This window comes from Lithobates pipiens, unplaced genomic scaffold, assembly GCF_037356315.1.
Source record: "Lithobates pipiens isolate NorthernLeopardFrog02 unplaced genomic scaffold, aLitPip1_a1.2 Scaffold_18, whole genome shotgun sequence".
Lineage (NCBI taxonomy): Eukaryota > Metazoa > Chordata > Amphibia > Anura > Ranidae > Lithobates > Lithobates pipiens.
Window position 1 is genome coordinate 372,009,804 of NW_027507758.1, and position 144,179 is coordinate 372,153,982.

The window sequence follows — 144,179 nt, forward strand, 5'->3', positions numbered from 1 at the left end:
TAGGTATGTGAACCAAAACACCAAGAAGTGTGAAAGTGGGGGAATACGTCAAATCGAGGGGGGGAAAAGTGCCATTAAGGTGAACCAAAGAGTGCTGCCAAGCGGAGTGCAAGTGTGGAGAGGGTTTATAATTACCTTGATAATACAGGTATTAGTATGAGGGACCCGGAGGTAAGAATCCCGCTTGGATCAGCATGGATAGATATGAATAAAGGAATGGAATGAACATGATACTTACTGCACAAAATATATGTAAGGCAGAGTATCATGGTACTTGGATGACAAGTCCAGTGTCTATAAAAATAATAAAGTACTTGTATTCAATATAGTGTGATAATAGTGCATACCAAACCGCAGTCCTAATTTGGAGATATGCGATTGAATAGCAGCCATATAGTAAGTGATATAGATAAGCTTACTTGTAGTAACTAATAGTCAGAAGCTCCTCCGGGTCCCGCACCAGCCTGTGTGATCAGCAGGACATGCCCGCTATAAATATCCTTCAACCCCATGATGCAATGATGGCGCTGAAATCGGCAGTGCACAGCCTCACAGGGTCAAGGGTCCCGCACCTGCGTACAAGCCTCAAAGCCAATGGGCAGACTCCGGGCAGCGTGCACGCCTGCGCACAGGCCTCAAGGCCACTGGGCAGAGCCTGGGCTGAGGAGTGTACAAGCAACCAGGTGAACCGCCCCCAAATAGGTGCGGCTGTATAGCTGCCAGGGAACCTACCAACCGCTGCATAGGGACAGCACCCGGGAAGCCAAAACCAAATGCAGACCACTGAAACAACAACTGGAAAGAGCCCAATTGCATTAAATAATGATTAAAATAATGCCAATACAGATATAATGTGAATAATATGTATATATATATATATATATATATATATATATATATATATATATCTACTAGACAAATTTTACAGGCAATACATAATGTTAATAAAGAGAATTACAAAAACAAAGAGGATTAGAGAATTCCTCAATACTAGGGGCCCATAAATAAAGCACACGGGGATGAGTATAATGCATGGCTGGACTGGTAGTAAACAAAACAATACAGATTAACAAGAGGTTTAAATCACAGAATTTGAAATAACAGAATAAAGCAATAATAAGAAAGACAAGAGAGTGTCCAACAGGGGAGAGTCGGTCATCAGGTAATTTATAAAAAGGGCTTAAAGGAATTGATTTTGTTCAAGCCGGGTGGAACAGTGGCATTTAGCATGTCTATCCAAAGAGCTTCCCTTTGTAACAACATCTTATCATGGTCTCCTCCCTTGACATCAGGGGGTACCACTTCCAATGGCAAGAACCCATCAGCTTTAGGGTCAAATTCATGGTACAGGCCTATATGTCGTCCAATAGTGGTAAGTTTACCATTGGTTGAATGATGCACATGGTCACCGACTCTCTGTCTGAACTCCCTGATTGTCTTGCCGATATAGAACGCTTTACAAGTACAAAGCATAAGATATATAATCCCAGTAGTGCCACAATGGCAAAACGTGTGTGGATTAAAAATCTCTCCATTAGGAAGCTCGAAAGAAGTGCCTGTGAGTATCCATTGGCAAAGAGAACATTGGCCACATGGGAAGGTGCCACTAGGTTTACAGGGGTCACTAATATCAGGTTTATAGTGGCTGCTGGTTAGACGGTCTCTGAGAGATTTGGCCCTGCAAAAAAACAGTTGGGGTGTATCACTTACATGATGTTTAAGAATATGGTGATCAGTAAGAAGATGCCAATGTTTCGTAATGATGTTCCTAAATTGCTCATGATGTGCTGGGTACTGAGGGATCTTTACTGTATTGGTACTTGGGTTACTTGGAGAGGGGTAAAGCAGAGAAGTTCTTGTACGATCTGATGCCTTATTAAAGTCTCTTCTAAGGTTGGTCTAATGCCCCGTACACACGAGAGGGATTAAGTCTGACAGACTTCCGACGGAGTTCTAGCGGAGTTCCGCCGGAGTTCTGGCGGACTTTTCGACCGAACGGACTTGACCACACACCATCACACCAAACTCCGACGGAGTCGAACGTGATGACGTACGACTGGATTCGACGTAGGAAGTTCATAGACAGTAGCCAATAGCTGCCCTAGCGTCGGTTTTAGTCCGTCGGAGTAGCACACACACGAGCGAATTTTTCGAAGGGGACCGGGTCCGGCGGAGTTCCGTCGGGAAAATTTGAAGCATGCTTCATTTCTAAAGTCCGTCAGACTTTTGCGAAGCTAAAGTCCGTTGCAGCCCACACACGATCGGATAGTCTGACGGACTCAGTCCGTCGGAGTTTGGATGTCGAAAAGTCCGCTCGTGTGTACGGGGCATTAGAGTAGCCCCTTAAAAGGAGTCGTTCACGTAAGGCAGCTGACTGTTTATAAAAATTCTCCTCGCGTACGCAGTTACGGCGCAGTCGCAGATACTGCGCATATGGAATACTGCGCACGAGAGGTTTAAGCTGAGCACTTGTGGCTTGCAACAAAGTGTTGCCAGCTGTTGATTTGTGATAAAGGTCCAGACCACAAACAATTCATCAATGAATATGAACTCCCTTCTTGTGGGGGATGCTTGAGTATAAAGACTCGACATCAATAGCCACGAGGAGGGAGTCGCGAGGGACCTGGATCCGCTCGATATCTGGATCCCTACAATCTCTGGCATACAACTAGCCTTTTCCTCGTACCTAGGTCTCACACATTCCTTCATCACTTTTCATCGTTACCCTTATTTCATTATTTCCCCTTATCTTAGTCTTTCCCTTTTCCCGATCCTTCACCTTTTGTCTCTCCAATCTTTCTCTTCCCCTTTTTCATCATTGATTCCCCCCCCCTTTTCCTTTCCTCTTTCTTTTCCCCCTATTCATTCCTCTCTTACTTCCTTCCCCTTCTCTTTTCCCCTTCCCTTCCTTTTTTCCCCCCTTTCTTTCCCCCTCCCCTCCCTTTCCCCCCCCCCCCTTCCTCTCCTCCCCGTCTTACTACTGTACTTCTATTCATCCACAGATGTATTTCCTAATGAAGCAGCAAACCCAAAAAACTAGTTGAAATACCTCTGTGTGTTCTTTTAGCATTTTCTGTTTTTTTATTTTGTATCAATACATTTTGTAAATTTTCATGAATGTTCTATATATTTCATGTGTATTTCTTCACACTGTACCGAGATAGTCCGCCTGCCTCTCTTTTCTTGGTGAGCCTGGGGTGGGGTCCAGACTCCCAAAACCTATTTCAAGTAAATTTGGATGATGGTACATTTTGTATAATTTTTACATATTTAACATTGTTCTGTGGGGCCACCCATTCTCTCCACACTTCACAGCACTCTGGAGACTGCTGAATAGAGTCTGGCAGAAAGCAAATACTAGGAACTCCTAAATACCGAATTCTAAAAGAAGCCTTACAAAACATCAAACAAAGCAAGACTGTTTGGGAAATGTCCTTTCGTGAACATTTGGGACTGTGTTGTTTATGTTGGGGTAAGAATCTGGTCTTCCTGATCAAAAATGGACTGGAATATCGCATCGTGTCAGCTCACATATATGGTTAATCTGTTTCTTTCCTATGAGCAGGGTTATCGTTAGATGAACTAGGCAGCCACTTAAGCCTGACTAAAATACTTCATAGAATGGATGCCAACCAGGAGGTACTTTAGGCAAATGATCTCTGTCAGACAGTGCCCTTAAAGTTCCAGCACCAACTCTACTAAAAATGGTATGAATGGCATTAGGACCTCTTCTGCAGCTGCCCTGAACACCAATGAATTGGGGGGGCTTTCTCTTAACAGCAGAGTGGAGAGTGGGAGGTAGCACAATACTGGACAGAGGGCAGAAGCTGCCTTGGTTAACCTTTCAAGTTAACAAGCAGGTAATTGGTTGCTAGGACGCTGGGTAGTCCTTGTAACCAATCACCATCTTGGTAATATGAAAAGTTGACTCAGGCTCCTGCTCCCTACCAGTATTGTGCTGCCTCTAACTCTCTGCTGTACAGCCATTGGAAGGTAGGAGAATGCTACCTACACTCTACTGTGTCAGGAGGATGATGTGTAGGCGACAGAGGACACTAGTGAGTGTGTGTGTGTGTGGGGGGGGGGGGGGGGGTGAAATGTAGATGAAGAGTGCAGAGGACACTGCTATTGGGAGGGGGAGCAGAGGATGCTACAGAGGAGAAGCTGCTGTGAAAAGGGCATGGGTGGGGGCAAAGGACATTACTGTGGGATGGCAAATTAGCTACTGTGGGAGGGGGGTGGTGTGAAGGGGAGGAGGGGACACTACTGTGACACTCTATGTGTTCTTCATACCGACCTTTTATAGGGGGCTTGATATTTATTTAAAAAAAGGGCCCTCTGGGGTTCTTTGATTTGTGCCCTGTTTTCCAGGTAGACCTCTGTAAGGTTGTCTACCCCTGGTCTATGGTATATTAAAGTGCATTTCTTATGCAGTGGACTTGGAAAAAAAAAAAATCACACATTCTTGATCTGGAGAATTATCAAATTGCCATTATGGATGAGAGAGGATTTTTTTCTTTGATATAGAAAATTATCTTTTCCCTAATAGGGGTTTGTAGATCAGCATCTGCAATTTTAGATTTACAATGATGCTAGGTGTCTTTCTTTTAATTCTATGAACTATGAAATACCTAAAACACATACACATCGATCTCATATAATTACATCCCTATCATGTGTTGTCAATATTTGAATGATCTTAGTCTCAAATGTCTGGGAATTCTATACACGGGTAAGCTGTTGGTAGCGTAGGCTGTCCTTTCTTCTTTAACCCTTGCATAGACACCTTATACATTTCAGTTTCCATGACAGGTAGCTAAATCTTCTACCTTTTTTTTACAACTGCCCACAAAAAATTGCTAACATTCCATTGACAGCCAAAATTCGCATATACAGTTTATATTGACGTTTGACAAACAGTAGTGATTAAGTAGACACTGTGGTCATCTCTTATCCCATATACGTCATATGTTTGTAGACACCTTTCTGTGGGAGGTTTGGAAGATGTTGTAAAATAGTAATGTTCAAAGACATCAAAAGATGTGCTCTTACAGGGGTCAAATGCAGCTGGTTAGTTTTCATAGCAAGATAGTCTCCCGATTTTAAATCTGCTTGGCACAATTTTTGAGCACCCTATGGTCGATTTATTAAAAAATAAAAGTGCATTTTTATGGCAGCGTATTACATCACCTTTTGATCTCTAACCTGCACTAAAAAAACATGACAGGTGAAATAGTCATGTTGTTAATGGAAATTCTTTGCTATTCTCTACAATCTACAGATCAAATACTGTAGAGCAATGTATGCCAGACATTGAATGCATGATAATATTTCCACCTAGATTACCTAGGTGATGTCAAACATCTCCAGATCCAAGAGCAAATCAACACCATCATATCTGATTAAAAAAAGAAATGTTGAGCTGCTTTTGTACACACACACACTATGTTTGCTTTCCTTTGTTACATAACTCTATATCAGAACAAATACAGGATTGTACTCGCCCAAAGATGATGTGAATAGCACGGCCAATTTAAAGCGGTTGTAAACCATTGCTGGTTAAAAAAAAAAACACCTGTAAGAAAATGGCATAATGTGCTAGTATGCAATGCTGTCTTTGCTGAGTGGACTGACATCTTCCCCCTGTCTTTCTTCTGGATTCATACGCAACAACTGTGTGATTGGCCGGAGCCGCGATGACACCCTCAGTTCTGGCATGAAGCTCTGATGTTCTGGCAAGGTATGACGGACCTTCTGGCTGCTTTCACACTGGGGGGTTGGCAGCGGTAAAGCGGCGCTATTTTTAGCGGCGCTTTACCATTGCTTTAGCAGCGCTATTTGGCCACTAGCGGGATGCTTTTTACCCCCGCTATCTGCTAAAAAAGGGGTAAAACCACCCGCAAAGTGGCGATGCAGCGCCACTGCCCATTGATTTCAATGGGCAGGGGCACTTTAGGAGTGGTGTATACACCGTTCCTACAGCTCTGCAAAGATGCAAGTGCACCGTTCCAGTGTGAAAGCCCTCGGGCTTTCGCACTGTAGTGAGAGGAGCGCTATGCAGGCGCAGTTTTTAGCGCTATAGTGCCTGTAAAGCGCCTATGTGTAAAAGCAGCCTCAGAGCACTTATAGGCTTAAGCCCCATACACATGATCAGAAATTCTGCCAGCAAAAGTCAGATGTGAGCTTTTTGTCAGAAATTCCGACCGTGTGTATGCTCCATCGGACTTTTGCTGGCAGAATTCCAGCCAGCAAAAGATTAAGAGCAGGTTCTCTATTTTTTGGTCAGAAAAAGTTCTGATCGGAAATTCCGATCGTCTGTACAAATTCTGACGTGCAAAATTCCTATGCATGTTCGGAAACAATTTGACGCATGCTCGGAAGCATTGAACTTCCTTTTCTCGGCTCGTCGTAGTGTTGTACATCACCGTGTTCTTGACGGTCGAAAGTTCAGAGAACTTTTGAGCGACCGCGTGTATGCAAGCCAAGCTTGAGCGGACTTCCATCGGAAAAACCATCCAAGTTTTTTCCGATGGAAAATCCGCTCGTGTGTACGGGGCATTACCTGTAGGTAAAAGTCACAAAGCGGGCTTTACTACCACTTTAAAGCGGGAGTCCACCGGGACTCCGCGTTTTTTTTTTTAAAAGCCAGCAGCTACAAATACTGCAGCTGCTGACTTTTAAATAGTGACACTTACCTGTCCAGCGCGCCCGCGATGTCGGCACCCGAAGCCGATCGCTCGCTCGGCTGCCGGGTCCCGCCGCCATCTTGGGTATGGGAATCAGGAAATGGAGCCTTTCGGCTTCATTTCCCGGTTCCCTACTGCGCATGCGCGAGCCGCGCGGCGCAATCCGGACGGTCCCCGCTGCCTCTGGGAGCTGTGTGTTTCCCAGCACGCAGCGGGGCACTTGCTGAAGGGGGCGGGCGCTGCGGAACGTACGCCCCGTTCCGCAGAGAGCTAGCCCGGAAGTGGGTGCAGTTACCTGGATTATCCAGGTAACTGCACCCCCCTCCCCCCTGAAAGGTGCCGATTGTGGCGCCGGAGGGGGGGGGGGGATTCCGATGAGCGGAGGTCCATTTTAGGGTGGACCTCCGCTTTAATATCCGAAATTCCATAAACGTGGACATTTATGTTTATGGAGATCCACCCATTCCTTCAGCTTTAAGGAACAAAAATATGCAATAATGTTTAGACTTTACTTACAACTTTCATTTATTTTAAGAATTAAAAGGGATATAAAAAATGTTATGCTTGTTTGTTGTTTATCCATTAACATAACCCAAAGTCATTTATAAATTTACAAAGTTATCTAAATTGAAACTCATAGCATTATCAATTTTGACCATTTCTAGCTTTACAGCAATTTCTTTTGTAACACTGTGTACTTTTTGCATAGCTGATAATTACTAGGCAACTCTCAGTTTTAGTTTTATATAGAGTGGAAAATGATTAGAACACCTGTCAGGTTATATTGCTTTTAAAATGGTTGTAAACCTCAGACATGAAAGATGAACAAAACATATCCCTCTATAGTGTGTACTCAAAAACACTGTCATTTTCAGCTGCTGCCCCGTTCCTCTGTTATTAGAATGAATCACTTCTGATGAGTTTTCCTGATAACAAGAGGAAAATGGTGACAAGGAGGGACCTCCTGCAGATTAACAGCCTCAGGTCTGTTCCTGTGAGTAGTGTGAAGGATGGTGTGTCTCTTTCCTCCAATCAGCTCTCAGAGTTCTCCACACTGAGCTCTGCAGAGTGTAACTTCACCTTTCTGCCCCCTTTTTTCTGAACGCTCAGGCAGGCTTATAAATTTAGCACTTTGGCTGTAGAGAAGAGAAGGCTCTAGATAGACAGGTACAACTTATGGAGGATTGGGAAATGGGCATCAGCACACGGTTGGGCCTCTGTGCACGTATAAATATGTAGCTCTGTTTATCTATTCTTGATAATTATTTTGCAGCTTTGTTTGGTAAGTTTTTTGTTTGTTTTTTGACAAAACTTTTGTAATTGTGTAATTTTGTTCCTTTTGATTTATCTGAAGATTTTCTCAATTGATTTTGTCATATTGTTTTTCCAATATTGTAATAATATACTTAATTTTGATTCATATTATTTATGTATATTCATTCATTTGTTCTATTATATATGTAGCGGGTGGCATTTTGGACAAAATGTCATACGCATGTAAATTTAGTTTTTGCTTCAGAACAGTAGGGGTTCTGAGGGTTAATTACATAGGTTGGCCTTGACATCGGTCTGGCCGGGCTGTGTTGGAAATTCTGCCTGGTCATGTGAGCAGTGAGGTGCACATGACAGGCCAGAACCAGGCCTGGTTGGACGTTTTGAGTATCAACCTTCTCGGAGCCAATCAGTGGGAGTGCTAGGCCCTGCTGGGGAGTCTGGGAAGGGATACTTTTAATGTGTGTGTCACGTGTTTAGGGGAGAAGAGTTTGTGAGGCCCGGGTGGTGTGTTCTGGTTCCAGGACCGGGGTAGCCCTGTGAGGGGTCCCGGTCACAGGGTGTTTGACATCCCGTAACATGTTCCTGTTAGAGGCCCCTAATAGACCCGTCTGGCCTGGGGTAGGGATCCGTCTGTTCCCGAGTCTTGGAACCTGCTGGTCTGAGGCACAGTAACTGAGGGAGGATTCAAGGTGTCCGGGTGTGCTCTCGGCTTGGCGAGGCGCCACAGCTTGTGGAAGTGACCGGGGGAGGACTCTTCGGAGGAGGGCCGGCAAGTGTCATCCTGAAAAGTGCATGGTTACTGAGTTGGGAAGGACACTGACGAGTCCACGCTTTTTCCAGTACTATCAAGGAGACAGAACGTTCTAGGTACTGAAGAAAAAGATTCCTGTTCACTCTAAGTTACAACTTGTACATGTTCATAGAATTGCTTCAAGTTTTGAGTTAATGTGCTGACTGCCATGATCTCTGCCTAGAGATCTGTTCAGCCTTGAAGTACCCAGCTGTGAGTGGCTACACTCTGGGTGGAATTAGAGACTTTGGTAGACCTGCAGTTCAAGGTGCCCGAGTTCTTCACCCGTGCCCTCTGTTCCCATGAGTGACTGTGTTATTGGATGTTACTCCTCCAAATATAACCTTTCAAAGGGGACTTTATTTGTGTCAGCGTTCAAGTTGTTGGACATCAACCCTAGGAACCCCTAGATGTGGAAGAGCAGGCCAAGAGAATGTAACTGGTAAGCCCAATAAGTTAATGCTGCCCTGCAAGGGTTATGGCCGCTACATATATATTTTATTGTTCAACAGTCTCCACATAAATTACCTCCTGAAGAAGCTCTGCCGAGCGAAACATGTTGAAAAAATGGTAGTAACTGTGCACAAATGTATTTGCAGTGTAACAATAGATTTTCTGAGTTACAATGTTGTTTTTATGAATTTGTGTGCTTTTTTCTGTATTTCTTTTTTACTAAAATATTTTTGTAATTTAAAATAAAAACTACATTTGTATTTTTCCAAATACACTACTCTGGTACTGCTATTTATAATGTTGTAGACACCTTTAATGTCCCGAGGTATGTGAACTCTAGTCCTTTTTCTTATGGAGGATTTGTTTAATCTCTGTGTATTACCTGAGGCCAGTCACTTCACTGGGTATACAGAATGTAAGGGTTTACAACCACTTTAGGGATTTCACCTCTCTGTTTGTCCTATTTACCATTATTACTCAAAGTGAAGGTAAATGAAACCCCTATAATTTGGGTGGTCACCAAAATAGGAATAGTGGAAATCTTCCAATGGGGACAAGAGTTCCTGGTGACAACCAGGGATTCCCTCCCTTCCTGTTATGGCAATATAACAGAAAATCAAGGGAAATGGGACACTTAGCAAAAAAAACAAAACTGTTATGCCGCGTTACACGCGATCGGAATTCCGGCCAGAAAAAGACAGATGACAGCTTTTCATCGGAAAATGCGACCGTGTGTATGCTCCATCGGAATTTAGCTGTCTGAATTTCTGCTAGCCAAAAATTGATAGCATGTTCTCAATTTTCCCGACGGAAAAACTTTCTATCGGTAATTCCGATCATGTGTATGCAATTCCGACACGTCAAAAATCACGCATGCTCAGATTCAACTAGGAGACAGAAGCTACTGGCTATTGAACTTCCTTTTTCTAGTCCCGTCATACGTGTCGTACGTCACCGCGTTATAAACAATCGGAATTTGATGTGACCATGTGTAGGCAAGACAGCTTGAGCCGAATTCCGTCAAAAACCATCAGAGCTTTTTCCGACGAGAATTCCGATCGTGTATACGCAGCATTAGGGGTTATAACCATCTCTTCCTGCATCCAAAGGGAGAAGAGAAGAGTTGTCAAAGAGGTGGATGATAAAGATCAAACAAATGCTGCAGGCAGGACCAGGAGTACATAGTGAAGGGCAGTGGCATTTTTAGCTACAGGGAGCCTAGAGGAAAATGCGACACTGGGGCATCTGGGTGTGTGAGGAGGGATGTAGAGCACATTGTACTCTGCAGGTGCTTTCTACCTATATATTACCTGACACACCCTGCTTCTTCTTCGCTGCAATCTTTATAGTGTGCTGTATGTTACATACTCCTAACTAAAGTATTTGTTGTTTCAACAGTTGATAATTACCAAGTAGCCTGGCAGCAATAAAAAAAAAGAAGACTGTGACAGACGTGCAGCGCGCTGTGCATAGACTGTTCAACAGTAAAGCCAAACACAATTGCTGTCACTTGCCAGGATGTGTACTGATCCACATACTTGGAACTAGGGATGAGCCGAACACCCCTCGGTTCGGTTCGCACCAGAACTTTCGAACGGACCCCAAATTCGAACGAACTTTAGAACCCCATTGAAGTCTATGGGACTCGAAATTAAAAGTGCTAATTTTAACGGCTAATATGCAAGATACTGTCCTAAAAAGGGTTTGGGGACCTGGCTCCTGCCCCAGGGGACATGGGTCAATGCCTAAAATGTTTTTAAAAATGGCCGTTTTGGCGGGAGCACTGATTTTAATGACGATTAAAGTGAAAAAAAAATGTGAAATATTCCTTTAAATATGGTGCCTGGGGGGTGTCTGTAGTATGCCTGTGAAGTGCCACGTGTTTCCCGTGTTTAGAACAGTCCCTGCACAAAATGACATTAAACGGAAATAACACCATTTAAAACTGCTTGAGGTTTTAATGTTATATCTGGTTCCTGCAATATGGTTGAAAATCATTGAGAAAAATGGCATTGGTAGCCCGCCCTGCCCCTTACCAGCCTATTTGGGTCTTGTACGCATATTAAGGGGAACCCTGTACCCATATTAAAAAAAGGAAATGCGTGTGGCCCCCAGGCCCTATATACTCAGAACAGCAGTATACAGGCGGTGCAAACAAGACAGGGACTGTGTAGGTCTGTTGTGTTAAGTTGAATCTGTTTGTAATTTTCAACTGGCACATTTTTAAAGTGTAGCTCCAGTCAAAAAAACTATTTTTAAGCTTTTTGGAAAACATAGGGAAGGGTTATCACCCCTGTATAATTTGTTTTGTCGTCCATCTTTTTTCATCTCACTTGCTGTTGTCTCCTTCCGTTTGCAAGTAGGAGATGTTTGTAAGTTGGATGTTTGAAAGTAGAGGCCTGCCCTATATGCTCTGCAGAAATGGCGGAACAAGGTGTTGGTTTTGCCACAACATTGCAAGCCCTCAAAGTGACTCTTGCTGGGCGCTGGAGCGCCCTGCTGTGAACGATTATATCAAGAATTGTAATTACATGCCATTGTTGAACAGTGGTATAAAAATTGACCTTTGGTGGTTGTGGTGCTGGTGCCACAACACTATAAGTCCTCACAGTTACTCTGGGTGGGCACAGGAACGGGCCCTCCTGTGAAATATTATATCAAGAATTGTAATTACTAGTCCCTGTTAAACAGGGGCAGAAAAATTGGGCCTTAGGCACTGGTGCTGGTGCCACCACACTGCAACCTCTTCCATATACTCTAGTTTTATTGCAGGAATTAGCCCTGCTGCAAAGCATTGCATCAAAAATTGTAATTAAACGCCCCTGTTAAACAGGGGCAGAAAAATTGGGCCTTAGGCACTGGTGCTGGTGCCACCACACTGCAACCTCTTCCATATACTCTAGTTTTATTGCAGGAATTAGCCCTGCTGCAAAGCATTGCATCAAAAATTGTAATTAAACGCCCCTGTTGAACAGGGGCAGAAAAATTGGGCCTTAGGCACTGGTGCTGGTGCCACCACACTGCAACCTCTTCCATATACTCTAGTTTTATTGCAGGAATTAGCCCTGCTGCAAAGCATTGCATCAAAAATTGTAATTAAACGCCCCTGTTAAACAGGGGCAGAAAAATTGGGCTGATGGCATCACCCAGAGCCAGAAATGTTCTTCCAACATATCAGCGGAGGAGGAAGAGGATAGACAATCAACATAACAGGACAGTCACTCAGCATAGGCAGTCTTGAAGGGATGTGATATTTAAAAAAAAATTATTCGGTTACATCAGCTTCAGGTGCTTGGTAGCTGTGGGTGATCCAAGACTGATTCATCTTGATGAAGGTCAGTCGATCAACTGATTCGGTGGACAGGCGCACCCTGTGATCGGTAACAAAGCCACCAGCAGCACTGAAGGTGCGTTCCGAAAAAACGCTGGATGCAGGACAAGCCAGTAGCTCAATTGCATACTGTGCAAGCTCTGGCCAGTGATCCATCCTCAAGACCCAGTAAGCCAGAGGATTTTCGGTGGGAAAGGTGTCCAAGTCTGACCTTGCCCCTAGGTATTCCTGCACCATGTAAATCAGACGCTGGCGATGGTTGCTGGAACCGATCATACCTTGGGGCTGCGGACTAAAAAATTGTCTGAAAGCATCAGTCAGACGGCCACCTTCTCCACTGCTCCTTCTGACCGATGCCTCAGCAACATGTTGTCCAGGACCAGGAGTTTGTAACCTCCCAGTCTCTGGGAACGCGTTGAACAGACCTTTCTGCAAGGCCTCCCGGAGATGTCTCATCCTCTGCTCCCTCTGCGATGGCAAGATAAGGTCGGCAACCTTACCCTTGTACCGTGGATCAAGGAGAGTGGCCAGCCAGTAATGGTCCCTCTCCTTGATCCGAAGAATACGAGGATCCTTCCGCAGGCTTTGCAGGATCAGGGAGGCCATGCAGCGTAGGTTAGCTGAGGCATTCGGTCCGGAGTCCTCTGCGTCACTAAGGACAACATGATCCACAGCTACCTCCTCCCAGCCACGTACAAGTCCACGTGTTTCTTGGGACTGTAAAGCATCCCTACAAGACTGCTGCTGCTGCTGAGTGCCAGCCTCCACCTCCATGCTGACACAATCATCCTCCTCCTCCTCCTCTTCCTCCTCCTCATCCTCATCCTCTTCCTGTGTGATGGGTGGCACAGCAGGAACACTGTCTGGATAAAGGGGGCCTTGAGAGGCAAGGAAGTCCTCCTCTTCCTGCCTCTGTTCTGCCTCAAGTGCCCTGTCCATTATTCCACGCAGCGTATGCTCCAAGAGGTGGACAAGAGGTACAGTGTCACTGATGCATGCACTGTCACTGCTCACCATCCTTGTGGCCTCCTCAAACGGTGACAGGACAGTGCATGCATCCCTGATCATGCCCCACTGGCGTGGTGAGAAAAAACCAAACTCCCCTGACCCTGTCCTGGTGCCGTAGTCACACAGGTACTCATTGATGGCCCTCTGCTGCGTGTGCAGCTGCTGCAGCATGGCCAACGTTGAGTTCCACCTGGTGGGCATGTCACATATAAGGCGGTTCTTGGGCAGGTTCAACTCCTTTTGGAGCTCAGCCAGCCGAGCACAGGCATTAAATGATCGGCGCAAATGCACACAGACTTTCCTGGCCTGCTTCAGGACATCCTGTAAGCCCGGGTACCTGCCCAAGAACCGCTGCACCACAAGGTTAAGGACGTGAGCTACACAGGGCACATGGGTCAGTTGTCCCTGTCGGAGGGCGGAGAGGAGGTCGGTGCCATTGTCACAAACCACCATTCCTGGCTTAAGCTGGTGTGCGTCAACCACCTCTCAGCCTGCCCCTGCAGAGCTGACAAAACATCCGCCCCAGTGTGGCTCCTGTCCCCCAAACAAACCAGCGCAAGCACGGCATGGCATCGTTTTGCCTGCATACTTGCATAGCCCCTGGAACGCCTACGGAGCACCGCTGGTTCTGAGGACAGAACACTGGAAGAGGCCATGGAGGAAGAAGAAGAGGAGGGGGTGGAGGAGAGGTGTGTCACAACCAATAGTAGCATTTTGGAGGCGTGGTGGCGGAACAACCTCCAACACTACTGCACCTTGTCCTGTATCCTTCCCAGCTGCCAGAAGAGTGACCCAATGGGCCGTGAAAGACAGGTAACGTCCCTGTCCATGCCTGCTGGACCATGAGTCAGCAGTAATATGCACCTTACGGCTGACCGCCCTGTCCAACGAGGCAAGGACATTGCCTTCCACATGCCAGTAGAGAGCCGGAATCGCCTTCCGTGAGAAAAAGTGGCGTTTGAGGACCTGCCACTGAGGAACCGCACATTGTACAAACTCACGGAAGAGGGCCGAGTCTACCAACTGAAAAGGCAGCAGTTAAAGTGCTAGCAATTTAGCCAAGCTAGCATTCAACCGCTGGGCATGTGGATGGCTGGGAGTGAACTTTTTTCGCCGGTCCAGCAGCTGGGGCAGGGACATTTGCCTGCTATAATCGGACGTGGGTGTACTGCTAGCAGAGTGCCCGGAAGCACTTGGCTGTGACACACCTAATTCTACACCTTCATTCCTCTCAGAGCAGGTTTCAGAGAGGACTGAAGGTCTAGTGGGGTTGGAGATGCCAGCTGATGAGGAGCAAGGAGAGGTCCGCTTTGTTCTTTGGTGTGGGTCTTTGAGGTACGCTTGCCAACGAGCTGCATGGCAGGCCAACATATGTCTGGTCAAGCATGTGGTGCCCAAGCGGCTGATGTTTTGGCCACGCGAGATACGCTTGAGACATATGTTGCAAATAGCAGCGGTGCGATCTAATGCACTCGTCTCAAAAAAGGCCCACACCAAAGAACTTTTAGAATAACGCGCAGAGGCAGTGCCCTGCACAGACGGAGCTCTGCGGTGTGATTCAGTCGGTGTGCTGCCCCTAAGCTGGCCCCCGGAGGGCATCCTGCCTCGTTGGACATGTGCCTCCTCCTCCTCCTCTCTCCTACCAGGCACCCACGTGGAGTCAGTGCCCTCATCATCCCCTCCCTTTTCATCGCTGTAGCAAACCTGGCAGTATGCTGCAGCTTGTGGAACATGACTGCCAGATTGCTGTCCTTGAGCATCCCCCTCTCTCTGCGCTCACGCTACTGCCTTCCTCTAGCTGAGTGTCATCATCAGAGCCTACAAAACACTGGGCATCCTCCTGGAGCATGTACCCAACACTGTGCTCAAAGAGTTCAGGAGACTCCTCAGGAGGACATGGTGGGTCTAGGGAAGGAGTCACTGATGATGACATTGAGAGGAGGGAAGACGATGCGTTGGCAGCTGCTTTGCTAGTACCCTGAGACTGGGTGAGAGAGAATGAGGAGGATGAAGAGGGCTTGGTCATCCACTCTACCAAGTCGTTGGCATGTTGCGGTTCAACATGTCCAGCTGCCGAAAAGAAGGACAAGCGTGTCCCATGGCCACGTGCTGATGACAATGCATCGCGTCCACGACCAGCACTGTTGTCTCTAGACACAGAGCCTCTCTTTTACCGGCTCGCGCATGTCTGCCTCTCCTTGCTGGCCTTCCAGACATGGTAATGGCCTGAAGGGAGTTGGGTAAAACAGCAGTGTAATGGAGTCACACAACACCCACTAAGCCCTGCAGATGGCTCTATTAGAGAACAGCAGTAAACGGTAGATACAGGTGTATATTGTGCTGGAGTCACACAACACCCACTAACTCCTGCAGATGCCTTTATTATAGAACACCAGAGATAAAGGGGTATACTGTAATTGAGTCACACAACACCCACTAAGCCCTGCAGATGCCTCTATTAGAGAACAGCAATAAAGGGTAGATACAGGTGTATATTGTGCTGGAGGCACAAAAAACCCACTAACTCCTGCAGATGCCTTTTTTAAAGAACACCAGAGATAAAGGGGTATATACAGATGTATACTGTGCTGTGCTGGGGGCACACACAACTTCCAATAACTCCTGTAGATGGCAAGTGGGCTCAAATAGAGAAGAGCTATGTAGGTGGATATAGCGGTGTGTACTGGGTACAGAGCATGCAGACAGCACGCACAAGCTCCTAACACTACTGACTGCAAGCTCTATTATAAAAGATAGATCACGAGCTATATAGGTGAGGTGAATATAGCGGTGTATATTGCGGTCAGGGCAAAGCAGACAACAACCACTACAGAAGAGCAAGAACAAAAAACGGCCGATAACGATCGGTGTGTACTGTGTTGAAGGTACACAGAACACCCACTAACTGCTTCAGACGCCAACACACTACACTAGGCCGCCACGCTGGCGGCCTTATATAGTGTGGGGCGTGTACTACACAGCAGGATGCCTGTGGCCAATCATGGCTCTCCTCGCTGCTGGCGCTGTGCTTGGCCAAGCATGCGGGGTCACAGTGCATGCTTGGCCAATCATGAGCCAGCAATGCACTGTGATGACGCAGTGCATTGTGGGCCGTGAGCGCCACACGAATTTGGCGCAAACGCCCCATAACGTTCGGAATTCGGAACAGCCGATGTTCGAGTCGAACGTATGTTCGACTCGAACACGAAGCTCATCCCTACTTGGAACTACCAGGTAGTTCTCTTTATTTACAGCAGTAAAAAGAGCAGAGGGAAAAAGGAAGAGGTATCAATGACAAGAGTGGACAGTGAACCTGTTTCTTGCCCTGCATAGGCAATCAGGGCTTTTTAAAAGAAAAGAACACAATATTTTCAGTGAGGGCATAGTTTGAGGAGTTAGCACAGCATTCTTTATGCTACTGGACCTGTACTATGGCAGCTGTGCTAATTAAAAAAAAAAAAAAATCAAGTTACACATCTACCGACTTATTGTGACTGTGCGTGGTGGGTATTTTGGTAGAGGAGCAGGACTTTTCTTCCTCATATCAGAAATGCCCCATTAGCACTGGGCATTTGATGACTGCAGAGGTAATGATCAAGAAACAGCATGTAAGCAGGTTACTTTTTTTCTTTCTTGGTGGGCTGTTTTGGGTCTGACCCCCTGGTCCTCTGCTGTATATATATAAAAAAAAAAAAAAAAAAGGATGGGGGACCGATCCAGGGGTGCACATAGTATAAGATATGATGTTGTTGCCGGTGTCCATCAGTCCGGTCTGCTGCAGAGTCAGGATATGGATAAAGAGCCTTCTACAGTGTATGGAAACGACTGAAGATACCTACTTTAGAGAAAGTCTGTGCACTTTGTTTTGGAAGTGTTATGCTGAGAGTTTCTAGCTTTTGAAACTTTGTCCTTGCCTGTTCTCAAATTACTAAAGAGGTGTAATGCAAGTAACCGGTGCACGCACATGGAGTTTCCAGCCTGGGTCAGAAAGCACATTTGTGTATGAAGACAGTACTTCAGGAGTAAACTGGTGTAGAGTAAAGCAAGTAGTTACCATCAATAACACATTTTTCACATGGAGCCTGTTTTAATGGATTTATGTGGCAGGTAGGATAGCCTCCTGCAAAAGGAGATATTGTTGACCCTCTTTCCATGAATGATTTTTCTCCCATAGCAATGGGGAGCAAGTCATCACGGCAGAGGTCCTCAGCCTATGCACCGGTACGGAAGAGGTGGATGGCAGGACCCCATTCCATTACTGGGCGTGAGGTAGCAGGAGTACACTGGACAGGTGAGAGGGCATCGGCTTTGTGTGTCCCTTCTTAATGGGACAGTGACGGTGGTGTACATTAACATCAAAAGGGTTAACTAAGTTCATTCATCTGTTGAAGTAAAAGTACCCAATGTGTAAGGCTATGACCCTGTTCAAGGTGCCTAGCATAGCCCACAAGAACCCACTCTGGGGTAGGCCTCCCAGTTGACCCACACTTGGCACCCAATGAGAATGAGAACATGGCAGGAGGTACTACATCCTTCCCGCCCCCTTACAAGCAGATCCACAGAATGAATGAAGCATAGGCAGGGATTCTTTGCACAGCAGGTCTTCAGATTCAGCTTGTTCTTCAGCAAGGTGAAGAGTAAGCAACACAGGTGTACATTTATGAACATGAGATAAGCCAAGATTCACTATCATGACTTATCTCCACTGTGCAGTGGTTTATGAACTTGCGACGAGGAATGAAGATGATGTTCTCCACTTCTCGTTGCAGTTCAGCGAGAAGCTGGCAGGTTATTAGGGCACGATGTAAGCACCATATTGGCCATTTTCTTCCTCCCCAGAGGTGGCAATAGCAGGGAGAAAAGTGGGGAGATTGTCACAATGTGAGGAGAAACCAGGGGTTTGGTATTTATGACTATATAAATACACTCAGTTACAAGTCACGAGTCATAGAATGTCTTAATATAAACACTATTACTCTCACACCACATCTTTTATTAACTTTAATTTTATTTTCTCATCTTTTACACTTAATTTTCATTCATGAGTATTTGTGTCCCTGACCTCACAAGTTCAAACCTAATTTCTACTATAAATCGCAACCATTTAATATATAATAAGGCAGTACAGTAAGCCCTTCTGTACACGGTCAAGCCCCAGGCCCCATCAGTGCAACAGGTGACCTGGTTACTCAAAAAGCAGGAGGGAGGTGAAACAGGGACAATCCCTTAAACAGCTTCCTTGTGGCACCCCCTGGAATGTAGCCAGCATTCCACTCCACTCCACCGGCTGCAGAACACAGAAGGATCAGTGTCAGGATGAAGAGTGGGAAGGCCAGTAAATGTCATTTACCGACCCCTTTCTACTGGTATTGGTCGCTCTGGTGTTCATTCATAATTGAGACATAGTAAACTGTGTTTACTATGCATACGTTTGTGAATGAACAGGGAGCCGCTGTACAGAGTGCTTCCTGTACATCTACAGTACAGCTGAGGCTGCAGAAAAAGGGATGAAAGAATCTATGCCCTCAATTCCACTCTGTCTTAAAAGTGAGACATCAGGGGTCTGTTTGGATCCCTGATATTTCACCAAAGCCCCTCCCCATCAGGACTGTTTGAACAATGTTTAAACAATGCATGGGTTGTTCATGCAGCTGGAGGTGACCTGTTACTCTATGAAGACACAGAGGCTGTATGAACACAGCCACAGGTTCTATTTTGACTTGTGTGCAGGCATGGGCAAGTGGCTTCAAATTCACACTGTCAAATTAGGACCTTACTATATATGCCTGCAAGTTTTTACTTTTGGAGTATACGTCGTCTTTAAAAAATGTTTATGCCACTCTTGTGATACAGGCTTCCTTTCCCATATTATGTTTTAAAAATACAGATTTATAATTAACTACTAGGGTAGATTAGACGGATCAGATAACCGTAAGGAAATACAGCTTTGAAATCATGGCTTTGCATTGCGAGAGAGGCAGTAAAACATTGTGCAGAACTACAAAAGCAGGAAACAAATTTTAAATATGATGAAAGCAAACTCCATGGCCCCATACACATGTAAATAAAAAATTGTAAATGGATCATAAAAAAATAGCTTTTAAATCATTAACAGATTGGTTGGGGTATTTTACAAAGTTTATTGCTTACATGCATATATGGAAAACAAAAATGACAGACTACACGCATTTAAACTGTCCAACTTAAGAGAACACTCTCGGAATGAATGACGGTCTCCTTTCTGTTGCAGAAACACACAGACAACAGCCATCAATATTTATTGGAATTAATCAGACAGCTTTTAAAACCTTGGACTTACTAGTAGTACTTCCCTATCGCTGCAGCATTTGGATAGCTGCACAATCAACCACCTTCACATGTCCTTGGCTAAATGCTATACAATAAAGCAGACCTTCATCAACATTAAAATTACTTTTTCTCTCCTGGCTCCCCCCCCCCTCCCTCCCTCTTGCAGAATTGAAAAACATTTAATTTTTAAAAATGTTTAACACGGTTTGCTGCAGCGCTTCCTGCCTACTTGCCAAGGTGAAAATTATGCAAGGACCCCCAATGTCACACATTAAAAAAGGCAAGCACCGATCTCCCTGTATGGCTTTTCAACTGACAGCCACGGGAGGGAGAGGAGAAGTGGCAGTCAGCTGAAAAGCTATACAGGGAGATCGTTGCTTGCAGCTGTCCCTCCCGCTGCACCGATCATCCCCTACTGTCAACCATGGGATCATCCATGTGTGCAGTGTGGGTCACAGTGGGCCCCCCTCCCCCTCAGGGCCCATGTGCAGTGTACACATGGATACACCACTGTGCAAAGCTAGTACAGTAGCTGAATGCCCACAGCAAAACACAAGTATTAGTGTTAATTGTTGATGCAGGAAGACTATGGAGATGTGCACGTAGGCATCCACAGAGGTCAGAAAGTTACCCATCTGAAGGGAAGTGATGTCTGACCTAGGAGATTCCATAAGGAATCTGAAGGAACTTTTAAATCTTCAGATCCAGAATGGATGCCTTGGGGACAATGATCAAGCTGGGGGAAATCTCTGAAGCTTCTTTTCCAGAAAACATGGCATGACCCTCTGAAATCGGAGCGCATGGAAATGAAGAGTAGAGTTCACTTGGGGGGGGGGGGGGGGGGGGGTGTCGGTCGTGTGCCTTCAAGTAGAAGCACAGACAAAGCTTTTTTGGCAGTACTTCTATGGATCACAGGAGTGGAGTTTTTTCCGTCACAGGCTCTGAAAAGATCCCAACCATATGGTCAGGATTCACCCAGAGACCTGAGCCAGCCCCTCCTGTGAGCCAGTGACAGGCAGTCCCAGCTCTCTGCTCAGAGTGGAGGGGAGAATTGAGCAATCAGCTGTGTTTGATCGCTCAGTTCTCACCGCCCTGCCAGCAGGGGACAGCTGTAGCATCATATCCTAGGCGAGTATAGTTTTAAATTTTTTCTCAAAAGCCCATACTTCTGTTTTATGGTTCTGAAGGTTAACAAGCATTCCCCACCCTGACAAGTGATAAAGGATTGGCTGAGGCAAAGATCTACACAAGGCTTCCTGAGAATGGGTAAGCAGCACTCAGTCCGACTTGATTTTGTTCTGGGAATGAGTTGGGAAGTCCCCACACTGCTGCTGTAACACAACATTCCTTTGAGAAATGGTACACGAGGGCAGTTTCCTGGCACCAGGTGAAAATGTAGGTGCATCACTTTGCTTCAATAACTTGGAAGTCTCCTCCTTCTTCCTTGGAGTAATGGATTTTTTGGTGGCTCACGACCGAGGAGAGACTGTGCTCCCTGCAGCCAGGGGGTTGAGGGCATGAACATGTAGCCTACAGCCACATAGGGGAGTATGAATGTTTTTTTTTTTTTTTTAAATACCACATTTCTCCTATAAGCAGCTGGTAACTTGCCAGAAGTCTTGAAGAAAAAATTAGTAAAGCACGTGGATATCATATTATACCCATGTTCTGAAAATAATTTGGGTCACATGCCGGAAAGTACAGCTCCTTCTGTACTTTGATTGTTCCAGATCTCAAACTCCAACGTTACAGTCATGTCTCTGCCGCCTCTCCTCCTTACCATATAGAAAACACATGGCCCCAGGTTCCATTTTGTGAATGGCCTAGAGGAGAGGGAGGCAGACACACAACAGTCTATAAGACCAGCAGTGCTTACATCTGAAGCGACCAGGAAGTAGAGCGGGAGTTGGACTTCCCCCAGAATGTAAACTAAAGGAATTAAAGTGGTTCTAAAGGCATACGCTTTTGGTTTACCTTAATGCATTCTCCATTGGCTCTGTCAATCAAATCCTGTGAGGAGAGAGCATGGGGCGTGTTGAAGTGTTACTAAATCCAGGACCCTGAATTCACTATATCTGGTCTCCCACAGTGCACATAATATAGAAATGCAAGTTTTAGGAAATATAAACTGCTAAATACCTTTTCTCATCAGCAGTATATAGCAGTCTTGTGACTTCTATCAGTGTCTGGTTAAAGCTTGTAGTAGGAGTTTTCATTCTCCTCTGACTGTACTTTAAAACTGCAGGATCCCTGACCCTCTGTCTGGACAGTGCCGATTGGCCCTGTGCTAATCACATGCACTTTCCCAAGAAAAAAAAAAAAACTCTTCAGCAATACACACCAAACTGAGCATGTGCAGCTTGTCCCCTAGCCTAGTACTATCAGGAGATTGATTGGAGACTATGGAAGAAGCGGAAGATCAGAGGAGACAGGACCAAACAGCCTTTTTTACACAATGCAGAGGGTTAACCCCTAAGGGTCCACAGCAAGTATAGAAAGCATGCTTCACTGCATATATAAACTAATTTTACCGTTGTGGGTTTAGTAACACTTTAAAACACTGCATTAGCAGCTAACATCCCTTATACACTGCAAGGCACCGTTTCTGTGACATCTACTAGCCCCCACTCACTGGATGTCCATGCAGGCCAGCACAAGGCCTACCTGTCTGTATTCAAGATACCTCCTTCAGGAAGGGCGCTTCCTAGTGCCCAAGTAACCCAGGGTTGGTGTGGTTGGCCACTGAGCACCCTGTTCCCGAATGGTCACCTTGCAGAATATGACAACTTTAAAAAAAAAAGTGTATGCAACAAGCAGCTTGTTTAAAGGAATCATTTCAGAAGCTAACACGACCCCTTTCTCAGTTGCTCAGCGAGACTGAGGAAGGGGGCATGTTAGCCCCTGAAACGCGTATCCCAGAATTCCTTGTGCCTTTGATAAATCAAACGGCGGTTGCAGGAGCTCTCCCTTTGGCTACAGCGAGAGGCTCCCAGTGGCTTCAGCAGTCCTTGTAGTGGTGGTTCCCGCTCTCAGTCTGGCATCCTTGCTTGTATGGTCAAGCCTCCATCCATCCCAGGCTTGTAAGCAGCTTCCCTGAGACATACCTAGATCCTCTGAGGGTTTGTGTGCTTATTACTTACATGTTTTCCAAATAATCAAACTAACTACACTATGTGGCTGTTTGGTGTCCCTCTCTCCTCACTCTTCTTTTTTATACAAAATGTGTCTGTTCGCCTTTTATACTGCAGTAAATATATCCTTAACGTGCATTGTCCAGCCACTTTTTATTTTATTTTAATTTTGCATAGAATGAGGAAGTGTTAGACCCGTCAGGTATTTACTGCTATCCAGTGTTCTCTTCGAGAGATTTACTCTCACTTTCAGCATATTGACATTTTATCAAGCAAGAAGGGAATGCTCAACAGTAACATAGATAAAAAAAAATTGCCTTTGTAATTAAGGTAATGGAAGGATTGACCCGGTGTCAGATTTTTTTTTTTAGTCTGTGTCCTGGTTGTAGATTTTCCCTAATTTTCTGTCTGATAAAACAGTTGTCAGCAGAACAAGAAATTTATTTATTTAAAAAAAAAAAAAAAAAAAAAAAGAATTAACAGTACGCTGAGGCAACCTCTTCTGAATGATTTTTTTGACAGCTGGAAACTGGCATTTAAAAACACCCGTTTAGCGGCATTTTGCCACGTTTGCATCTATGAGTGCTCATCTAAGTTAACATCATAAGACCCTCCCAAAGCACAAAAAAAAAAAAAAACTGTATTATTTAACTATTTCAGCCATTCTGTGAGACCAGAGTGAGTAGCAGTATACTTGTATATACATCAATTTCGGTGCTTTTACTATGGATCCCATAATGAGTATAGTGCCGAAATTAAAAGAGCCAGATATTACATTTCATGCAACTATGTTTGATCAAGTCAGGGGTCAAGCTCAATGGTGGGGTCATCTGGTTCAAATCTAACATAGGTCAAATTCCAATTCTACTCTGATTAACAGCAAAGCTAGTGGTGTATTGGATTGGATCATGGGCTCATTAGGGGTATATAAATGGTCTAGGAAGCATTGTAAGAAATTACAAGTTTTTCATTTTATTTTTTTTGTGGTTTTTCATCATTTGCTATGATTTTTAAGTTTTTTTTTTTTTTTTTTTTTTAACATTTTTTTTTTAACAAAAGGGCACCTTTTAAAAACACTTTTAACCGAAAACATGGCTAAATGCCGATACCACATTTAGCAGCATTTGGCGTCAGAAACTTAATCGTCTGAACTCATTTTTTTTTGCCTTCAAAGATAAGCTTCTAAACGCAACTGCCTAAAAATGACATTAAACGAACCTGTGTACATGTACACATTGGATAACATTGAATGAGTTCAGGGGCAGCTGAAAAAAGCAGCCAACTGCCTCTGAACGTCCATTTACCAGCAGCCGTGTATATGAGGCCTTAGGCTGGATTCACATCTATGCATTTTTAGTGCTTTTTGCATTTTGCACTACAGAACATGTTCCATAGGAAACCATGCTAAATGGACTGTAGTGCAAATCTGCAAAATGCAAAAAGCACTAAAAATGCATAGATGTGAATCAGGCCTAAGAGTAAATCTATCTAATGGGGCTTGGATATTAGCAAAAATCCCACAGGAGCTCTAGCCACAACTATATTAACAAAAAAGTTTTGGGCTGGAGATACACTTAGGGCTGGTTCACACCACAATGTCTGAGTTCAGGATGCGTTTTTGATGCATTTTCATTGTGTCCTAGTGCGTTTTTTCCTCCCTCCTTATTAATTTTTCATTTTTTTTGACGCTTTAAAACGGTCTTAATTCAGGACGCGCTCTGGTGTGTTTAGCCACGTTCCAGATGAAAAAAAACTGGACTAAAAGATGGAAAGGAATAGTCTGGAAATGTGAAAATTGGGCCATCATCCCCAAAGTTGAAATCGACAACAGGAAAAGAACCCCCCTAATGGGATTTTAAAGGCCCAGATCAATACTTCTCAAATCGTAGAAAATACTATAGTAAAATCAAATTCACTCAGTATTTTATGTGATTTGTTAATAAGTATTGATCTGGACCTTCAAAAACCTGTTAGACCGCAGGAAAGAAACCCCCTATTTCAGATGAAAAAAATAAATAAAAATGCAGCAAATTCGACTTTTAACTGCACTGGAACTGACCACACTGGAGTGAACTAGGACCATTGGAATACATGGTAAACACTGTGCGTGTGTTTTTTTTGCAGTTAAAAAATGGACCGGAAAGCATCAGGTGTGAATTATCCCTTAGGGCCGGTTCACACCAGGAACCAAACAAGACCGCACTGTGCATCCCTGTGTGATTCACATGTGATCCAGGTGCAGTGCAATTTAAGCCCATTCATTTGAATGGGCTGAAACCACACTGGACCGCAACAGAAGCAATGCATGCACTACTTTACAAGACACAGAGAAAGCAGATCACATGGTATCTCTATACCATGTGATCCGATGCAGACAAACACACTGCCTTTGCGACTTGCTTTTTGGAGTGTCGTTAGCATTGCACTGACACCTGCTACAGATCATAAGCGCATTGTATTTTGAACACAGTGTGGTAAGCATGCACTGAATGCAGGTTTTCCACACTGCATTCTGGTGTCAACTGGCCCTTAAACTATGCCACTTTCATAAAATATATAAGCCTACCATGTTCAATCAAAATCATTATTATATAATTTTAAAATATGATTCCTTTAACTGAAACAGAAACAGTTGTGGTAATGCTTCTTAATTTAAATTTTACTTTTATAAATTAACAAAAATGGTCAACAAAAGATACCTTAAAATAATCAAAAAAGTAAAGGTCAATCAACAAACAAAAGCGACCCCAAACATTTAAACATAAATATTATAAAACAAAAAATTTTCAAGAGGTGGAAATTAAGTTCTTGTAGCTCAGTTTCTTTTTTTTGTAACTTTTGTTTATATAAGGCCTCACAGAGTCTGCGAGCCATGGACAGCACCACTGTAGATCATTGTGATCAGGAAGGCCACATGGCTTGTCACCATGTTGCAGGCACAGTGTTAAGTTACTATGTGAAACGAAAGCTTCTGTAAAGTGTAGTTTGGGTTAAGTATCTTGGCATGTACCATATAAGGCTCTGTAGGTCTAAAAATTCCAAAGAAAAACATTGGCGAGAGCCTCCACCACATACAGCACAGCTGATTGACCCAGAGATAAAAACAAGCTTTCATTCACGTTCATAATGATTGCCTATATCGTACCCAGAGCACAGTTCCATGGAATCCTTTACAAAAGTTACAAGGTCCGATTTCTCATAAACATAAAAAAATAATGCTTTCAGGAAGTTGAATCCCCAAACCTGCCAGGGAAACAGCCTTCGTAAAAAATAAAGAATCCAGTTTGTACTTTTTCTTTCTTAAACCCTCCACAGGTCTTTTGCCACAGACACTAAAGAATGTTGATTTTTCTCGAACAAGTCAAGTTGCTATGTACTAGTTCCCACATCTGTAGCAGTTCAGCAGGTAATAGTTTGTGAACAACGAGCATGCTTTGGAAGAAGCAGGGCTCCTTGTTCATCTTGCTGTTTTTGTTTTTTACAATCCCAAAAGTTTTAAAGCCTTCATGCAATACAGGGTTGACTTTGATGACCTCTAAACACATACCTAGAAACACATCATCAATGGGATAGAGTTCCAAAGTCTCAGAAGCTTTAAACAATTTTGTGACCAAAGAGCCTGCCATGATAAAGCCCCCGCCACCTGCGTAAGGAGGATAGAGGTTTTTGCTGTATAGAGATGTTGGAATATAGTATTTGTTGTCTTTCTTGCGGATGGGGTGAGCTTTGTACAAGACATCTCCAACAAACAGATCAGGTATTTTGTTGCCATCCAGAAAGTCCAAGATATTGATGGGACTTACAAACACATCGTCGTCCCCTTTGAAGATGTAGGGCACATGATGGCAATAAATGGTCATCCATTTAAGAAAATTTACTTCCTTCAGTGTTAAATTAAAAAAAGAATCCAAAAAATCCCACTGCAGAATATCACCGTATATTTGGTTTTCAAACTCCAGAAGCTTTTGGTAATTAGCCCTTTCCTCTTCTTTCATTGCTGTTCCTAAAAGAAATAATGTTCTTATTTTCTTCCCATTCACCGTTTTCTCTTTTCCCCAGGTTTTACGAATAACGTCCCTGCGATCATGTTGAGTTATTATTGATTTTACCACAATGAGGAGGTCAACATCTCCGCTGCACTTCTGTGGGTTGTTCATAATCATAGGGAAATAACGACAGTCTCGGTAGAGGATAAACTGTTGAAAGTTAGGCTCCAGTGTCTTGAACCAGTCAAGATGGGTAAGGTTCCAGTTGGCAGTGCAGTTGATAACGTCAATATCCCATTCACTAGGATAGCCATCTTTCGTGGTAGATATGTCCATTTGTTCACCTTTCCGGTTTGCCCAAAAAGCACCAGGTGCATGAAAAGTGTCACGTTTTTCAGCAGATATAGGACTTTCAGACTCTATATCCTTCTGAGTAAAAAACAGATTGGGGGGTGTCCCTGTGTGGAGGATGGTCAATGTAATCGCCACAAAGAAGGAAATGCACAAGCCTTTGTAGATCTTCTTCCTCCTGAGAAGAGAATAAATATCATTATTAGATTTAGCTATACTTTCAAAAATACTAATACGATTAGGTTTGAAGGCTAACAGAAATATAGGTTTAGGGTTTAGTCAGTCTTTGTACAATCATATAAAGTCTCTCGAACTATAAATCTTTAAATTTAAATAAGAATGTGTTAGAAAACATGAACAGTGTTCAACCAGTTACAAAAATTCTTCTATTTCCACTTCCAAAACCTCACATCACCTGATGTCTACTTCCAACTTGGCATACACTCACCAAATGGTATTGACCATTGACCTCTTAAGTTAATAAGCAGGTCAAACAGAACTTGCGTGTCTCTCCTTAGGACACCTGCACCAACGATATGCAAACATTAACATTTATACAAAAAAGAAGGGGGGGGGGGGGGCGGGTGACATCTGAGAGTCCATTCCCACTTGTCCGATTTGTTATGCAACTTTGGGCATCAAAGTCGCATGACAAACCACACCCCTTTCTTTTCAACAGCGCCGTCTAAATCACTGCGACTTAAAGTCACAGTAACTTTGCAAAGGTACCTGCACTACTTTGGTGTGACTTTTGAAACAACTTAGAATGTAAAGTCAAATCAAAATTGTACCAAACGTTGCAATGGAAATCGTGCGACTTTGAAGACATGCTATTGTGAAAGGAGCCTTAGCGCTAACTTTGTTTATTAAAAAGGTTACATTAAAATAATCAAAACACTCACCGCCTAGCACTAAGGGTAGAAGAAGCTTTAGAAAAGTATGTACACCACAGTGGTAATTTTTGTGTGTGAGGCCTTCCACAATGTCACTGTGGAGTAGTCTTCATGTGTTACCTGATGTTTATTGCTCTCAAGGGACTCTGTGTGCCGAAACACAACGTACAGGACTATGGCACAGTGATGTCACTACGCATAGAAGAACACACAAATGAACACTGTGGCGTCTACTTTCCCAGTGCTTCTAGCCTTATTGCTAGGTCAGCTCTTAACATGGGAGTGTTTTGATTATATAATGCAATGCTGACCATAGTTCAAATCTCAGCCGGTTCAGCAGGAACTGGCCGAGATTCAAACCATCAAACCATGTGCGGGTATGTACCTGAATGTACCAAGTTGATTGACCGATTAACTTGGGTACACCCACCCTGCTGCATTTACTTGCAACTAGCAATAATAACCGTCTTCTCCAGCCCCCCCCCCCCCCCCGCCATGAGAATACAATGTCCTTCCATTGTCAGCACCGTCTGTGTTGATTGGGGAATCCTGCAAATTAATTTTCTACAACCCGTGGTTGCAAGAAAGAAATTTGAATGTCCTGCCTAACAATTCAAACAAATGGTACCTTCTTTGTTGTGTAAACGCTGATGTTTGTATAGTGTATAGGAAATGGCAGAGGTGCAAGTGACCTCAGAAGAGCAAACAATTGCCGTTTAGTTTCTTTTTGTTCAACTGTATCACTTCTAGCACTTAGGGATTTTTAATTTTTTTTTGGTTTGTTTGGTTTTGTTTAGCACATGGCTAAGCAAGGATTTAAGTTGGGTGCACTTTATTCTATTTTATATATTTTTTAAAATTATTGAGATTGGGTTAGAAGGGATTAGATCATGCACAATTTTTTTTTTGAGTAGCAAAAGAGTCATTGCTGATAGTAGTTTCTTCTCAATAGTTTTATATTAATCCTTAAACATCAACCTGAAAACAAGAAATAATTTTAAGAATTTGCAGATCTTTAATTCTGAGAAAAAAAAAAAAAAATGATCACAGAAATATATTCCTTCCATTAGTTTATTTTGTAATCCTGTTGAATTTTATATGTAGTTCCACTGTTGACTTTGTGACTGTTTACTCAAGATTTAGGAGCATAGTTGGGGGAAGGGACTACTGGTATAGTGCGAATATTCTGGACTGAATAGCAGAATTATCAGCAAGAGCCCAGGATCTTGCATGGATAGAGACTTGAGAGGTTAATACGATTCAGATCACCTCCAGAAAACCTCCCATACACCCTGCCTGGCACGTTTACATTACAGAGAAGCCTCTTCAGTTTCGAGGCAATTAAATGGGGCTTTGCAATGAAAGACTTCTTTCTACTTGCTAAGTAGTAAAACGTTGGATAACGGGAAGGGAACAGGACTTGGGAATCAAAAACTGTGCTTTGCGAGGACAGCCTGGCAATGAAGCATATGTAAAAATGGCAGCTGAATAAAATAAAATGACTAGGTTGTCAACTACGTACGCACATTACAGTTATCTCTTCTAAAGGATTCACCTTGAAAACGGTTTCCTGACTTCACTGGAAAATACAGACAATGGCTGTCTAATTCTTGTTCAACATTTGTGCCAATAACATTATAACATGGCAAACTAAAAACACACATAAAAAGCAGAATTGCACAGAAGCTGCAAAAAAATAAAAAAAAAATAAAATAAAAATATACACATATACATATATATATATATATATATACATATATACACACACACACATTCATTCTATTTTACACACACTACTTTTTCAAGCCCTACAGATAGAACGCTGTCGTGTGACTAGTTCTTTGTATTCTGCTGCAAACCATGTTATTACTGCATATGCTTTTGGAGTATAGAAAGGAGTCAACTGTAAAAAATATTCTAGAGAGTTTACATACCATCACGATCCACAGATTTTTAGCATGTCTAAAGTCAGAAGTTGTATTAGTAAATGTATTTAAATGAAATGGCATGACCAAAATGAACAAATCATTTTGACAATAACATGACACGATCAGTAAAATCTATTGTGGCAGAAGAATAGCTGCAAAGAAAACAGTGAATACTTACGTTTTGAATGCTGTGTCATTCAAGAGGAAACCTCTACTTAAAGGGGAACTAAACCCTTCTATCCTTTACAGCCAAGGAAGCTGCCATCTTAGTCTTTGATCTGCAGCTGCCATGGTGTTGCATATGCGATGACATCGGCCATTTGAAGGTTTGACAGTTCGGTTGAGAGAACAAGCAACTGTGACCGTTATCATTTACGGCATGCCTTGGATGCAAGACCCCTTTCACATTGAGGGAGATTTGCAGGCGCTATAGCTTTAAAAATAGTGCCTGCAATCCGCCCTCAAACAGCTGCTTCATTGTCTCCAGTGGGAAAGCCAGAGGGCTTTCCACACTGGAGCGGTGTGCTGGCAGGGCATTAGGAAAAGTCCTGCCAGCAGCTTCTTTGGAGCAGCGTGTTTACCGCTTCTCCATCGCTGCTCCCCATTGAAATCAGCGTGGCGGCGTGGCTATAACGCCAGCTATTGTGGCGCATTGCAGGCAGTTTTAACCCTTTCTTGGCCGTTAGCGGGGGTTGAAAGCTCCCCGCTAACGACCAAAATATGCCGCAAAATCCGACAGCTAAAAATAGTGGCATTTTACCGCCCACGCTATGGGCGGCACAGTGTGAATGGGATCAGTTTGAAAAAAAAACACTAAAAATCAGTGTGTTTAGTTCTGCTTTAGGCATTCCCAGAGATAATACTTCCCAGCGCATTATCTCTCGTGTCCCCCACAATGCTCAGTGGTGCCTCCCTCTGACCTCCATATCACTACATGGCACAGTAATGACATGGAGTTTGGCAGGAGGAACCACTCAGCACTGCAGGTGACAAGACAGATCAATACTCCCAAGTCTATCAGCAGACTTTAGAGTAGCATTTCTCTTGAATGGAGTGGGGTTCAGTGGTGATGTCAGGGGGGTATGGGAAAAATTACTCATCCTATTTGCAGGTGTTCTTTTTGCACAAATTCATTTTACTGACAGGATTGCTTTAAAGACCTTTAATTAAAAAAAAAAACGTAGGAAACATCAGGAGATACTGTGCAAAGAACTTGGGCTACTGAAGGTGGCAAAGCAATTTCATCAGAACCATGTTTTTGTACATTGGGTTGCTTATTCGAATATAGGAAGAGCACATATGCGTTGTGAGAAGGTAAAAGCTTTTGCTTATCATATGACGTAGATCTAAACCTAACCACTGGAATCTTAGAAGCTTTAAATTGGCACGAATTATCCCTTTAGTCCAAAAATAATCTACACATCCACTACTTATTTTTCATTAAATCTTTTATAACAGTTTTTTTTCCCCACCTTGTAAAGTCCAACGTGAGCTCCTGAACCCCTCTTTTCCCCCCTCACTTCTGTTTATGTGTCTGCCAATACAATCAATCACTTAATAACTGATCCAAAAAAGCACAGAAAAAATTGATCAGAATAAAAAATATATTTAAAGCCAACATCTATTTTAAGTTTTTAATTGCAATACTCTTAGAACTGTAAATCAACAAATGTGCCAAACTATTAACAAAAATATTCTCAAATGCAGTTACACATCAGATCTCCAAAAAAATAAAAATAAATTGTGTGTGTGTGGCCGCTTTACATCCTTGGTTTAGGAGGCAGGCCCAAAATATGGCTGGAGATGTTCTCAACCATGGGTCCCAATAATTAGGTGAATGTCCTAATTTGCCATATCCTCTGGTAGGGAATTGTTGTGAACTAGTAAAGAGGGTAGAACTAAGGGAAGTATGAGCGCTAAAAGGAAGAACACAACATATGTAAAAACAAAATGAGATGAACAATGGTTTCTGGTAAACAATGATGTGAAGGCTTCAAAAATAAACAGCAGAAAGTTTACCCATCTTGCAGGCAATGAGCTGTATCGTTCAGTTATAGTCAGGGCTGGACTGGGACAGAAATTTGGCCCTGGACTTCATCCAGACCGGCTCACTTACATTTTGAGTGTCCCATTACTAGCCCCCTTACATCAGAGTGTCCCAGCAGCACCCCCTTACATCAGAGTGTCCCATTACATCAGAGTGTCCCATTACTAGCCCCCTTACATCAGAGTGTCCCATGAGCAGCCCCTTACATCAGAGTGTCCCATCAGCACCCCCTTACATCAGAGTGTCCCATCAGCACCCCCTTACATCAGAGTGTCCCATCAGCACCCCCTTACATCAGAGTGACCCATGAGCAGCACCCTTACATCAGAGTGTCCCATGAGCAGCACCCTTACATCAGAGTGTCCCATCAGCATCCCCATACATCAGAGTGTCCCATGAGCAGCACCCTTACATCAGAGTGGCCCACTAAGCCATCGGCCCAATGGGAAACTCCCTGTAGTCCCGATGGCCAGTACATGCCTGGTTACAGTTCACTGTTAACTTACTTCCTACAATGACCTAGTCTTTTCCTGCGGAATGACATGAAACTCATCTTTACAGGTTAATGCTTTTTGGCTGCAGATCTTTCGATTTTCACTCGCCCACATGGTCTTAAATTGGTCATAGATGGATCGTATCTCACCCAGTTGAGCAGGGACCGGACGAGATTCAAACCATCTATGGGCAGGCTGATCATACCCAAGTTAATCCATCAATTGCCTTGGGTACAACCGGCATGTGAGATTTTCCATGTGATTATTGCCATAGGGTATAGCCACTAACAATAATCACTGTGTTCATGGTCCCGATCCCCACCCCCACCCCCGTTGCCGGGAGAACATAGTATTTTCCCATCAATACTGACTGTATTGAAAATGTTGGATAGAGCAGAGAAGGATTAGACAACTAGATTAGTCAGGTTATAACCACTGTCATATACCAGTTCACCAATGCCTATGGCCAAGTACATTCATCCAACAGTTCACAAATGCCTACGGCCAGGTCCATTCATCTAAAACTGCACAAATGCCTACTGCCAGATTCATTCATCTATGAAAGATGTAGACTGTCATTCACACCTAAAAGCCCACTACAGTGCAGAGGGAGCTGCATCTAATAAAAAAAGTTCTAACCATTTCAATCTAAGGACATCCATGAACATCCTATGGTAATGAAATGGTTATTTTATTCTGGCTTACTGAAATGAAAAAATAAAATAAAAAAGGAGTTAGTGTTAACAAGCATTTAGGCCCCTTTCACACTGAGGTGTTTTTTAGGCGATACAGCGCTAAAAATGGTGCCTGCATAGCGCCTGAAAAAAGCGGCTCCTTTCATTCCAGTGTGAAAGCCCTCCGGACCAGACACCAACATTGAGTGAATTTAAAACTCACCAGAGCAAATAGCTACCACTATAGAAGCATATAGGCCCAAACCAGCATAAGGATCTCACAGGAACCACTGCGACATGAAAGGACAAACCTCATGCATGCCTCTCAATCATGCAGTCAGCCTTCGGCCTCCCAGCCTGTCACTAGGTGTGCATGATCCACGTATGAAGGCAGTTATACTGCCTTTTGTGTTAGCAGTCTTATTTGAATATTTCTGTCTCAGTGCAGATAGCACTATTTACACTATAATATTAATATGTGGCCTTAAGCACTTGATAGATTATATGCATGTACAAGCTATTGGGATCTGAGTACAGGTATTTCTTGTTTCTAAATAGAACAATGGCTGCAGCATTTGGCCAACAAGTCAATTCAAGAAAGACAATATACAGTATGTTTGTATGAGGGTTCATGCACACTGCAGCTCAAAAAAAAATAAAAATAAAACTGCTTTTACAAGCATTTGAGCTTTTAATCCTTTGTCTAAGGCTGCATTCACACCTGAGCATAGCGTTTTGAGCATTATTCTGGCACTTTTTTTGCACTTTTTATGAGCCATGAGTGTTTTTATACAGCGTTTTTGAGCTTTGCCAATTTTGTTTTTATTAGCCAATAGAGAAAACTATTTTAGCTTTTCTGTTAGCTTTTATATTTTTATTTTTTTCCTTAAGGTAAGGGGTTAGAGTTAAAAGGTGTTGTAATCCCTAACGGTTTTCACCTTAATGCATTCTATGCATTAAGGTGAAAAACCTTTTGTGCTGCAGCACTCCTCCCACCCCCCTTTTCTTACCTGAACCCATTTGTTCCAGCAACAAGAAGGAGCCCAGCAGCTCCAGCCGCTGTCTCGAGTCCTCATTGGATAGATTGATAGCAGCAGGAGCCATTGGTTCAATCAAATCCAGTGACATGAGCCAGGGGCGGAGCAGAGTCCTGCTGTCTGTCAATGGACGCAGCAGCAGGACTCGGGAGCGTGCCTGCACGAGTGCCCACATGGAATGTGGCTCTCCATGGGGGCACTCGAGGAGGAGGAGCCAAGAGTGACACTGAGGGACCTCAGAAAAGGAGGATCGGGGTCACTCTGTGCAAATATCTTACTCAGAGGAGGCAAGTATGTCAGAAACTATGAATCAGACCGAGACAGAAGTACACTTAAATCACACTTGTTTAATAAAGTAAATAGAGCAAACGTAGTCAAGACATAGCAAAGTTCGGTAACCAGAATGGATAGACAAGCCAGAAAGTCAAGTAGCCAGGAATCAGCGTAGTGGAACAGCAAGCAGAATCTGGAGCCAGAAAGGAACATCAGCCAAGCGAGTCTTTAACAGGCATGCAAGAGAGAAACTCTGTAATGTTGACCAGGCAAAGGCAGAGATCATCTGGGCTGGACGGCTTAAGTAAGCAGGACTGATGAGCAGGTAATCAAAAAGCAAGTCACTGTGGAGAGATTGGAGCTGGCAATTAACCGACAGCTGATCGACCAGCTCAGAGAAGGAAGGGCTGAACCCAGTCCTGACAGTACCCCCTCCTCAACAACCCCTCCCGTTCAGAGTACCACCAGGCTTAAGGGGAAATGCCTATGGAATCCCGGAGGATGACAGGGGCATGTACGTTCGAGGATGAGACCCAAGAGCGGTCCTCCAGACTGAACCCTTTCCAATGCACCAGGCACTGTATGCACCAACAGAACCTACAGGAGTCAACAATAAACTGTACTTCATACTCTCCATGGTTCTCAAACTATACAGGGTGAGGACGTGGCACCCAGGCGGTAAAGCGATTGCAGATCAAATGTTTTAATAAGGAGACATGGAATACATTTGAGATACGCATATTAGAAGGAAGGTCTAAAGCGTAAGCCACTGGGTTAATCCTGCAGAGAATACAGAAAGGCCCAATAAAACGAGGTGCCAAATTCAGAGAGGGAACGTGAAGTCAGAGGTTGTGAGATGACAGCCAGACACTGTTCCCAACCTGGTAGGAAGGTGAAGGGAGGAGTTTGCGGTCAGCATTGAGTCTGTACCAATCATTGGCAAGTCGCAAAGCCTCCTGGACTTGTGCCCAAGTGGAACGAAGGCCACAAAGATGTTTCTCTAACGCAGGAATGCACTGTGGAACAAAGGAGTGAAGCTACATGGAAGGCTGGAAACCATAAATGGGGACAATTGGGAAGCAGAATTCAAGGCACTATTGTGAGCAAATTCCACCCAGCAAATAACTTGGAATTGAGTCATATGAGCAGGCTGTATAGGTCTCCTGTCAAGGGCCTCAATGGCAAGTGGAGTGGCACGCAGCTGCAGTGGAATAGAGTGCTTTGATACAAAGACAGCATCAATGAACATGCCTGCAGCCCCAGAGTTGATTAGTGCCTGTATCTTGACGGACAACTCAAAGGGTAACTGGAACCAGGGGCTTATCTTCTGGATATTTATAAAATTAGAGAACTGCGCTAACTCATGATAAAGTGATATAGAAACCACCTATCGGGGCCACCCTCCCCTTAACCAACCATGCTAATCAATCAAAATCAAAGTAAGAAATAATCCCCAATGAGATGGCTCATGAGGTTTTAGGTTTTTAGGAAATACCTTGAACACAATAGCATAACCCAATATAAATGTGCATAAATGTCCCCAAAAAAAAAACACATGACTATTAATATATGCTCAATTTCTCTAAAAAATGCTCTAAAGAATTCAGCATCTAATATAAACACCACTTGTGACCATAAACGTGACTAATAAAACAAATATAAATTATATAAATCATTAAGTGCAAAAAAGTCCATCCAGAAATCTTCTGTGTAGAGTCCACCACCACCTATGTATAAAATGGCTTCTTACCAGAACCTTCAGACCCCAAAGGGTCAACAGTAGCTCATCAGAGTTGTGGCAGCTTAGAATACTCTCCAGTGTGTGCACCAGCTGAAATTTAGGTCCCAAGATGGCTATCCCGAAAACACTGACTCATAGGTGGGCATCCATACATGGAAACAAAAATGGCTCCAGATAGTGTAAAATCCCAATTTATTGTGATAAAAATGATAAAATGAACACTTACAAGCTCAAGAAAAACAGTAGGCCTTAAGTGGGGTGCACCGGCCGGACGCACACCAACACAAACCCGTCTTCCCAGACCGCAAACACAAGCCACGAGGTGTCGTCAGCGCATTGCTCCACCCTACACGTTTTGTAATATGTTACGTCGTCCTGGAGCACGGGCGGCACGCCACGTCACCTCCTATTTATACCCATATATTTGGACCAAGCCTCAATCTGCCACCTGATCATGCCTCAGTCCAAACAGACCTCACGGAAGTGACTCCCAAGATCTCGCTCACGCAAGATCTCTAACCAAGTCTCGTGCCAACTCCTGATCAAGCCTCGTTCTGAAAGCACTGCCGGTATGGAAGTAGATCTCAAGATCTCGCAAGATCAACCGCGATCCAAATCTTACATTGGCATGTATTCAAGCCTCGTTGTGGGCATGTCGCCAAACACTGCCGGTGCGGAAGTTGATCTCGGAATCTCGCTCTCACGAGATATACCGAAACCAAATCTCACCTAGGCAACAATCCAAGCCTCGTTGTGAACATGTCAACAAACCGGATTTGGATCATAGCCTACCACTCGAAATGGGGTAGAAACTGCGCTACAGTATAAATTATGAACAATCTCCAAGAAAGATTGTATAGAAGTAAACGGAAGCTGCGGTTCTAACTTGTACTAATAAAGGTATTATTTCCCAAAAACCTAAAAACCTCATGAGCCATCTCATTGGGGATTATTTCTCACTTTGATTATTTTGATTGATTAGCACGGCTGGTTAAGGGGAGGGTGGCCCCGATAGGTGGTTTCTATATCACTTTATCATGAGTTAGCGCAGTTCTCTAATTTTATAAATTCACATATATGTTCTAGTCTTGGTACAAGTTAGAACCACAGCTTCCGTTTACTTCTATACAATCTTTCTTGGAGATTGTTCATAATTTATACTGTAGCGCAGTTTCTTCCCCATTTCTTTTTCCATTATCTTCTGGATAACTGGGGATGAAACAACACCACCCAAGATCTTGGATGGGTAGGACAAGACTTCAAAAAGTGACCTGCCTGGCAGGCCACAATAAAGGCACAATCCCTCCCTCCTAATCTCTCATCCGCAGAGAGATGCGTGAAGCCCAAGTGCATGTGTTCACCTTCACTGACCGACTCAGTACGAGGAGGCATGGGAGGTGAGGGAGGCCAGGGTGGGCCTGCAAAGCCCGGAGACAAAATGTACAGGAGGCTTCCATAAGTGCTCCTTAACCTCCCTGGCAGTATTCATGAGTGTGGCCCTGGGTTGATTTTCTCTGCCAGGAGCGGTAACCCCGAGTCCCGCTCGGATGAACATTGCAGAGCTTCTAGCGGAGCCCCTTACCTTCTCCTGGTGATCCACCAATGTCCTCCGCTGTGATTGCCGGCGTTATCGCTGGCACCTGACTTCCTGGTTCCGATCCCTGCGAGCAGCAGCGGCGCATGGGAGCAGGACTGGGTGGGAAATTTAAAAAGTGAAAACACACACATAAAAAAGAGATGATACATTGTAATCTGAGAGGGTTACACTGTATCATCTCAGATCTGACACTTGATCAATGTACAGTGCCCCTTGCCTGCCATTTTACTGTAATTTGTGGCCATAAAATATTTCTAACATGGCATCAAAAAAGCACCACTTTGCTACAAAAGCGCTTTTGGACCAGTTAAGTGACAGCGACACAAAGTTGCTCGCAGAACTGAACGATAGTGAGTCGTCGGGAGATTTGTTGTCTGACACTGGCACTGATCTGGCAAGTGACAATGGTGATGATCCTGCACCTGACCTCAGTGATGTGCGCACTTGGTGCCCTAGTGATTGTGATATGGACCAGGTAGCACCCCCAAGATTCCCCTTCACTGGATCACCTGGGATGAAGGTAGATGTTGAGCTTGCTAACCCTCAGCCATACCTGCAATTATTCCTCACTGAGGAGGTAATTGAAAAAATATTCACAGAGACAAATCGCTACCAAGAGCAGCATTCTGCTATGCTGCATGCCAGGTTTTCCAGAAGCAGAAAGTGGGAACCGGTGACCAAAGAGGACATCTGGCAGTTTCTGGGACTCATCATTCTTCAGGGGGTGGTGGGGAAAACGCTTCAGAAATGGTACTAGACCACCAATAAGTTACTGGCCACTCCATTTTTTGGCACCGTGATGTCAGAATACCGGTTTTCCCTCATCATGAAGTATATCTACTTCATGAACAATGAAGAATTTAATGAGGCCACGCATCCTGCGCCCAAACTAAAAAAAAATCTGGGAGGTATGCCAAATTATTGTGACCAATTTCCAGGGGACCTACGTGCCAGAAAGGGATGTCAGTGTGGATGAAAGTTTGATGGCCTATAAGGGACGCCTTAGCTGGATACAGTTTATTGCATCCAAAAGAGCGCGGTTTGGCATCAAATCCTACATGCTCTGCGAGTCATCCACTGGGTACATCTGGAATTCGGGCATTTACACCGGTAAAGGCACAAAGTTCAACCCCAGGTACAGCGGTTATGGGATGGCCACATCATCTGTCCTTACACTGCTGGAGCCATTGCTGAACCAGGGATATTGTGTGACCATGGACAATTTTTACACATCTCCGTAACTGTTTGAGGTTTTGCTACAAAACAAGACTGATACGTATAGTACCATTAGGCCTAACCAACGTGACATGCCATCTAGGTTTGCCAAGAAAAAACAAAAAAAACTGAGAAATGGTTGCCTGGCAGAAGGGTAAGATGATGGTACTGCGATGGCGAGACAAGGATGTGTGTCTCATGAGTACTGTGCACAATACCTCCACTGCCATGGTCCACACAAAAGGTGGGAAATATGTGCTGAAGCCGCAAGTCGTGATAGACTATAACACCATGGGAGGTGTCGACAGAGCCGATCAGGCAATGACATTTTATCTGGCTATGCACAAACAGCAAAAAAAAAATAATATTATAAAAAGATTTTCAGGCATCTTCTGGAACAATGTCTTTGGAATACATATACCCTGTTCAGAGCAAAGAGTGACAAGACTCTTGTTCATACTGGTTTTATCTGAAAAGCGGCTGAGCAGATTTTTGTCAAACAGCAGATGCCATCAGTAGCTGTGAACAGACCTGGATGGCATGCTGTTGACATTGCCAGCCCAGAACACCTGACTGGTCGTCACTTTATGGACTAAATAACGCCAACTGCCAAAAAGGCAGCACCTACAAGGATGTGCGTGGTTTGCTGTTCAAAGAGATGGAAATGGAAAGAAAGTCCAAAAAGAAAGCATGTTCCATTGTCCCGATTATGACTTCGGACTGTGTGCTGTACCTTGTTTCGAAATTTATCACACTCAGGATGTTTACTGAATTTTCATTTGTTTGACAAATTTCATTATGTATCACATTATTGAATAAAAATTATTAGATTATAATTCATGATTTTGTGTTTCAAACATTATCACATCTGGGATATCTACTATAGTCTCTTGTTTGGTCAGGTTTAAATAAGTAATTACTAAGAATTGCAAGCCTATAATACATAACACCAAATTTCCATGCAAACAATTGCACCGCTTTTGGTACAAAATTCCTGATAAAATCATACCGCCAGGGAGGTTAAAAGAGAGTCTTTCTGGAGTCAATGGCAAATGTGATCAACTTCTCCAGCTCAGTGGGTATATCTCAGGCCTCAGGCTGCCATCTCATCTTTGAGGGTGTCCGAGAAACCATGAGAAAAAGCAGCCAGGAGGGCCTCATTGTTCCAAGCAACCTCTGCTGCCAGAGTACAGAATTTAATTGCGTAATTGACAACCGTTCTCGTACTCTGATGGACATGAGGCACTTGGCAGCAGAAGTGAAGAGTGCGGGAACGTCAAATACCCTTTTAAAAGAAGCCACAAACTCTGGGTAACTCAGAACAATGGGTTTTTGCGTCTCCCATAGAGGGTTTTGCCCAGGCCAAGGCTCTCTCAGAAAGCAGAGATATCACAAAACTTACTTTGCTTCTGTCCATGGGAAAAGCCTGGGGCAGCATCTCAAAGTATACCTCAACCTGGTTGAGAAACCCTCTACATTGGACTGGATCGCCCCCAAATCACTGGGGAAGCAGAGCAGAACCAGACATACCTCTTATAGAGGTAATACTCAAGACGGGTGCTTACACAGAGACTGGAGCAGCAGCAGCAGGGACGGCCTGCAACACAGGTTGTACCGGAGCAGCCACAGTGGGAGAATCCAGGCGAGCCGTGCAAATCAGGAGTGTCTAACGCCATAGCAAACCGATCCATGCGATGATCATGCTGATCCAATCTTAAAAAAATATTACCAACAAGTGGATTGACTGCATCTTCTGAATTCATGGCCTTCACCTACTGTCAGAATCCACGAATCAGAGAGAGACAGAAGTACAGTTAAATCACACTTGTTTACTAATAAAAGTAAATGGAACAACCATAGCCAAAATTCGGTAACCGGAACGGATAGTCAGACAAGCCAGAAAGTAGCGTAGTGGAACATCAAGCAGAATCTAGTGCCAGAAGGAACGTCAGCCAAGCAAGTCTTTATCAGGCATGCAGGAGAGAATCTGTGATGTTGACCAGGCGAAGGCAGAGATCATCTGGGCTGTGGAGAGATAGGAGCTGGCAATTAGCTGACAAACCTTCCCCTCAGCTAATTTATACTTTTTTGTTGTTTTGTTTTTGCACTTTCAAGCTTTTTTGCATGTTTTTGGACACTCTTTTCTGCTAGAAAGCGCCTCTCAAAAACGAGTTTGATGGGGGTTTTTATTCTGCCTGTGAGAGCATATGTCTGAAAAAGCCATAGTGTGCATGAGCACACAGGCCAACACGGCGGGGAGCTTCCAGGCAGAAGAAAAACGAGAGGTCAAAAAAAGCTGAAAAGCCTGTAGGAGCCACTTCCTTGAGATGCAGTGTGCATGAGCCCTTAGTTGAGAGAGACCTAACAGTGGTGGATCTAGTATTGTACATTAGGAAATATCTGAGTGCATGGCGTAACTTTAAACTAAACTGGATTTTGTTTAAAAGTAGCACACTTAAAAATAGAAATGCGTATTTACTGCACTTCATAAAAATCCTAACTTTGCCATTCTTGTGAAATAAAAAAAAAAAAAAAGTCTTAAAAAGTGGTTGTAAACCTTGTTACATCCCATATGTACATACAGGTAAACTCATAAGGCTTACCTGTAGGTACTGTAAATAATAATATCTCTTAAACCGGCACGGTTTAGGAGATATTTACCACATACACTTGCGCCAACGTCATCGCATGCGCACTGAAGAAACGGCTTGATCGAGCATTGATCCATTTCTAAAGGGCCTGTGCTGTGGCCGGTGGCCTTCCACGCACATGCATGGGAGTGACGTCATCATGCCTCTGGCTAATCACAGCACCGAGGCCAACAAATGCAAAAGTAAATCCGGGAGATATGTCACCAGTCACAGCGGTGAGTGGGGAACCTCTGCAACAGCTTTGATCTAAGATAAGTATTTCATAATGAGCTAGTATGCGATGCTTACTAGCTCGTTATGCCTTTGTCTTGCAGGGGGTTTTTTTGTTGTTTTTTTTAATTTACAACCACTTTAAAGCTGAAAAAAAGAAATCTCCCCCAACTGACCGGTATCATAATATCCAGGACATGTGTAATCATTTCCTATGTTCTTTCAGCACATTCCTAACTACATTCCACACATATACACGGAAGGAGGATCGGAAGAAGGATTTGCCGATTTAAATGTAGGTAGTTTCATATCAGATTATAATAAAGGTAGCTCTGCCTGTCATCTAAAAGTGAAAGTATAATTTTTCACAGTAAATTTTTTTTTTACTAGGAACAAAAACAGGCTCCTGAATCATGTCACATTAGTGACATATTGTAAAAGGTCGGAGTTTAAGGTCTACATACTTGTAAGTAACATGATGAGCAACTTTAAGGGAAGCTAAGAAAACAGGAAAACAATCTGCCATTGTTTACTTTTTTAAAGTGCAAACTCAATGATCCCCACCATGACAATCCTGACTTCGCTACTCAGAAGGTCACATACCTGGACAAGTATGCACCCAGTGAAATCAAAAAAACGGAGTTTACATCTTGCATACACGTTCCATGTCAGTGTTTTATGGATCAGGCCACTAAATGCACAGGTTAGCCGCACAGGGTGAAGCAACATGTCAGATCACCTAGCTACGAAATAAAGAAGGAATTAAACTTTTTTTTTTTTTTTTTTTTTTTTTTTTTTTATATTGCAGCTTACCAATTTTTGGATGTGATGGCTGCATTCGTTTTCTTTTTTAGGTTTGTTTGCCTTTATTTTCACCTGATGATCTGGCCAGCATGTCCGTTTTTCAAAAGAACAAGCTGTCGTGCAGATGTAGCAGTTAGTGGGGTTCAGACAAACTTATCACTAACAGGGGTGTTTATAACGATCAACATTCAACACCCTTACCCCCTAGACTGACAATACTGCTGTCCATATGTGCCCCCTGTGCTCATTCATCCAGAGTGGGGGCAGTCCAATAGAGGAAGTGTGTTAGTGGCCACATCCCCAGGTAAAAAAAAGGGAGGGGGGTGGGAATCTTTAAAAGAAAGAAAAGAAAAACATTATATTACACTTTTGGGTTTGTGTTTAATACTGCTTTCAAGTGGTAGCAAACTCTGTTCTACCACTTGTACTTACAGGCAAGCCTATAGTAAAGCTTACCTGTCCGTATTGTGAATATCTCCTACTTGCACGGTTTAGGAGATATTCAAAGTGCATGCAGTGTGTGACGTTACAGTGCCGGACCTTCAGAGCCCCTGCCGTAAACATCTGCCCCCACAGCGACACCATTGTGCTCCCAGCCACTCATGTAGCCAGAGGATGCAAACCTGGAAGGAAGACCGGGGAAAGATGTCAACCCTCTCAGCGGTGACAGGGTGGCACTGGAGGGCTTAGTTCTAAAGTAAGTCTCTCATAACGGCACTTTATGAGATGCATACTAGCACATTATGAAATTGCCTTGCAGGGGGATTTGGGATCCCCCCCCCCCCACATCAACTGTGCTTTACTACAGCTTTAAAGAGGGCTTTCACTGTAAAAAAAAAAAAAAAATTAAAAGCCAGCAGCTACAAATACTGCAGCTGCTGACTTTTAATAGACACTCACCTGTACCGGGGTCCAGCGATGTTGGCAGCCAAGGCCGATCGATCGCTCGGCTCTCAGCTGCTGCCGCCATTCTAGGTGAGGGAATCAGGAAGTGAAGCATTGCAGCTTCACTTCCCGGATCCCTACTGCGCATGCGCGAGTAGCGCAGTGCAATAGGAATGGTTTGCGCTGTCTCTGGGACCATGTGTGTCCCAGCAGACAGCATGCCGGGACAGGAAGAAGCATAGACTCTCGTGGGAGTCTATACCCGAAAGTGGGTGCAAATACCTGTCTTAGACAGGTATCTGTACTCCCCTCCCCCCTGAAAGGTGCCAACTGTGACACCGGAGTGGGGGAGAGTTCCGATGAGCGGAAGTTCCACTTTAGGGTGGAACCCCGCTTTAAGTATTTAGTAACTAATCCTTTAGGAAAAAAGGAGGTGGAAAATGGCAACCTTTGCTCTTGTATTCCTGTGAATCCAACCGCCAGCTTGTTAACACAGGAGAAAAGCACTGGCAGGTAGGAGGAGGGGGAGAGAGCTGGGCCCGCACAGCCAAGTGCTAGAAGTGTCCAGGAGAGGAGGAGTGAGCAAGGAGGTGGTAGGGGTGGAGTTTTCTCTCTACCCCCTCCATGGGGAGCCATGGAGGGGGGAGAGAGAGAGAGAGAGAGAGAGAGAGAGAGAGAGAGAGAGAGAGAGAGAGAGAGAGAGAGAGAGAACTCCACCCCTGCCACCTCCTTGCTCAATCCCAAATCCCACTCCAATCACCACTTCTAGCACTGGGCTGGCAGAAGTAAGTGATGCAGCTGTTGCTACTCCTGTCAGCCTTGTAGAAGAAGGAACTTTCCACAGGGCACCCCCAACCTTATATTAAACCACTGTGCCTGGAGGCTGCTGCCTTTCCTGCTCACCCCTTGTCCTGAACCCTGCCTGTGACCCGGGCTATAGACATAAAATAATTAACATCTTGTTAACAAGCAATACATAAGCTAAAAACAAGCACTTGCTGACCTCTAACTGCAGGCGCTCTGGAGCAATTCATCCTCAAAAGTTCATAGGCACAGCGGTCAGGTTCTAGTGCGTTTCTCAGCAGCTTTAGCTCCCTCAGCCATCTTTCCCAACAGTGAATTGGCAAACTTTAGCATATGCCGTGCCTAATGTTTTATACACCTTGAGCCGGGGAATACCCAGAGGCTCTGTTGTAATGTAATTTTTCTTTATGAAATAAGAATTTATTAAAAAAACAAAAACAAAAACAAAAACAAAAAAAAAAAAAAAAAACACACAGAAATCGCTTTGTGTTTTAAGAAGAATTCCTGGTATGGCTATATTATATATAGTTACATTGTTCCAGCTTGGACCATTGAAACTATGTATACCATACCTGGCCGATTCCCCTGGAAGCTAGAAATCACAGATGTAGACACTGCTACTCATGTGATCGCCAATTGCTTCCGGGTCTTGGCCTAATGCATTGTGAACACAGGTTGGGCGTTTAGCACCTGCGCCATTCAGAGAATGTTTCATTCTCTGAATGAATGCAAATCGCTCTCGGATTGGATGAGGTAGAAGTCGTGACAACTCCCCCCCCCCTCCAGCCCCATCCAGAGAACACTTTGCATGCATTCAGAAAAAGTCTCTGAATGGCACCTATGCCAAGCAGTGGACCTCCAGTTCTCGGTAAGGAGGAGAGCAGCCACTTGGTGCAGGACCCTGAAGTAACTGGAGATCACTGTAGTAGTGGTGTCTATTTCAGGATTTCTAGCTTTCAGGGGCATGGAATATACACATAGTGACACTGGTCCAAGCTAGACCAAGGTAACTATGTATAATATACTAGAAGACCACTGGGGAGGGGGGTTGAGCTTTAGATCTAGAGTCATAATGCTAGCCTTAAGCAGTGGTCATCAACCCTGTCCTCAGGGCCCACTAACAGGCCAGGTTTGTAAGATAACTGAACTATCACAGGTGATACCATTTTCTGCTCAGTGATTGCAGTATTCTAGTCTGCATCTCCCCCAAGGTAATACATAAAACCTGGTCTGTTAGTGGGCCCTGATGACAGGAGTTGATGTCCACTGGCCTAAAGTATTATGAAAGGCCATATATCCACACCTATCAAACTGCTCTATTTTTTCTGTAATAACAGCCTCTTATGCTGTCGAATGTATAGCTTGGGCTTGGCGCTTTCTGCGATTTCTCTTCTTTGACTAGGCAGCAGCATAGTTTATACCCCAGCTTCACGCCCTTCCTAAAAACTGAATTTCCTACTTCTCCTTGTAGCGTGCATCATAAAAAGTGGCAATCTAACTGCTGACAGAGCAAGGGGTGGAAGTGGCGCTGTGCTATGAAAGGCACAAAGGGGGTGGAAATCCTGCCGACATCAGGGATCAACATGGGGAAGATTTTAGTATTATTGGGGGTTATTTACTAAAGGCAAATCCACTTTGCATTACAAGTGCACTTGGAAGTGCAGTCACGATAGATCCGAGGGGGACATGCAAAGAAAATAAACAGCATTTTAGCTTTCACATGATTGGATGATAAAATCAGTAGAGCTTCCTCTCATTTCAGATCGTCTCCTCGGATCTAAAGTGACCGCACTTTCAGTGCACTTGTAGTGCAAAGTGGATTTGCCTTTAGTAAATAAACCCCACTGTGTATATTTGTAGTTCACACAAGCAGCATTTTACAATGGATGGCTAAGCTGCTGACAATTCAAAAGGCAAGGGATAGCGTCGCTACTATCCATTCACAGGGATCTGTGAATGGAAGACTAAAAGTTCAGTTCTCCACTGCAGCAGGGGGGCTTGTAGATCTCAAAAGGATGTACAAGTGAAGTGTCGTTCATTAATTACTTCCTCCCTCGGCCCATAACAATAGGGGCATTCCTTCATATTCTCTAAATGGGAATTTCTGCACCAGCAATGTACTAAGCATTACTCTGCAGGCCTGAATGCAAAAAATAAATAAATAGAAGCACATTTTTCTAGAAGCAATCTGGGTGTATTTTTTTTTTTCCCAAAAAGCGGCTTATGCTTTAAAAAGCTCATTTAAATGCTTGTTAATATTATGTAAATTATTAAATGTCCATAGCCAACCACAAGTTCGGTTTAATAGCATGCACATAAAATATTTATGAAATCCGATAAACACAGAACGAGGAGGAATTGACCTTTGTCTACATAATGACATTTTCGTTTTCACCAGCCCACTGCATTGCAATGCCAGAGGAGATCAGCGCAGTGAGGATGTGCCAGTCTTTTTTAAATGAACTTTGAGATGTCACACGGAAATCTCATAGTTCAATAGCCAGCCACATGGTGATAGGCAGTGGATTGCCTTTCACTGTGCTGTGGCGAAAAAAAAAAAAAAAAAAAAGTATGGTACGCAGTACTATTCTTCAGTGCACACCACAGCAACGCTGTGGCGTAAAATGGGCAGACAGGGAGACAAAGCATTTTGTCTTGCTATGCAGTGGGACGGTACCAGAATAGCCATCCAATGCAGTCCCAATGCCTGTGGTGTGAATTGAACTTATGTAATAACTATTGCAAAGACAGTCGTTAGATTTGTATTATTTTACTTGATTTTAACGAACACTGTTCATACAGTAAAGGGAATTAGTCATGAAGCAAAATAGCAGTGCAAATGATTTCTAGTGCTAAGGACATGCAGTGAAGTGGATTGGTTATTCAGACAGTCACCATTTTTCATGGACCCTCCTTCCCACGATACATATTTTCCCAGCCTACATGTCTTGTGAGGTGATTGCAAACTGCAGCACTCATGCTGGCAAAAAAAAAAAAAAAAAAAAAACAAACACACACACACACACACATATAACATACCGTAGAGCCAGACTAATCCACTCTGCTAGAACTGCTAGTAGCCCACGGTTTAGGCAAGTATGGCTGGTTTTTCACAGGCAGGGTGAACAGCAAGTATTTACAAAAGCATTTGCAGAGCTTTCATCAAGCTTTGTTGAAGCTTTTAAAATGCTGTTCAGCTCAAGTTTTTAAATGCTGAACACAAACCCTAATTGGAGCGCTGATTGTCACTTTAATCAAGCTGCTAGCTGGCTTCACCACAACTTGAACCTTGTAAAAAGCCCACTAGCAGCTTGTTTACAGTGACCATCGGCACTACTTTTAAGTCCAGTGTAACATTTCCAAACAGGAGCTAAAGGGCTCTTTAAAGGCTTAAAAGGAAGCTGCTCAAAGCTTTGCAAAAGCTTGCCGAAAAAGTTTCTTAAAAGCTTGCCGTTTACACTGCTCTTATACAAGCTGAAACCTGTGTGAAAGAGGCTTCAATTGTATGTGTGATTTGTTCACTCCAGAGATGTGGGCCTGAAATATATGTGTAGCTTAAGTGTGTTTACTGTAACATTTATCTTCTAATCATGTATTTACAGGCATACAACTAATTTGTTACATGTATTTACAGGCACTAACCTAATCAGCTTATCTTCCTTCAATAGTGTGAGGCTTTCCCAAAAGCAGATTACTAAACATTTAAACGTACACACAAAATATTCTGGATGGAGCTGGGTGCCCACCACCATCATTCTTCAGAGGAAATAGTAATCAAACCAGTTATAAATCTTTATCCAGCTACTACTGATTGTTGAGATCTACAACACACCTAAATTGCCCAAGCTGACCATATGGGCCTATTTTTACCAATGTAGTATGATAACGCTTGCGTTACTATAACACATGTTGCATGTGCGGTGGTGCCATTCACAACGCACCACCTTACAGTGTAACGCAACACAATACTGCGGGTACCACAGCTACGTTTTCTGCCAGTCTGGTGTCTTGACAGTCTATACAAAATAAATAGGCTGCTTTTGCAGGTGCTATAGCATTAAAAATAGCGCCTGTAATCCACCCTCAAACAGCTGCACCATTGTCTCCAGTTTGAAAGCCCAAGGGCTTTCACCCTGGAGCGGTGCACTGGCAGGACATTAGGAAAAGTCCTTGCCAGCAGCTTCTTTGGAGCGGTGTTTACCGCTCCTCCACCGCCGCTCCTCATTGAAATCAATGGGGCAGCACGACTATACCGCCGACGCTATTGCGGTACATTGCGGGCAGTTTTAACCCTTTCTCAGCAGCTAGGGTGAGTTAAAAGCGCCCCGCTAGTGGCTTCAAATCCGAAGGTAAAACGCAGCTGAAAATAGCGGCGTTTTGCCGACGCGATGGGCAGCTCGGTGTGAAAGGGCTCTTAACGCACCACCCCAAAGGAGACAGGTGTGAATGGGCCCTTAATGTTTAGGGACCTGGCAGCCTGCACAGACCTCTTCTGCTGTACATCTTGGCCACTTTAACACTTTCATTGGCAAAGACATTTACCATTGCTAAACATATCCTAGGTAGCCAATGATGCATCAAATACTTCATGGCAATCAGGGCATTCATTGCACTCGTTAATGTGCTGCACCTAATTTGGTTCCGACAGCAACTTGTGTGCCAAATTCAGGTAGTTTTAATTTGCTTCACCTGTGCCAAATTCAAAATAAAACCAAATACAGAAGCAGTGGTGGCTGGTGCTCAATATTTGAGGGGGGGGGGCGCATCAAACCAACATCACCCCCCCCCCCCCCCCACACACACACACACACACGAGGCCATTGCTTCTCCTCCAGACTGAACAGGATCCTGGAAACCAACAGGCCTGGACTTCCTGGCCAATCGGGTCTAAGTGACTGCTTCCCGATTGTCCGGGAGGAGAATATTATTTCCTATTGTCACACGAGTGGGTGCTCCCCGAGCCCATCCTTTTTTTAAGCCAATTAGAGCCTCAGGCTTGAATCATTGGAATCCATGCGAACGGCGCTCCGCATGTAGATTAGGGGGCTGGGCACATGGATTGGGGGGGGGGGGGTGCCCGAGCGCCCCCTATAGATGGGCCACCACTGGTACAGACACAGATTTTCCAAAAGGTGAGCATGCGACAAACCGAGCATGCGACAAATTCAAGTAGAAGTTCTAGACAGGTATATGAACTGGGCGCACACTGTGCCACTTTTAGAACGTATGCGAGATATTTTCACAAAACCAGTCTTTATGAATTCCAAGGACAGATTTTTAATTGTATTGGGTGGTCTCTCTTCTGTTTAGTAGATGTATTTGCATAGCTAGGTCAAGTCTACTCACAGCAATGCGGGTGTCCTCATCTTCTGCGTTCTCACTTCTCCCACCCAGTCCTTCAGCAATGAGACCAACCTGGTCAAAAAAAACAAAAAGAAGTAAAAATGTTGAAAGAAAAAAAAAAAAAAACCACACACAGTACACACATACACACTATTACGAGACACAGATACATATTAAATTGTCGATTGAACTATATAGGTTTGTCATTTTTTGCATTAGTGAGGGTAAAAAAACAGTAGTAATACTAGTATTGCAAGTATATCAGTAGAACACTAAACAGATTAAGTTGCTTATTTACTATTCAATGTAACCTCATTTAAACACCACACACAAAAAAGAAAAGAAAAATACAAATATTTTTCAATATTCTTATTGAAAGTATGCCTGTTACACTCACTGTGGAACCTAAGGGGTTAATTGTGCATTGTGTAAAAAGACTGTTTGATCCCAACTTCTCTGGTCCTCCCCTTTTACTGTCCCCAATCCATCTCCTGATAGAACAGAGCCTGGGGGGCACTCTGCACATGCTCAGTTTGGTGTGTACTGCTAGAGAGGTTTTTTTTTTCTTGTGAGGGTGCATGTGATCAACAAGGGGACAATCAGCACTGTCCAGACAGAGAGTAAGAAGTCCTGCAGCCTTATAGGACAATAAGAAATTTCCTTCTACAAGCTTTAGCTAGTCAATAGTCTGCTATATACTGCTGATGAGTAAAATGTATTTTGAAGTTTAGAATTGCTAAAACTTTGCATTTCCATATTCTGTGTACTGTGGGAGACCAGATATAGTGAATGCAGACTTTTGGGTTTAGTAACACTTTAAAGTGGAGTTCCAGTCATTTTTATGTTTATTAAAAGTCAGCAGCTACAAAAATTGTAGCTGCTGACTTCTAATAAACACACACTCACTTGTCCTAGGATCCAGCAAGGTGGTCACCTGAACAATCGATTCTCTCCCTCGCCCTCTCCTCTCCCCGGCATTACAACTGTGGGCACCCGGCTGTGACAGCTTGTGCATTCACAGCCAGGTGTGCACTGTGTATGCACAAGTTGCTCTGTGCCTCCTAAATGGTCGGACAATCTTCTGGGACCTGTGACATGTCCCAGAAGATTGCAGGGAGGAAGTGGCAGAGGAGAACTTCCACTCAGATCGCCTAGGCAGTCGGAGCGGGTACCTGTCAAAACTAGGTACCCACTCCTCCCTTCAAAAAAACTACATGCTAAATATAGCATGGGGGAAGATGTGCTTAAAGTGGAACTTCCCCTTTTGGGTGGAGCTCCGCTATAGGTACAGAAAATAGAGATTTGCTAACAGCAAAAATAGAAACTCAGGGTATCCCCAGTGCAACATAAGAGTACATAAAAAATGAGGACAATAATTATCCATGGGCCATTCAAACAAGAAAATATACAACAGCCTAAAAAAAATAATACAGTTTTAAACAGTGAACAGAGGGCATCCGTTTATATCCATTTGTCTTCCAAAATTGAAAAGTATACAGACCTAAATCAAATCAGAGTCAGGCGAACGCAAAACACGTGTCGATTTATATCTGCTCTCCCATAAAGATGAAGTGTCCTTCCTTCTGGATGGTTCCAGGTCTAAACGCTCAAGTAAAAAAAAAAAAAAAAAAAAAAAAAGAAGACCAAAAAAGTTTTCCACACCATCAAAAAAAATTGAATAAAAAATAAATAAAATAAATAATGTTTAGCGTGAAGAAACAATCTTTTTTCTGATCTGTAGGGATTACCTTTACCACCTCTTCCTATTACAGAAGTAATTTTTATGAGGAGGAGTATCAAGTGCATACAAAGCAGTTTGTGCTTTGTCATCCAATCTGGCCATGCACTAATAACACTGAATGAGACATTTTGGATGAAGGTATGCAATAAAAAAAAAAAAAAAAGCTTTGTAACATGACTATTTCCATTGGTACATATCTGAATGTATGTGAGCAAGCACACCTGTGTAAAAACTACAATGCATCTTTATGAGACAAGACCCAGGTATCAGATTTCTCCTCACCCAGGAATGTTATTATTGCTCAGCCTTTATTCCTCAGTTGCAACAGCTCATTCTCTATATTAACATGATTACTTTGTGTTTTTTTTTTTTTTCCCAGCAGATCACACGCAAACATGAATAGGCAATATACACTAGAAGCCATTGTTAAGGCACAGCCCGGTTAATAAAGTGTAGTTTACTAATTAGAAAGTGATGATGAAGAAAAGGCATGGGTACATCTTCAAAACAGGTGTTCTGTAGCCTTGAACTTACCCTGAAAACATCGAAACTGAATTTCTAGATATAAAAGAAGAATTCCACTCAAAATAGATTTGGTTTGGTTGCCGGGAAAAAATATAATCTTATGCCGCGTACACACGACTGGACTTTCTGGCAGAAAAGGTCCGATGGAACTATTCCGTCGGATATACCGATCGTGTGGGGGCTTCATCGGACTTTCTTCTTCAAAAAATTTTGATGGACCTAGAAATAGAACATGCTGAAGGAATCAATTTCCATCGGGAAAACCGTTCGTCTGTATGCTGGACGAACTGCTGGTCCAACGAGAACAAATACGACGCAATTGGCTACTGGCTATTGAACGTCCTTTTCTAATCCTGTTGCACGTCATCGCGTTCGAAACAAACTGACTTTGGTGTGATCGTGTGTGGGCAAGTCCGTTCGGTTGGTACTCCGTCAGAGTTTATTCTAACGGAAAGTCTGGTCGTGTGTGCGCAGCATTAGAATTCATTTTTACTAGGACCCTCGGACTTCACCTAGGACCTCGGAAAGAAGAAGATCTCCAATCACCTACAGATACATATTGCAGCGACTGGCCTAAAATTTGATCCCTGTATATTCATATGCAGAATCTACTAGAGCAGCCTTTTTTTTTTTCCCCAAACAAGGTTCAGTGGAAGCCTGGGGTTCCTTGAGCGATGAGCAAGTTCGGCCTCTTAGATGGGTAACTATTTAAAACAATGATCTTTTTTATCTATATGTAGCAGGGCTGAAACAACGAATCGATTAATCGACAACTAATAGATTATGAAAATAGTAATCGATTAATTTCATAATCGATCAGCCAGTAACATAATGGGGTTAAAAAAAAAAAAAAAGAAAAAAAAAAAAAAAAAAAGGAGCCCTTTATAGTACAAAAAGAGCAAATAATCGCTACTGTAAAAATTACTTTCAGTTCCACAGTAAAAAAGATGAACCCCTTACAGTAGTGATTTTTTATTTTTTTTGTAATATAAAAAGCCAATTTTAGTTTTTCTTTAACCCCATTACATTACTAAACGTCTTAGACCTGGTTCACATCTATGTGTTTTTTGGTGCTTTTTGCAGAAACGCACTACAGTTCAATTACATGGTTTCCTATGGGACACGTTCAATCTATTTTCTCAGCCGCTGCATATTTGGAAAGGGTCAGGGACTTTTTATTTATTTATTTATTTATTTTTATGCAAAACTGTGCTTTTTTGGTTCAATATACCTAAATGGAGATGCTACAGAAAAGCATGCAATGCGTTTTTGCAGCAATTTGTGTTTAATCTGCTCAAAAAAATTGGCCAAAAAAAAATAAAAAATTTAAATCACAGCAAAAATTTCAACACTGATAAAGTTTCACTTTGATACAAAGGCAACGAACCACAAAGTGCACAAGACGGGTGAGGGGGTGGAAAGGCCAACAACCTGCCAGAGCCCCTTTGTATACTGAAGCCCCCAGGCCTCTGGCAAAAATCCACACCATTGGACACAAAGCACCTGTCCACAGGTGTGCTTTAATTACTTGCAGGGGGAGAAAACCTGTAAAAGAAACCAACCTAAACTAGTACTGTACTCAGTATTACATTTTTTGGGCAGAGGCAAACCCATAAAAAATAAATAAAAAAGTGTGCCCAAATAAATCGAGCCCACTTTATATAGGAGTGTGCAATCGTGTTATATAAACAGAGTGGAGTTAACGCCAAGGCAATAGGTGAGGACGTCAGCGATCCATATTTGAGACCTTTTCACTTTCAAGTTCATCACTACTGTTTTAGTTGGTTTTACACTGTGCCGTATATTTAGAGTTTATCAAAGTAGACGGGACTGGATGCTAGCCTAAAAGCAGCCAGTCACAGCTCAGTTGGGTGTAGATGGGGATTTTTTGCTCTTGCTAAAATTTACTAGACCGAGATGCCATAGTTTTCAAATGAAGTTTCAAGTGTTACTAAACCCAGGACCCTGCATTAACTATATCTGGTCTCCCACAGTACACAGAAAGTGGAAAATGCAATTATTTTAGTAAATATAAACTGCTAAATACCTTTTTTTCCCCATCAGCAGTTAGAGCAATCTTGTGACTTTTATCAGTATCTTGTTAAAGGGGTAAAAACAGTAAAATCAGTCTGTATATGCAGTGAAGCATGCTTGTTATGCTCACTGTGGAACCTAAGGGGTTATTCCTCTGCATTAAAGGGGTTATTCCTCTGCATGTAAAAGGGCTGTTTGATCCTGTCGCCTCTGATCCCTCCCCCTCCCCCCCTCTCCCACTGTTCTCCATCTTCTGATAGAACAGCGCCTTGGGAACCCTCTGCACATTCGTTTGTTGTGTATTGCTAGAAAGTTTTTTTTTTTCCTTGGAAGACTGCATGTGATCAGCACAGGGCCAATCAGCACCGTTTAGACAGAGGATGAGGGGTCCTGTAGTCTAATAGGCCAGTAAGGTGCAAATGAAAACTCCTCCTACAAGCTTTACCTAGACACTGATAGAAGTCACAAGACTGCTATATACTGCTGATGAGAAAGGGTATTTAACAGTTTATATTTACTAAAACTATTGCATTTTCATGTTCTGTGTACTGTGGGAGTCCAGATATAACAAACGCAGGGTCCTGGGTTTAGTAACACTTTAAATGTAGTAAAGAATATTCTGTAATAAAAAAATTCACAAAAGCTATTCACAAACAGAAGAAAACTAGGAGGATCAAAAATATTAAACCACCAATTGGCCAGGTACAAGCCTTGCTTTTCTTTGCAAGAGCTTATAAATGCCTCTCTACACAGGTACTGATATCAATGTGACATTGATAATGTTGCATAAACACAAGTATGGTGCCAAAAATTGGATGCATGGACCGCAATGGAAAATAAATAAGGGACAGCAGTGAATGTAGAACAGACAAAATGGTCCATAACAATGAAAGTCTCCCCATCAACTGGTGTCGCTGGATCAAACACCAAGGAGTCCTGGTGTATGAAGAATTATACCTCCAGCCCACCCAGCTTAGGCTTATAATAGTCTGATAACGGATAGGTTACCCCACGTATGAAACGGCAGTGACCAATACATCAATGGAAACTACATAATTACTCTTAATAATGAATTCAATATCACAAAGTTCAGAACAGAACATTAGTAGGAAGCCAACAAAGTTTATGAGAGCAGCAGGACAATTGTGCTTGTCAAACAATGCCCAAATGTCAAATACCAATTGTCCTTATGGAGTTTGGAAGTCCTCATGAGTCCTTATGGAGTTTGTAAGTTCTCATGAAGTTTGTAAGTCCTCATGGAGTTTATAAGTAAGGTGTTACCAGTTTTACAAAATTGTGCTTGAAATGAAAGTCTATCAAATGTAGGAAAAATAATAATAAAAAGTATAAAATCAAAAATCACAATGGCATTGCATTATTACTGCAGAGCTTGCAACAAACAGAATGCGTACTTGTAGCCGAACAAATTACAGACCTTGTGCAGAACTGAAGACACTTTTCACATGGGCTTCCACTTATATGAGAGCAGTGTAAACAGCAAGCTTAAGCAAAGCATTTACAGAGCTTTCAGCAAGTTTTGTTGAGGCTTTAAAAGTACAATTTGTTTCAGGTTGTAAATACTGAACATAGATCCTAATGGAAGTGCTGATTGTCACCCAACAAGCTGCTAACAGGCTTCAAGTGGTATTAAAGTCTTTTTTTTAAATAAACATGTTATACTTACCTGCTCTGTGCAGTGGTTTTGCACAGAGCAGCCCCAATCCTCCTCTTCTGGGGTTCTCCGTCAGCAGAAAACAAAAAGAAGTTCCTGGATGGCCACAGGTCAGAGAAATGGCAGCTTTATTGGTCAATAAAATCCAAATGCAGTCACATATCAAATATGGAAAAACAGGATAAAAAAAAATCTAACGCGCTTCACGCCTTGTTCTGGCGCTTTTTCATAGCGAAGAATAGAGAACAAAATCACAGATGTAAATAGTAGCCTTAAAAGGGTCTATGGGACGAATAGCCAAATCAGACATCACAAAAGGAATTGCAGGCTAGTGTGCACGCCTCTAATATACTTCACCTGGAAAATAGATTATACCTGAGCGAAAAAGAAAAAATAAATCCATAGAGATACCTATATACAGTCTCTGTGTACACATCTATGAACCAGGAAAAAGAAAACAAAAACACACACACACACACACACCATACCAAGAAATGTTGAAAAAGAAAACGATGTATACAAACTTGTTTCATTGTGAAAGCATTAGTAACAAAAACCCTGCACACATGTTAACCACATCAATACCGTTCTGGATCTAGTCAAAAAAACAAATGAGTGAACAGCACCTGTCAGCACCTCCTGCCAAGTGCCCCCACAGCAAGCTATGGGGCAACCAAGCAGGCTCACTCCTGAGCTTCTGCTCTGCTTGTCCATTCACACACAGAGCCACGGCTTGCCCCCCTTCTCCTCATTGGCTCCCGCTGCTGTCTCAGCCAATGAGGAGGGAGGGTCCTCAGGGAGCTGAGACTCTCATGCACATTGCTGGATGGTGATGGAGCTCAGGTAAGTATGGGGGGGGGGCTGCTGCAGTGCACACAGAAGGTAAAAAAAAATAAAAAATATTAAGAGGCTTAGAGAAAGCTGCTCAAAGTTTGCTGAAAGCTTTCAGTTTTAACAAGTTTTTTTGTGATGGCGGGTGTAGGGAGAGGATCCCCCACCCGCTATCATGGGGGGGGGAATCGGGAGTAGAGGGGGTGCATGTGGAACATGTTACTCCCTAATACAGATGTAACATGTAACAGAAACCTGACCACAGTCACATCGAAATTTAGCAGGACCTGGCAGAATTCCCATCTATGGACAGACTCATTGTACTAAAGTCGATTCAGCAATGATCATGGTATTCTGCCAGTGGGAAAGGTTCCCTGGCAGCAGAACACAGTAGCACTGTGGGGGGGGGGGGGGGATTCCCCTGTGTCGATCGGGGAATCGAGCAAATCTTTTTCTTTAACCTGGGGTTGAAGGAAAGAAAAATCACATAATTGATGTTGTTGTTGGATATCTTCAACTGCAGTGCTTTGCCGATTCCCAGCCTGCTGCAGAAATCCTACACTTCCAGGTCCATACCCGATTCACCTGCAGAATAAACCACAGTGTGCAGCAGGGGGATGCAGGTATTTGACACAACAGGAAGTGCGGAAGACCTACAGTGTTCCAGAAGTAAAGGAGGTGGAGTACGAAAGTAGGGCCACCGGATTGGTATAGATTTTTATTTTATTTTTTAAACAGGCTGTTCTTAGTTGTGATCCAGACACTGGAAGAATTACAGTGGGCCTTTCACTTGTAAACTAAGATATAGACACACAAAATGCATTCAATTTACATGGTATGTTTTTGACTTGTGCTTAAAGCAAGCCAAAAAAAAAAAAAACCAACATTTTTGGTAACACTGCACAAAACACAAGGTTTATGCAGGTGGATCAGTGACTACTGTATGTGTGTGTTGGTGCAGGGTGGATATAAATAAATGATTTATTTTTTTGTCAAAAAAAAAAATAAAAAATAAATAATACGGATAATAATAATTAAAAAAATCTGATTTTTTTTATCTAAAAATAGATTTTTTGATTTTTAGCAAATTTATTTTAATAAAAGGATTTTGGAGTAAAAACGTATCTAAAGATAGTTTTTTTATTTAAGATACATCATTTTGTTTATTCAGCATGAAACTAATCTTAGTTATGTAGCATGAGGCTGTTTATTCTGCAATATTTACATTTTTGGTAAACTCGTTCAATGATTGCAAGCTGAGATAACATGCACTGCATTGATGCATCACACAATTTCACAGTAACCATGAGATGAAACAAAGTTCAGGAATATTCCTTTATCCCATTGTTTTGCAACCCTATGTACACTACAAACTGTATGATTGAATCAGTTGTGATATTGTTGTTTTACTAACCTGACAGCTTATTATTATAAATAGGAAACCTTCTTGTAAATATTAAAGATTCTAACTACCAGCAAGAATAAGTCCTTACAAGAGCACCTGTCATTTCAGATACAACACGGCAGTGCCTGTTAGTGGGCATCCACTCACCTGTTGCCACCACATCCCTCCCTTTGTTGTATCACTGCCGCATCACCCACCATCTCATTAAAGTTGTTGTAAACCCTTACAAACCACTTTGACCTACAGGTAAGCCTAGATTAAGGCTTACCTGTAGGTCCAAGCAATATCTCCTAAACCTATATGGTTAAGAGAAATTTGCCCGAAAACGGGCACCGCTGTCTACGGCTCATGCGCCGTAGACAGCGGCGCGCAGGCGCACTGAGCGCGGCATTCTCAGCGACGGAGCTGCCACGCGTGTCGGCTCCCGTGCGCATGCGCGGGAGTGACGTCATCGCGGCTTCGCCGAATGACAGCGGCGGAGCTGCGAGACCCCACCAACAAGATGGATGCGGCGGACTACAGGGGACAGCGGCAACTTCGCTGGCTCCTGTGTCAGGTAAGTGACACATAATGGGCTACTATGCGATGCATAGTAGTCCATTATGCTTTGCCTTTGCAGGGAATGAAAGAGGAAGTAAACTCATCAGGGTTTACTTCCTCTTTAAAGTGAATGGGACTGTAGGCAAGTCAACAGCAGGTCAGAGGAGGGGCCGCTGTGGGACAAAGATGGCAGTTGCTCTTTAAAAAATGATGATTTAATTGTGATTTAAATCCAATCCACCCAGTGTTGGAGTGACATACGATGCATACTTTTTGGTAAAATGCAGTATATGTTACCACAACATACGGGTGTGAAGCTAATGGTGGCCCTACAAAGAATATTAACTGCCAGGCTGTCTCCATCTGTAATACTTTTAATTAATGCTCTAAAGGCTTGTTCACACTTGTTTGGAGATCAGCGTTTTTTGGGGGTTTTTTTGCACTAAAAAAAAAAAAAAAAAAAAAACACCAATCTCTGCAAGAGCATACAGAACCGGCCCTTGAACATAAAGATTAGAAAGTCAGAATTTCATAGCTGCCATGCAAGTACATGCACAGTCACCAAAGGAGAGGTCAGTAGTTGCAGTTTCCATTTCTTCTAAGTATATGTTGCGAAATCAACCTAGGTGGCATTTCTTGTGCTATATTGTCAAGTGAGGGATCAAACTCCAAATTTACATGTGGAAGGACTGAATACTGGTGACTCAATGGCTTCAAGAGCTGTACAAATACAATTGTATCCTGGATGAGAATTTACCAGAACTGAAAACCTGACCGGTGACTAAGGTGATGTCATCAGAGTACACGGACATTCTACAATACTGACCAATGTACCTAAAGCAGGGTACACAATTTTTTATTTTTTTTCCCCACCAGTGGGTTGACCGAAGAAAAAAAAAAAAAAAAGAAGAAAAAAAAAAAAACCTCAAAGATGCATGTATCCACGTAAGCAATATGGTTGCTGGGCTCTCCCCCGCACGCTATTGTATTCTGACAGCGGAGACTCCCCCCTTCCCGGTGGCAGAAACCGTCTTTAGACTGTCTCCCGTTTAACAGAGGGAACACATACATCAGACAAATTTCAATGCATGTATACCCTGCTTTACTCACCCACTACATACATATACAGAAAGATGAGACAGTGTGGGGAAATCTCTATTGTATGACATGTTTTGTATGTAATGCAGAAAAATAGGAAGTAATACAGACGTAAGTGTACAAACAATAGCCAATACAGCAGTTGCTTCATTACTATTATAAGATATTATAATTTCCATCATTTACAAATACCTTTTTAAAAATCCAAATCTGTAGTTCATGGTAAATATATTAGTGAACCACCTCAGCCTTGCCCATTTTGAAGCTTTGCTAGTCTGAATAACGTCCTGCCAACTGGCAAAGCAGACCAATGCAATTCCAAACACAATTCTAGTGAACATTTGTTATACCAATTCCTGACAGAAATTCCGTCTAAAGAGAATATTGCTTTTCCTCTAAGGCCCAAGCTACACAGGGATTTTAATCTCTTGCTTAAACTGGCCATACACCAGTAGAACTTCACTCAAATATTTACATTTTTGAAAAGTTAATTTGATTTATTTATGTATTTTTAAAACAGTCAAATTGATAATCGTTTGACTGCAGTGATGGAAAAACGAAAAAAATAAAAATAAAAATAAGGAGCAGGATGGAAATTAATTTTCAGAATGAACAAAGCTAAATTTAATGTTAAAAGCAAACAAAAATGTTTTACTTTTAAACAACATTCAGCAAATCTCTGATTGTATTACCAAATGTACTAACATGATTTTTCGCGCAAACGTTTGTAATAAAATCTAAAGCCGAACCTAGACGGATCAAAATTCAGCCAAATCTCAATCCATGAATGGTTGTATTGACTTCAGTACATCCAGAATGTTGCTTTTTTTTTTTGAACGATCGCTTCTGCTGGGTAAAGCTGGCAGCAGTGATCCTTGTATTTGGATGGAGGGGAAACCTCCCACTGTCAGAATACAATAACGCAGCTGGAGGGATTCCCCCATTCTCGTGGATTGTGTTGATGGGGGAAATAAGGCGATTTTCTTTCCTTTAACCCAGTGGTTCTCAACTCCTGTCCTCAGGACTCACTAACAGGCCAGGTTTGCAAGATAACTGAAATACATCACAGGTAATATAATTTGCACCTCGGTGATTGCAGTATTCTAGTCTGCATCTCCCCAAGGTAATACATAAAACCTGGCCTGTTAGTGGGCCCTGAGGACAGGAGTTGAGAACCATTGCTTTAACCCATGGCTAAAGGAAAGAAAACTGCATAAGTTACGGAGTGTATGAGCAACTTAAGAGAGCCGACAGTTCCTTAAAGTGAAGCTCCAGTCTCCTTGGCAGTTTTCTCCAAAAAGCACCCTCATAATTCTCTTTATTTGTATTATATAAATAGGATACTGTTAGAAGTGTATTTCTTCTCCTTAGGCTCTGTTCGCATCTTGCCAATCCGAAGCACCGCAATTCAAAATAGTGGCAAATCACAGGACGCCCATGCAATCCTCGTCACTTCAAATTTTGCCGTGATTCGTCAGGCAACAACTGCGGTAAAATTGAGCAAACAGAATCGTGGGACAAGATGTGAATGTAGCCTTACTTGTAAATATGACATTCACCACAGGATCCCAGCAGACAGGCAGCAGCCATTACTAGTGTGGGCATCTGAAGCCCGCTCCTGCTAGCTCCCAGGATTCCATGCAGCTGGCAACCCAGCATGCACCTGCAGTGGCGCACTACATTGTTTACAGGTTGCTACAATAATGGTGGCGACAGCGGAAGTTCCCGACCCATTGTTATGGCAACCCGTCAAACACAGAACCTGGAAGGAAGGTAAGTGCGGTCTGAAGACCCATGGGATAGATGATGCAGCTATCCCAGGAAGTCCTAGCGACTTGCCTAAAGGTGAAATCACCTAGGCAGCCAGGACCGGAAGTGCTGACTACTAAAAATAAATACTTGACATTACAGACTGTTCTGCCAGTGGGCATTGTGTTGCAAGGAACAAAGAAATGGGTGGAACTCCACTTGAAATGGACTAAAGATAAAGTAGCTTAATCATGCAAGTAGCTAGGTGATGCAAAGAATCAATAAACAAATGACTCACTATGGATGAAGCAATCAATATACCCATAATGTGCATCCGTATGTTCATGTACAAAGGATTGCTGCAAGACGCTACCCATGTGGGTTATCTTGTATGGAATCATTTTATACCTAGCAATCATTCGCTAGTGGCTTAGCCACTTAAGGACCAAGCCTTTCTGAGATTTGTTGTTTACAAAGTTACAGACAGTTTTTGTTGCTAGAAAATTACTTAGACGACCCCCCCCCCCCACCAAACATACTTTTTTTTTCTAAAACCTTAGAGAATAAAATGGCGGTCGTAATACTTTCTGTCACACCGTATTTGCGCAGCAGGTTTTTTTTTGTTTTTTTTAGAAAAAATACACTTTTTAAATGAAAAAAATAAGACAACAGTCAAGTTAGCCCAATTTTTTTTATATTGTGAAACATCATGTTACGCCAAGTAAATTGATACCCAACAAGTCAGCTTCAAAATTGTGCCCGCTCGTGGAATGGAGACAAACTTTTACCCTTAATCTCCATAGGAGACATTTAAAAAATTCTACAGATTGCATGTTTTGAGTTACAGAGGAGATCTAGGGCTAAAAATTATTGCTCTCGTTCTACCAATCGCAATAATACCTCACGTGTCTGGTTTGAACACAGTTTTCATATGCGGGCGCTACTCACGTATGCATTCGCTTCTTTTTATATTGTTCTTTAAAAATAAATAAATAAATTGTGTCACTTTTATTCCTATTACAAGGAATGTAAACATCTCTTGTAATAAAAAAAAAAAAAAGCATGTCAGGACCTCTTAAATATGAGATCTGGGGTCAAAAAGACCTCAGATCTCATATTTACACTAAAATGTAAAAAAAAAAAGCCCTTTAAGAGCTATGGGCAGAAGGGATGTTTTGACGTCGCTTCCGCCCTGCAATGATATGGAGACAGGTGGGGGCCATCTTCCCCTCACTCATCTCCATACTTAACACGGAAGAGGACCAGATCGCCTCTGCTGCTGCCAACGACTCCGGTAAGCGCCGGAGGGCACCAGAGAGCAGCAGGAGGGGAGGCCCCTCTCCTTCCGCCGATAAAAGTGATCTTGTGGCAAATCCGCTGCAGAGACCAATATTATCGGAAATCGGACCTCCCACTGAAGAGGTTACCGGGGTTATGGCAGCTAGTTGCCACAACAAAGATATCCCTCTTCAAAGAGAGGGTGTATATCAGCGTGCGGCAGTCTGGAAGTGGTTAAATAACAGGGCTGGGCTACTAAAAATTTGCGTAGTTTTAACCTCTTTTGGCAACTGCCAGCAAGTAGTTAAGTCTCTCAATAGCAAGAGATTTAAACTGCCCACGTAGGTCTAAATTAATGAGGCTCTTTGGCTGCACCTGATACGAATGGCCCGTAAATACGATCTGAAAATCATTTGAGAAAATACTGCTTTCGAAGTGATTGTACAATAATCGGATCATTAGTACAGAGCTTTTGAGAGCCGATCACGACAGTTCATCTGATAGTATCCTATCGGACAACATCAAAAAACATTTTTGTACGATGCCAGATCGTATGATTTTTGTTTAATTAGTACAGTTATCGTCCGAAAATACACTACAACACGACATCACTTCCGAATTTTGCCGTATGACAATTTACGCAACTTTAGTAAGCTCTTCGTGTTCGATATATGACTAGCATGCATGGAAAAAAATTAAAATAAAAAAGGGCGCTTTGTCGTCTGATTTTCAGATCATGTGTACGGGGCATAAGGCAGCCCATAGATGGATCATTTCTATTATCTACTGGTTAGTGGGGGGTCAAACTGGCCACAGATTTCCGAGGAGTAGATAGATTTCGTTCATTTGTGAAAGATTTTTCAAAGTACAGTACGTGTGGTTTTCGGTCAAGAAAAAAAAAAAGAATACGTTCTGTAATGAAACTTGTTTAATATTCCATGATGGCAGGAAGGAATGTTCTTATGAATGATTTTTCTATAAACGTTAGAATGAAAATCTAGTCAACACAGACATACAACAGTCACTCATGAGACCCCACTAAACTCCATCCACTTTGAGAATTTCAGCCAGTTTCTGAGGAGCCAGACAAAATTCTCTCAGTGGATGGCCCTGTTGGCCAACTTTCACCTAACATCCCTCAGCTAAACAAATCAAAGAAGCTGGAAGGAAAATTATCAGCCAAAAAGCAGCTGCATCCAACTAAAGGCAAATATTTTGACAGCCAGTGGAGTCGGCTGTCAAAATACAACTGGCACAGTGGGAGAATCATCCACCCGCGCTGTATAGCATGAATGGAGCAATCTGTTCATCCGCATCTGCAGGCTGAACATAATTCCTATCGGTGTATGGCCAGCTTAAACCTCCAGTAGCCCAAAGCACAACATATTGTCCTTGTAAATTATCCACCTATATTCAGCTTCTTCCTACCACAACAGCAGATCTTAGGCCCTTTCACACGGGCGCCTCCGCCAGACGGATTCCACTTGCTCAGCGGGGCATCGCTCCATTGATCCCCACTGAGATGACGGATGTCAGGTCCGTCTTCTCTCACTGTGCAGAGTGGATACGGACCCAGCCCTGCTCTCCTCTATAGGCAAATCCGGTAAAAAATAGGGCTGCCATCTATCTGGATTTTGCAGACAGGATCAGATAGCGTAGGATGTCAGCGAGCATGTCACTGCTGACACCGGCCACTCCATAGGGAAGAGTGCAAGGTCCAATCAGGTCCCCCTGAAAAAATGACAGACACACCTGATTGGACAGCCCATGTGAAAGAGGCCTTAAAGTGGTTGTACACCCTGTACAACCACTTTTACCTACAGGTATGCCTATATTAAAGGGTGTAGAGGGGGTGCATGTGGAACATGTTACTCCCTAAATACAGATGTAACATGTAACACGTTCACAAACATGAACTTGGCCTTTTACCTGGCCATAGTCAGATCGAAATTCAGCAGAACCTGGCAAAATTCCCATCAATGGACAGACTCATTGTACTAAAGTCGATTTAGCAATGATCATGGTATTCTTCTGCCAGTGGGAAAGGTTCCCTGGCAGCATTACACAGTAGCACTGTGGGGGGGAATTCCCCTTGTGTCGATCTGGGAATCGAGCAATTTTCTTTTTTTAAACCTGGGGTTGAAGGAAAGAAAAATCACATAATGTATGGCCTCCCTGTATGTGTGTTGGAGCAGGGAGGATACAAATTTTATTTTATTTTTTATTAAAAAAGAATTGTATTTTTTTGTTGATTTAAATGATTTCCTTATGATTTTTAATCAACTTTTATTTTAATAAAATGATTTTGAAGCAAAAACCTAAAAATAGTTTTCTATTTAAAGCGGGGGTCCACCCTAAAGTGGAGCTTCCGCTCATTGGAACCCTCCCCAATTGGCACCTTTCAGGGGGGAGGGGGGTGCAGGTACCTGTACAGTACAGGTATCTACACCCACTTCCGGCATAGATATCTGCAGAAGCTACGCCACTTTCCGCAGAATCTACGCCCCTTTCCGAAGGTCCCCCGCTGTCTGCTAGGAAACACACGGATCCCAGAGACAGCGGGGACCATCCCTATTGCGCAGCACGACTCGTGCATGCGCAGTAGGGAACTGGGAAATGAAGCCGCAAGGCTCCACTTCCTGATTCCCATACCGAAAATGCCGGCGGCAGCACCCGAGAGATGATCGAGAGATCGGCTTCGGGTGCCGACATCGCGGGCACACTGGGCGGGTAAGTGTCATTATTTTAAAAGTCAGCAGCTGCAGTATTTGTAGCTGCTGGCTTTAAAAAAAAAAAAAAAAAAAAAAAAAAGGCGGACTCCCGCTTTAATATACATTAATTATTTATTTTATATAGCATGAAATGGAGGTTAGTTATGTAGCATGGCAAGGTTTGTAAACGTTATGTATCAGGAGGCTGTATATTCTGCAATATTTACATTTTTGGTAAACTCGTTCAATGAATCCAAGCTCTGCAAGCTGAGATAACATGCACTGCATTGATGTATTCACACAATTTCACAGTAACAATGGGATAAAATAAAGTTCAGGAATATTCCTTTATTACATTGTTTTGCAACTATGTACACTACAAACTGTATAATTGAATCGGTTCTGATATCGCTGTTTTACTAACCTGACAGTTTATTATTCTAAATAGGAAGCCTTCATTTTGTTTGTAAATATTAAAGCGGAGGTCCACCCTAAAGTGGACCTTCCGCTCATTGGATTCCTCCCCCCCTCTGGCGCCACAATTGGCACCTTTCAGGGGGGGGGGGTGCAGGTACCTGTACAGTACATGTATCTGCAGCCACTTCCGGGATAGCTCTCTGCGGAAAGGGGCGTAGATTACGCTCCTTTCCGAAAGTCCCCCGCTGCCTGCTGGGAAACACACAGATCCCAGAGGCAGCGGGTCCATCCTTATTGCGCAGCGCGACTCGCGCATGCGCAGTAGGGAACCGGGAAATGAAGCCAAAAGGCTCCACTTCCTGATTCCCATACCCAAGTACCCAAGATGGCGGCGGCAGCACCCGAGAGACGATCGAGAGATCGGCTTCGGGTGCCGACATCGCGGGCGCGCTGGACAGGTAAGTGTCACTATTTTAAAAGTCAGCAGCTGCAGTATCTGTAGCTGCTGGCTTTAAAAAAAAAAAAAAAAAAAAAAACGCTGACTCCCGCTTTAAAGATTCTAACTACGAGCAAGAACGAGTCCTTACATTTAAAGAGCACCTGTCATTTCAGATCCATCACGGCAGCACCTGTTAGCGGGCATCCACTCACCTGCTGTCGCCACGTCCCTCACCTCCTTGCTGTATCATTGCCACATCACCAGCCATCCCATTAAAGTGAATGGGACTGTAGGAGAGTCAACAGCGGATCAGAGGAGGGGCCGCTGTGGGACAGAGATGACAGTCGCTCTTTAAAAATGATTTAAATCTAGTTGATTTAAATCCAATCCACCCCGTGTTGAGTGACATACGATGCATACTTTTTGGTAAAAGGCAGTATATGTTACCACAACATACGGGTGTGAAGCTAATGGTGACCTCCAAAGAATATTAACTGCCAGGCTGTCTCCATCAATACTTTTAATGCCCTAAAGTCTTGTTCACACTTATGTGGAGATCAGCGTTTTTTTGCACTAAAGCAAGGGCATACAGAACCGGCCCTTGAACATAAAGATTAGAAAGTCAGAATTTCATAGCTGCCATGCAAGTACATGCACAGTCACCAAAGGAGAGGTCAGTGGCGGCAGTTTCCATTTCTTCTAAGGCCGCGTACACACGCGCGGACTGTTCGCCCAACTTTGTCCGTCCAACAGTTTCGGCAAACAGTCCGCTCAAACTTAGCATGGACGGACATGGCCACACACGACGGATGAACAGTTTGCTGAAACCGTGCGCGATGACGTGAACGGCACGTACGACGGGATGAAAAATACGACGTCCTATACACTGCATTATAGCTTTCGGCGTGAAAATCCTTTCTGAGCATGCGCGCAACTTTGTTTGACGAACAAGCCTACACACGGGCGGACTGTTCGCTCAAACAAGGTTTCAGCGGACAGTTTTTCGGAATTTCCGAAAAACCTTGTCCGTCCAACTGTCTGCTGAAACTGTCCGCTGAAAGCCCACACACGAGCGGACTGTCTGCCCAAACACTGTTCAGCGGACAAAGTTGGGCGAACAGTCCGCCCGTGTGTACGCAGCCTTAGTATATGTTGCGAAATCAACCTAGGTGGCATTTTTATAGGCGATTTACGCAACGTTCAGGCACTGATCATATGATCAATGAGGTAACATTCAGCTTTCCCCAATTGTCAAGTGAGGGATCAAACTCCAAATTTACATGTGGAAGGACTGAGTACTGGTGACTCAATGGCTTCAAAAGCTGTACAAATACAATTTTATACTGGATATCCATTTTCACAAAAGATAAGAACTTACCAGAACTGAAAACCTGACCGGTGACTAAGGTGATGTCATCAGAGTACACGGACATTCTATAATACTGACCAATGTACCTAAAGCAGGGTACACACTGTTTTTTTCCCCCACCAGTGGGTTGACCGAAGATAAAAATACAAAACACAAAACACACCTCTAAGATGCATGTATCCACGCAAGCAATATGGATGCTGGGCTCTCCCCCGCCGTGCTATTGTATTCTGACAGCAGAGACTCCCCCCTTCCCGGTGGCTCACCGAATGCTGGTTTTCCAGCAGAACCATTCGTCAGAAGCCATCTTTAGACAGTCTCCCATTGAACAGAGGGAACACATACATCAGACAAATTTCAATGCATGTATACCCTGCTTTACTCACCCACTACATACATATACAGAAAGATGAGACAGTGTGGGGAAATCTCTATTGTAGGACATGTTTTGTAATGCAGAAAAGTAGGAAGTAAATAATATAGACGTAATTGTACAAACAATAGCCAATACAGTAGTTGCTTCATTACTTTTATAAGATTATATTATCATAATTTCCATCCTTTAAAAATACCTCTCAAAAATCCAAACCTGTAGTTCATGAGATTGGTAAATATACTATTAGTGAACCACCCCTTGCAGCCTTGCCCATTTTGAAGCTTTGTTAGTCTGAATAACGTCCTGCCAACTGGCAAAGCAGGCCAATGCAATTCCAAACAAAAATATTTTTTTATATTTAGTAGTTTTTATTGTTTTCAAAAAAGCATTATAAAAAAAAAAGTTACATACAAAAGGTTACATTTTTACCGTTAGCAACAGATATTGTATGCAACTTTTTATGTTCTGCTATCCAATCCCTCCCCTCAACAACCCACCTCATAAGATGCCAGTTTGCCATATATCCACAAATTTTTATTTTCCAGCACTTAACGTATACTTATTTTCTTTCAGTTGCTACTCAATTTAAATGGTCTTTGTATCATGCTCTGGGTCCGTCGCTCACAAGGGGACATTCATTCTTTGCAGCCAGGGTTTCCACAGCTTAACAAACTTGCTATAGTTACCTTGTCTAGTTAGGGTTACTTTTTCTATCCATACTAACTTATTAATGGTTCTAACCCATTCTTCCGATGACGGGGGATTCCATAATTGCCAGTTCTGTGCAATTCATTTTCTTGCCTGGGACAGGAATCTCGCTATCACTATTTTTGTACCCGTCAGCCCAACTTCTTTTTTTATATAGCCCAAGACGCATGCTCTAGCAGGACCCTAAACTTAATATTAATTAATAGTAATATTAACTATTTTCAATATCTCTGTCCAATATCGAAACAGCTTTGGGCATCTCCAAAACATGTGTATGAGATCCCCCGTCTCGGTACATCTAGGGCACATGTCGTCCGGAGGACAGCCAAATATGTACATTTTCTTAGGAGTATAATAGGCTCTATGCAATAAAAACAAGTGGGATGCTTTTTGCGAGAGAGAGACCGGGACCAACGGTCAAACTTCTAAGATCCTTGCCCATTGCCCTACTGTAATTTCTCCAACGTCCTCTTCCCATATTATTTTGTTCTTAAAAGACCCTTCCTTATTATTACATTTACCCATTATTTGCGCGTACACTACTGATACTAAGCCCTTGTTAGTATCCAATTTAATTATTCTTTGGAGAAGGGGAATCTCGCACCATTCTGGTATATAGTTGTTAAACTGCTTGCCCAAGGCATGTCTGATCTGTAAATAACTGTAAAATAACTTGTTTGGTATCCCATATTCTTGTCTCAGCTCTATAAATGATTTTAAGATGTTGCCCTCATACAGTTGAGCTAACCGATTTATTCTGTGTCTCTCCCAATCCTTATTCTTCCCTATAGTAAGGAGTTCTTGCAAGTTTTTGTTATTCCAGATGGGTGAGTATTCTGTAACTCCTCTGAACCCCATCATTCTCTTGACCATTTGCCAGGGTTTAATTATCAACTTTAAAATGTTGGTCGCGCACCATCAAGAGAACCTGCCTCCAATGCTTCCACTACAGATTTATGTTCATTTGTTGCTGGCCTTCGCCCCCCCCCCCTCTCCCGAAATAGAACAATGTTGCAGTTGAGCTGCCAGATAATATCTATACAGTTGGGGGGCAGCCAGACCCCCCTTGTTTTGGTACTGCAATGTTTGCAGATTAATCCTAGCGTGACCTTTCTTCCAAATTAACTCTCTGAAAAGCGTCTGTCTTTTTGAACCATTTTTCCCCCCCAATTAAAATTGGAGAATTATGAAGTAGCGCAACTGTGGCATCCAGATCATTCTGATCAAGTTGGCACGTCCTGCCACAGATAGGGGCAGTCTACTCCAGATGTCACATTTCTGCTTGAATTTTAACAATAGTGGGGCTAAATTATCAAGTATATATTGATTCGGGTCCTTTGACACAACTATCCCAAGATATTTCATTTTTTCTACTACTTTTAACTGGGATATTCCTAATGGAATATTCCTATATAAACCCTGAATGATCTGGATGAATAAGTTTCGATATACATTTATTCAATCTAGATGCCAGCACCTTTGCCACGATTTTAACATTGGCGCACAATGAGAATATTAGTCTATATGCGGATGCTTCAAGTGGATCTTTCTCTTCCTTCTGTAAAACTACTATAGTTGCTTCAGTCATCGAAGAGGGCAAACTCCCCCTCTCAGCTGCCCAACTTAGTGTCTTTAGGAGTTCTGGGAGCAGCACCACCCCATAATAACCCATCAGGGCCGGGAGATTTACAATTGGACATACCGGCTACTGCTCGAATCAACTCCTCTAAAACTATTGGGGAATCAAGCATATTCCTATCGCTCTCCGAGAGAGCGGGCAGTTACACTTTTCCCAGAAACCTGTACATTGCCTTGATTTGTACAATTCCCTGTAAAACTCAGAAAATATATCTATAATGCCGGTTCAGATGAGATTTCTCCACCTGGAGTCCTAATCAAAGATATAACCGAGGAAGGGGAGTTGGTTCTCGCTAGGAGCGCCAATAAACACCCCATTTTTTCCCCCCTTCTCCAAAAGAGTTGTGTCTCTGAAAAAGTCTCTTATTTTCAGCTTTCCTAGTTATCGCCTCTTTATATTCCTGCTGCTTATCAAGCCATATCCTTTGCTTCACTGGGGTTGGATCTATCACATACTGTCTGACATCTAATTTCTTATATTTTCCTCCCATTCCTTTGATTTCTTCTTAATTTTTGCCACCTGTTCTATTAGCAACCCCCTAAGGAAAGCCTTAAGGGTGCCATATTACACCTGCTGATGCTGTCCCTTCGTTAACCACTTGCCGCCCGCCCTATAACAAATTGACGGTGACAAAGTGGTTGCATAATCCTGATCGGACGTCATATGACGTGATCAGGATTATGAGCCGCTGCGCGCCCCCGGGGGCGCGCATCGTGGCGATCGCTGTTGCGGGGTGTCAGTCTGACACCCGGCAACTACGATCTCGGTAAAGAGTCTCCGACGGAGACTCTTTACCACGTGATCAGCCGTGTCCAATCACGGCTGATCACAGTGTAAATAGGAAAAGCCGGTGATCGGCTTTTCCTCACTCGCGTCTGTCAGACACGAGTAGAGGAGAGCCGATCGGCTGCTCCTCTGACAGGGGGGGGTCTGTGCTGATCGATTATCAGCACAGCCCCCCCGAGGATGCCCACACTGGACCACTAGGGACGCCACCAGACCACCAGGGATGCCCAGGACAAGGGATGCCACCCTAGACCACCAGGGATTCCAGTCAGTGCCACAATGGATGCCAGTGCCCATAATGGATGCCAATCAGTGCCCACAATGGGCATCACTGATTGGCATGCATTATTGTTTGGCACTGATTGGCATCCATTAATACAATATATAATACAATGTCGCCTATCAGTGCCCATCCGTGCCCACCTGTGCCGCCTACCCATGCCCACCTGTGCCGACTAACCCATGCCAATCCGTGCCAGCTATCAGTGCCAATTTGTGCCACCTATCAGTGCCCATCCGTGTCGCCCAGTGCCACCCATCAGTGCCACATATTGGTGTCCATCAATGCCACCTCATCAGTGCCACCTCATCGGTGCCACTTCATTGGTGCCCCCTCATCGGTGCCCATCAGTGCCGCCATATTGCCCATCAGTGTAACCCCATCAGTGCCCATCAGTGAAGGAGAAAACTTACTTATTTGCAAAGTTTTGAAACTGAAACAAGAAAAAACATTTTTTTTTCCCAAATTTTCGGTATTTTTTTATTTGTTTAGCAAAAAATAAAAACCGCAGAGGTGATCAAATACCACCAAATGGTCTATTTGTGGGAAAAAAAATGATAAAAATTTCATTTTGGTACAGTGTAGCATGACCGCGCAATTGTCAAAGTGCGACAGCGCTGAAAGCTCAAAATTGGTCTGGGCAGGAAGGTGTTTAAGTGCCTGGTATTGAAGTGGTTAATTTCCACAAACTTTTAATCTTGTAGTTATTTCTTCTGGTTTCTCCATTAATTCCAACCATAGGGGATTTATTGCCCATATTGTTGAAATGCTTCTGACTTTTAAATTTACGGTAATGACCAAAAGGTGAGCGGTCCGATTCTCCCCTCAGCCAATGCTCTGTTTTTTTTATAAAACCGAAACGCATCACTGTTACCTACTGCCATGTCTATACGGGAAAGTGTAGAGTATGTGCCTGAGAAAGAATATTGCCGGCTATTTGGGTTCCATAAATCCCGCCATCCCACTTCTTCCAAAAATGTACCTAGACGGCTCTCCGCTGGCCTCTCTGTCCGAACCCCTGGTGAAAATCTATCCAGACTACTATCTAGTACTGCATTGAAATCCCCCATAACTATATCTACCTTATCCTCTACAATTTTTAGTAACCTATATAAGATCTCAAGTTTAAATAGGGGAGGGACGTACACATTTGCAAGAATATATGGTTTGCCCTCTATTAAACAATTCAAAAAAATATAGCAACCCAGCGTGTCTATACTGACATTCCTGCAGGAGAACGACACTCCTCTCTTATATTGATTTACAAATTTCTTACTATTAAATTGTATTTTAGTGTCATGTGTGAGGTGTGTCTCCTGCAGGCATATCAGCCCAACCTTATGGGATTCCAGTACGGAAAACACAGTAGCCTTTTTAATGGGGTCACCTATCGCTCGTATATTCAAAGAACCTATATTTAAAGTTTTAGACGTCTTCTGGTAAATGGATAAAAGAGTCAAACTTTTCCTCCAAATATAAAACCAAGGCAAACAAAAGCATAGAAAGAACATCATATATCCCCAAAAAATTAGAACATAAAAATAGTGGGACCAAGAGAGAAGGGCCCTTTTTGCCATACCTGCTCCTCCCCCCTTATCCACTTTTAGTTTATTTATATCCCTCAGTGCAAAATTTGTACCAAAGTTTATATCAAAATAAGCTTTACCCTCTATAATTATATTTATAAGATTAATTTTCCCCTGAACATGTGCGTCTCCTTAGTGGCTTTACTATAATTTTCTACCTCCTCCCTACCCCTCCCTCCCTTATTATATTCCTCCCTCCCCTTTACCCCCCCCCCCCACACACATATCCCCCCTCCCCTCCCCTTAAGCCGGCCTGGGCTAACCCTGGGGGCATAGTTTGTGACCAATTCATTCATTCATTCCTTTCCCACTCCACCCTTCCACCATAGCCCTGTGTGCGTGTAACTTATTTTTAGTTTCATATTTTTTACATACTTGTCACCTGTAGAAAATGTCTCCCGTTTCTCTAGCTTTTTGCATCAGGGCCACCTTGTCCTTGTAATTAAGCATTTTCATTATTACTGGTCTGGGGCATCCTCTTGGTGAAGGTGCTCTAGTAGGCACTCCGTTGGTTCTCTCGATCGCAAAAAGATGTGAAAATGTCTCTGCCCCAAATATTTCCCCAAGCCATTTTTCCATAAACTCTATAGGCCGAGTACCCTCACTCCGCTCCGGTAGACCTACCACCCTTACGTTGTTCCTACGGAGCTTATTTTCCATTTCGTCCATTTTAACTTTATATGTGCCCAATTGCTCTTGCATAGTTTTAAACTCCTGCTTCATTGGGTATAGGCTATCCTCCACCTGGCTTAATCTCTCCTCCAATGTGGTTGTCCTCTCCTCTGTTTTTTGTAGTTCTTGACTCATTAGAGATAGCTCTTCCTTAATGTCTTTTAGTTGATCGCACAATCCTTTACAAACATTAACTGCATACAGTACGTCTTTTAATGTTGGTTCATCTTCAGCTGATACATTTAAGACAGGAGCATTTTCAACCACATTTTCTGGGGTAACTCCCACTGGGGGTTTTTTACTTACAGTTTTTGTAGTAGATGGTACCACTGACATTTGGCCCTGGCTCTTTCTATCTCCAGTACCTCCTGTCTGAGATTTTGCCTGGACTTCATGATTACTCTTAGCTGGTGATTGTGTAAGGGTGTGCGCGTACCTCTCCAATTTGGCCGATGCTGCCGCCTGGTTCCCCTTCTTTGCTAAGCGAGTGTTTTGGGAGCTTGGGTTCCCCTGGTGCAGCTGTTCCTCACCTTTTTTTCTTGTCATGGCCGACTGTAAAAGAATGCTGAGCACTGCTGAGCAAAGGGTAGTTGCGGGGCAGCTTGAGACCTCTCTTTCCAGGGAGTATTCACAGGTGCTAGTCCTCTCACTTTGCTTGTGCTGTCTGACCCCCTCAAGCTCCGTTTGTGGCAGTCCACACTAGCACCCCCGTCCTTCAGCTCTCGCGGAAACTCACGAGTCTGCAGGGAGTTACCAGGCTAACAGCGGACGCTGCTCCCGTGACGCTGAAGCGGGGCGGCCAACACACGCACGCCACCGCTCTCCTCCCGTACAACCCAGCGGTTCCACCCCTCTACTCCGATCCATGGCACACGGCGAGGGGAGACCCAGGACAAAATCGATCTGGTACAAGGCAGATGCGAGGCAGCTGCCGGAGCCTGGTCACGCCGTTCCTAAGAAAGGTGAAATATCCCCATGAGAGAAGCTGGAGAGGACCTCACACACACCTCTGCTCACGCCAACATCCGGTCACACTCCTCGATATTAAGTTTCCTTCCAAACAATACTAGTAAACATGGCAGAAATTCCATCTAAAGAGAATATTGTTTTTCCTCTCAGGCCCAAGCTACACAGGAATTTTAATTTCTTGCTTAAGCTGGCCATACACCAGTAGAACTTCACTCAAGTATTTACATTTTTGGAAAGTTCATATGATTTATTTTTTTTAAACTGTTAATTGGGTCAAATTGATGATCGCTTGACTGAAGTGATGGAATAACGAAAAAAAAAAAATAGCAGGATGGAAAATTTTTCCAGAATGAACAAAGCTCTGACAGTGAATGTTTTCATTCAGGAATTTCCATTCATTCCTAAATTTAATGTTAAAAGCAAACAAAATGTTTTACTTTCAAACAACATTCGGCAAATCTCTGATGGCATTACCAAATATACTGACAAGATTTTTCATGCAAACGTTTGTATTAAAATCTAAAGCCGGACCGAAATTCAGCCGATTCAGCCAAATCTCAATCCATGTATGGTTGTATTGACTTCAGTACATTCAGAATGTTGTTTTTTTCTTGAACGATCGCTTCTGCTGGGTATAGCTGGCAGCAGTGATCCTTGTATTTGGACGGTGGGGAAACCTCCCACTGTCAGAATACAATAACGCACCTGGAGGGATTCCCCCATTCACGCGGATTGTGTTGATGGGGGAAATCAGGAGATTTTCTTTCCTTTAACCCAGTGGTTCTCAACTCCTGTCCTCAGGACTCACTAACAGGCCAGGTTAACTGAAATACATCACAGGTGATATAATTTGCAGCTCGGTGATTGCAGTATTCTAGTCTGTAACTCCCCAAGGGAATACATAAAACCTGGCCTGTTAGTGGGCCCTGAGGACAGGAGTTGAGAACCATTGCTTTTACCCATGGCTAAAGGAAAGAAAACTGCATAAGTTATGGAGTGTATGAGCAACTTAAGAGAGCCGACAGTTCCTTAAAGTGAAGCTCCAGTCTCCTTGGCAGTTTTCTCCAAAAAGCACCCTCATAATTCTCTTTATTTGTATGATATAAATAGGATACTGTTAGAAGTGCATTTCTTCTCCTTAGGCTCCGTTCGCATCTTGCCAATCCAAAGCACCGCGATTCAAAATAGTGGCAAATCACAGGACACCCATGCGATCCTCGTCACTTCAAATTTTGCCGTGATTCGTCAGGCAACAATTGCGTTAAAATCGAGCAAACAGAATCTCGGGACACCTGTCGTCTACAAGCAGTTTTTGAACTTCTTGTGGATGACAGGCGTCCCACGATTTGCCACCATTTCCAATTGCGGGCAGAATTGCAACGATTCTGCCCGTGATTCGGAATGCCGAGATGTGAACGGAGCCTTACTTGTAAATATGACATTCATCACAGGATCCAAGCAGACAAGCAGCAGCAGCCATTACTAGTGTGGGCATCTGAAGGCCTCTCCTACTAGCTTCCAGAACTCCATGCAGCTGGCAACCCAGCATGCACATGTAGTGGCCCACTACGTTGTTTACAGGTTGCTACATCAATAATGGCGGCGTCGGCGGAAGTTCCCACCTCATTGTTATGGCAACCTGTCAATCAACACAGATCCTTGAAGGAAGGTAAGTGCGGTCTGAAGACCCATGGGATAGATGATACAGCTATCCCAGGGAGTCCTAGCGAATTGCCTAAAGATGAAATCACCTAGGCAGCCAGGACCGGAAGTGCTGACTATTAAAAAATAAGGTACTGAGAAAAAAAAATAAAAAATACTTGCCATTACAGACTGTTCTGCCAGTGGGCATTGTGTTGCAAGGAACATAAAGAAATGGGTGGAACTCTGCTTTAAATAGACTAAAGATAAAGTAGCTTAATCATGCTACTGAAGTAGCTAGGTGAGGAAAATAAACAAATGATTCACTACGGATTAAGCAATCAATGTCCCCACAACGTGCATCCGTATGTTCATGTACAAAGGATTGCTGCAAGATGCTACCCGTGCGGGTTATCTTGTATGGAATCATTTTATACCTAGCAATTATTCGCTAGTGGCTTAGCCACTTAAGGACCAAGCCTTTCTGAGATTTGTTGTTTACAAGTTACAAACAGTTTTTGTTGCTATAAAATTACTTAGACCCCCCAAACATTATACATTTTTTTTCTAAAACCCTAGAGAATAAAATGGCAGTCATTGTAATACCTACTGTCACACCATATTTGCACAATGGTCTTACAAGTGCACTTTTTTTGGAAAAAAAAAAATACACTTTTTTGAATTAAAAAATATAATAAAGACAACAGTAAAGTTAGCCCAATTTTTTTTTTTTTTTAATAGTTACATAGTTCGTAAGGTTGAATAAAGAATTACTACAATTGTCCCTATCCCTGTACATTGCACACTCACAATGGTCCCTACCCTTAAGGAGCCCGCAATCCAAGGTCCCCATTTATATACTAAGGCCAATTTTGGACAGAGGCCAATTAACCTACCAGCATGTCTTTGGAGTGTGGGAGGAATCCGGAGTACCTTGAGGAAACCCACGCAGGCACAGGGCGAACATGCAAACTCCAGGCAGGTAGTGTGGTGGATGGGATTCAAACCCGCGACCCTTTATACTGCTAGGGGAGAGTGCTAACCACCACACCACTGTGCCATATTGTAAAAGATAGTGTTACGCCAAGTAAATTGATACCCAACATGTCACGCTTCAAAATTGTGCCCACTCGTGGAACGGCGACAAATTTTTACCCTTAAAAATCTCCACAGGAGACGTTTAAAAAAAATTCTACAGATTGCATGTTTTGAGTTATAGAGGAGGTCTAGGGCTAGAATTATTGCTCTCATTCTACCAATACCTCACGTGTGTGTGGTTTGAACACTGTTTTCATACGCGGGCACTACTCAAGTATGTGTTCGCTTCTGCACGCAAGCTTGGCAGGGCGTGTTTAAAAAAATCTTATTTATTTTAACTTTTTTTTTTTTTTAAGAACAGTATAAAAAATAAAAAAGTGTCACTTTTATTCCTATTACAACGAATGTAAAAATCTCTTGTAATAAAAAAATAAAAAAAAAAACCTTGCATGTCAGGACCTCTTAAATATGAGATCTGGGGTCAAAAAAAAAAAAAAAAATGGGCCTTTAAGAGCTATGGGCCGAAATTACGCTTTGACGTTGCTTCCGCCCTGCAATGATATGGAGACGGGTGGGGGCCATCTTCCCCTCACTCGTCTCCATACCCAACACGGAAGAGGACCCGATCGCCTGCGCTACTGCTGACAGCTCCGTTAAGCAGTAGAGGGCACCAGAGAGCGGCAGAAGGGGAGGCCCCTCTCCTGCCGCTGATAAAAGTGATCCCGTGGCGAATCCGCTGCAGAGACCACTATCATCGGAAACCGGACCACCCACTGAAGAGTTTACCAGGGTTATGGCAGCTAGTTGCCACAACAAAGATATTCCTCTTCAAAGAGGACGTATATCGGCGTGCGGCGGTCCAGAAGTGGTTAAATAACAGGGCTGGGCTACTTAAAAATCTGCGTAGTTGTAACCTCTTTTGGCAACTGCCAGCAAGTGGTTAAGTCTCTCAATAGCAAGAGATTTAAACTGCCCACGTAGGTCTAAATTAATGAGGCTCTTTGGCTGCACCTGATACTAATGGCCCGTAAATACGATCTGAAAATCATTTGAGAAAATACTGCTTTCGAAGTGATTGTACAATAATCGGATCATTAGTACAGAGCTTTTGAGAGCCAATCACAACAGTTCATCCGATAGTATCCTATCGGACAACTACGAAAAAATTTTGTACGATGCCAGATCGTATGATTTTTGTTTAATCAGTACAGTTATCGTCCAACAATACAATACAAATACACTACAACACGACAGCACTTAAGAAATTTTGTCGTACGACAATTTGCATAACTTTAGTAAGCGCTTCATGTTCGATATACGACTAGCATTCAAATGTGTATGGGGCATAAGGCAGCCCATAGATGGATCATTTCTATTATCTACTGGTTAGTGGGGGTCAAACTGGCCACAGTGACCACAGATTTCCGAGGAGTAGATTGAAAAATCTTTCACAAATGAATGAAATCTAAGTACAGTACGTGTGGTTTTCATTCAAGAAAAAAAAAAAAAAAAAAAGAATACGTTCTGTAATGAAACGTGTTTAATATTCCATGATGGCAGGAAGGAATGTTCTCATGAATGATTTTTCTATAAACGTTAGAATGAAAATCTAGTCAACACAGACATACAACAGTCACTCATGAGACCCCACTAAACCACATCCACTTTGAGAATTTCAGCCAGTTTCTGAGGAGCCAGACAAAATTCTCTCAGTGGATGGCCTTGTTGGCCAACTTTCACCTAACATCCCTCAGCTAAACAAATCAAAGAAGCTGGAAGGAAAATTATCAGCCAAAAAGCAGCTGCATTCAATTAAAGGCAAATATTTTGACAGCCAGTGGAGTCGGCTGTCAAAATACAACTGGCACAGTGGGAGAATCATCCACCCGCGCTGTATAGCATGAATGGAGCAATCTGTTCATCCGCATCTGCAGGCTGAACATAATTCCTATCAGTGTATGGCCAGCTTAAACCTCCAGTAGCCCAAAGCACAACATATTGTCCTTGTAAATTATCCACCTATATTCAGCTTCTTCCTACCACAACAGCAGATCTTAGGCCCTTTCACATGGGTGCCTCCGCCAGACGGATTGCGCTTGCTCAGCGAGGCATCGCTCCATTGATCCCACTGAGATGACGGATGTCAGGTCCGTCTACTCTCACTGTGCAGAGTGGGCACGGACCCAGCCCTGCTCTCCTCTATGGGCAAATTGGGTAAAAAAATAAAAATAAAAATAGGACTGCCATCTGTCTGGATTTTGCGGACAGGATCAGATAGTGTAGGATGTCAGCGTACATGTCTCCGCTGACATCGGCCACTCCATAGGGAGGAGTGCAAGGTCCAATCAGGTCCCCCTGAAAAACTGACAGGCAAACCTGATTGGACAGCCCATGTGAAAGGGCCCTTAAAGTGGTTGTACACCCTGTACAAACACTTTTACCTACAGGTGCTGGAAATATCTCCTTAACCTCCACAGTTTAGGAGACATTTACAAAAAAGCAGTGCGCCGATGTCTATGGCACATGTGCACTTTAGAAAGGGCAGATCACAGAGCCGGAGTTCGTGGCCCCGGAAGGAAGAGGGGTGAAGATGGACACTCTCTGCTAGTGGGGACAACGTGGACACCGCAGGCTTCGTTTTCAGGTACATGACACATAATGGGCTACTATGTGATGCATAGTAGCCCATTATACTTTACCTTAATAAAGAGGAAGTAAAAGCCACCAGGATTTACTTCCTCTTTAAAGCTAAACTGTCCAGGAAGTTATCTAAATTACCTTTTAGGGAACAGGATGAATTTTTATCTGTAAGGCCCCATTCACATCTAGCGATTTGGGATCTCTGCGATTCCAGTGCTGGCAAAAACGCTGCACGCGTGTTTGTGTGCGCCATTCATTTTTCATGGCACTAAAACACAGTGCAATTGCTGTGATTGTCAGCCAATTTTTGATGGTCGCCAAAAAAGGAGCAGGAGCTTCATGCGATGCAGTTTGTCACAACTGCCACAGGATAAATCACTAAACATGAATAGCACACAAACATGCGTGCTGCGTTTTCCCAGCATTGCAATGGGATTTGGAATCATGGGCAGAATTGTGCTGATTCCACCTGCGATCCCAAATCGCTAGATTTCAGGTTCTTAGGAAGCAATTTTCTTTTTTTAACACACGTTATGTTACTTGAACAATGCCATGTTGAAGCATAAGTAGTCTCTTACTGGTGAAGCTACACGATGCATGCACACAGTGTGCACAAACAGCAGCTGTTGTCAGATTTGTGTTCTGTACAGATCAATGGTCAGCGCTGCTGCTGTCCGCATGTAACCGTTCATCCAAGAAGTTACTTGGAAATAGAGCTGCTGGCCAATGCAGACTGCATTTATGTAGGGTTTCTGACCACAGCTAATCAGTCACAGAGTGCAGCAGCGTCCGGAGATGGCTTCAACTGCCTATGAACGCAACTAAATATCTTCCCCTGGCCGTACACGTGGACTAAACTGTTGGTCAGCAACCAGTAGATCGCGGTCTGGGCTTGCTGACCCGCCATTCCAGAGCATCAAACCGGGTGCAATGCAGAGGGACTACTTGTAAAGTTGGAGCTGTTGTAGGGAGTAAGAGCCGCATAAGCCGATGCCTCCTCTGCAGTGCTGATTCCTGTCCCATGCGGAGTGATACCAACTGCACTCCCCCCCTTTATCCTGGCTAGTGGTCTCCAAAGTGGTGCAAGTAGCAGGGAAGAGGAAATCTTCAGGTCAGTTTGAAGCAATACACTGGGCATATTATTATAAGGCTGCTTTCACACTGATGTGCTGCAAATGCCCTGCAACCTTTAGTACAGCAAACAAGGGGTTACAGCAGGTAGAGTTGTGTTGCTTTTTCACCACCTGCTTTAACCCCTTAAACCCCGCCGAGGCATGCAGTTGTAGGATGCTAGCAGAGTGGCTTTATTTACTTAAATGGGTTGCCAATGGCAGGCAGTAACACCCATCAAAAGCATCAGGGGACTCATTTCCTGCTGCAGCATGTGTACACCTTTGGCTGCTGCCTCAGTGGCTAAAAGGGGGTAGGGATTGGGGGCAGTAAATCCATGAATCAACCCTAGGGTTTTACCACCCAACTTTTTGTGAACGATAACACAGGCTTCTGCTGCCGCACACAACTGAGGGCTCATTCACAAGTGCAGCAGGGACTGCTGCTCCTCTGAAAAGCGATCTGAGTGCGTTTGAAAGGTAGTGAGGAGGCGATATATTGCCTTCTCACCACCTGATTTAGCACATGATTGCAACACAGTAGCATTGCAATTAGAGCAGGGTTGCCAACCTTCTGCACCATTTTTTACTGACAAAACATGGAATATTTACTGAAGGTGCACATTTTTTACTGGCAACCTGAGAAATTACAGAACGCCTAATGAAAACGAACAGTGAATATTTTGAACAGTATAAACACGATGGGGAAACACTGACAATACCTATAACAAAGTCATTTTCTTGAGTTATATTTAAAAAGCCAACACATCATGAAATTATCAGCCCCCGATATTTACTGGCAGTTGTAAAAAAAAAAAATCTATTTTTACAAATTACCAGTAAATTTACTGGCAGTTGGCAAACCGGAATTAGAGGTTTAAATCAGGTGTGAGGAGATGACACTGTGTCCGGTGATCTTTGACTTCTCCCATGTTGTTCAGGTAGATCTCCACCTCGCAAGGTTGCCTACCCCTGTACAAAACCCTTCACCATTTTTGTTGCCCTTCTCTGGACTTTATCTTATCAATATGTTTTTGTAAGTGTGGTCTTCAGAAGTGGATACAGTATTCGAATGCCTAGTACACACGATGAGAAAGTGGGATGAAAAATTATGCTTTTGAAGCGATCGCATGATAATCTGATCGTTAGTACATGGCTTTCGAGAGTCGATCACTACAGTTCATGCGAAATTATCTGCATAAAAAAGGGACAAATTCTTCTCGGACGATACCAGAACGTACGATTTTCGTTTTAATCAGTGCAGTATTCGTCCAAAAAAAAAAAATGGGAAGACCAGGCAGCGGAAATGAAAGACTACATTACTATACAATACAAACACATTACTTCGGTTCTGAAGTTGTAATCAGTCGTACGAGAATTGTCAAAACTTTAGTAACCTATTGGTGTTCTATATGAGACCATCCAATATTCTCAGCTACAGGCTTGGTTCACATCACTGCAATATGCATTCTGGATGAAAGGGCACCCTGTTCATGTCAAGGTACTGCCCTACTTGTAGAAATGTGCGGAAAGACGTCACTGACCTCCCCTTTTTTTCTTCTTTAATCGATCAGCACGGAACCATACGGGGCTTGAGGAACACCATGCAATTTGACATACACATGCAAAATAATGAGGCTACAGTCACACCAGGGATTAAGATCGGTGCAAACTGCAGTGGTAGGAATCTTGCACATTCCTCACATGTGGCTCTCAGTCACTATATTGTCAGGTTACCAGCAGCCGCAGGTATTCACACAGCTAGCGATTACCTGCTGTGATCGCTGCTGGACGCAACATGAAGTGCATCCAGCAGGAATCACTGGCTGTGCAGAGAGCCGCTAAAAGCTGCGGCTGCCTATGACTGGTCATTACGGTAAAACGTGACCACTAGCCTCTGAGAGCAGCAGTATAAAAGCAGAGAACTCCTGTTTCTACAATTTGGACCAGCCTAAAAACAGAGGACTCCTGTTTCTACAATTTGTACCAGCCTTGACCACTGGTATGAATGTTGGCTTAAAGTGGAGTTCCACTCACTTTTCAGAGGTGGTCTTAAATGAAATACCACCTCTCGTTTTTGGCTAGTTAAAAAATTGTTTTCTTGTTCAATATTTTTATTGAAACATTTTCATCAATATAACAAAACAATAGAGTAATAAATATCCCAAACCGGGAGCCAACATAGTCCTTCAGTAGGGTTTATCAAAAACAAAATTTAAGAAGATAACAGCGATGTTAATGTAACAACATATTTATACCATATATCAATGCTAATTAATGCCCTGAAGGGTTGTAATAAACCATTGATCAGAGCAAATTAGTGACAATAAATGCTTTGTTTGCTATAGGATAATAAGATTGAGCAGGGGTCGGCAGAGTCTCAAAACCTGATTTTGTTCCAGAGGGATCAAGGGAGACACGCAAGCCACCCCGACTGGGATTAAAAAATTGTTTTCTTCTTCTAACTTACCTTTTTATGAAGTAAGCCTGTACTTCAGATCCATCTGGTCCGCAGCGCAGGACGTTATATCCTCTTCTCCAGCGAGCCCCCCTCATGCCTTCTGGGACATGCGTGTCCCCCAGAAGACAGCTGGCCAGTCACAAAGTGTTGCACAAGTCACGCATGCACAGTAGGAAACAAGCAGTAAAGCCGCAAGGCTCCACTGCCTGTTTCACTTAATTAGAATAGCAGCGTCTGCACCCGATCCGATTGAGGGATCGGCCTTGGGGGGGGGGGGGGGGGGGGCAGCATCACGGGCTCCCTGGACAGGCAAGTGTCCTTATTAAAAGTCAGCAGGTACAGTGTTTGTAGCTGCTGACTTTTTAAAAAAAAAAAAAATTTGGGGGTGGAACACCGCTTTAATGACATTCCTGCACATTGCCTAAAGAGCAGCGCATTTCTCACCAGTGTTCCCAGAATGCTATAATATTTACACTGCTATGACATGGGATCTGATATGCGAGACACCAAGTCACAAGACATGTCAAATTCAGCGTTTCCTTATGAAAGCCGTCTTAACTGATACTACACAAGCCGCTCCGACTTTAGAAAAGGTGCCTGCACTACTTTGTTCCGACTTGGGTGCAATTTCAGCCCTTGTACAGGCATCTAAATAGAATCCAAGTTGGATCAAGTCCGAAGGAAGTTACAGGGCAAAGTCATACGACTTTGCCACCGCAGGAGTGTGAACCGAGCCTAAATAAACGAAAGTATCTGTAACACTAGGTTCACACTAGTGCCGGCTGGGCATTCCATGTTTGCTCGGGGCACGGCAGCTCATTCATTTGAATAGCCTGCTGTGCCGTGTGAAAAGCACAAAAAAAAGTGCATGCACTTTAAAAAAGTGGCTGCATATGCTTTCCTTGCGATTCCTACAACCATGATAGTGCTGCAGGCTATGATGAGTGGGGGTGCCATTTAGAATGCGTCTGGCAAGAGCAGTGCGATTCGATTGCGGTTATCGATGCGATTCCTGCACCAGGAATGCACAGAGTAGGCTAGCGTGAACCTAACCTTAGAGAGGGAATCCTTCCAATGACAATTATGAGGGGCATTCTTCATTCTGACATCATGCTATAGTACCGTAAGCTGCAGCTATAGTCTATCAGCAGGGATTCCCTGACACCGGAAAGGTATTACAAGGGTTCCTCCGTGATAAAAAAAAAATGCTGAGAAAGGCTAGTTAAAAGCATTTCCACCAACCTTCAGTTTAGCAGGGGGAGACCTATACAAAAGGGATTTCTTGGAATAAATACCATTCATTAAACATTATCTGGATTTGCAGGACAAATACATTGACCAGGACTACCCCAGAAATCCCCCACCCAAGGCTTTGCACCGAACTCCTCTATTTTGTAAAGCCAGACACACACACACACTAGTAGGAATGGAATCATTCCAATCGGTGCAACTAAAGTCACAACAACTTTGAAAAAGGTTCCTGCACTACTTTGGGGCTACTTCATCGTGACTTGCATTGATATCTGTTAATGAAGTCGCAAGCAAGCCGCAATGAAGTTGCACAGAATGTCGGCTGTCGAAGCCGCGTAGATATGAACGGTGCTTAGACTGCTCCCACTCTGGATGAGGTAGCACAGGGGGGCACCTTTGAACAGCAGCATTGGCAGGCTGGCGGTAGGCGAGTGTTAGATGTATCAGCAGATTTAAATAAACTTATAAATTGAAGCCTAATGCCAGCTCACATTTTATAAGTATTTACAGCAAACAGGTTTTACAGAAATAAAAGTTGATCAGGTCACCCCTGGCTTACATGGTTGGCCACAACATTTTCAACCAATACATGTGCAGGAGACCTTGTACTGTTGAAAAAAAACAGCAGATTTACTGGCAGGATCACCAGGTGGAAAAAAAGCCAAAGGGGCCTTTCACACGGGCGGTCCCACCCAACGGACTCCGCTTTGTATAGCGGAGGATCGATCCGTTGATCCCCACTGAGCAGGCGGATGACAGGTCTGTCTCCACTCACTGTGCAGAGATGGACCTGTCAGAGTCCCGCTCTCCTCTATGGAGAGATGGGATGAGAATGGACTGCCCGTCTCTTTTCATCCAATCCCATACTCCAGATAGATGGAAAATAGGGTCACTATCCATCTGGATTTCACGGTCAGGATTGGATATCATCAGAGGACATATCATCGTTGACATCCCCCACTCCATAGGAGGTGAGTGGAGCGTCCGATCAGGTCCGCCTGAAAAACTGACAAGGCAGACCTGATCGGAAAACCCATGTGAAAGGGCACTAAAAAAGAAAAAACGAATGCAACCATCACATCTAAAGCTGGCCATACATTACACAATTTTCATATTCAATTATGTAGTGCAAGGGCCTGCATTATTGCATACAAATGGAAACCGGTTTGGTTTTTGGTAAATCTAAAAAGGAAAACTGTATAATGTATGGTCAGCCTAAGACCTGGTAAGCTTCAATAAAAAAAAATCAACGTTTGCTTTTGGGTTTAATACCACTTTAAATCTACTGCTTGCCCTATACAGATTCCCAGTGATAGGACCGCGGAGACCCAACTGCGGCAGGACCGCGGAGACCCAACTGCGGCAGGACCGCGGAGACCCAAGCTAGAGTTGCCACCTCATCCCTTTAAACCCGAACACCTTTGAATTACACAGGTTCTGAGGCTAATTAAATGCAGATAAGGCACCACGTGAGTTTAATTACCACCTTAATCAGCCACAGAACCTGTGTAATTAATATGTGTTCGGGTTTAAAGGGATGAGGTGGCAACTATAGACCCAACTGGCATAGGACTGCGGAGACCCAACTGAGATGTCTGATTAAGCTGCCAGAGTCCTAAGATCTCCATGCTTTACGATGGACTGGGAGGCCAGTAACGTCTCAGTAAAAACACTACAGCTCCCATATTTCCTCCATCATCATTCCCTTCCATCTCTGTGACTACGATCTCCAATATAGTAATATGGATATAGGTTGTAGTCAGGGAGTATAGAGATCAGGCACCTGGCAATGTATAGGAAAGATCGGAGACTCCCAGCACAGGTCTTTCTATAGAGGATTCCTTGTATCAGGTGGAAGCAATAAGAAAGTGATGATAGAAAGTAATAGAGGAGAAGACTCACCCCTGGATCATCCTGAGTGCGGAGCGGAGTGGAGAGGAGTGTGTGCGAGGCTGAGGACAGACAGCACTGCTGGGGGGGCGGGGCTATGCCCGGCTTTCATTCCATGGGCAGTGAGGTGGAGTCCTGTACTCCGGAGTGTGCGATCACACGACCAGTCTGCCATAGGAGGGAATACACCCAGTATACAGGTCATCTGTGCCCCAAGACACATACTGCACAATACCAACACAAGGTTGGATCATTGTGAAACGGGAATACAAAATGTAAATAAATAATCGGAATTAATAATAATAAAAATGGAATAAAACAAAAAATATCCTAAAATGCAGCTTAGCAGTCCTTACATATGCTGGGTGAATTCAATTTCATTATTTTAGGCTTTATTTCCAGCTGATCATCATGCTGGTCAACTTCCTTTAACCACTTGCTTACTGGGCACTTAAACCCCCTCCTATCCAGACCAATTTTCAGCTTTCAGCACTGATGCACTCTGATTGACAATTGCGCGGTCATACAACACTGGTGGTATTTGATCACCTGTGCGATTTTTATTTTTTTGTTAAAAAAATGTAAAAAGACAGAATAAAAAAAAATTTAATTTTAAAAATGGGTAATTTTTGTCCATCGATGTACGCTGATAAGGCGGCACTGATGGGCACCGATAGGTGGCAGTGATGGGCACTGATGGGTGGCAGTGATGGGCACCAATAGCTGGTAGTGATGGGCACTGATCGGTTACACCGATAGGCAGCACTTCTATATGGTACTGATTGGCACCACTGGTGGGCATTGATAGGTGGCACTTGTGGGCATTGATGGGTGGCACTTGTGGGCACTTTCAGGGTGCAATTATGAGGCATAATTGCCTCTTCCATTTCGGGGACCAATGTCCCTTTAAGGGGAGTCGGTGATCAGCTTTTTTTTTTTCTCCTCCCCTGTCAGCGTGAGGAGAAAAAAAAGCGATCACTGAGTTTTTGTATTTTTGTTTTGATCATGTTATCAGCTGTCATTGGCTGGCAGCTGATCACATAGTAAGGAGCCGGGACCGGCCCCTTACGAGTCTCAGTGACTCAGTGATCACAGCGCGCGCAGGGAGCGAGCACAGGGGAGGCCGTAGTGCGGATGCCAGGTGGTTAAAGTGATTTTAATGCTAACCAAAAGAGAAAAAAAAAGTGCACTAATGTAAAATGGGGCACAACTTATTTGGGCACACCTTCATGGGGTTGCCTCCGCCCCTCTTTTCATGCTATTTGCATTATTTAAAGCGGTTGTATACCCATTCTGATCATTTTTGATTCAATTAATAATAGCAGGCGATAATATAATTTGTCATTTTTTATTATTACTATACAGAATTTATATAGCGCCAACAGTTTACGCAGCGTTTCACAATTTGAGGGTAGACAGTACAAATACAATACACTTTAATACAGTAGGAATCAGAGGGCCCCGCTCCTTGGAGGTTACAATCTAAGAGGGACGGTCAAGAGATAGAAGAGCTAATAACTGTGGGGGATCTGCTGAGAAAATAAATGTACAGTTGTTAGGTGGGGGTCAAATAGGCTTCTCTGATGAGATGAGTTTTCAGGGATCGTCTAAAAGTGGATAAAGTAGGAGAAAGTCGGACAGATTGGGGTAAAGAATTCCAGAGGATGGGAGAGGCTCTGGAGAAGTCCTGGAGGCGAGCATAGGATGAGGTGACAAGGGAATTAGAGAGCAGGAGGTCATGGAAGGAGCGAAGAGAACAATTAGGTTGGTATTTTGAGACTAGGTTAGTGATGTAGCTGAGTGCCAGGTTGTAGATGGCTTTGTAAGTTATAGTTAGTATCTTGAATTTAATTAGTTGGCTGAGTGGCAGACAATGGCGGGATGAGCAGGTGGGCAACAGCGTTCATAATGGACTGAAGTGGAGACAGTGGCGTTGTTATGGGGGTACAGGGGGTGCAGCCCGCACCGGATGACACCTGCCAGAGGGGTGACACCGGGGCCGCCGCTAAACACTTGTAGTGAAGCGGTGCGAGCAGGGCCCTCAGCCATGTGGGGGAGGCTGCCTGTAACACTCCTCAGTCAGTCTAATATCCCCGAGTGAGCCAGAGCTGGTGGGTGGAGCTGGGGGTGTGGCTGCTTCCTCCACTCCTCCCACAGACTCCTTCACTCTGGCTGATCCCACAGCTGAAGCAGATAGAGGCGAGGACACAGCAGCCCCACCCGGGTCTTCATCTGCAGGCATGAGGCATGCTATGTAAGTTACTCTGCACACTGCACAGTGTCACTACATAGAGTTCCAACCTGCCCTATACCACCCCAGCCTTCCCTGTGCCACCCCAACCTGCACTATACCACTCCAGCCTGCCCTGTGCCACCCTAACCTGCACTGTACCAACCCAGCCTGCCCTGTGCCACCATAACTTGCCCTGTACCACCCCAACCTGCCCTGTACCACCCTAACTTGACCAATACCACCCCAACCTGCCCTATGCCACCCTAACTTGCCCTGTACCACCCCAACCTGCCCTGTACCACCCCAACCTGCCCTGTACCACTCTAACTTGCCCTGTACCACCCTAACTTGCCCTTTACCACCCCAGCCTGACCTGTACCATCCTAACTTGCCCTGTGCCACCCCTTCTTGCCCTGTGCCACCCCTTCTTGCCCTATGCCACCCCAACCGGACCCATGCCACCCCAACCTGTCCTCTACCACCCTAACCTGCCCTGTGTCATCCTAATTTACCTGTACCACCCTAACTTGTCCTATACCACCCAAACCTACCCTATACCACCCCAACCTGCCCTGTACAACCCCAACCTGCCCTATGCCACCCTAACTTGTCCCATACCACTCCAACCTGCCCTATGCCACCCTAACTTGCCCCATACCACCCCAACCTGCCCTGTGCCACCCTAACTTGCCCTATACCACCCCAACCTGCCCTGTGCCACCCCAACATGCTTATACCACCCTAACCTGCCCTGTACCACCCTAACCTACCATATACCACCTCAACCTGCCCTATACCATCCCAACTTACCACTATCCCACCCTATACTATAATTTACGGGGGCTGGTTTGGGGTGCGCCCCATGACCGTGTGCCCCCTGTATAGTGCTGGGCAGCCTAGACAGGAGGGGGGGTGACACCATGTTTTACCGCACCAGGTAACACCAACCGTAGTGACTCTACTGAGTGGAGATAGCCTATTTAGAGGTAAGCCAATGAGGAGGGAGTTGCAGTAGTCGAGGCGAGAGATGACCAGGGAGTTGATTAGAAGCTTTGTGGTGACATTGGTTAGGAAGGGGCATATCTTGGAGATGTTACGGAGGTTGAGGTGGGAAATTTTGGATAGCGATAGGATGTGGGGCTGAAAGGTTAGTACAGGGTGCAGGATTACACCTAGGACCTTGGTGTAGGGGGACAAGTTGATAGTTGAGCCATTGATATTGACAGAGAAATCAGGGGACGTGGCACCTGGGGGAGGAAATATCACGAGCTATGTTTTGTATAGGTTGAGTTTGAGGAAGTGATGTGACATCCAGGCTGATAGATCTGCTAATAAGTTGGTAATGCGTGAGGACACAGATGGAGAGAGCTGGAGGGTGGAGAGATAGATTTGGATGTCATCAGCGTAGAGATGATATTGAAAGCCATGAGAGTCAATCAACTGACCCAGGGTGGTGAGGTAGATTGAAAAAAGGAGAGGTCCAAGAACAGAACCTTGGGGGACCCCAACGGAGAAAGCAAGAGGAGAGGAGAAAGTAAAGTTGTAAGTGACACTGAAAGAGCGATGGGATAGGTAGGATGAGAACCAGCATAGAGTACCAAAGGCGTGGAGTATATTGAGAAGGGGGTGGTTCACTGTGTCAAAGGCCGCAGAGAGGTCCAGGAGAAGTAGTACAGAATAGTCTCTGTTGGTTTAGCCGTTAGTAGGTCCTCTGCTCACTGAGTGGGGAGGGGCCTGTCAGAGCCCCGCTGATCCCTATGGCGAGATTGGACGAAAACAGACAGCATGTCCGTTTTGATCAGATCTCATCCGATCCACCAAGAAGGATGGCTAACGTATCGCATACATCTGATTTTAGCGGACCGGATGATAGACGGGTGTCAGCGGACACATCTACCCATAGGAGTGATTGGATGTCCATTTTTTTCATGCAGATCCGAGCAGGCTTGCCGTGTGATAGGGGCTTTATAATTCATACTGAGTCATGCTAGCAAAAATATTTTTTCATAGTGAAAGCAGGGAATAAATTCCATCTCTTCCCCTAGTAAAAGCAGCACACACAGTATAGTAAAACACTGGTCAGGCACACAGTTATCCCTTTGATTGTCCCTAATGTTAAAGTGTTATTAAACCCACAACAGTAAAATCAGTCTATATATGCAGTAAAGCATGCTTGTTATAGATTTTTAATTGTATTCGGTGGTCTCTCTTCTGTTTAGAATATGTACAGCAGGCATGTCCAAAGTCCGGCCCGCGGTTTTTAACGGCCCGTCTGGTCTTTCTCAATTTATTGTGCTGCGGGATCAGGGCTGTCAGATGAGCCGATCCCCGCACTGTGAGAAGCTCCGTGAGCTTCAAAAGTGAAAGTAAAGTGCAGAGGATTGTGCTGTGCTCTCTGCTTCCCCCTACAGTGCAGTACCCGGCTGAATGAGGAAGCTGCAAAGGTACTGTACTACAAGCTGGATTTGTGTTAAAAAGAGCTTTATTCATGTGTGTGTGTGTGTGTGTGTGTGTGTGTGTGTGTATGTATGTATGTGCATTTATGTGCACATGTGTCTGTATGTATATGTGTGTGTGTGTGTGTGCACATGTGTCTGTATGTGTGTGTGTGCACATGTGTCTGTATGTGTGTGTGTGCACATGTGTCTGTATGTGTGTGTGTGTGTGCACATGTGTCTGTATGTGTGTGTGTGTGCACATGTGTCTGTGTGTGTGTGTGTGCACATGTGTCTGTATGTGTGTGTGCACATGTGTCTGTATGTGTGTGTGCACATGTGTCTGTATGTGTGTGTGTGTGCACATGTGTCTGTATGTGTGTGTGTGTGCACATGTGTCTGTATGTGTGTGTGTGTGCACATGTGTCTGTATGTGTGTGTGTGTGCACATGTGTCTGTATGTGTGTGTGTGTGCACATGTGTCTGTATGTGTGTGTGTGTGCACATGTGTCTGTATGTGTGTGTGTGCACATGTGTCTGTATGTGTGTGTGTGCACATGTGTCTGTATGTGTGTGTGTGTGTGCACATGTGTCTGTATGTGTGTGTGTGTGTGTGTGTGCACATGTGTGTGTGTGCGTGTGTGCACATGTGTCTGTGTGCGTGTGTGCACATGTGTCTGTGTGCGTGTGTGCACATGTGTCTGTATGTGTGTGTGCACATGTGTCTGTATGTGTGTGTGCACATGTGTCTGTATGTGTGTGTGCACATGTGTCTGTATGTGTGTGTGCACATGTGTCTGTATGTGTGTGTGCACATGTGTCTGTATGTGTGTGTGTGTGCACATGTGTCTGTATGTATGTGTGTGTGCACATGTGTCTGTATGTATGTCTGTATGGGTGTGCATTTATGTCTGTATGTATGTGTGTGTGCACATGTGTCAGTATGTATGTCTGTGTGTGTGCATGTGTGTCTGTATCTGTGTGTCTGTATGTATGTCTGTATGTGTCTGTAAGTATGTGTGTGTCTGTATGTGTGTGTGCATGTATGTCTGTATGTATGTGTATTCATGTGTCTGTATGTGTGTGTGGCGTGCATTTGTCTGTATGTGTGCCTGCATGTGTGTGCTTGAGTCTGTGTGTATGTTACTTTTAATCCCGACCCCCCCCCCCCCCCCCCCATTCTTATAGCATCAAAACTGCTTTTGTAGGGCTTGTGTGTGATATTAGCAAGGACTGCTGCTCCTCTGAAAAGCAATCCATGCACAGATCTCTTTGCAGAGGCATTTGAATGGCGGTAAAGAGGCATTATGTTGCCTCCTCACCACCTGTTTTAAGCCCATAAATGCAACATCTGTGTGGCTGCGTACTGTGTGTAGGGCAGCCCATTAATTTCAATGGACTTCCCTACTCACAAAAATGCAGGGAAAGAAGTTCCCGAGCTTTTTTTTTATTATTGCACTGTACCAAAAGCACCCTACATTTTCCAATGTGTGGGGTACCATTAAGAATTAATGGTACCCCCTAAAATGCAGAGCATTCGTCTGTGTGTTGGGAATGAGCGCGACAAAGGCAAGAGAATTCTTGTTGGGCCGTGTATTAGTGCTCGGATGGACACACTTAGACCGAATTTTCAATGGTTCAAAGAATGTCAGGCAAAATGGTCGGCCCTCACGCACGTTCACTTCATCAAATCTGGCCCTCTTTGAAAAAAGTTTGGACACCCCTGATGTACAGTATCTGCATAGCTAGGTCAGGTTTACTCACAGCAATGTGGGTGTCTTCATCTTCTGTGGTCTCACTTCTCCCACCCAGTCCTTCAGCAATGAGACCCTGTTGCTGGTCAAAAAAAACAAAAAGAAGTAAAAATGTTAAGAGAAAAAAAAAAAAAAAGACACACAGTACACCTGTACTGTTGTATACATACACATCATTATGTGACACAGATACATATAGAGTTGTCGATTGAACTACTGTACATATGTTTGTCATTTTTGTATAAACTCGGGTTAAAAAAACAGTAGTAATACTAGTATTGTAAGTATATCAGTAGAGCACTAAACCAATTAAGTAAGTTTCTTATTTATTATTCAATGTACCCTAATTTTAAAAAAACAAAAAAACACACACACAAAAGAAAAAAAAGAAAATTTTATTTTTACTTATTGAAAGTATTAAAGTGTTACTAAACCCACTACCGTAAAATAAGTCTGTATTTGCAGTAAAGCATGCTTGTTTATACTCACTGTGGAACCTAAGGGGTTAATCCCCTGCATTGAGTAAAAAGGCTGTTTGATCCTGTCTTCTCTGATTCTCCCCGTCTTGAATTGTCTCCAAAACATGTCCGAACAAGACAGAGTTACTGGAGTCAGGCAGCACATACACAGTTTGGTGTGTATTGCTAGAGAGTTTTTTTATTTTTTGGGGAGAGTGCATGAGATCAGCACAGGGCCAATCAGTGCTGTCCAGAACAGGGTGGTTTTTAATATTTATTGGACCATGGGCAAACATTTTCTTGGGGCACCTCCCTCCCCATGCAATTTTGCGCTCCACCTGCCTGCACACCATGGACTGGGGAGGTGAGGAGACACATCAATAGACAGAAAACTTCTAGGGATTCTAGAACTCCTGGGATCAGTGGCAGTGTTGGGGGAGGATGTGATCAGTGGCAATGCTGATTTAACCACTTGCTTACTGGGCACTTAAACCCCCCTCAGTCCCAGAGCCATTTTCAGCTTTCAGTGCTGATGCACTTTGAATGACAATTGCGCGGTCATACAACACTGTACCCAAATGAAATTTTTATAATTTTTTTCCCACAAATAGAGATTTCTTTTGGTGGTATTTAATTACAGCTCGGAGTTTTATTTTTTGCTAAACAAACAAAAAAAGATGCAAAAAAAAAAAAAAAATCATGTTTAAAAGTTTGTTATAAAATTTTGCAAACGGGTCATTTTTCTCCTTCATTGAAGTGCGCTGATGAGGCGGCACTGATAGGCTGCACTGGTGGGCACTGATGGGCTGCACTGGTGGGCACTGATGGGCTGCACTGGTGGGCACTGATGGGCTGCACTGGTGGGCACTGATGGGCTGCACTGGTGGGCACTGATGGGCTGCACTGGTGGGCACTGATGGGCTGCACTGGTGGGCACTGATGGGCTGCATTGGTGGGCACTGATGGGCTGCATTGGTGGGCACTGATGGGCTGAACTGGTGGGCACTGATAGGCATAGTTAAGGCGGCACAAATGGGCACAGATAAGGCAGCACCGATGGGCACAGATAAGGCGGCACTGATGGGCAAAGATGGGCACATAAGATGGCACGGATAGGTGGCACGGATGGGCACTGATAGGTACCACTGATAGATGGGCACTGATAGGTGGCACTGATAGGTGGCTCTGATAGGTGGCTCTGATAGGTGGCACTGCTGGGCACTGATGGGCGGCACTGCTGGGCACTGGTAGATGACACTGATGGGCACGGATATGTGGCACGGGTGCAGCACCTTTGTTAAGGCAGATTGTGGGCACTGCTGGGTGGCACTGTGGGCACTGCTGGGTGGCACTGTGGGCACTGCTGGGTGGCACTATGGGCACTGCTGGGTGGCACTGACGGGGGCACTTACTTTTTTATTGTTGCACTGGCAGGGGGCAGGTGGGCACTGACAGGGTTGCAGGTGGGCACTAGCAGTGCTGGCCATGATCGGGACTAATGTCCCGATCACGGCCGCCGGTGATCGGCTTCTTTTTTTTCTCCTCGCGCTGACAGCGCGAGGAGGAATAATAGCCGATTACCGGCTCCGTTATATCACATGATCAGCTGTCATTGGCTGACAGCTGATCACGTGATAAGGGGTCGGGATCGACCCCTTGCATGGATCGGTGATCAGGCGATAGACGTAGTCCCGGAAAAGGAGATCCGCGCTGTAGCCGTCAATTGACTATAGCGCGGATCTCAAGTGGTTAAAGAGGAGTTTCAACACTGACCACCAATGTAATAGGGGTTTACACTGACCACTAATGTAATAGAAGCATTCACAGTAACCACCAATGTAAGGAGGGGGACCTTCACACTGGCCACTAGTGTGAATAAAAGGAATGTATACTAAACCCCAATGAAATTAGAAGATTTACAATGACCACTAATGTAATCTGAGCATTCACAGTAACCACCAATGTAGAAAAGGATTTACACTGACCACCAATGTAAGGGGGACCTTCACACTGGCCACTAGTGTGAATGAAAGGACTCTACACCAAGCCTCAATGTAATGAGAAGATTTACACTGACCACCAATGTAACTGAGACATCTAGCCTGCGTTCACATTTGTGTGTGTCAGGAATACATGCAAAATTGCTTTCCTGACACCATAGAAACGTGCTGCAGATACACAGCAGTGCCAGGAATTGTTAATGATGCACTCACGTATCTGCTTACATGTGGGCTGTGCAACAGTGTGATTTTGGAAAAGCGTTAGCGACGTTCTTCCACATTTCTAGCGCATAGAGCAGCCCATTGAAATAATTGGGCTTCACTACACGCGACCTACCTCTTTATCCACCCTCTCAGTACACCTTTGCATCCTAAAACCCTTGCTAACCTCTGCACCCAAAACCTCCCCCATACTCTCCACTCCAATCCTCTACCCCTTTAATTCTACCTGCCTCTTCTGCTCATCTTTGCACCCACATTCCTTACCTCCATACATCCCCTCCTTGCTCACTTGTGCACCAAAACTGTAAGGGCCCGTTCACACTACCGCGACACGACTTGCGCGCGACTTATTGACGCGACTTCGACACGACTTCGACGCGACTTCGACGCGACTTAGCGCGACTTACAACACGACAACAAGTCGCCTCAAGCATAGGCGACTTTGCCTGTGGCCAATCAGCGCTACTCAGCTCTTGTGACATCATTGTTGTTCCTGTTCGCTTCCTGCTTCCCTGTTGTGTGTCTGTGTCCTGTCACCACAATGTTGTCATTGCCTTATTTGATGACAGCTGTAGTAACTGCTGGTGTGGCAGTATTAATGGAAGAGGAGGAAGAGAGGAAGCGAAGGATGAGGATGAGAAGAAGACGCCGCTACTGGATCCATCCAATTATTGCAAGTAGAGACAGTAGAGGCCAATTTTGGGCCATCTATGAAAATTTGCGTGTTTTTGAGGACAAGTTTCACAACTATACCCGGATGTCAATTGCAAGGCAAGTACATATGCTACTAGACTATTTTGTCCCATTTAATTTTTTTTTTTAAAGATATATTTTGTAGCATTTAACGTAGAGAATAAAATGGCGAAGATTGATATTTAGCAGAATTGTTTGTCATCTACCTATGCTAAACATCAACTGGGGTGATCGGCAAGCTTGCATGTATCACACTGAAGCGATGCGCTGGCCGGAAGGTGAAAAAAGTCCTGCTAGCCGCATCTTTGGAGCGGTGAAGGAGCGGTGTATTCACCACTCCTAAACCGCTCCTACCCATCGAAATCAATGGGACAGGGCCGCACAACCGCCGGCAAAGCGCCTCTGCATCGGCGCTTTTAAGCCTTTTTCGGGCGCTAGTGGGTGTTAAAACCACCCCGCTAGTGCCCCCAGACCACCGCTAAAACGACGGTAAAACACCGCTAAAAATAGCAGCCTTTTACCGCCGACGGCCGCACCGGCCCAGTGTGAAAGGGGTCCTAGAGGCATCAGATTTGCATATGTTATTACATCGGTAATAGTGTAGCTACAAATGTCAGATATTTCTCATGTAGAATATAGCAAATTACATTTTTTATTCATTTTACAGTTTTGATGAATTGCTTCGTCTAGTTTACAACCATCTGGAGCGACAGAACACCTCATATAGGAGGAGCATCTCACCTACTGAAAGATTGATTGTTACGCTCAGGTAAACTATCTATTTTTTTGATGCACATTACCATTATCACATTGTTATTATATTTGCAACAATCTAGCCTGCGCTCATTTGTCTTGGCTTCTCCTACGGGTCATATGAGTGCAATTATTTTGCAATCCTGTGCCCCCCTTTTCAGTGCAGAGTGAGCAGAAGTCCACTTTGTGCAGATATCACGAAGATTAGTTGAGACAGCGCATCATCCTTCATTTGCCAGCAGCTGGCTGGACTGATGACAGTGTCAGCCTCTCAGCAAGCTGCTATCCACCCCTCCACATTGAGCGTGGGGGAGCAGAGCAGCTGAGAGACAGCACCTCCCATCTTGGGGGAGAGGACAGAACAGAGACATAGACGATGTATGTTGACTCAGTTCTGTGTGAAGAAACAGCAGTGGACAGATGCATCATTGCTGCGATGTTGCATCCACCTAGGTACGTAAGATTCTTCCAAATAAACATATTGTTGAAGAAATATTGCAAAATTTATCACACCAACATCCTTTTTTTTGAAAAAAACTTTAATTATTAGAACAATATATAACAATATATCAACAAAACAGAATTTATTTTTATTTTTAAATCTTACAGATTATGGTAAACTGGCTCATATGGTGAGGTTATAGAGCTGGTGGAAGGCCTTGGGGATGGTGTTGGTGGAACATTAGCTAAATTAGCACTGTATGCTTGGTTTAGTGTTGTGGAAGTTGCTGATGGCAGTGGGGATGGAGAGGGATAGGGTATAGGTGGATGGGCAGGATTAAGGCCATTTCCATACTCATCGGAGTAGGGACGGAAGCGAGGGGGATAGTAGGGATGGGTTCTGGGTGGTGGAGGGGTTGAGTAGGTATAGTAGGGTCCGGATGGTGGTGGTGGTCCAAACATGGAAGAGGATGGAATTGGATCATTTCTAATGCTTGCTTCCATGAGATCCATCACTGCCTTCTTTACTTCATTTTTCCTCTCCTGCGGAACTCTTTGTAGCATTCCGGCGACCATGAGTCCAAAACCATGGTCTTCGGAATGCAGTTCGTCCAATTTTTGGTTCATACGATCAACCAGTTCGGCAAATCGCTCTATGTTTTGGGAGTTACTTCCCCTTGCTGGTCTACTTCGTCGTTGACGGAGTCGGATAGGCTCAGCCGGCTGCTGACTATTGGAAGCCTCTCCCTGGTTGCGGTCTGGTTCTTCCAGCAGCAAAGGATGATCCAAGGACAGCGACAACGAGCCTTCCACTTCTTGAGATGCTGCCTCCTGTGCTGCATCCTGCCCTTCATCAGCAACTTCCCAACTGGATTGTGTTCTGCAATAAACATATAAAAGAACAGTTAGGCACCCCCTTAGAATTGTATAGTATCACTTTACAAATATGTAAGATGTTATCTTACTCTCTCAGCTCCAGGAAAGGCCGCAGAAACTCAAGTTCGTCTGCGTGCACATAGGGTACGATACGTTTTCCTCCAGACCCACTCCTGGCCTCATTCAATTTGCGAATGTAGCGAGTAAAATAGTCGCGCAAACCCTTCCACTGGATTTGTAATATTGATACTGCAAAACATAAATAGGAACATAAAATGGTTTATGTCTTTTGTCTTTCAGATACCTGGCAACCAGTCATTCCCTAGTTAGTCTACATTATGAGTTCATGTTGGGCAGATCAACAATCAGCTACATTATCCAAGACACCTGCCAAGTCATATGGGATGTGCTTAACAGCATGGTTATGAAGCGGCCTACACAAGATAATTGGCGTGATATAGCACAAATATTTTGGCGTCAGTGCAATTTCCCAAATTGCATTGGAGCTATAGATGGGAAGCATGTGCGTGTCGTTAAGCCTGTTGGTAGTGGAAGTATGTTCTACAATTACAAAAAATATTGTTCTTTTGTACTTCTTGCTGTTGCCGATGCAAACTACTGCTTCACCTATATCGATATAGGATCCTACGGAAGTAGCTGCGATTCGCGTATTTTTGCAAATTCCTCCTTTGGTGAAAGGCTACGATCTAATCAGCTAGATATTCCTGAGAACTGTCCTCTTCCTGGCACAACTGAACCCCCAATACCCTATGTGTTTGTCGCAGATGAGGCTTTTGCATTGTCGCAACACCTAATGAGGCCTTACTCCAATAGAAATCTGACAACCCCCAAGAAAGTCTTTAATTACCGGCTGACAAGGGCAAGAAGGATGGTTGAGTGCACGTTTGGAATTCTTGCCAATAAATGTCGTTTGTTACATACGCCTATTGCATTAAACATTGAAAATGCAATTACTGCTGTCAAAGCAGCTTGCGTGCTGCACAATTTTGTACGGGTACGTGACGGGTACCGTTTTGAGGATTCCCTTATGCATGATTTGGAAAGTGCACATATCACTGCTGCAAGGGGATCCTGCGATGGTGCCACTGTTCGTGAAAAGTTTGCATCATACTTTATTTCACCGGCCGGTGAATTAGAATGGCAATTGGATGCCATTTCCTAACTGCATTGCTCACTGCTTTACATCTAGAATTTGCTAATGTGTTATTACGGTTATAATGTTTTCATGCTATGTAATCTTTATTTCATGTAATAAAAATGATATGTTGGTTAATTTTTTTGTCTATAATGTAATAATAAAAGAAAACACTATTATTAACGATATTGATCATTCATTATTAACATTTATTAACACTAGCAGTTAACATCAGTGAAAGAATACACAAAAGTGACGTGGCAGGTGACGTGGCAGGTGACGTGGCTGGTGACGTGGCTGGTGACGTGGCAAGTGGACAATGCACAACTTGTGGCAGGTGGCATGGCAGGTGACGTGGAAAGTGGACAATCCACATCTTGTGGCAGGTGACGTGGCAGGTGACGTGGCAGGTGACGTGGCAGGTGACGTGGCAGGTGACGTGGCAGAACACATGCATAATAAATAACACCATGAATTTTATAAAAAGGTTAAACTTACATTTGTCACTACGATCGGTCGGCAGCATTGTTTCCCAATCTTCAATGGTTAGTCTGCATATTTCCAACCAAGCACTATCCCTCTTGGATTGATCCTTGTAGTTGGGATCTTGCTTATTATATATGCAGGGTCGCTGCCTCACATGTCTGATTAGAGACTCATTATCCACTGGCTCCCTGTGCTGCACTTCTCTGCGGCCTCGGGATGACATGATATCTCAATTCTTCTTTTCTTCACTTCACCTCACACCTACCCACACTTCACTTCACACAGGAAGTGATCTGTGTATGGGAAGGGTGAGGGCTGCCATAATTGTGTTCTTCTTCCTGTTAAGTCGCTTGGTTACAGACAGTGATCCGACTTGTAGGCGACTTGTATTGAAATCTATGGGTACAAGTCGCCTATAAGTCGCCTTGAAGTAGTACAGGAACCTTTTTGGAAGTCGCTCCGACTTGAGTAGCGGTCATTAAGACGGCTCTCATTCACTTTAATGCAATTACTAATGTCAAGCGACTTGGGGCGACTTGCGGTCTGACAAGTCGCGTCCCAAGTCGCGGTAGTGTGAACGGGCACTCATTCATTCTATGCCTACCTTGGCACACCTCCCACTACCCTTCCCCTCACCAATTTACTTACCTTTGCAGAACAGGCTGATGTTAGGCTGAATGACCACAGTTGCAGGCAGGACTTTCAATGGGCAGCATTCAGCAGAAGTGATGGTCAAGATGAACTCAGGGGGGCATGATATACATATGAATGCCGCCTCTATTTGCATATGAATTCCGCCGGTCTGTGACTATTTACATATGAATGCAGCCACTATTTACATGTCAATGCCGGTTATTTACATGTGAACACAGGGTCTGCGGGTGAGTCATCTGTACACAACAATAGAGAAGAGCTGGGCAGCATTAGTAGCAGCACGTCACACTGAGATATTGAGACACAGCACTGGACTAAAACTTCAAGGGACAAGGGAATTTAAACCAGGATAGTTGTCAAGTATGAGGAAGCTGCTTTGGGCCCCACAACAATGACAGGGCCCAGGGCAGCTGCCCTATTTGCGCTGCCTTAAAGATGGCCCTGGTCCAGACAGAGGGTCAGGGGTCCTGCATAGGACAGCAAGTGTAGTATTAAGACTCCTCCTACAAGTTTTAACCGGGCACTGATAGAAGTTACAAGACTGCTATATACTGCTGATTAGAAAAAGGAATTAGCTGTTTATATTTTATAAAATTATTGCACTTCCATGTTCTGTGTACTGTGGGAGACAAGATATAGTAAATGCAGGGTCCCGGGCGTAGTAACACTTTAACCCCTTCCAAACCAGTGTCATTATTAGTACAGTGACAATGTATATTTTTAGCACTGATCACTGTATTAGTGTCACTGGTTCCCAAAAAGTGTCAGTTAGTGTCTGAATGTCCGCCACAATATTGTAGTCCCACTATAAGGCGCAGATCGCCACCTTTACTAGTAAATAAATAAATAAAAATATCCCATTGTTTGTTTACGCTATAACTTTTGTGCAAACTAATCAATATACGCTTATTTTTTACCAGAAAATATGTTGCAGAATACATGTTGGCCTAAATTGGTGAAGACATTAGAGTTTTATTTCAATTTTTTTATTGGATATGTTTTATAGCAGAAAGTAAAACATTTTTTTTTCTACATTGTCTGTATTTTTTGGTTTATGGCACAAGAAATAAAAAACGCAGAGGTGATCAAATACCACCAAAAGAAAGCTCTATTTGTGGGAAAAAAAGGACATAAATTTTATTTGGGTACAGCGTTGCACGGCCACGCAATTGTCAGTAAGTAAAAATGCAAGACCATATTGCAAAAAATGGCCTGGTCAGAAAGGGGGTACATTTTCCGGGGGACAAATAGATATACAAATTCATATACATACTAAAATTCAATCAAAAGTGTACAATGTGCACTGTGCAATGTGCATACAAACAAATTCATATACTGTACATCTTAAAATAAAATAAAAAGTCCCATGTGATATTTGTTCAAACCGAAAGAAACTATTTGTGTGTAATATATTATACCGTGGAAAAAAACAATCCTGTGTGAGATCTTCACAAATTCTTCCTTATTCCACCAAATGTGTACCCTCCACCACCACAAGTACTAATTAGCATCAGTCCCTGGTGAGTTTAATGTTATAAACCAGCTGATAGCGCATGAAACTCTGGGAGTGATGATCTGCAGCTTCAGTAATATCCTCTTAAACTGGTCATTCCATAAATCTTATCATAGCACATGAAGGAGGCAGAAAAAGGCTTGCGTTGTGTATAACCATCTAATAATTCTTTATTTTATAAAAATCAATCCAAAAAACTCACATTGATGTGTATCTCTACTGACACTAGTGTCACAGGTTCAATTTAAAAGCTGAGCTGACTCCGGCTGCAATCCCAGGCCGCGAGTACGGACCCAGCGAGCATGGTGACATCAGGTCCAAGCCCCGCCTACGCATTCTGTCACCCAACGTCTTCCAGGAGCGCATTTTCCACACTGCATTTAAAATGTTAATGACACCCCAAACGCAGATTGCAAATGTAATGCCTTTGCCTGCACCGGATCACATGGTACCAAAGTATCAATGCGATCTGGTTGCTGTACATTTTTAAAAGTAGTGCATGCACCACTAGGCAAACTAGGAAACCGCCTAAGGCACACTGCTGCCTAGGTCGCCTGGCCACTGGTGTTCCTACTCTCTTCTCTCTGCAGCGAGTAACTACGTCTCAGCATCAACAAGCATCCATTCGCAGAGGCTGCAGAGGACTGTGTTTGTGTCCTCACTAGTGATGGACGAACTTCCGACGGGACGTTTCGCGAACGCGGCCGATAGTTCGCGAACCGGAACGTTCGCGGCGGGCCCCATTGACTTCAATGGGAGGCGAACTTCGCAAACCTACAGGTCAAATTTGCAGCCACAAAATAATTAATAGCTGTGCAAACATAGTCCCACCACATGGCCAATGACATAACACATGTATGAGGTGAATCTGGGATCGACAACTACAAGCATTCTTTTTTTATATGGGAAATTTTTGTGACAATTCAGGACTGTGGAGCGCATGAAGGCAATGGAGGAGAGGGAAGGTCAGGGACCAGGGTAGGCAAAGAGGGTGCAGGAGATGATCACCAGTAGGGATGAGCCGAACACCCCCCGGTTCGCACCAGAACTTGCGAACGGCCCCCGCGTTCGTTACGAACGTTAGAACCCCATTGAAGTCTATGGGACTCGAACGTTCGAAATGGAAAGTGCTAATTTTAACGGCTAATATGCAAGATACTGTCCTAAAAAGGGTTTGGGGACCTGACTCCTGCCTCAGGGGACATGGGTCAATGCAAAAAAAAGTTTTAAAAACGGCCGTTTTGGCGGGAGCACTGATTTTAATGACGATTAAAGTGAAAAAAAAAAAGTGTAATATTACTTTAAATATGGTGCCTGGGGGGTGTCTGTAGTATGCCTGTGAAATGCCACGTGTTTCCCGTGTTTAGAACAGTCCCTGCACAAAATGACATTTAACGGAAATAACACCATTTAAAACTGCTTGCGGTTTTAATGTTATATCTGGTTCCTGCAATATGGTTGAAAATCATTCAGAAAAATGGCATGGGTAGCCCTCCCTGCCCATTACCAGCCTATTTGGGTCTTGTACGCATATTAAGGGGAACCCTGTACCCATATTAAAAAAAGGAAATGCGTGTGGCCCCCAGGCCCTATATACTCAGAACAGCAGTATACAGGCGGTGCAAACAAGACAGGGACTGTGTAGGTTTGTTGTGTTAAGTTGAATCTGTTTGTAATTTTCAACTGGTACATTTTTAAAGTGTAGCTCCAGTCAAAAAAACTATTTTTAAGCTTTTTGGAAAACATAGGGAAGGGTTATCACCCCTGTATAATTTGTTTTGCCATCCGTCTTTTTTCATCTCACTTGCTGCTATCTCCTTCCGTTTGCAAGTAGGAGATGTTTGTAAGTTGGATGTTTGAAAGTAGGGGCCTGCCCTATATTATAGCGGTATGTACTGGGTACAGACATGGGCGTCTGCAGAACTTTTTCCAAGGGGGGGCATCATTTCAAGGCCACTCATGCTCCGCCCCTTTTCGACAATCTCATGAAAATCTTTACACTGGTAATACATATGTGTTATATAACAGATAATTCATCTTCACTTTGTATTGGAAGTGACTCTGGCGGCTGTGTTCCAGGCCCATATAGCCTAGAGAATGTACATCTTTTTACATTGCAATACATCTGTTGTGGCCATATTTTGATCTCATACTGTCACTGGATTGGCTGTTTTCATCAAGATAAAAATATGGCCACAACAGATGTATTGCAATGTAAAAAGATGTACATTCTCTAGGCTATATGGGCATGGTACGCAGCCACCTGAGTAACCTTGCGGACGCCCATGCTTTCAAAAACCAGCCCTGGAAAAAATTTCATACCAGCCTCACAGCATTATTATACCAGCCCAACAGCATAACGTCATTATTTTCTTGTTCATGAAAGGGAAAAACCATACATTTTAAAGCACATTTGATGAAGAGAGTATTAGATATAGATATGAAATCACATAGGGCTTTATATATATATATATATATATATATATATATATATATATATATATATATATATATATTCAAATTCCAGTTAATAGTGGTAAGTGATCAATCATCAAGGGGAACCCCAGAAACTATGAATGTGGGGGGGGAACCACCTTCTGCAGAAAGAATACTCTAAGGTAAGGGGGGTGGGTTACTAATATAAGGAGGAAACCCTTTATATCAGTGCCCCTTACATTATCGTATTCACTCCCCCCTTACATCAGTGACCCCCGACTGGCCTGGCGGTGCTTTCACTGACCTCCTCTCAGGTGCACTGTGCAGGGCTCAGTCAGTCGGCTCCAGCTTGGAGGTCTTATCCTATAGTCTCTTATCCACAGTCCACACAAATCTGACTTCTCCCATGACCCCCATCCCGGCGGGGCTCCCACTTTTGACTCCTCTCCAGACTCCCTCAGAGACTGCAGAGCTCAATGCAGCCTCACCAGTGCCCATCAAATTCAGCCTCACTGTGTCCATCAAATTCAGCCTCACTGTGCCCATCAAATTCAGCCTCACTGTGCCCATCAAATGCAGCCTCACTGTGCACATCAAATGCAGCCTCACTGTGCCCATCAAATGCAGCCTCACTGTGCCCATCAAATGCAGCCTCACTGTGCCCATCAAATGCAGCCTCACTGTGCCCATCAAATGCAGCCTCACTGTGTCCATCAAATGCAGCCTCACCGTGTCTATAAAATGCAGCTTTACTGTGCCGTGAATGCAGTCTCACTGTGCACATCATTGCAGCCCCTCCTGTGCCCCATGTCCCAGTCTGCAGTCCCTGTCTGTGGGAAGGTGTGTTGTTTATGCTCGGTACAGTACCTTGCATGCCAGCAGGATATCCATGACGGCCAGCAGCAGGCAGGGTCTGTTCTCGTTTTGGATGGGGACGGTGCTCCTTCCAGAGGATCTGTCTGCTGTGAGATGGAGTGGTCCCTGGCCACCTGCACCTTCAGCCGTCCTCATTTTCCGGCCCCAGTCTGCCTGCCCTCTGGTCCTGGGGAAGTGGAGTGAAGTGGAGAGCACTGAGTGGGAGTTGGAGAGAAGGGGGAGCAAAGAGTTGGAGAGAAGGGGGAGCAAAGAGTACTGGCGGGGTTGGAGAACACATGGGTGGGGGCAAAGAGTGAGGGGGAGTGGAGATCACAGGGGTGGGGAGCGGAGAGCGCTTGGGGGGGAACTTGAGAGCACTGGGGGGGCCAACAAGAACAGGGGTAGAGAGCACGGTAGGCTGAGAGCACTGGGGGGGCTAAGAGTGTGGGGTGGTGAAGAGCACTGGGGGGGGGGGGAACAAAGAGCAGGGGTGAGTGGAGAGCAATGGGGGGGAGCTTGAGAGCACCAGTGGGGGCCAGAAAGAACAGGGGTGGAAAGCACGGGGGGACTGGAGAGCACATGGGTGGGCGCAAAATGCAGGGGGAGAGGAGAGTACAGGGGTGGGGAGTGGAGGGTGCTAAGGGGGAGCCAAAAAGGACGGGGGACTGGAGAGCACGGAGGGTAGAGAGCACTGGGGGGGGGGGCTGGAGAGCACCAGGGGGGCAGATAGAACAGGGGTGGGGAGTAAGGAGGGCTGGAGAGCACTGGGGTGGGGGCTAGAGAGTGATGGAGAGAGCTGAAGAGCACTGGGGGGGGGGAAAGAACAGGGGGGGAGCATTGGGGGGAGGGGAGAGCACTGAGGGGAGAGCACTGGAGGGGAAAGAACAGGGGGGAGAGGAGAGCACTGGGGGAGAGCACTGGGGGGAGTGGAGGGCACGGGGGGGGGAGAGCACTGGGGGGGAACAGGGGCGGAGAGCACTGGGGATGGTGGCTAGAGAAGGATGGGGAGAGCTGGAGAGCAGCAAGAACAGGGGAGGAGAAAACTGGGGAGGGCAGGAGAGTGTGGTGGTGGTGGAGAGCACTGGAGGGGGTGGCAGGAGATTGTGGTGGTGGTGGAGGAGAGCACTGTGGGGGGGGGGGGGGGCAGGAGAGTGTGGTGGTGGAGGAGAGCACTGGAGGGGGTGGCAGGAGAGTGTGGTGGTGATGGAGACCACTGGGGGGGGCAGGAGAGCGTGGCGGTGGAGAAGAGCACTGGAGGGGGTGGCAGGAGAGTGTGGTGGTGGAGGAGAGCACTGGAGGGGGTGGCAGGAGAGTGTGGTGGTGGAGGAGAGCACTGGAGGGGGTGGCAGGAGAGTGTGGTGGTGGAGGAGAGCACTGGAGGGGGTGGCAGGAGAGTGTGGTGGTAGAGGAGACCACTGGGGGGGGAAGGAGAGTGCGGTGGTGGAGGAGAGCACTGGGGGGGCAGGAGAGTGCAGTGGTGGAAGAGAAGAGCACTGGGGGGGGGGGGGGGTCAGGAGAGTGTGGTGGTGGAGGAGAGCACGGGGGTCAGGAGAGTGCGGTGGTGGAAGAGAAGAGCAGGGGGGGGCAGGAGAGTGTGGTGGTGGAGGAGAGCACGGGGGTCAGGAGAGTGCGGTGGTGGAAGAGAAGAGCAGGGGGGGGGGCAGGAGAGTGCGGTTGTGGAGGAGAGCACTGCAGCCCCCCTCCCCCCCTCGATCCTCCTATCCAGGCACTGTAGCACGGATCATGGGCATCTACTCCTGTGTATCACAGCGCTGGATGGCTGTGTTCGGCGGCCGCTCTGTAACACAGTCCCGCCCCCCCCAGACCGGCTCATGTGATAGGCGGAGCGTTGATTCTCTCTACTATCACACAAGATGGTCTGGGGGGGCGGGACTGTGTTACAGAGCGGCCGCCGAACACAGCCATCCAGCGCTGTGATCCAGAGGAGAGAGCGGACTCAGAAAAAAAAATAATGCAGCATGGCAGCGGCGGCGGCGGCAGTGGCAACACCTTGGGGATTCCAGGGGGGGCACTTGACCCCCCTTGCCCCCTGCTGCGGACGCCCATGGGTACAGAGCACGCAGACAGCACGCACTATCTCCTAACACTACTGACTGCAAGCTCTATTATTAACCACTTGACCACTTGGCACTTAAACACCCTTAATAACCAGACCAATTTTCAGCTTTTGGTGCTCTCACATTTTGAATGACAATTACTCAGTCATGCAACACTGGACCTATATGAAATGTTTGTCCTTTTTTTCACACAAATAGAGCTTTCTTTTGGTGGTATTTAATCACCTCTCAGTTTTTTTATTTTTTGTGCTATAAAAGAAAAAAGACCGGAAATTCTGCGAAAAAATGAATTTTTCTTTGTTTCTGTTATAAAATTTTGCAGATTAGTAATTTTTTCTTCATAATTTTTTTTTTTACTGGTTACATGTTTTGAGTTGCAGAGGAGGTCTAGGACTAGAATTATTGCTCTCGCTCTAACGTTCTCGGCAATACCTCACATTTTACTTTATTTATTTTAGTTTGACATTTTTTTCCCCAAAAATATATTTTTGATCACTTTTATTCCTATTACAAGGAATGTAAACATCCCTTGTAATAGGAATATGGGGTGACAGGTCCTCTTTACAGTGAAATCTGGGGGTCAATATGACCCCACATCTCACCTCTAGGCTGGGAAGCCTGAAATAAAAAATAAAAAAAAGATTCTGGCTTTGATCGTACTGGCGAGTTGGTAGAAGCACCGGAGGGCGGTGAGGGGTGGGGGGCGTCTATGGCTGGGTATTTCAGGGTATCTCCGAGTATGGCTGGGTATCTCCGAGTATGGCTGGGTATCTCCGAGTATGGCTGGGTATGGCAATTTATGGCAGGGTATTGCAGAGTATTGGCGGGGTATTGGCGGGGTACTACAGAGTAATAGCAGGGTACTGCAGAGTATTGGGGAGTACTGCAGAGTAAAGGCAGGGTACTGCAGAGTAAAGGCAGGGTACTGCAGAGTAATGGGGGGTACTGCAGAGTAATGGCAGGGTACTGCAGAGTATGCACTGGTATTGCAGAGTATTGGCGGGGTATTGGCGGGGTACTACAGAGTAATAGCAGGGTACTGCAGAGTATTGGGGAGTACTACAGAGTAATGGCAGGGTACTGCAGAGTAAAGGCAGGGTACTGCAGAGTAATGGCAGGGTACTGCAGAGTAATGGCAGGGTACTGCACTGCAGAGTAATGGCGGGGTACTGCAGAGTAATGGCGGGGTACTGCAGAGTAATGGCGGGTACTGCAGTGTATTGGTGGGTACTGCAGAGTAATGGGGGTTACTGCAGAGTAATGGGGGGTACTGCAGAGTAAAGGCAGGGTACTGCAGAGTAATGGGGGGTACTGCAGAGTAATGGCAGGGTACTGCAGAGTAATGGCAGGGTACTGCAGAGTAATGGCAGGGTACTGCAGAGTATGCACTGGTATTGCAGAGTATTGGCAGGGATTGCAGATGCAGCCCACATCGCTGCTGACACCGATCTCTTTCCCCTCCGCTGTACCGATCGGTACAGAGAGGGGAGGGAGGAACCGGCGTCATAACATGACGCCGGTTTGTTTACAAGTGATCACTCCGTCATTTGACGGAGCGATCACGTGATAAACGGCCGCGACGAGCGGCCGTTTACCGTGATCCGTGATGTGCCGGGTCCTGTGGACCCGGCGGTCACGGATGCTCTAGAGTGCGCGCCCCAGGGGGCGCGCGAGAGCAGAATTCTGGGAGGCCGTTAATTAACGGCCTCTCAGAGTTAAACAACCGCCCTGAAGCCGTTAATCGGCAATGGGCGGTTGTTAAGTGGTTAAAGATAGATCACTAGCTAGCTATATAGGTGAGGTGAATATAGTGTAGTGGTGTATACTGCGGTCAGGGCACAGACAATAACCACTACACAAGAGCAAGATAGGAAATCAGCCAAAAACGATTGGTGTGTAACTGTGTTGAAGGTACACAGAACACCCACTGCTTCAGACTCCAACACACTACACGAGGCCGCCTCAAAGGCGGCCTTATATAGTGTGGGGCGTGCACTACACAGCCTGAGCTATGATTGGCCACAGGCAGGATGCCTGTGGCCAATCATGGCTCTCCTCGCTGCTGGCGCTGCGATTGGCCAAGCATTGTGGTCCGCGCGCGCCATACGAATTTTGACGCGAACGGACCAAGAGTTCGGATTTCGCCGAACGCCCGAACAGCCAATGTTCGAGTCGAACGTACGTTCGACTCGAACACGAAGCTCATCCCTAATCACCAGCAGCGTGACATACAGCAATGACACCTGCACCGTGATAGACAGCAGCACCGTGATAGAGAGCACTGACATCAGCAGCGTGACATACAGCAATGACACCTGCACCGTGATAGAGTGATCTGACAACAGCACCGTGATAGAGAGCACTGACATCAGCAGCGTGACATAAAGCACTCACACCAGCACCGTGATATACAGCACTGACAGCAGCACCTTGATAGAGAGCACTGACATCAGCAGCGTGACATAAAGCACTCACACCAGCACCGTGATATACAGCACTGACAGCAGCACCGTGACAGAGAGCACTGACATCAGCACCGTGATATACAGCACTGACACCTGCACCGTAAGCAGCCCCAGGAGGAAGTCAGCATAGCACAGGGATGGTGGGAGCCCCTCATAATGAGCATAGCACAGGGATGGTGGGAGCCCCTCATAATAAGCAGCCCCAGGAGGATGTCAGCATAGCACAGGGATGGTGGGAGCCTCTCATAATAAGCAGCCCCAGGAGTAAGTCAGCACAGCACAGGGATGGTGGTAGCCCCTCATAATGAGCATAGCACAGGGATGGTGGGAGCACCTCAAAATATGCACAGCAGAGGTACAGCCCCAGGAGGAAGTCAGCACAGCACAGGGATGGTGGGAGCCCCTCATAATATGCACAGCAGAGGTACAGCCCCAGGAGGATGTCAGCACAGCACAGGGATGGTGGGAGCCCCTCATAATAAGCAGCCCCAGTAGAAATATGACACCGCTCAACCTCTTCAAAGAGGAGGGTACGGGCATATAGTACGATGTGCTTTTTTTGGACAAGGAAGTGAGCCAAATTAAGAAAGAAGGTCTGTGTGCTCGATTAAAAAAATTGTTTCTCGACATATACATGGTCTACTGGTCACATGTGTTGAATTCCTCCGAGATCCATGCCTCATTCATTTTTAGAAATGTGAGGTAGTTAACACTGTCGTGAGCTAGGCGAGTACGCTTATCGGTCACGATCCCCCCTGCTGCGCTGAACGTCCTTTCGGACAGGACACTGGATGAGGGGCAAGCCAACAGTTCGATTGCAAATTGGGCAAGCTCTGGCCAGAGGTCAAGCCTGCCCATCCAGTAGTCCAGGGGTTCATCACTCCTCAGAGCGTCCACATCGGCCGTTAACCCGATGTAGTCGGACACCTGACGGTCTAGGCGTTCCCTGATGCTGGATCCGGATGACACCTGTCGATGGGTCGGCTGAAAGAATGACCTCATATCCGAAGTCACCAACACATCTTCAAACCGGCCTCTTCTTGCAGGCGCTGTTGGATTGGTACCCGCAACTCCTTCTCTGGGAGTGGGAATTGCTCCTCTGCCAGCGCACGCAAAAGCAGAATGCAGCATTTCTCGAAGCAAGGCCTGGAAGTGCTGCATTCTGACAGCCCTCTGTGACGGCGGTAACATTTCCGCCATTTTGTGTTTGTACCGGGGGTCTAAGTACGTTGCCACCCAGTACTGGTCCTTGACCCTTATGCTTTTTATACGGGGGTCCCTATTAAAACACTGGAGCAAGAAGGCCCCCATTTGCACTAAAGTGGAAGCGGTGTGGTGGCCTGGCTCCTGCTCATCATCCAGGATAATGTCATCCTCTTCATTCTCCTCTCCCCATCCACGCACAACAGGGATCCCAGAAAGGTTTAAAGCATGCTCTTCTTGCTCCTCCTCATCAGCCCCGGCACCATCCTCCTCTGACTCCTCTTCAGACTCCTGTTGTTCACTTGTCTCAGATAGAGTAGCCCCCCCTGGGAATTCATCCAGCATTGCGACTTCCTCATCTTCCCGCTCCTGCTCCTCCACAGCTTGATCAATGACACGACGCAATGCACGCTCCATAAAGAAGGCATAAGGTACCATGTCACTGATGGCGCCATGGCTGCGACTGACCAGTTTGGTGATCTCCTCAAATGGGCGCAGAAGTCTGCATGCGTCGCGCATGAGCAGCCACTGGCGCGGTGAAAAAAACCCCAGCTCCCCAGAACCTGTTCTGCCGCAGAGTTCATACAGGTAGACGTTAACTGCACGTTTCTGCTGGAGCAGCCTATCAAGCATATAGAAGGTTGAGTTCCATCGCGTCGGGCAATCGCAAATAAGACGTCTGACCGGCAGATTGTGTCGCCGCTGAATGTCAGCAAGGCGAGCCATGGCCGTGTAAGATCTTCTGAAATGGGCCTAGATTTTCCTTGCCTGCCGCAAGATGTCCTGGACCCCAGAGTATTTGACAAGGAATCGCTGCATGACCAAGTTTAAGACGTGTGCCATGCATGGCACGTGCGTGATTTTGCCCTGTTTCAATGCGCTAAGCAGATTGGCACCGTTGTCACACACCACTTTACCAACTGTCAAATTGAGCGGTGTTAGCCACTGATCTGCCTGTGAACGCAAAGCTGAAAGGAGTGCCGGGCCAGTGTGGCTCTTGGCTTCCAGGCACAACAGACGCAGCACGGCATGGCAACATCTCACCTGGCATGTCGAATAGGTTCTGGGGAGCTTGGGCGGCGCAGCGGAAGAGACGCTAGCAGCGGAAAAGGAGGAATCAGCTGAGGAGGAGAGGGAGGAGGATGGAGTAGGAGGAGGAGGAGAAGACGAGTCAGCCCTGCATGCAATCCATGGCGGTAAAACCAAATCTACACGGGTGCCACGGGTTACATGCTTGACGGCCGTCAGAAAGTTCACCCAGTGGGCAGTAAAAGTGATATACCTTCCCTGCCCGTGTTTGCTAGACCACGTGTCTGTGGTCAGATGTATCTTGGCACCGACACTGTGTGCCAGAGATACATTCACTTGCCGCTGAACATGGCCATATAGCTCTGGGATGCCCTTCTCTGAGAAATACTTCCTTCCTGGGACCTTCCATTGTGGTGTTCCAATGGCCACAAATTTACGAAAGGCCTCCGAGTCCACCAGTTTATATGGCAGTAGTTGGCGGGCTATGAGTTCTGACAAGCCAGCCGTCAACCGTTGGGCAAGAGGGTTATCCGGCGTCATCATTTTTTTACGCTTGAACATTAGGCCCACGGAAGACTGCCTTTTTGCAGAAAAACGTGAGCTTGGCGTGATGGAAGGTGGAGTGGAGGACAATTGTGAGGAGAGAGGAGAAGGAGAAGTAGAAGACGAGGCTGGACGGTGAGAGCCTGCAGTGTGGCTTTCTGTGTTCCATTGCTCCCACTCGGCTCGGTGATGGCTGCTCATGTGCCTTCTTAAGGCGGTCGTCCCTAGGTGAGTGTTGGGCTTACCGCGACTAATGCGTTGACTGCAAAGATTGCAGATGGCAACGCTATTGTCAGCAGCGAACACGTTAAAAAAAGCCCACACTGCGGAGCCATGTGCCGGTGTCCTGGGAGCGCCAGATGTGACCGTACATGGTCGATTACTCGCTCCTGATACATTTGCAGTCTGCTTTGTCCCTCCTGTGCAATGTAAGTTGTTCCTGCTTCTCCCTATCTGCTGGTCCATATCTCCCTCTGAACTCCCCTCCTCTTCCTCTCTTGTGGGCACCCACGTGACATCACTAGACACGTCATCATCAACGTCACCTTCCCCACCGCTATAAGTAGAGATCTCGGAGTAGGCAGCAACACCGGGGACCAACCTACTTCTTGGGCTGATCTGGGTAATGTCGTCAGACTGCTGAGTAGCGGTTGTTGCTGCCTCCTCTTCCTGATCCAATACCAAGAGTGGCTGCGCATCAGAAATGTCTTGATATGGATCGGAAAATAATTCCTGTGACTCAAGCGGAAGGTATGTGGTGTAGTGGTGGTGGTGTTGTTGGTGGTAGTGTCTTTGGGGGTGCACATAGCAGAGAGTGAAGAAGAGGGTGCAGATCGAGAGGATGAGGAGGGTGCAGAAGAGTAAGGCTGAGCGAGCCACTCAACCATGTCTGGTGTGTCCTTTAAAGTAATTGAACGCACCTTCTGCAACTTCCCACTTTGGCTCAAGCCTATTGCTCCTGCCCTACCCCTACCACCCCTGCGGAAGGGCCTGCCTCTTCCTCTGCCTGTCATTTTTTAAATGACCCTGTGACAAAACTCTCAGTCCCTATACCGATGAAGGACTGCTGCAGTATAGGGCAGCGGTCAGCAGTAGTGCACCTCAACCCTATGTATTGTGGACCGATACCAGTCCTTATAGAATGGCAGACTGTACCTCACTCAACCCTATGTACTGTAGTACCCTATACCTTACCAGTCCTTATAAGGACCTTTGTGGACCAAGTAGGTTGTGTGTGAGTGATTAGCAGACTGTACGTCAGTCCCTATACCGATGAAGGACTGCTGCAGTATAGGGCAGCGGTCAGCAGTAGTGCACCTCAACCCTATGTATTGTGGACCGATACCAGTCCTTATAGAATGGCAGGCTGTACCTCACTCAACCCTATGTACTGTAGTACCCTATACCTTACCAGTCCTTATAAGGACCTTTGTGGACCAAGTAGGTTGTGTGTGAGTGATTAGCAGACTGTACGTCAGTCCCTATACTGATGAAGGACTGCTGCAGTATAGGGCAGCGGTCAGCAGTAGTGCACCTCAACCCTATGTACTGTGGACCTATACCAGTCCTTATGGAATGGCAGACTGTACCTCACTCAACCCTATGTACTGTAGCACCCTAGACAGATCAAGTTACCAGTCCTTATAAGGAGCTTTGTGGAACAAGTGGTTTGTGAATGATTAGCAGACTGCAGCAGAAGGGCAGCAGTCAAGTATAATATTCTTTCTATATTTGGAAGAAAGAATATTATACGTGTACAAGCCTATTACCATACCACTGATACCAGTCCTGAAAAGAACCTTTGTGGAACTAATAGTAACAGCTACTGATTAAACTGACCCTCACTGCCTCACACACTGCTTCCTGCCTGTCCATATATAAACTGACAAAACAGAGGCTACTGGAACAATAATTTAAATAGCACTTTTGTGGACCTGATAGTAACAGCTAATGACTAAACTGGCTGTCCCTGCAGCACACACCGTCCTGTCCCTTTCTCTAAACTGACAAAAGACACTCAGACTGCTGCAACAATCACTAGCACAGCACTGCCTATCCTGAACTACACCTAACACCTATACCAGTCCTGAAAAGAACTTTTGTGTACCAAATAGCTAGCGATTTGGGTCACTGTAATCTCTCCCTGCTCCACACAGCAACCTCTCCCTATAGTGACAGAAGAAACAATGTAAAATGGCCACCGGATCGGGTGCATTTATAAGTTAGGGGGAATGTCCAAGTGTCCATGTGCTGTAATGTCTCAATTGGCTGTCCTGTACCCCATGATGGATGTGTCATCATAGGTCAAAGTTCCTTTACACAGTAAACACGGAAGTCCGCCGGGCGAACGGCGCCAATAGTCTGGGCGGACCGCGAACAGCCGAAATTCGTCGCAAAACGACCGACGGGCGAACCGTTCGGCCATCACTAGTCCTGATTCCCAAATGAATGGAAGCAAACAAACATTCATTGATGGGTGCTGGTGTGGCTGCATTGATGGGCGCTGGTGTGGCTGCATTGATGGGCACTGGTAGGCTGCATTGATGGGCGCTGGTGAGGCTGTATTTGATGGGCACTTCATTAAAAAGGTTGGGTATACATGGGCCGTGCAAAGGGGTTGGAGACAGGGTTGGAGGGTTTGCCTAGGGTGTCAAAAATCCTTGCACCAGCCCTGAGTGCATGCACTACTTTTGATGTGATGTAGTGCAATTTCAGTCCATTTAGGCCCTGTTCACATCTCGCAATTTGGAATCGCAGGGAAAAATGCTGCAATTCTGCCCGTGATTACCTTCCCAAATTGCTGCAGAGTGTATGATGCGCTTTTGGGTGCCATTAATGTGGCAGAATAAGAAGAATAAGATGTTTTTAAAAACATGCTACACTTGTCACCCAAAAAGGACCATGAGCTTATTTTCAGGCAGCCCATGAAGTATTGGGACCATTGTATGTGAATACCTCTGTTCATTGCCTTTGCAGCTTAGGGGGGGCAGGAGGGGCCGGGTTCTAAAGCATGGCTGCAGCTTACTGCACATGCTCACCTGACATCTGGGGGAGAAGCTGAGCATTCCCTAGAAACAAGTGCAGGCAGTAGCAGTTGGACAACTATGATTGAACTGTATAAACTAGTGCAATGAGCAACACAGAGAAATGGGAGTGCAATGAGCAACACAGAGAAATGGGAGTGCAATGAGCAACACAGAGAAATGGGAGTGCAATGAGCAACACAGAGAAATGGGAGTGCAATGAGCAACACAGAGAAATGGGAGTGCAATGAGCAACACAGAGAAATGGGAGTGCAATGAGCAACACAGAGAAATTGGAGTGCAGTGAGCAACACAGAGAAATTGGAGTGCAATGAGCAGCACAGAGAAATCACACAGTTCTGTTCAAGAGACAATAAATCTCTTTACATTCAAGAAGTGTCTGGCACAAATTAATCTACCTTGCATTACACCCACCATGCCTTGAAACCCACTCTACACAGAAGTATGTCATCTATGTCAACTGTCCCTAATTCTGGAGGTAAGTACTAGGCCTATAGAGGCTGGGGATTTTGCTACACTTAAGTACAGCCCCCCCCCCCCCCATAGTACAGATCCTCTCGCCCAGTACACATCCCTCTTAATGAGTATTACTACAACCACCCCCCCCCCCCCCCATGAAACACACTCACCAGTAAAACCAGGCAGTTTAGAGTAAGGTGTGTCCATCCATCCCCTTTTATTTACGCGCCTGTCACCAAGTCAAAATGAAGAAAAAAAAAGCTTAAAGGGTAAGTTCGCCTTTACAGAAAAATCTATAAAAATCTATAAGGTGAACGTACACAGATCCTCCTCCTCGCCCCCATCCCCTTCCCCGGTCCCACTGAACAGGACCACGCCAATCTCAAGTTCTAAGCTCCAGGATATCTGTTCCAGGTGTCCAGAGTTAAAAAATTCCCTGAGCTGAATGTCCAAAACTTCCCTCGTTCACATGAGCGGCGCGGACCAATTAGCAGCTGAATAGCCCATCCTCAGAAGACATGTGGCTGCAGAGAGGATTTCTAAGCCCTGGGCTCCTGGCGCTGATATACCAGGGCTACCGGAGATCGCCACGGTCCAGGTTAGTGGGACTGGGGAGGAGTGAGGAGGGGAACCGATGTAAGTTCGCCTTACAGATTTTTCAATAAGGATGAACTTTCACTTTAATTAAAGTTGTTGTAAAGGCAATTGCTTTTCGAATGATCAGACTTTGCTAATGAAAACCACATTCCCCTTAGGCTTGGTTCACACAGGGGCGGCGCGACTTGCAGCGCCGCGACCTGCACACGATCAGCAGCGACTTGCAAAATGACTTCTGTATAGAAATCAATGCAAGTCGCCTGAAGTCGCCCCAAAAATAGTACAGGAACCTTTTTTCTAAGTCGGAGCGACTTGAGAAATTTGTTCCTGAAAAAGTTTCCATCTCGCTCCTTCAAATGTTTGAACAGCAATTTGACCCCACTAACAATTAGATATTTGAATGAGCCGTTAAAAAATGAAAACTTTCATACCAAAAGTGTATAACCAGCTTAAAGTTGCATTAAACCCAAAACCAAAAATATAATATATTGCAGCTTACCTACCAATTATTAGATGTGGTGTCTGCATTTGTTTTATTTTTTTATGCTTTCCCTTCTGTTTTCACATGATCTAACAAGTAACATACCTCCTGTATTAGAGTGCCTACACTCACACTGGATGAAGGAGCACAGGGGCACCTTTGGACAGCAGCATAGTCAGTTTGGGGGAAGGGAGTGTTAGATGTAGTAGCAGATTTAGATACACCAACAAATCGAAGCCAAACTCCAGCTAACACTTTATAAGCAGATACAACAAAAAGTTTGATTCCTTTTGGGATAAAGATTTTACATAAATGCTGATCTTTGTAAGCACCCTGTCTTTAAACTGCTATTTAAAAAAAAATAACAGACTTGCCACATCAGCAGGTGGAAATAAAGTAAAGAAAAAGAGAAAACTAGTGCAGCCATCGCATCTAAGAATTGTTAGGCTGTAATGTAATGCATGTTTTCTTTTGGATTTAATACCAGGACTGTAAATGGCATGATATAATGCCTCAACTGTAAGCAGATGACTGGGAAGATGTCATATGTTCTATGGTTATCTTATCTTGTCAAGTTTAGATAGATTTGTCCAAATCAAACTTTATGGTCATATAAACTATGCTCCTTTATGACATTTTGCACTTTGTTTTTTGTGCCTGACTTCCTTCATGTGCTATGGCTTTACCTACACTTTCACTTTTTCTGCTCCACAGATCAAAGGGATTTCTTCAATTAGCATTAGGCCTGCCTAATAGACAGGTGCAGCTCATAAAATTTGAATATCATCAAAAAGTTAATTTATTTTAGTAATTCAATTCAAAAAGGGAAACTCGTATATTATATTGATGCGTTACACACAGAGTAATATATTTCAAGCATTTCTTTCTTTTAATTTTGATGATTATGGCTTACAGCTAGTGAAAACCCCAAATTCAGTATCTCAGAAAATTAGAATATTACATAAGACCAATATAAAAAGGATTTTTAATACAGAAATGTTGGCTTACTGAAAAAAGTATGTACAGTACAGTATGCACTTAATACTTGGTCGGGGCTTCTTTTGCATGAATTACTGCATCAATGCGGTGTGGCATGGAGGCAATCAGCCTGTGGCACTGCTGAGGTGTTATGGAAGCCCAGGTTTCTTTGATAGTGGCTTTCAGCTCATCTGCATTTTTTGGGTCTGTTGTCTTTCATATTCCTCTTGATAATACCCCATGGATTCTCTATGGGATTTAGGTCAAGCAAGTTTGCTGGCCAATCAAGCACAGTGATACCATGATCATTAAACCACGTGTTGATACTTTTGGCAGTGTGAACGGGTGCCAAGTCCTGCTGGAAAATGAAATCGACATCTCCGTAAAGCTGGTCAGCAGAGGGAAGTATGAAGTGCTCTAGAATTTCCTGGTAGAGGGCTGTACTGACTTTGGACTTGATAAAAACACAGTGGACCAATACCAGCAGATGACATGGCTCCCAAAATCATCACAGACTGTGGGAAATTATGCACTTCACTTGGAAATCAAGGTCTGGAAGAAGAGTGGAGAGGCACAGAATTCAAGTTGCATGAGGTCCAGTGTGAAGTTTTCACAGTCAGTTAGATACCATCCTTATGAAAGAATCTTAAAGAAAAAGTACTCCATGCATGCACAAAATCATCATCTGTGCCCACAATAGGGCATGCACTCACTCACTCGCTGCTGTGAATCCTCTAAGCATATACTCAGGTGGGTTCTCTAGGCTTCAAATTAATGCTATATTGCCAAGCAAATGCAATGGATCAACTTCTCAATGTAAAACTCAGAGGAGGAGAGAGACCAGGGAGAGCATTAAAGTGTAGCTCTGTATTGTGAAAACCAACTAAAATTATATATGCACTTACGCAATCAATTTATTGTATTCGGTATTATGCAATTTTTACCTCCTCCACTATTTAGCCAGAGTGTAATGAGCATGACAAGACACAAGATAAAAAAATATGGAAGGGCGCAAATAAAGCTAAAGGTATTATAAGCAATAAACCTTATCTGGAACACAAATTATATCACAAAGTAGTGCAATAGAAACAGCTGAACCTCAAACAGACACAGTAGCATGATACTCTTTGAAAAAGGAAATGGCAGCTAAAAATCTGTAGACTGAAGTGTATGCACATCCTTGTTGACTTAGTGTTTGTTACCAAGGATTGCTGATAGAAATCGCAGGGCCCTGTACAGACTACCTGACAGAAAATATTAAAGCTACATTTTGCAAAAATACAATCAATTTATTAGCAGACACAAATACAACATAACTCAAAGAAGTCCTGCTAAAGCTAAAAGATAAAACTGAGTTAATAAATAAAAATGAAGATGAGCTTGAACAAATATACAGGATGGGCTCCAGGAACAGAGAGAAACAAGGTTACAGAAATAACAAACTCAGGAGCAAAGCTAAGATTAGAGCCAGCGCTGAGAGGGAGGAGGCCTGTACAGGGAGGGGGATTAGTGATTTTTCTAAGCAGATAAAAGCTGGGAGCAGGGAGAGGGGGAGAGACCAGCTTTCAGCTGCTGGAGGAAGAGAGACACAATTGTCATCCATCACTAATCCTCCTCCCTGTGTGGGCCCCCCTGTGTGCATGGGCCCCCTACAAGAGGACCAGTGGTCCCCCCTATTAGCAGCCCTGACCCCAACATTTCATATTACTGATATGTGTCTGTTGTACCATGTACTTGTATTAAAAGGAACCCTGTTCTCTTTGCCTTGCTTTCTTTGTCTGAAATTCCTGGTAATCCTGCCCCCTACTTTCCTATTTAAAACAGACCAAGTTACGTATGGAAGTTCTTTCATCCCACCGTGGTCAGTTCTCTGGCTGCTGGGTCAACAGCCTCTCAGTAACCACCAGAGAAATTTGTGAAGGGAGAACAGAGAAAGTGGTGGATAACAGCCTATGTGGTCAATTTACTAAATTTTACCACATGTGATAGGGGTATCATGTTATTCATTTGCATAAATTAAATAGAACTAAAAAAAGGCATGATATCTAACACCCCGCTTTGCTGGCGGTAAGCAGTGCGGTATTTCCTGTTGGAGTGAGAGGGAGTTGAAAAAGAGACTTGCTATTGTTTTGTCCCCAGTGGAGCTTTTTGAAAGCAACCTGTTTTAGTTCAACCTACTGAGAAGGCATCAGGGGAGGAGGAGGAGGGTTGTGGTGATGGCTCTGCATAATTTTTCGGAGAGGACCCTGCTGGATGACATCTCTGATCTTGAGGCACTGCGGAAGTTCCATCTGACAAAGGAGCTGATCCTCATGCTCTATGTGAGGCTGCAGATTTTTCTGGAGACCACCACCCAGAGGAGTCATGCGATCCCAGGCATAACTAAACTGCTGCCCGTGATGCACTTCCTGGGTAAAACATCATACCAATTGGTGGCTGGCGACATGGTTGACGTTTTGCAAGTATCTTTTTCATGAGTCCTGGGACGACTGTTGGAAAGATTTTGTGACATTGCACCCAATTTCATCTACATGCCTGCGTCTCGCCAGGATCATATCAAAGGGGGCTTCTATAGCATGGCTTCTATCCCCAATGTAATGGGAACTATAGATTGCATCCAGGTCCCTCTCTTTCCCCTGAGCAAGAACAAGCATATTTACAGGAACTGCAAGGGCTACCATTCGATGAACATCCAGGTGGTGTGTGACAGCCAGATGCTATGCCTGAGGTCAGTCCACGATGCCCATATTTTCCGACAGTCACAGCTGAAATTTTGAAAAGAGATCATTCCCTCATGGCTCGCTATTTGGCAAGAAGTTGAAAATCCTCATATATTTTTCTTTGCATGCATGTTTGTTTACATGCTGAAATTAAAAAAGTTGAACAAAGCCGTGCTTAGGCAATACGGGAACCAGAAGGAGTACAGAAAGCAATAAGCATACAAATATCTATATATATATATATATATATATATATATATATTTATATATATATATATATATATATACACGGGTTGCAGCCCCCCAACCAAGAAATCCCCGCAAGGGTCTTTCCAAAAAAATCAATAATCTCAGGAGAATGTGGGGTGTCTGGCGCTACCCGATATTAATGGTGAATACCACCCTTATTTCCACTAAGTACAATATTACCACAGTACATTAAGTTGTTCGTTATAAGTTTGTAGAAAACAATCGTAATCATAAAAATTCAATAGACTGTGCATAAAGGGACTACAGGAAATCTTCTAAAGTGCTTTGTGCAAGAATAGGTGCTACATAGAATACTTAATGTGAGTCACATGCTTATTCACACAGTTCCCTATATATGTTATATTAGTCACTATTAATGAACTTAAAAAAAAATCAAGCTAAAGTGCAGCCTCATAAAAAAACAAAAACAATTGTGGCTATAAAGTTTGCTATATGCACCAAAACCCCAGACCTTATATATCCAAATGTGCAAAAAAATGCAAGAAAATCTTACTAAATATATGCATATACAATAAATATCAACCAGGATATTTATATATTATAGAAAAAAAAGGAAACTATATATATATATAATTATGTGCTATAAAAAAAATTAAAATTTTCCCAAACAGCATTAAATAAACAGTCAAAAGAATAATGTTTTTATTTTTCCTTTTTCTTTTTCTGCTTTTGGTTTTTTATTATTTTTTGGCTCTACTGTTTATTTAATGCTGTTTGGGAAAAGTTTACATTTTTTTATAGCACATAATTATATATATATATATATAGTTTCCTTTTTTTTTTTCTATAATATATAAATATCCTGGTTGATATTTATTGTATATGCATATATTTAGTAAGATTTTCTTGCATTTTTTTGCACATTTGGATATATAAGGTCTGGGGTTTTGGTGCATATAGCAAACTTTTATAGCCACAATTGTTTTTGTTTTTTTATGAGGCTGCACTTTAGCTTGATTTTTTTGAAGTTCATTAATAGTGACTAATATAACATATATAGGGAACTGTGTGAATAAGGGTGGTATTCACCTTTAATATCGGGTAGCGCCAGACACCCCACATTCTCCTGAGATTATTGATGTTTGTTTACATACCTGTAAAATCATTTCATGTCTCACCTCTGCAAACTTTTTTTACCTGTGACTCCTCAGTAATGTACCCCTTTGTCCAATTTGTGTCTCATCTTTGCAAGCTCTTACACATGCCTCCTCAGTAATGTGCCCCTCTTTCCAATTTATTCCCTCCTATGCTATTGTTTTGGAAAACTTAAAGGCAACTTACATTTTTTTGTTTAACACTTAGGTGATTTTGGATATGCATTCCTCCCCTGGCTGCTCACATCTGTCACATACTGCATGTCTGCAGCCCAGGCGAGTTACAACCAAGCCCACACCTGGACCTGGATCGTAATAGAGCAGACCTTTGGTTTTCCTGAACAGTCAATTCCGCTGTATACCTTTATCTGGAGGGTTTCTTAAATATACACCAGAGAAAGTGGGGGACATGTCCTCAACAACATCACCCGACATGCAGGACTGCTGCAGGTGTGGTGGAGATTTTGGGATTTCATATTTATAACAAGGAGCTTCAAGGGAACCATTGCAAGGATTCTCTACTTAAATTACCATGCTCCATTGAATGAATATATATATATATATATATATATATATATATATATATATATATATATATATATATATATATATATATATATATATATATATAGTGTGTATGTGTAGCGCACTACTCCTTTGGGAGCTGCAATGTTGTCAGTTAGCCCCGTTTCTTCCTTCCCCATGCAAATAGAACTAAAAAAAGGACTTTAAGGTTGATAATGTATTATTCTGGGGTAAATCAATAGATGATGTAGTAGGTGATATGAGATGCCCCGTTATCTTATCATGTTGGCAAGTTACAATTTTCTCCTGGGGACTCCCTCCTGCTCTCAACTTATGCTCGATTAGAACTTAACACTTCCATTATAGACCGACCAGCACCACTCTGAATAATGCGTTGAGTTAGACTACAAAGTCACAGGCCACTGGCTATTTCCATGACTCTTGTTGTCATACCTCCGTTAAGTCCTGGAATTTGTGTATCACTGCAGTCCTTTGATGCACAGCGTGTTCTCGGAATAGCACAACTGGGTTGCACTCCCTTTGCTCACTCCCAATCAACAGTCCATGTTACTCACAGAAAGCCGATTCCCAGGTTTCTCCATCCGCTTGACTCCTACTTCTTCCTCCTTTGATGTCCAGTGCATCCCCGCAAGGCACATCCAGTCTTCATTAAGTTGCTACATGGTCGTTATTCTCCAGGGGCCAGTTGTGGGTCCCCTGGACTCCTACTCCTCCGGTTATCCATCTCTGGAGTCTTTGAACCCCCAGGCCTTCAAAACTCCGCCCAGAGGCTCCTGGGTAACTGAACCCCTGGCCCTCCGGCCTTCCTCCTCTCTCTTCTCTCTGAACTTCCAGCCTCTTGAGCATGTGACCTCCCCTTTTTATATGAGATACCCAATGACCAAATAAATTAACCATTCGCCAATTCTCTCACATGGGTTTCCGGCCACTCAGGCATTCCTCTCTGTCCAGTCCTGCCCACTGTCCAGCAGAGGAGGTATCTCTGAGTCCAAGTGTAGGCGGTCACACCCCATTCTACACTAACACTCCCACCCCCAAATAAACAACCAGGCCTAGGAAAAAACAACCAGGCCTAGCCAAATTTACCTACACCTAACCTATTCTTACAAAAAAAAACATTCTAATAACCCATCTAAGCGTGGGGTCCACTACATATGCATGTATATGGTTTTACAGGACTTTATATAATTTGTCATGAGATATGGGCTCAACATTACAGGACATATTCTTTCCTGTCTCATGGAAACTGTTAGATGTCTTCAGGTGATAAATTATCCTTTTGTTCTGAAAGAGCCTAAGTAGACTTTGTGTCACCACTTTGTTAGGGGTCTTTTGACATGCTAATGTCGGCATTGGTTATGTTAGGATTTTACCTAGCAACTAAAGAGATATGAGCAACTCTAGACCAATGACAAGGTCCCAGGGGGGTGGGGGGGTATAAAGCAGTCGAGAGAGCTACCCCCAGTCTCTTCACCTCATGGTCTGGACCCAAGATGGCCACACTTAAAGTGGAAGTAAACCCATTGATTTAAACAGTTTAAAAAAAAGGCATGCCGGGAATGCTAACTGCACATTGGCTGTGCTCTCAGCCAAACTATCAAACCATCCAATGGCTGGTGTCATAACGAATCACATGTGCAGCACCATAGCAGTTGAAGATTAAACAGAGGCAAATATGGCAGCTTCCTTGGCTGAAAACGATAGGAGAGTTACTTCCACTTTAAGAATGCCTGCGTAATGTATTCTCATATTCCTCTTTACCTTTTCTGTAACTTTTTCTATTGTAGGATTTTGCCTTAATATATTATTAATCAATTGATGATAGCATGAGTTTGACCATTATAACAATATCTTATATCATTTATGTTCTAGTGGCTAACCTCGGATTAATGCATGTTTCTTTTCTGTACAATAGTACGTTTAAATAAATTAGATTGTTATCCTCTTCACACAGGTATCATTTGTTCTTAATTTCATGGGTTGATTCATATAGATAAAAGGTTTTGAATCACTTCTGTTAGGTATCATTAATAATATAAGTGAGGTAGGTAAAATTAGTCATGTCACAGGATATCGATGTGGAGCTGGAGGATGAGGAGATATCTTTGTGGCTGAAATGTCACCAAATTCTTGTGGGAATGCATGTCGGCAGCAACTGATCAATCAGTACTTTACCTGGTGAGCTACAATTTAAATATGACATGTCTTTCAAAGTGTGATTTTTCCAATGTAAAAATGTACCCTGTGCACCTTTTACATGCCTTTCTGTATGTTTTGGGGTTTGCTGAGGTGTAGTGGTGTTTGGTGATTATTAGCATACTGCCACCACTTATGTGATGCCAACATAAATAATTATACACAACACATTTTAATAGCAAAGTATTAGACAAGATAGTTTTCAGCCATTCTAACATTTACAGCAGCATGACATGTAAGACATATACAACCAAAACAAATCTGGATACAGTGATCTTTACTTGTAATTTACATTTGTAGTCAGAGTCTTCATTCGGAAATACGATGACCCTAACTACCAAGGCCTGAGGTGTGCCTTGGCCTGGCTGGACAGTATGCCTAAAAGAGGGCATACCCTGAATGAATATGTATGAAATGTAAATGAAATGATGAAAGTATGGGGGAACGGGTGGGTGAGCCGACGAAGGCTCTGATGGAGGAGGAGGGATTTAAAGCCATCAGACTCCTCCCACAAATTCAGGCTAGCCTGCGGCCAGCCTTCCAACTTTTAGTCTGAGTCTTCATTCGGAAATACGATGACCCTAACTACCAAGGCCTGAGGTATTCCTTGGCCTGACTGGACAGTATGCCTAAAAGAGGGCAAAAAGACAAAGTAGGTGTGATGTGAAAGCTACAAAGAAGGCCCACAACAACGGTTTAGTCTGGAAAATGTGAATGCCCGGCTGACTACAGAAAAGGGGGGTTACGTATGTAGCTGCTAACATGGAGGATCTCCAGCGCCCCATGAACTTGATGTAAAGAAAGGACCCCCTGCGGGACCTACAAAAATTGGCCAGAAACCAGATGAATAAACAGAAAAGGAGTTAGGATTCCAGCCTGGTTTGGCAAGTAACCTGGACGTGAGAACAAACTGTTAGTAGTGAGAGGATGGAGAAAGAGCAGACCCAAGGAATGATGCAGCGAAGGCCAACTACTTTACCCGACACCAAGGCTAAGGTACAGAAATATGACCACAGTTGTAAGCGGTAAGAGAGAAACTGCCTAGAGCACTAACTGAGAACTGCCAAGGTAAGGAGAGAGGAAGTCTGAAACACCACGAAAACCTGGCCGGTAACTGGTAGCCGTGCCAAAGAGAACATCCCCGACTTCCCTCCCTTGACGGTTAGAGAAGGTGAGCCGCAAAAATGGACAGATTGACAGGAGTTTGCAGGTCCTGAAAACTGGTCACCTAATAGATACGTCATGGAATTGGCAGATGAGGCCAAATTGCCGATGCAATACCTAGCGAAAGCCATAAACATGAACCTATGAGAAGCCCACTGCAAAATCTGGATAAGAACCATTGGTCAGATTGATTACCCGAGACCACACTGCCCCCAGTTCTACCAGCCACTGTGAGAAATTCCAACATCACCTAAAGGCGCACTGAGAAGAACAGGAGCCACAGCTGAAACCTCAGTGCAAGCCTAACGGGCTATGAACCCCACCATCCTGACTAAAAAATAAGAGTGCATAGAGAAACCGCATGAACTGGGTTGAAGAATCCTGCACGAAACATGCACTGCACTGGTGGATGGAAGAGGTTGAACAGAGTTGGGAATAACCACCTGAAAACTACCCCCCCCCCAGCTGAAGCCGGGAAAGGGGTACCCTGGCAAAAACTGAGCTAAGGGTTTGAAATGGTCCACCCCTAAAGATGGGGTGCTACCAAGCACTGAACCCCCATGCGATGGTGGAGGGATGAATGTGCACCGGCCTCCTCTGCAGCCCACCCCAAACCCTAAACAGAGAAAACACAACAAGCGAAAAGAGAACAGACAACCAACACACGAAACAACAACACCCCTACGTACCTGACAAGTATGAGGATGTAAGTGCAGAAATGACAAGACCAACAGCGCGTGAATGTGAACCTAATGCTGACACAAGCCTAGTGTATATAGTGAGCGAGCCCGAGCAACCTGCAGCGCCAAGACAGGTAATTAAAAAAGGAACACTCAGGGCTGAGGTACCCACAGACCGTGGTGGGTAGTAGTAAAGGTATGGTGAACGTGCACGTATGACGTATGGTATATGCGCGAGAAGATTGTGGGACGACAACCAATTAAAAACGAAACCTCAGCCCGTATGGGTCCGTAGATGTGACAGACCCTGGATGTGAGCCCTAGCTAACAGACATACAACGAACAACAAGCTATGACATGAAAGTTACGAACGAAAAGCTATGACAGAACAACAGGGACAGATAGCAAACCAACTTTCCGGGCTGGTGTACCCACAGACCATGGGGGGTAGACGTACAAGAGTGAAGAAATAAGCGTGCAACGTATGACGTACGGTATACGGGCGAGAAGATTGTGGGACGACAATCGATTAATAACGAAACCTCAGCCCGTATGGGTCCGTAGACGTGACAGACCCTGGATGTGAGCCCCAGCTAACCTACACTACGAACGACAATAATGCTACGAACAGAAAAGCTATGACAGAACAACAGAGGCAGATAGCAAACAACCCTCAGGGCTAGTGTACCCACAGACCGTGGTGGGTAGACGTACAAGTGTGATGAAATAAGCATGCAATGTATGACGTATGGTATGCTGGCGAGAATATTGTGGAACGGCAATCAATTGAAATGAAACCTCAGCCTATATGGTCCGTAGGCGTGACCAGGATATGAGCCCTGGCTAACAGAAAAGCTACGTACAAAATGCCATGACCGAAAGCAGACAGGTAGCAAACAACCCTCTGGCCTAGTGTACCCACAAACCGTGGTGGGTAGACGTACAAGTGCAAAGAAATAAGCGTGCACCGTATGACGTGTGTTATACGGGAGAGAAAATTATGGGACAACAACAAACCTCAGCCCGTAAGGATCTGACAGAAATGCAGGACAGAAACGGTACGACGGAAAAGCTGAACAGAAACGCTACGACGGAAATGCAGGACAGAAACGCTACGACGGAAAAGCTGGACAGAACGCTAAGCCGGACATGCTGGACAGAACGCTATGCCGGAAAAAAGGTTGACCGAATGATCTGACAGAAAAGCTGGACCGAACGATCTGACAGAAAAGCTGGACCGAACGATCTGACAGAAATGCTGGACCAAACGGTATGACGGAAACCCCTGGACAGAATGTGATGACAGAAGAACGCAGAGACAGAAACCTGGGGCCGAACGCCGTGATAAACCCCCGTGACTGAAAAATGGGTGACTGGACGAGAGTGCCGGGAGGTGAACAGGTGGGTGAGTGCCCCCCCCATGAAAACCGGGAAGCGTGTGGGCATCCCCTCCATGGAGCATGGCGAGAGTTCCCGGGAGGTGAGCTGGCTGGCAAGTGGTGGGTGTAGGGTGACACTACGACTGAAAGTTGGACAGAAACGCTATGACAGAAAACGCTGTGAACGAAAATGTTATGACAGAAAATACCGGACAGAAACGCAGTGACAGAAAATACTGACAGAAATGTTGGACAGAAAACGCTGTGACCGAAAATGCTGGACAAAAACCGCTTACGACCGAAACCTGGACAGAACGCAGGCTGCAATCGACACACAGACCAAAGAAGCAAATTCACAAGAGACAGCAGCAACCCTGGCAGACCTGCCGTAATAATGATTGTTGTGGGTGGTCTGACATCCTCTGTCACAGCAGCAGAGATGACAGTGACCGTTCACCCCCAGAGCACCGTCGGCCCCCCTCCTGGTGGAGCCAGAGGAGAGGAGCAGGAGGGGACAGAAAACTGACCCCCGGTGTGCGGCACGGATGTGGGGATAGATGCCGATTCCCCCCCCAGAATCGGCAGAAGGCCGCCAGAGGCAAGCAGAGTGCAGGGAGAGAGGAGCTGCCAGGCAGCCAAACCCCCCCCAGCCGAAGCTCCCCCTCTCCCGGAACACCGGGAGAAACAGGCGGATGGTCCCCTTGTGGTGCCTGATCTACCCTGGACAGTGGAACTGACGGCAGCCAAAAACCCACCACCCCCCCCTCTCCCGGCGGAAACCAGGAGAAGCGGGCGGCCCCCTCGTGGAGCCAGACCCCCCCCAGGACAGGGGAGCTGGCGGGCAGCCAAAACCCCGCCTCTCCCGGCGGAACAGCGGGAGAAGCGGGCGGACGGCGCGGCCCCCTCGTGGAGCCAGATCAGAGCGACAGAGAGAGCTGATGGGCGGCCGAACCCCCCCTCTCCCGGCGGAACAGTGGGAGAAGGGGCGGACGGCGCAGCCCCCTTGTGGAGCCAGATCAGAGCGGCAGAGAGAGCTGATGGGCGGCCAAACCCCCCCTCCCGGCAGAACACCGGGAGAAGCGGACGGGCAACCCCCCCGTGGAGCTGGCCAGCAGCCGAATCCCCCCCTCTCCCAGCGGAACAGTGGGAGAAGCGGGTGGACGGCGCGGCCCCCTCGTGGAGCCAAGCTGATGTCGGCTGAATCCCCCCGTGTGAACAACAGGCAAGAGGCCCCCTCGTGGAACGGGGTGATGAGGAGGATGGGCAGACTCTCCAGTGGTGCCTGAGCGAGAAACCGGCTCACAACCCAGAAATGAGCCGATGAAGGCTCTGATGGAGGAGGAGGGATTTAAAGCCCTCAGACTCCTCCCACAAATTCAGGCTAGCCTGCGGCCAGCCTTCCAACATAACATGTTCAAAAAGGGGAACTGTGTTAACCCCTGGAAATCCACACAAATGGGCATTATAACAAACCCCCATACCACCCCCACACAAATGGGCACTATTCCGTTCCAAAGGAGATCTGCATACATGTTACTCACAAATAGAATAGAATCTACCTGCAGAAAAGGGCACAATACTACCCACAGATTCCACCCTCAGAAAGGGGGGCTAATTCCACCCACAGAGGACCCACAAGAAGGGGTACTATTTTACCCACAGAAAGAGGTGTAATAATATCCTCAGAGAGGGGCTTAATTCCACCCACGGAGGACCCACAGGCAGGGGTACTATTCAACCAACAGAAGGTTGTGCAATACTACCCTCATGGAGGGGCCTAATTCCACCCACAGAGGACCCACAGGAAGGGGACCTAATTCCACCCACAGAAAGGGGCCTAATTCCACACACAGATGACGCACAGGAAGGGGTACTATTCCAACCACAGAAAGGGGTGCAATAATACCCCCAGAGAGTCTAATTCAACCCACAGAAGACCCTCAGAGAGCCTAATTCAACCCATAGAGGACTCAAAGGAGGGGGCCTAATTCCACCCACAGACAACAGATCTTACAGATCTTCAGAAGAAAAACCTAAAAATAAACTGAAGTTTTTTCCAATCCACACAATACTGCCACTATCTAATCCTACCACCACACCAGCCAGCCTGCTTCAGTCTACCTCCACGATGGTCAATGGGGTTGGGCCTTCATCTAAAAGACCCAAACTTGCTGTCCAGCCTGCTGTTCCAGTGCCCGTTGTCCAGTCTGATGATTTGGTGCCTGCTGTCCAGTCTGATGTTCCTGTGCTCGCTGCCTAATATGATGTTCCAGTGCCCGCTGCCCAGTCTGATGTTCCAGTGCCTACTGTCCAGCCTGCTGTTCCAGTGCCGTTGTCCAGTCTGAAGTTCTTGTGCCCGCTGTCCAGACTGATGTTCCTGTGCCCACTGTCCAGTCTGATGTTCCAGTGCCCGCTGCCTAGCCTGCTGTTCCAGTGCCCACTGTCCAGTCTAATGTTCCAGTGCCTGCTGTCCAGTCTGATATTCCGGGATCCGCTGCCCAGCCTGCTGTTCAAGTGCATGCTGTCCAGCCTGTTGTTTCTGGTGCCTGCGGCCCTGCCTGCTGTGCTGGTGCCAGATGCCATGCTTAATGATCCATTTTCTGATGATCCAGTTCCTGATGCCCAATCTGCTGATCCTATGCCTGTTGCCCAGCCTGTTGTTCCTGTGCCTGCTGCCCTGCCTGCTGTTCCGGTGACCAAAGGTCAGCTTGATGAGCTAGTTCTTGATACCCAGCCTGGTATAGTTCCTGATGATCCGGTTCCTGAAGTCCAGCCTGATGTTCTGGTACCCTCTGCCCAGCCTGCTGTTCCAGTGCCCGCTGTTCAGCCTGTTGTTCTGGTGCCCACTGCACTGCCTGCTGTTCTGGTGCCTGATGCCCAGCTTAATGATCTGATGCCCAATGCTCAGCTTGATGATCCAGTTCCTGGCACATGATGATCTGATGATTGGGTTCCTGATGCTCAACCTGCTGATTCTGTGCCTGTTGCCCAGCCTGATGTTCCGGTGCCCGTTACCCAGCCTGATGTGCCTCTGCCCGCTGCCCAGCTTGATGTGCCACTTCCCAGCTTGATCTGCCTCTGCCCACTGCCCAGCTTGATGTACCCCTGCCTGTCGCCCAGCCTGATGTGTCTCTGACCATTTCCCAGCCTGTTAATCCAGTGTCTGTTGATCCGATGCCTGCTTTCCAGCCCACCTCTGATGATGCTTTGACCAAAGATCAGCTTGATGTTATGGACTCTATGCATACAGCCCTGCTGGATTGTCCTGTGGAAGGTAGGATTCCATCTGCCATTGGGTCTTACACATCTGAGTCTTTGGGTACCTAGGATGGGTTACCTGTTCTGCCTAAGGTTCTTTTTTCAGTTGCCGCAATTAGGTCCCTCCTACAGTACATTGCTCTGCCACTGCTCTTGTTCTGGCACTAAAGTCTGGTGGTCCAGACATACCCTTCACAATTTGTTAGCCACGTTTGCCTTCGTGACCTTGGTAGTAGTGACCTCCGGGGGAGTGGTAGAGCATCATCTGTGCCTTGCCACAACCCGGGTTCGATCACAGCAACTTCAGGTGCATTAGGGGACCTGTGTCGGGTAACCAGTGCCTTGGGGAAACCTATATGGCCGTTGGAGTGTGGAACAAGTACTGGAGATCAGGCAAGCTACATGGCTGTAATCAGGCATTCCAGTGTCAGAGTTGCGGTATTAGAAAAATAAGTAAATTTAAGTATGTCACCAGAGTTTCGGTATTGACACTTGACTCCATGGCTAAGTTTGCGAATGACCCATGGTACCTCAGCATTGGGATGCCTAATGTTTTGAGGGATCAAAGTACCTATGCTTCTAATAATCTGTCCGACAGGATACCTAGCCCCAGTAGTGGGGTACCTAGCCAGTTACCAGACCCAGGCAGTGGAACACCTAGCTTCATTTTGGATCCCGGCAGCAAGGTTTCTGATTTCGAACTCAACACAACTTGGACTTGCAAGGCATTTTTTTTTCCTGGACTGTTTCAGCTATGACTGGTTGGAGCATCCAGAGGTCACTCCTTCGAGGGGGGGGGGGTACTGTCAGGACAAGGTTTCACCTGCTGGTGGCGCTGTGGCTTCCAGACCTATGAGCTGCAGTTCCAGCGTCTACCAGCGGGTGAATTTCGGCAGTCTGGAGTTTACATCATCTCCTGCAATCAGGCATCACCTGATACTGATTGCAGGAAGCACATTTAAACTTGGTGATTACTAGCACACCTCGCCTTGATATTTTATCCATGTGTCCAGACCTGTGTTCCTGAATCCTGTGTTCCTGTAGCCTGAATACTGTATCTTGAACAACTGCATGCATTCCTGGACCCCTGCCCTGCAGCCGGATCCCTTCCCGTTTGCTCTCTCTGTCTCCTGCTATGCCGTGTCCACACAGTTGGACTTTCCGGCAGAAAAAGCCAGATGGAATCACTTCATCGGATATTCCGATCATGTGTGGGCTTCAGCTGACTTTTTTTTTCAAAAATTTTGACGGACCTAGAAATAGAACATGTTTTAAATCTTTCAGACTGAATCAATTCCTATCGGGAAAACCATTCGTCTGTATACTGTTCCGACGGACCAAAAAGGATGCAAGGGCAGCTATTGGCTACTGGCTATTGAACTTCCTTTTTCTAGTCCCGTTGTACGTGTTGCACATCACCGCATTCTAAACGATCAGACTTTGGTGTGATCGTATGTAGGCAAGTGCGTTTCAGCGGAACTCCGACAGAACAAAAGTCAGAGTTTATTCTGATGGAAAAAACAGTCGTGTGTACGCGGCATTACCCTCTCCCTGTCCAGTCTTCCTCCCAACCCTATCTGCTTGATCTCCTGTGTATGACCCTGGCTTGTTACGATAACGATTGTATCCCATCCCATACGATTGTAATATACACACATACACTAACTACCAAGGCCTGAGGAGGTGTGCCTTGGCCTGGCTGGACAGTATGCCTAAAAGAGTGCATACCCTGAATGAATATGTATGAAATGTAAATGAAATGATGAAAGTATGGGGGAATGGGTGGGTGAGCTGACGAAGGCTCTGATGGAGGAGGAGGGATTTAAAGCCCTCAGACTCCTCCTACAAATTCAGGCTAGCCTGCGGCCAGCCTTCCAACTTGTAGTCAGAGTCTTCATTCGGAAATACGATGACCCTAACTACCAAGGCGTAGGTGTGCCTTGGCCTGGCTGGACAGTATGGCTGGACAGTATGCCAAAAAGAAGGCAAAAAGACACAAAGTAGGTGTGATGTGAAAGTTACAAAAAAGGCCCGCAACAACCGTTTAGTCCGGAAAATGCGAATGTCCAGCTGACTACAGAGAAGGGGGGTTACGTATGTAGCTGCTAACATAGAGGATCTCCAGCGCCCCATGAACCTGATGTAAAGAAAGGACCCCCTGCGGGACCTACAAAAATTGCCCAGGAACCCGATGAATAAACAGAAAAGGGGTTAGGATTCCAGCCTGGTTTGGCAAGTAACCTGGACGTGAGAACAAACTGTTAGTAGTGAGAGGATGGAGAAAGCGCAGACCCAAGGAATGATACAGAGAAGGCCAACTTACTTTACCCGACACCAAGGCTAAGGTCTACATGATGCTCTCTGCGCTTTCAACAGAACCCTGAGACTATCACAGAGCAGGTGCATTTATACAGAGACTTGATTACACACAGGTGGATTCTATTTATCACCATCAGTCATTTAGGACAACATTGGATCATTCAGAGATCCTCGCTGAACTTCTGGAGTGAGTTTGCTGCACTGAAAGTAAAGGGGCCGAATAATTTTGCACGCCCCACTTTTCATTTTTTTATTAGTTAAAAAAGTTTCAAAAATCCAATAGATTTCGTTCCACTTCACAATTGTGTCCCACTTGTTGGTGATTCTTCACAAAAAATAAAAATTTTATATCTTTATGTTTGAAGCCTGAAATGTGGCAAAAGGTTAAAAAGTTCAAGGGGGCTGAATACTTTCGCAAGGCACTGTAAATGCAGAAATGACAAGACCAACAGCGCGTGAATGTGAACCTAATGCTGACACAACCCTAGTGTATGTAGTGAGCGCGCCTGAGCAACCTGCAGAACCAAGACAGGTAATTAAAAAACGAACACTTAGGGCTGAGGTACCCACAGACCATGGTGGGTAGTAGTAAAGGTATGGTGAACGTGCACGTATGACGTATGGTATACGCGCGAGAAGATTGTGGGACGACAATCAATTAAAAACGAAACCTTAGCCTGTATGGGTCCGTAGACATGACGGACCCTGGATGTGAGCCCTAGCTAACAGACATACTATGAACATCAAGCTATGACATGAACGTTATGAACGAAAAGGTATGACAGAACAACAGAGACAGATAGCAAACAAACCCTTCGGGCTGGTGTACCCACAGACCGTGGTGGGTAGACCTACAAGAGTGAAGAAATAAGCGTGCAACGTATGGCGTACGGTATACAGGTGAGAAGATTGTGGGACGACAATCAATTAATAACGAAACCTCAGCCCGTATGGGTCCGTAGATGTGACAGACCCTGGATGTGAGCCCCAGCTAACACACACTACGAACGACAATAATGCTACAAACTGAAAAGCTATGACAGAACAACAGAGACAGATAGCAAACAACCAACAGTGTACCTAGTGTACCCACAGGCCGTGGCGCTCTGCACATGCGAGGGGGAGCCGGCGGCGGCCGATCACCTCCCCCTCCCCCCACCAAGAGAATAGGTGGGGGCTACGCACATGCGAGGGGAGAGGGGGAGCCGGTGGCCAGCCGAAGCCCCCCTCTCCCAGTGGAACACCGGGAGAAACAGGCGGGTGGGCCCCCTTGTGGAGCCTGACCTACCCTGGACAGGGGAGCTGACGGCAGCCGAAACCCCCCACCCCCCCTCTCCCGGCAGAAACCAGGAGAAGTGGGCGGGCGGCCCCCTCGTGGAGCCAGACCCCCCCCAGGACAGGGGAGCTGGCTGGAAGCCAAACCCCCCCTTCTCCTGGCGGAACAGCGGGAGAAGGGGGTGGGCGGCCCCCACTTGGAGCCAGACCCCCCCAGGACAGGGGAGCTGGCACGCAGCCGAACCCCCCCTCTCCCGGCGGAACATTGGGAGAAGCGGGCGGAAGGCGCGGCCCCCACGTGGAGCCAGATCAGTGCGGCAGAGAGAGCTGATGGGCGGCCAAACCCCTCCCTCCTGACGGAACACCGGGAGAAGCAGGCGGGCGGCCCCCTCGTGGAGCCACCCCCCCACCCAGAAATGAGCCGATGAAGGCTCTGATGGAGGAGGAGGGATTTAAAGCCCTCAGACTCCTCCTACAAATTCAGGCTAGCCTGCGGCCAGCCTTCCTACATGACTGTTTTTGGTAGTGATTTGTTGTGTGTCACTGCGGTTTTGGTTGCTGGTTTGTACATAGTTTGCCATATTGGAGGTGCATTTACTTTTTATATTCACTTACCTTTTAATAAATTCTATTATTTATACTGAACCTGTGCTTGGATTTTCTGTGATAGTCCACATATTTCTGGTCACATCCGTCCCTGACAGGTATTTTTATTTTAAAAATCATATTTTGTCCGGAACTCCGCTTTATTAATTCCATTTTGGAACTACAATACTCTGAATTTTGTTCGTGGAAATCTTTTAAAAAAAACATTTATGTCCTTGAGTTGATCTGTTATACAGCACAAATGATTGTCCAGCATTTGCCTGTTTCTCCTGAGCTACATGAAAACGTACGATTTGTTCCTGATCAATTATTAACTGTTCCCTGTCTAGACTCCAAGTTCTACAGATTTTCCTTCTTTCTGCTGTCTGCTACCTTACTGGTCTTCTTTCTATTGTTGGAGCTGTCACTGGACTTGTGTTTTGTGTCATGGAAATATCACCTCCAACTGCGTTATCATCCGCAATGAGTGTTGTCAGAGGAAACAACAAAACTATTTTGTTGTCATGTTGCAAATTTTCCCTATTGGAAAAAAGCATCAATGTGCCTGGATCAGCATTGGAACCTGTAAAAGAAGATGGCATGTTAGTCATGTGACAATTGCACTCATTAATTTGGCTAACAGCACTTGTATATTTCCAACCATTCTCAAACGTTGTCTTCTAAATAGTATACTTACCAAGCTGTTCCATGTTGTCCAATTACGTATACTGACCTAATTGTCCCACGTTGTCTAATCAACAGTGAATTTCCCTAGCTGTCCCACAGTGTCTAATCAACAGTATACTTACCTAGCTGTCCCACATTGTCTAATAAATAGTTTAATTACCGCTGGATATCCATTACACTTGACCTGCTAGCTTATCCTGGCAACAGACCTTAAACGACTGGAGGGGGCGTGACTTCCGCTGACACGGTCAGATGTGATGTGATTAGTGGGAAGTTCAAGGTCAGCCTGAGTCTCCAACAGAATCCTGCGTAGTCCCTGCTACCGAGACCCATAATCCGGAACACATGTATACATCAACACTGACGTGTACAGGAGAAGAGATAGAGAAATATTTGGAGGACTTAGAATTCCTCAAACTAACAGAAGAGCAAAAAGAGGGGATGGAGAGAGAGATAGTGGAAGAAGAAGTATGAGAGGCCATTTTCTCCATGGGAAAGGGTAAATCTCCAGGACCGGATGGCATACCGCTGGAGATGTACCAGCAGTATGTGGAGATTATGGCACCTGCCCTGACCAAAATGTATAGAGAGACATTCCTACGGGGAGAGATGCCCCCTTCCATGTATGAGGCTACAGTTATATTGATACCAAAACCAGATAAAGATAAAACTGATTGGGCGTCATATAGACCAATTTCATTATTAAATATAGATTACAAAGTACTGGCAAAAATACTTGCCAAAAGGCTTAATGAAGTAATTCTATCCATTATATCGGATGATCAAACTGGATTTATGCCAGGGAAATCTACATCAAATAATATTAGAAGGGCTCAATTCATGGTACAGATGAGAGAGAATATCCCAGAGTCAAGTGCCTTGGCATCGTTGTATACGGCCAAGGCATTTGACTCCATACAATGGGAGTTCCTACAGACAGTTTTGAAAAAAGTGGATTTGGGGAAAAATTTAGAAAATGGGTAAGAATAATTTATAAGCAACCATGTTCAAATTTATTAATACATGGAATATTATCTCCCACAATAAAATTATATAGGGCAACAAGACAGGGATACCCATTGTCCCCTCAATTATTTGCCCTGGCAATTGAAGCACTGGCAAATAAATTTAGACAATCTAAAAAATATAAAGGGATTAAAGTAGAGGCAAAAATTGAACACATAGGTTTATATGCAGATGATATTATATTATACATGGAGGAGGTGCATGTCTCCCTGATGGAGGTGATGAAAATATTACAAACATATGGGTTGTTTTGGGGGCTCAAGATAAATTGGCAGAAGTCTGCACTGGTGCTGCTTGGGCCAGATAACAGAAGGAGCTCCCAGACCCCATTAAAAATAGTCAAAGTATTTAAATATCTAGGAATAAATATTACTCGGGATCCTGAGGAAGCCCTGAAAGTTAATATACTCCCCTTGGTAGAATATGTTAAGAGAAAATTAGGAATATGGATAAAATTACCAATATCAATGGCAGGAAGAATACAGCTCATTCAATTTATAGTATTTGCCAAGTGTTTGTATGTTTTTTTCACATTCCTCTGTAAAAATACCAAAACAGATGACTAGGTTTATCTGGGCATATGGTAGATGCAAACTAAAACTTAATAAGCTACAAAGACCTAAAACAGCAGCAGGACTGGCTTTGCCAGACTTATATTTATATTATCTGGCTGGCCAGCTGAAACATCTAAGATCTTGGGTGGGGCAGAAGAAAAACACAAGAACAGGAATACTTATTAAGTAAGATGCAAGTAGAGGATCTTCTAGTAGGACTAGAAATAAAGGACCTGATGAGTGTGGGAGCAAAAATTCCCCTTCTAAAACTGGCTAGGACAGTTTGGAAGGAAGCAAAAAAACTGATGGGATTTACTGATATCCCATTAGAAATAGCCCTGTGGAATAACCCAATATTTGAGTATCTGGAAACTTTTGAGGATAGTAAATTCTGGAAACAGAATAAGGTGACAACTATTGGGCAGTTGTATGATAAAAATATAATATTATCCTATGAAAGTATGTGAAAACAATATAACTTACCAAGTAAACAGTTTTATAGATACCCCCAGCTTAGACAGGTACTTCAGACACAGTTTAGAGCAGGGGTGTCCAAACTTTTTTTTAAAGAGGGCCAGATTTGATGAAGTGAACATGCGTGAGGGCCGACCATTTTGCCTGACATTCTTTGAACCATTGAAAATTCGGTCTAAGTGTGTCCATCCGAGCACTAATACCATGCCCAACAAGAATTCTCTTGCCTTTGTCGCACTCGTTCCCAACACACAGACGAATGCTCTGCACTTTAGGGGTACCGTTAATTCTAAATGGTACCCCACACATTGGAAAATGTAGGGTGCTTTTGGTGCAGTGCAATTAAAAAAAAAAAAAAAAAAAGCTTGGGAACTTCTTTCACAGCATTTTTGTGAGTAGGGAAGTCCATTGAAATTAATGGGCTGCCCTACACACAGTACGCAGCCACACAGATGTTGCATTTACGGGCTTAAAACAGGTGGTGAGGAGGCAACATAATGCCTCTTTACCGCCATTCAAATGCCATTCAAAGAGATCTGTGCATGGATTGCTTTTCAGAGGGGCAGTCCTGGCTAATATCACACACAAGCCCTACAAAAGCAGTTTTGATGGTATAAGAATGGGGGGGGGGGGTCCCGGATTAAAAGTAACATACACACAGACACATGCACACACATACAAATGCATGCCGCACACACATACACATGCATACACATACAGACATACATACAGACACATGTGCACACACACATACATACACACACACACACATACTCACACACATACAGACACATGCATACACATACACATACTTACATACAGACATACATATGCACACACACACACATACATACAGACACATGTACACACACACATACATATACACACACACACACACATACTCACACACATACAGACACATGCATACACATACACATACTTACATACAGACATACATATGCACACACACACACATACATACAGACACATGTACACACACAGATACAGACATACATGCACACACATACAGACACATGTGCATACATACAGACATACTGTACATACAGACACACGCATACACATACATGCACACACACACAGACATACATACAGACACATATGCACACACACATACATACAGACATAAATGCACACACATACAGACATACATACAGACACATGTGCACACACACATACATACAGACACATGTGCACGCACACATACATACAGACACATTTGCGCACACACATACATACATGCACACATACATACATGCACACATACAGACATACATGCACACATACAGACATACATGCACACACATACACATACATACATACATACATACACACACATGAATAAAGCCCTTTTTAAAGGGGAGGGACACCCTGAAAAACAAAAAAATGTTAAAAATTACAAAAAATCTAAAAAAAAAAAATGAAAAATTTTTTTTTTTTTTACTTACCAGAAATGCCTGTTGCTAGGCACTTTCTCCTAATCTTCCTCTTCCTCCTCCGCGGAGATCTTCTGTCTTCTGTCTTCGTCGCGGCGTCTTCTGGGTAATGAGTCGCGCTGTGTTCTGGGAACTGTGTGTTCCAGAACACAGCGCGTCCCATTCAGAAAGCGCTGCGGGACTCGCGCATGCGCAGTAGCTGCGGGACTCGCGCATGCGCAGTAGGAAACGGGCAGTGAAGCCATAAGGCTCCGCTGCCTGTTTCCCTTACAAGGGATGGCGGCGCCGGGACCCGAGAGCCGAGGGACGGGTCGGCCTCGGGCGGCCGACATCGCGGGCGCCCTGGACAGGTGAGTGTGTTTATTAAGTCAGCAGCTGCAGTGTTTGCAGCTGCTGACTTTTTTTTTTTTTTTTTTTTATAACTGGCCCTCCACTTTAACACTAATTTAGCTTGTAGCACAGTACAGTACCTTTGCAGCTTCCTCATTCAGCCGGGTACTGCACTGTAGGGGGAAGCAGAGAGCACAGCACACTCCTCTGCACTTTACTTTCACTTTTGAAGCTCATGGAGCTTCTCACAGTGCCGGGGATTGGCTCATCTGACAGCTCTGATCCCGCGACACACTAAATTGAGAAAGACCAGGCGGGCCATTCAAAACCGGACCGCGGGCCGCAATTGGCACACGGGCCAGACTTTGGACATGCCTGGTTTAGAGGAGAGGTACCCTTATAGGTATTTTGAGATCACAGGGTCCAAAGGGCTTAATATCCAAACTCTACTCACATTTGCTACAGAGTAAAATAGGTGGTGAACCATTGGGAATAAGGGATAAATGTCAGGCAGCCACCCCAGATATGAGTGATCTGGATTGGGACAAAGTCTGCTCCTCCCACTGGAAAGTATCCCCGGCAATGAATAATAGGATAATACAGCTAAATATAATACATCAGACATACCTGGCTCCAAACAAGTTGTATAAAATGGGGATGATGTCTGAACCAAATTGCACAAGATGTGGGCAGGGAGGGGCAGACTTCCTCCATGTAATGTATAGGGAGATATTGGCAGCAGGTGGTCAAGAAAATTCTATTAGTTTTCCTAAACACAAACCAGTTTTCTTTATGCAAAAAAATAGGACTGACATTAAAAATCACAACACCCAAAAAAAAGAAAATATTAAAAGCATAACATTTGTAGAGGACCTACCGTATAAACAAAGTTAAAATACATATATTAGCGTACCTTTCTTTACTATTATCGCTGACTTTATTCTTGATTGTTCTTCTGCCACTGCTGTCTTCTCCATGCGGACTCTGTCTTCAATATTTTTAGGCCGATTCAATTGTCAAACACAGGCAGAAGATGCTCAATAATTGCCAGGTTTTCAGAATGTGTAAACTTTACATTTCAGACACGTCCATCCTTCTGTGTCGTTTTCTGTGACAGAAAGCTCCTTTCCTCTGTGCTGTCGCTGTTATTGCACTGCCGTCTCCTTTTCTTACATTTTTTTTTTAGGTACCTCCCTGCGACCTTTTTCTTGACTGCTGTGACTGGCCTCTTCCTCCACTGGTTTGTATGTTTTGTCTTCTACATCGTCATACATTTCTGTGCTGCTGCCTTCACTGCTGTTGATTATTATTCGATCATTACTCTAAACAAAAGAATAAATGGTTAATGTTTTACATTACAATACTTTTGGGTGTCAGGAATACAGCGATGTTCACTTACCAATCTGTTCTTTCTTAAGCCTCATACACACGATAGGACTTTGTACAAACTTTCGCTTGGATTTTTGTACAAAGGGCGTCGGCCCTGAACTTGTATTGCATACACACAGCAGGACTTTTTCAGCCAACTTTCACCAAATCATGTGGTTTTTCTGCTCTTTACCGCCACCTTTGGTCAACTTCTGTAATGTTGTCTGATCTTTTGCATTGGTTCTGAGCATGCCTGTTTGTACTTTGTACAAAAGTCCTATGGTTTTCTGTACACACGATCAGACTTTGCTCCATCGGACTTTTGTTGCCAGAAAGTTTGTCCGTTCGCACAGCCAACAAAAGTCTGATGAAAACCAAAAAAGTTTGTCCGATGGAGTGTACACACGGTCGGACGTTGCTCCAAAACAGCTAATTTGCATGTTTGTTGTCAAAAAGTCTGATTGTGTGTATGGGGCTTAACAGATGATCCTGTTGGGACTGCACTCCCCTCATCTGTCCTGGAGGATGAAGCTGGCTTCTGATATGTCCACTGAAAAAATACTATTACTAGTCTACATTTAAAATTTGGATTGTATAACCACTTAAGGACCGCCTCACACCAATATATGTCAGCAGAATGGCACGGCTGGGCACAATCATGTACCTGTACGTGGCTCTTTAAGTGCTCAGCCGTGGGTCGGGAGCATGCCGGCCATGACCGTGGCCGCGGGACCAGTGGACCCAATCGCCGCTGGTGTCCGCGATAGGGTCACAGTGCAGAAGAATGAGGAGAGGTCTGTGTAAACAAACCTCTCCCCGTGCTTCCTAGTGTGGCTGTCACCGATTGTCTGTTCCCTTTTATAGGGAAAGACAATCAGTGACGTCACATGCCAGGCCACGCCCCCTACAATAAAAAAAACACATAACGTCACACATAACCCCTACACTGCCCCCTAGTGGTTAACTCCTTCACTGCCAGTGTCATTTACAAAGGAATCAGTGTCCATAATGTCGCAGTCACAATAAAAATCGCTGATTGCCACCATTACTAGTAAAAAATAAATAATAAAAAGGCTATAAAACTATTCCCTATTTTGCAAACGCTATAACTTTTGCGCAAACCAATCAATAATCGCTAATTGCAATTTTTTTACCAAAAATATGTAGAAGAATACGTATCAGCCTAAACTGAGGAAAAAAAATGTTTTTTTAATATATTTTTGGGGGATATTTATTATAGCAAAAAGTAAAAAATATTGCTTTTTTTTCAAAATTGTCGCTCTATTTTTGTTTATAGATCAAAAAATAAAAACCGCAGAGGTGATCAAATACCACCAAAAGAAATCTCTATTTGTGGCAAAAAAAGGATGCCAATTTTGTTTGGGAGCCACGTTGCAGGACCACGCAATTGTCAGTTAAAATGACGCAGTGCCGAATCGCAAAAAGGGGCCTGGTCCTTTGGCTGCAAATTGGTCCGGGGCTTAAGAAGATAATTGTTGTTATACTTACATTTGATATTTTTTTGTTGGGCCAAGTGTCCTGGTTTCCCAATGCCAATTGTCATTGGAATTGGTGTTAAAATTGAGAGTGAGAGAGAGAGCACGCGTGAGAGAGGGGTACAGACGGGGCTAACTGGCCTATGGGGCTGCTTTGAGTTGTGGCTGCAGTGATGCCGATGCTGGGTGGGTGCACAGCGTGCACTGTGCCCGGACCTCAAGAGTCCTCCACTCCTTCCCTCCTCCTCTCCTTGTGTATGAGACTCACACACACCGGTAATCTCCCGCTATGTCACAGAGCAAATATAACAAAGTCCCACCTCCAAGACTGGCTCCTGTGATAGGTGGCACACTAATCCAATGCGGGGAAATCCAATCAGTGTGGCGTGTATCATAGGAGCTGGTCTAGGAGGTGGAACTTTGTTACACCACCCACCCGGGCAACTCAAATCCAAACTCTGTGACACAGCGGGAGATCGCACTTGTGGGCTGCATTTCTGATCACTAGTAGGCTGCATTGATGGGAATTGGTAGGCTGCACTGATGGGCACTGATAGGCTGCATTGATGGGCACTAGTAGTCTGTATTGATGGGCACTGGTAGGCTGCACTGATGGGCACTGATAACAGTGACAATTCTGCAACTGAGCAAATTTCTGTGTTTTTGATTTGATTACATTATTGAATAATTT

General features: G+C 44.6%; 1 protein-coding gene across 2 annotated transcripts; it reads right to left on the reverse strand.

The window, feature by feature from the left end:
* Positions 1 to 18,530: 18,530 nt before the first annotated feature.
* Positions 18,531 to 86,922, reverse strand: B3GNT7 (UDP-GlcNAc:betaGal beta-1,3-N-acetylglucosaminyltransferase 7). Of its 2 annotated transcripts, XM_077487676.1 has the most exons (4): positions 86,784 to 86,840; positions 51,418 to 51,515; positions 49,920 to 49,988; positions 18,531 to 27,498 (listed from the first exon to the last, which is right to left on the reverse strand). In XM_077487676.1, exons 3-4 carry the CDS (start codon positions 49,937 to 49,939, stop codon positions 26,316 to 26,318), a joined length of 1,203 nt encoding a protein of 400 aa, XP_077343802.1. In that variant the 5' UTR covers positions 49,940 to 49,988; positions 51,418 to 51,515; positions 86,784 to 86,840; the 3' UTR covers positions 18,531 to 26,315. The 2 variants fall into 2 exon arrangements, with proteins under 2 accessions (XP_077343802.1, XP_077343801.1); XM_077487675.1 differs by lacking the exon at positions 51,418 to 51,515 and having other exon boundaries at positions 86,784 to 86,922.
* Positions 86,923 to 144,179: the final 57,257 nt, after the last annotated feature.

Coding starts and splice junctions, on each gene's coding strand:
- B3GNT7 (XM_077487675.1), bottom strand. Junction 27,499..49,919: donor ATGAGGACACCCGCATTGCT/GTGAGTAGACTT, acceptor TTCTCTTCTCAG/GAGGAAGAAGATCTACAAAG.